This window comes from Oryx dammah, unplaced genomic scaffold (genome assembly GCF_014754425.2).
Source record: "Oryx dammah isolate SB20612 unplaced genomic scaffold, SCBI_Odam_1.1 HiC_scaffold_2, whole genome shotgun sequence".
Taxonomy (NCBI): domain Eukaryota; kingdom Metazoa; phylum Chordata; class Mammalia; order Artiodactyla; family Bovidae; genus Oryx; species Oryx dammah.
Window position 1 is genome coordinate 192,338,006 of NW_024070186.1, and position 138,980 is coordinate 192,476,985.

At 51.7% G+C, this 138,980-nt stretch overlaps 6 protein-coding genes, 1 long non-coding RNA gene and 3 pseudogenes across 8 annotated transcripts; 7 read left to right on the forward strand and 3 right to left on the reverse strand.

Annotated features, from left to right (window-relative positions):
- Positions 1-1,853, forward strand: part of LOC120882771 — a 2,021-nt pseudogene extending 168 nt beyond the window's left edge.
- A 2,811-nt stretch (positions 1,854-4,664) lies between these two features.
- On the forward strand, positions 4,665-8,530 carry LOC120878962 (2-acylglycerol O-acyltransferase 3-like). Its single transcript, XM_040261957.1, has 7 exons — positions 4,665-5,216; positions 5,871-5,978; positions 6,235-6,305; positions 6,573-6,777; positions 7,081-7,255; positions 7,828-8,030; positions 8,120-8,530. Exons 1-7 carry the CDS (start codon positions 4,970-4,972, stop codon positions 8,272-8,274), a joined length of 1,164 nt encoding a protein of 387 aa, XP_040117891.1. The 5' UTR covers positions 4,665-4,969; the 3' UTR covers positions 8,275-8,530.
- A 4,381-nt stretch (positions 8,531-12,911) lies between these two features.
- On the forward strand, positions 12,912-13,636 carry LOC120878971 (annotated as a pseudogene).
- A 15,200-nt stretch (positions 13,637-28,836) lies between these two features.
- LOC120882787 lies at positions 28,837-30,407 on the forward strand (annotated as a pseudogene).
- A 12,485-nt stretch (positions 30,408-42,892) lies between these two features.
- On the forward strand, positions 42,893-49,669 carry NAT16 (N-acetyltransferase 16 (putative)). The gene is given in 10 exon segments (XM_040266703.1): positions 42,893-43,065; positions 46,782-46,867; positions 47,920-48,006; positions 48,096-48,158; positions 48,160-48,254; positions 48,256-48,319; positions 48,949-48,989; positions 48,991-49,198; positions 49,200-49,339; positions 49,341-49,669. Coding segments are annotated over 9 exon segments (915 nt in total). The 5' UTR covers positions 42,893-43,065; positions 46,782-46,789; the 3' UTR covers positions 49,480-49,669.
- Positions 49,670-56,526: 6,857 nt separating this feature from the next.
- Positions 56,527-59,657, forward strand: VGF (VGF nerve growth factor inducible). Its single transcript, XM_040261988.1, has 2 exons — positions 56,527-56,746; positions 57,266-59,657. The coding sequence occupies exon 2, from the start codon at positions 57,286-57,288 to the stop codon at positions 59,137-59,139; it is 1,854 nt and encodes a 617-aa protein (XP_040117922.1). The 5' UTR covers positions 56,527-56,746; positions 57,266-57,285; the 3' UTR covers positions 59,140-59,657.
- An 880-nt stretch (positions 59,658-60,537) lies between these two features.
- Positions 60,538-67,243, reverse strand: AP1S1 (adaptor related protein complex 1 subunit sigma 1). The gene is made up of 5 exons (XM_040262000.1): positions 67,131-67,243; positions 64,907-65,085; positions 63,972-64,080; positions 62,595-62,732; positions 60,538-61,320 (listed from the first exon to the last, which is right to left on the reverse strand). Exons 1-5 carry the CDS (start codon positions 67,131-67,133, stop codon positions 61,273-61,275), a joined length of 477 nt encoding a protein of 158 aa, XP_040117934.1. The 5' UTR covers positions 67,134-67,243; the 3' UTR covers positions 60,538-61,272.
- An 84-nt stretch (positions 67,244-67,327) lies between these two features.
- LOC120879002 lies at positions 67,328-73,827 on the forward strand. 2 transcript variants are annotated; one of them, XR_005724687.1, is made up of 4 exons: positions 69,626-70,044; positions 70,315-72,183; positions 72,540-72,642; positions 73,604-73,827. It is a non-coding gene; the product is annotated as an uncharacterized LOC120879002 (long non-coding RNA). The 2 variants fall into 2 exon arrangements; XR_005724685.1 differs by having other exon boundaries at positions 67,328-72,183.
- A 4,445-nt stretch (positions 73,828-78,272) lies between these two features.
- SERPINE1 (serpin family E member 1) lies at positions 78,273-86,268 on the reverse strand. Its single transcript, XM_040262019.1, has 9 exons — positions 86,131-86,268; positions 85,216-85,487; positions 84,325-84,558; positions 83,603-83,797; positions 82,813-83,011; positions 81,610-81,710; positions 81,398-81,484; positions 80,219-80,302; positions 78,273-79,882 (listed from the first exon to the last, which is right to left on the reverse strand). The coding sequence occupies exons 2-9, from the start codon at positions 85,484-85,486 to the stop codon at positions 79,845-79,847; spliced, it is 1,209 nt and encodes a 402-aa protein (XP_040117953.1). The 5' UTR covers position 85,487; positions 86,131-86,268; the 3' UTR covers positions 78,273-79,844.
- A 25,057-nt stretch (positions 86,269-111,325) lies between these two features.
- Positions 111,326-117,062, reverse strand: TRIM56 (tripartite motif containing 56). The gene is made up of 3 exons (XM_040262031.1): positions 116,901-117,062; positions 115,932-116,044; positions 111,326-115,836 (listed from the first exon to the last, which is right to left on the reverse strand). The coding sequence occupies exon 3, from the start codon at positions 115,833-115,835 to the stop codon at positions 113,571-113,573; it is 2,265 nt and encodes a 754-aa protein (XP_040117965.1). The 5' UTR covers position 115,836; positions 115,932-116,044; positions 116,901-117,062; the 3' UTR covers positions 111,326-113,570.
- Between the last annotated feature and the right edge of the window lie 21,918 nt (positions 117,063-138,980).

Here is a 138,980-nt window from a genome sequence, read left to right on the forward strand (position 1 = left end):
TCTTATGATGAGTCTAGAGATGAGAGGGAGGAGGTGACCCCACCTGACGCCTGCCAGAGTGGACCCCACCCAGTACCCAGCCCAGGGACTGGCCAGGCCCACAGTGGGCATCAGTGGATGGTTTTGGAGTAAGTGTCCTGCATCCTTGCTGGAAGAGGCACTGTAGCACACACTGACAGGGGGACAGGGTAGGGAGTCTGGAAAGGGATGGTTATTTCATGTTTCCTGTGCAAAAGCACAGGTGTGACAGACTAGGGAGCCAAGGAGGGTGCACTGACTGTTTCTGCACTCCCTCTTGTCCACAGGACTATGTTCTTCAAACCACCAGAGTCAGGATTTTATACTGTCCCAGTCCCAGCTGGGCCAGGCTCTGTTCATTCTGGTCGGGGGAGCCCACGAGGCCCTGTATGACATCCCAGGGGAGCACTTCCTCACTCTCCTTACCAAAATCGTAAAAGTTTTGTCCTCCAGGCAGTGAGGCACGGGTGAATGGCTGTCCAGCTGGGACTCCTCTCAATGGTCGAAACCTCACAGTGTGTCTAGGGATCTACACTCCATCCCTACACACCCACCCGCTGGAGGTGACTGTGTTCCCACAGCTTACACGGTCACCACCCCTAGAGGGCGCTCTGGGCAGCCCTTCAGTGTGTGCTCTGTGCTCAGCCCTGAGCCCCTTCCCCAGGCTTCCTCCCACAGAGAGAGAGACAAGATCCCAGTGTGAATCGCTGGACAGTGGGGCTCAGACTCCCTCAGCTCACATTCTTTTATGATACCCTCTCACAGGCAAGAGATTGCATGATCCTTTATGTGTGAAAAAGGATAAACACCCACCTTGCCACCATGCTGTAGTTGAGACTGTATGAGAAAATGTATATAAGAAGTTAGAGTATACATTAATCTTAGAAATGTAAGTCCCTTCTTCTAGATATTTCTTTGGAGCACCATCGTTTGCTTCAGATGGCCTCGGGAAGTGGGAACCTGTGGGGGAGGAACGAGGGGACCCTCCTAGAGCCGCTGATCTGACCAGCCCTCTTCTCTCTTGTCTCCCCACCTTCCCAGCGCCTCCCTGGTGCCCGTGTACTCCTTTGGGGAGAATGACATCTTCAGAGTGAAGGCTTCTGCCCCAGACTCCTGGCAGCATCTCTTCCAGGTCACCATCAAGAAGCTTGTGGACATTTCTCCTTGCATCTCCTGGGGCTGTGGTCTCATCTAAGCCAGGTCCTGGGTCTGGTGCCCTTCGCCAGACCCATCACCACTGTGGGTAAGTGCCCGGCTCGAAGGAAGAAGGCGGCTATCAGCTGTGTGCAGCCAAGGTCCCTCCCCATCCCGGTGCCCCCCTGCCCCTGCAGTGGGCCGCCCCATCCCAGTGCCCCCCTGCCCCTGCAGTGTGCTGCCCCATCCTGGTGCCCCAGTGCCCGCAGCCCACCGAGGAGCAGGTGGACTGCTATCACAGGCTCTACATGAAGGCTCTGGAGCAACTGTTTGAGGAGCACAGGAGAGCTGCGGCCTCCCGGCTTCTACTCGCCTCACCTTCATCTAGCCCTGGCCTCACCCGTCCCCACCTCACAGCTTCCCAGCCCCTGATCCCAGTGCCCGAGCCCCCCACCGACTGCCATGCTACTGTCCAATAAGAGCCAGTTCTCTCACCACTGCTTCGTAGAGTGTCTCTGGGCATGAGCCTGCCCACGTGGGTTCCATCTCCACCTGATCGAGACAGACTTGCTGCCTGAGACTGACGGCAGGGCCCTGAATTCTCCCCCCAGAGACTGAATTCTGCTCTTTCAGCTTCCACCTAATCTCTTCCCTTGGCTGGGTCTTTCTTCCTGTAAATAAAGGCATCTGCTTAGGTAAGAGATATAGGGCATCAGAGTGGTATAGGGGAGGGTAGGTCCATGAAGAACTATTCTCTGAAGTGTGGACAGGATTAGGTGGGTGGAGACAGTAAGGTAGGTGGTGAAATACTGTCAACAAAAGCTGACATGGGTCAAGAGTACCTCTCGGAAGGGAGAGTTGGAATGAGCCTTCATGATAGAAAAGAAACAGTTAAGTACACAGCTTCCTTTTGCCTCTGCTCCCATCCTTCCTGATCCCTTGGGGCTGGGAGATCACGTGATGCAGGGGTTTATTTTACCATATGAAGCCCTACTGCAAGCCCAGCATTAGGTCCACCCAACCTCATTCACTCAGTGAGAAGGGACTCTTGGCAAAACTAACTTATTAGGATCAAAAAATTTAACAGAGTTTGGCAAAAGAAGAACCAGTGAATTTATCACTATTACGTCCGTCACCACCACCATCATCACAGGCATGGCACCAGTGAAATATTGTGAGGGACTTTATGTGATCCAGTGGATGGGAACCGGCCTGCCAGTGCCGGGGACACAGATTGGACCCCTGGTCCGAGAGGATCCTACGGAGCAACTAAGGATGCCAAAGATCAACTAAGCCCAAAGGCCACAAAGACTGAAACTCTGTGGGGACCAGGAGCCGCAACCCTGAGCTTGGAAGCCACGACTACTGAAGCCATGGGCCTAGGGCCTGTATTCTGAAAGTAGAGAAGGCTCCACAATGAGAAGTCCATGCACAGCAAGGCAGAATAGCCCCATTCACTGCAACTAGAGAAAGCCCTTGCACACTAACAAAGACCCAGCACAGCCAATGATAAATACATAATTTGAAATATTTGTAATACTTTTTTAATTTAAATTTTTTCTATGTTATTTTTAGCTGCATTGGTCTTGCTTTTACATGCTGGGCTTTCTCTAGTTGCCCAAAGCCAGGGCTACTCTCTACTGGCAGTGCACGTGCGTCTCGGGCCCTGGCTTCCATGTTGCTAAGAACAGACTCTAGAATGCTCAGGTTTCAGTAGTTGTGGCTCCAGCTAAGAGGTTGTAGCACATAGACTTAGTTGCCTCATGGCATGTGGAATCTTCCGTGACCAGGGATCGAACCCATATCTCCTGCCTTCCCAAGAAGCTTCCTAAGTGCTGGACCACCAGGGAATCCAATTTTCTTTTCATTAAAAAATTATTTTAAAAAGTGATGATCCAGGAATTCCCAGGTGGTACAATGGACGGGACTGTGAGTTCACACTGCCTAGAGCCCTGGTTCAGTCCCTAGTCAGGAAGTAAAATCCCACAAGGCACGGTGGAGCTCAACAACAACAAGAAAGAACACTTTCCTTGACCTGAAAGCTGCTGGTTCACCACCTCTGGTCATTGTTGACCTGGGCCATGGTCATGGTGAGGACCGGCCCCAGTCCACCTGAGGGTGTGCCCAGCCCAGTGGACTCTCTCTTAGAGGGGCTCCCCAGTTCTTGGCATTTCTGAAAAAGCCATGCCCGCAGAGGTCTCTCCACCGGGGCCTAAGCTACTCCTTAGGGATTAAAGCTTCCTGCACATCCTCTATCCCTCAGGGGCAGGCTCCGGGGTTAAACGGGGAGCCCTGCTATTCAGGGTACACACCCACATGGCAAGCCCCACTGGCACAGACCTCTGGCTCAGTGAGCCCAGGGACCAGCTGGAGTCAATGCCCAGATCCCAGATCAGACCGCTGAGCTTGCAGATTTGCAATCAGAAGGGATTTGTCAAGTTGGCGGGGGAGGTGGAGGGGGGCGGTAGTTGGTAGCCGGGCCTAGCCTCTGGGGCAAGGCTGCTGGGGAGGAGCCCCGCCTCCAGGGCCTGGGAATCAGGTGTCCCCTGTGCCCCCAGAGCCTCCCCGGTGCCAGTCTTCTGTTTGGGGGAGAATGAGGCCTTCCACAGTTTCTGAACGCACCGGGGTTCTAGGTGGAAAGACACAGGAAACACTGGGCCGCTGCTGAGAGTGGCTCTACCAATGTTCCAGGCCCCAGGGCCTCCTCCTGCCCTTCCACACCTGAAACCTCTGCCTGCTCTGCTCCCAGGCTCCCCAGCCCACTCCTGGCTCCCACTCCCGGGCTCAAGGCCCCTGCATGGTTGGGAGGTGAAAGTCCCAGGTTGGGGCCTGAATACTTGGTGCCAGCCCCGCCCCCAGCCTGGCATTTGGCCAAACCACCAGCCCCGAACTCTGTCCCACTGGATCCCTTGAGAGGGAAGGGCACTTCAAAGCATCTCAGCGATCACCCCTCTTGATCCTCTTCTGCCCACGGTGGGGGGCCCCATCCCGGTACAACCGTGTGGGCTGTCGGGGCGGAAGGGGTACTTCAGCACATGCGCACGCGCTGCTCTCGGTCTCCGGGCTCAGTTGAGTGGCTCTCACAGCTGTTCCAAGATCAGGTCCTGTGCTACCCGGTCCCCGCCCACGGACACCTCCTCTTCATCTAGTTGGCCTCAGGCCCCTGGAGGAGTGTGGCTGGCGACTGAAATTCAACCTGGGAATAAACTTGTGTGTTGGTGTGTTTCTCCTCAGGGTTGAGATACCGGCTCTAATTAACGCCTCCGAGCGGGCTGCTGCTGCTGCTAAGTCGCTTCAGTCGTGTCCGACTCTGTGTGACCCCACAGACAGTAGCCCACCAGGCTCCCCCGTCCCTGGGATTCTCCAGGCAAGAACACTGGAATGGGTTGCCATTTCCTTCTCCAATGCATGAAAGTGAAGTCGCTCAGTAAGTGTCCGACTCTTCGTGACCCCGTGGACTACAGCCTACCAGGCTCCTCCGTCCATGGGATTTTCCAGGCAAGAGTACTGGAGTGAGTCGCCATTGCCTTCTCCGTCCGAGTGGCCTAGACACTCCCAGACTCACAAACACTTAGGGCATGCTCCTCCAGGAAGAATCAGGGCTGGGACCCAGTGGATGGGCTCTCTGGCTTCTTCTGCAAAAAGAAGCACTCCCGCCCACAATGATTTCTAAGGCACCGAGGGCTGGGCCTCCAGGGCATGCCCCCTAGGCCATCTCCCAGTCGCAAGAAGGGACCAGCCAAGTCCAACCCACTGGAGAAGTTCATAAGTGAGAGCGGACTGGAGACCTCTGGGGCTCTGATGAGAGAGTCTCCCCATGCACACAGCCCCCTGCAACGATCCTGGGAGGCTCCAAGTGCTTGGCCACTCAGACCAGAAAGATTTCTTGCGCTCCAACCAAAGCCTTCATCCCATTTTTCCTGGTTTGGGAGCCCTGCTGGCTGAAGGGGAGCACCTGGGAGTCTCCACCACCCCACCACCCACCCCCAGCATGAAAACCCTAAAGAAACAGTGGTTAGAAGTACTGAGCACCTACCAATATGTGCTCTGTTTCTGCTTCCTGGGTAAGGGGAGCCGGGCAGGGGTCCAACTGGGAAGGTGGGAAAAGGGGAAGGTAGAGGGAGGAAGGCTGGAGCACCCCCTACTGGACCACCAGGGCAAAGGGAGGGACGTGCGGTCTCTCAGTCCTGTCCCACTCTTCCCCACCCCATGGACTGTAGTCTACGAGGCTCCACCGTCCATAGGATTTTCGAGGCAAGAATACTGGAGTGAGCTGCCATTTCCTTCTCCAGGGGATCTTCCCGACTCAAGGATTGAACCTGGGTCTCCTGCATTGCAGACAGATGCTTTACCATCTGAGCCACTAGGGAAGCCCAGGGCAAAGGGATGGTTTAGTCGCTAAGTCATGCCCGACTCTTGCGACCCCATGGACTGGAGCCCGCCAGGCTCCTCTGTCCATGGGATTCTCCAGGCAAGAATACTGGAGTGGATTGCCATTTCCTTCTCCAGGGGATCTTCCCAACCCAGGAATCGAACCCGGGTCTCCTGCATTGCAGGCAGATTCTTTACCAACTGAGCTGCCAGGGAAGCCCAGGGCAAAGGGAGGGACATGTCAAAGTCTAGCAGGGAGACAGGCAACGATCTCACTGGTGAGGGTAGAGGGGAGAAGTCACTGCGATATCACAATCTAAATCATTTTCCTTTCTCATCACCCCCAGGCCTTTTCTTTTCCCTTGTTGGCTTCCTCCTCCTCTTCACCTCGCTATGGTATCTCTCTGTTCTCTACTTGGTATGGTTATTCCTGGACTGGGACACACCCCAGCAAGGTGAGTGCTAAACAAGGGCAGGAGGAGAAGGGGATGACAGAGGACGAGATGGTTGGATGGCATCATGGACTCAATGGACATGAGTTTGAGCAACCTCTGGGAAATAGTGAAGGACGGGGAAGGCTGGCATGCTGCAGTCCATGGGGTCACAGAGAGACACAACTTAGCAGCTAAACAACAAAAACAAGGGCCTGGGTAGAAGGAGGTGATAAATGGTGTCTGTAGTGATTCTTCCTCCCTTATCTCTCTGCCCAAGGTGGAAGGCGTTATCAGTGGTTGAAGAACTGGACTGCTTGGAAACACTTGAGCGATTATTTCCCCATTAAGGTAACAGGTCACCCTCCAAGGGATGCTCCCCTCCTCCCGCTCCCTTACCTCCCACCTCCTCTCTCCTCCCCATGATGGATTCTCACCTCTGGCTGCTTACGTTCAGGTAATGGGGCAGGGGGTGGGATGGTGTTCCAGACTGGACCCTCGTGCCTTTGACCCCATCTTATCCTGAGCTCTCAAGATCTTGGTGGGGAGGGACACCCTTTCAGCTAGGCTCCTGTCTTCTCTGTTTTATTGCCTTCATCCTGCCCCCTGCTGCCACAGCTGGTGAAAACAGCAGAGCTGCCCCCAGACAGGAACTATGTTCTAGGATCCCACCCACATGGGGTCATAAGCGTCGGCACCGTCTGTAACTTTGCCACGGAGGGCACTGGACTCTCGCAGCTGTTCCCAGGGCTTCGGTTCTCATTGGCCGTGTTGCATTGTCTCTTGTACCTGCCAGGCCATCGAGAGTACTTTCTGTCCTGTGGTGAGTTTTAGCTGAGTGACAGAGGGTGACCCCACCCCAATCTGGCCAGAGTGACCCCCAGTCACCACCCACCCCAGGCACTTGGCTTGAATTGGCCTGGTTCACAATGGGAGTCAGCAGGTGGCTTGGCCCCAAGTGTCCTACATCCTTGCTGGAAGGGGCACTGTGGGACATGGGGGCAGGGGTAGGGAATTTGGAGAGAATGGGATGATGTCTAATACTCAGTGTGCTAAAGGGACAGCAGAGGGACTATAGAGCCAATGAGGGGGTACCAACTGTTCCTGAACCTCCTCATGCCCACAGGAGCATGTTCTGTGAACTGTCAGAGCCTGGATTATGTTCTGTCTCAATCACAACTGGGCAGGGCTGTGGTCATCGTGGTTGGAGGGGCCAATGAGGCCTTGTATGCCGTCCCAGGGGAGCACTGCCTCACTCTCCGGAATCGTAAAGGCTTCGTCCGCCTGGCACTGAGGCACGGGTGAGCGGGGGCCCAGCCAGGGCTGCCTTCAATGGTCAGAGCCTCACAGTGTCTGGTCGTCTACCCTCTATCTGTACACTTTGGCTCCCTGGAGGTGGGCTGTGTGTCCCCAGAGCTTCCACCGTGCCCACCTCTAGAGGGCGCTCTAGGCAGACCTTGGGTGTTTGCTCTGTGCCCAGCCCTGGTGCCCATTCCCCAAGCTTCCTCCCACGCAGAGAGAGACAGGATTACAGTGCAAAGCGCTGGACCCTGGGGGGCTTGTATGCCCTCGGCTCACATTCTTTTATGATGCCCTCTCACAGGCAAGACCTTGCACACATCTTACTTGTGAAACAGAGCTAATGCCCGCCTTGCCACCACGTTGTAGTTGAGACTGTGTGAGAAAATATATATGAGAAGGTCCAGGACACATTAGTCTTAAGAAAGAAAATCCCTCCATCCAGTCTTTCTTGTAGAACCATCATTTGCTCCTAATGCCTATGAAAGTGGGAACCTATGGGGGAGGAATTTGGGAGGGCTCCTCGAGCCCCTGACGTGCCCAGCCATTTTCTCTCTTACCCTTCCCTTCCCAGCGCCTCCCTGGTGCCCGTGTACTCCTTTGGGGAGAATGACATCTTCAGAGTTAAGGCTTTTGCCCCAGACTCCTGGCAGCATCTGCTCCAAATCACCATCAAGAAGCTCCTGAGCTGCTCTCCTTGCATCTTCTGGGGCCGTGGTCTCTTCTCAGCCAAGTCCTGGGGCCTGCTGCCCTTGGCCAGACCCATCACCACTGTGGGTGAGCGCCCGTGTCCAGGGGAGAAGGCCTCTATCAGCTGTGTGTGCAGCCGAGGCCCCTCCCCGACCTGTGCCCCCCTGTCCCTGCAGTCGGCCGCCCCATCCCGGTGCCCCAGTGCCCGCAGCCCACTGAGGAGCAGGTGGACCACTATCACACACTGTACCTGAAGGCTCTGGAGCAACTGTTTGAGGAACACAAGGAGAGCTGCGGCCTCCCGGCTTCTACTCGCCTCACCTTCATCTAGCCCTGGCCTCACCCCTCCCCACCTCCCAGCCCGTCCCGCCCCCAGCCCCTGATCCCAGTGCCTGAGAATCCCACCTACTGCCATGCTACTGTGCCAGTAAAAGTAAGCTCTCTCACCTCTGCTTGATAGAATCTCTCTCTTTGAGCAAGTTTGCCCACGTGTGTTCCACCACTACACTAATCAACAGACTTGCCACCTTAGACTGATAGCTGAGCCCTGAATTCCCCCAGATATTAAGTTCTGGTCTATCAGCCTCTGTCTAATCTCTTTCCTTGGTTGGGGACTTTCTCCCTCTGTAAATAAAGGCATCTGCTTAGCTGAGAAACATAGGGCAATCAGAATGGTTTCGGGGAGGGTAGATCCCAACGGGCTAGGCTTTCAAGTGCAGACAGGAGGTATAGGTAAGTGATGACAATAGGGTAGCCTGTGAAATACTGTGAACAAAAGCTGACAGGGGTCAAGAGTACCTTTAGTAGGAAGATTTCGATTGATCTCTTGTGATAGAAAAGAGAGAGTTTCCTATCTGCATCTCTTTCCTATTCCCTGGGGGCTGGGAGAGCATATGAAGCAGGGATTTATTTTACCATATGAAGGCCTACTGCAAGCCCAGCATTAGGTCCATACGAACCTCATTCACTGGGTGAGAAAGGACTCGTCTCAAAATTACCTTATTAAGATCAAAAAAATTTAAAAGAGTTTCGGAAAATAAGAGCCAACTAATTTATCACCATCATGTCCATCACCACCATCATCCTCACAGTCACGGCACCAGTGAAATACCAAGGGTCCCTGAAACATTGGGAGGGACCTTATGTGGTCATAGCATCCTTTGACTTACGTGCCTCCTATTTGCTGACTATCTTTGTGCCTGTATCCATGACTTAAATGAGAAGCACTTTTTGGAAAGTAACTGAGTACAAATTGATTTACTCTCCACCATGCTAGAAATTTTATTCAGTGGAAGAATTTTCCCTTGTCCAAGCGAAAACTCTTAGCAGTCTCATGAATTATCTGGGTCGTTCTCAGGTGACAACTTCTACATTCACTTAACGTTCATGTCTAGAAATGTTCAGGTGGGTTAGCAATCAACACTTGGATCTGTGTCTGAGAGTAGGAATTCCCTGGTAACTCAGGTGCTAAAGGCATCCCTGCTGGCTGAGATGTAAATAATCAACCTGGCATGCTGGAGACCCAGGTTCCATCCCTGGATCAGGAAGATCCTCTGTTGAAGGGCAAAGCAACCCACTCCAGTATTCTTGCCTGGAGAATCCCATGGACAGTGGAACCTGGCTGGTTAGAGTAAAGTCCATGGGATCGCAAATAGTTGGTCACGACTGAGCAACTTTCACTTCTTCAGCTGGTACAGAATCCACTGGCAATGCAGAAGAGTCCAGTTTGATCCCTGGGTTGGGAAGGTCCTGTAGAGAATGGAAAGGCTACCCACTCATGTATTCTGGTCTGGAGAATTCCATGGACACAGGGGCCTGGCAGGCTATAGCCCATGGGGTCCCAAAGAGTCGGACACAACTGAGTGACTTTCACTCACAACAAGGGGGAGCTAGCTGCACCCAGGGAAGGGCAGAGGAGGAAGTGTAGCCACGGCTGAGAGTGGCCCTGCCGCTGTTCCGCGTTCCCTGGATCCTCCTCCTGCCGGTCCTCACGCTTATCCACACCGACGATGAGACCGGCTTCTACCTGCTCTGTCCCCAACTCCACCACAGGCTCAGGCCCCAGCGTGGTCAGGAGGTGAGAGTCCCAGGACGGGACCTGAACACTTGGCTGCCAGACTCGCACCCAGGCTGGACTCTGTCCAAGTGAATCCCTCAGGAAAGAAGGGGACTTAAAGGCATCTCAGCGACCAACCTTCTTGACTGCTCCTCTGCCCACAGTGGCAACCCCGATTAGGTTACAAGGAACCAGGGGGCCCACTCCCTCGCAGATGGAGCCACACATGCAGTTGTTCCAAGAGCTCTGGGCTCGGTACATGTCCCCACCCACAGGCACCTCCTCACTTAGGCAACCACTGGCCCCCTCAGTGACTCTGGGCAAGGCCTGAAATTAAAAGTGGGAAAATACTTGTGCCACTGACGTGTTTGACCTTGGGGATGAGATACCCTCTCCAAGCCACGTCTCCTTGTGGCCTTGACACTCCCAGAGACCCACAAACGGGCAAGGGCGCTTGTACAGGATCTTTGAGATCACACAGTTGAGGCTGGGACCCAGTGGGTGGGCTCTCTGGATTCTTCTGCAACCTCTGCCCCACAAGATTTCGGATGCATCTCGGGGGGGGGGGGACCTCTGTGGCACACTCCCTGCCCTGCCTCCCTGCCCTACCCAGTGGCCAGCCTGGACTGACCCACTGGAGAAGTCCGTGGTCAGTGTATAGGGAGGCCTGAAACGTCTGGGGCTCTGGACCCAAGAGCCTCCACATCCACACAGCCCCTGCAAGAGATCCCCAGAGGCCACAAGGGTTCGGCCACTAGACCAGACAGGCTTCCAGGACTCTTAAAAAAAACAGCATCCTTTTTCTGGAGTCCTAGAGTCCTGCTGGCAGAAGGGGAGCACCAGAGAGTCTCCACCGCCCAGCCACCTTCCCCCACTATGAAAATCCTGCAGAAACAGTGGCTAGAAGAACTGGACATCTACAAATACATGCTCTGTTGACTCTTTCTGGGTGAGGGGAGCAGGCTGTGGGGTCCATGATGAAAGAAGGGAAGGGGGAGTGTGGGGAGAAAAATGCTACAGACTCCCACCCCATACCTGGATGTGAGGGGCAAAGGGAGGAGGGGCCAGAAGTCAGCTGGGAGATGCCCAAGGATCTCATTTGTCAGCATGGAGGGGAGACGTCATCATGGTTTCACAATCTAGGTCATTTTCCTTTCTCATCTTTCCCCAGGCCCTTTCTTTTCCCTTCTTGCCTTCTTCCTCCTCTTCACCTCCATCTGGTTTTCTCTGTTCTCTACATGGTGTGATTCTTTCTGGACCAGGACACAGCTCCCCAAGGTTACTAAACAAGGGCCCCGGTAGTGAGAGGTGATAAATGGTGTCTATAGTAATTCTTCCCCCCTTATCTCTCTGCCCAAGGTGGAAGGCGTTATCAGTGGTTGAAGAACTGGACTGCTTGGAAACACTTGAGCGATTATTTCCCCATTAAGGTAACAGGTCACCCTCCAAGGGATGCTCCCCTCCTCCCTCTCCCTTACCTCCCACCTCCTCTCTCCTCCCCATGATGGATTCTCACCTCTGGCTGCTTACGTTCAGGTAATGGGGCAGGGGGTGGGATGGTGCTCCAGACTGGACCCTTGTGCCTTTGACCCCATCTTAGACCCTAAACTCTCAGGTCTCTTGGTGGGGAGGGACGCCCTTTCAGCTGGGATCCTGCCTTCTCTGCTTTCTTTCCTTCATCCTGCCCCCTGCCGCCACAGCTGGTGGAAACAGCAGAGCTGCCCCCAGACAGGAGCTACATGCCAGTGTCCCACCCACATGGGGTCATGGATGTTGGAAGCTTCTGTAACTCCTGCGCTGAGAACACTGGCTCCTCCCAGCAGCTCCCAGCATCTCGGTTCTCAGGTTCACAGCGAACGGCATGTTCCACTGCCCAGTCTGTGGAGACCACGTTACGTCCTGCAGTGAGACCAGGGCGGAGTGACAGAAGGCAACCCCACCTCAATCCGGAAAGAGTGGTCCCCGCTCACCACCCAGCACAGGCACTTGGCTTGAACATTGACCAGGCTCACCAAGGGGGTCAGGAAGTGGCTTTGGAGCAAGTGTCCTGCATCCTTGCTGGGAGAGGAGCTGTAGGGTACACAGACTGGGGCACAGGGGGAAGGAGTTTGGAAAGAACAGGGTGGTATCTCACCCTTCCTGAGCCAAAGGGAAGCATGAGGTACTAAGGGTACAAGGAGGGGGTACTCACGGTTCCTGCACCCCCTCTTGTCCACAGGACTATGTGCTACAAGCCACAAGAGCCTGGATTTTATTCTGTCGCAGCCCCAGCTGGGCCAGGCTGTGGTCATCCAAGTTGGGGGAGCCCAGAAGGCCCTGTATGCCATCCCAGGGAGCACTACCTCACTCTCTGGAATCGTAAAGGCTTCGTCTGCCTGGCACTGAGCCACAGGTGAGTGGGGGCCCAGCCAGGGACGCCTTCGATGGTCAGAGCCTCACAGTGTGTCTGGGGATCTACACTCTATGCCTACACACCCGCCCCCTGGAGGTGGACGGTGTGTTCCCACAGCTTACACGGTGACCACCTCTAGAGGGCACTCTGGGCAGACCTTGGGTGTTTGCTCTGTGCCCAGCCCTGGTGCCCATTCCCCAGGCTTCCTCCCACGCAGAGACACAGGATCACAGTGCGAATTGCTGGACCCTGGGGTTCAGACTCCCTCAGCTCACATTTTTTATGATACCGTCTCACAGACCATACCTGCATGTTTCTTTACTTGTGAAATAGGGTTAACATCCACCTTGCCACCGAACTCTCAACACATTGTAGTTGAGACTGTATGAGAAAATGTATATAAGAAGTTAGAGTATACATTAATCTTAGAAATGTAAGTCCCTTCTAGATATTTCTTTGGAGCACCATCGTTTGCTTCAGATGGCATCGGGAAGTGGGAACCTGTGGGGGAGGAATTTGGGGACCCTCCTAGAGCCGCTGATCTGACCAGCCCTCTTCTCTCTTGTCTCCCCACCTTCCCAGCGCCTCCCTGGTGCCCATGTACTCCTCTGGGGAGAATGACATCTTCAGAGTGAAGGCTTTTGCCCCAGACTCCTGGCAACATTTGTTCCAAATCACCTTCAAGAAGTTCCTGGGCATTACTCCTTGCATCTCCTTGCGTCTCTTCTCAGCCAAGTCCTGAGGCCTGGTGCCCTTGGCCAGACCCATCACCACTGTGGGTGAGTGTCTGTCTCGAAGAAGGAGTCCAAAACTGTGTGTGCAGCCGAGGCCCCTCCGCAACCTGTGCCCCCCTGTCCCTGCAGTGCGCCGCCCCATCCTGGTGCCCCAGTGCCCGCAGCCCCCCGAGGAGCAGGTGGACTGCTATCACGTGCTCTACATGAAGGCTCTGGAGCAACTATTCGAGGAGCACAGGAGAGCTGTGGCCTCCTGGCTTCTACTCGCCTCACCTTCATCTAGCCCTGGCCTCACCCCTCCCCACCTCCCAGCCCGCCCCGCCCCTGATCCCAGTGCCTGAGCCCCCCACCGACGGCCATGCTACTGTGCCAATACGAGCCAATTCTATCACCACTGCTTGGTAGAGTCAGACGCTGGAAGAGCTCAGGCTCTCCCTCTGGATGTGAGGATCAGTTCAGTTCAGTCACTCAGTCGTGCGCAACTCTTTGCGACCCCGTGAATCGCAGCACGCCAGGCGTCCCTGTCCATCACCAACTCCCGGAGTTCACTCAAACTCATGTCCATCGAGTTGGTGATGCCATCCAACCAGCTCATCCTCTGTTGTCCCCTTCTCCTCCTGCCCGCAGTCCCTCCCAGCATCAGAGTCTTTTCCAATGAGTCAACTCTGCATGAGGTGGCCAAAGTACTGAAGGTTCAGTCTTAGCATCATTCCTTCCACAGAACACCCAGGGCTGATCTCCTTTAGAATGGACTGGTTGGATCTCCTTGCAGTCCTAGGGACTCTCAAGAGTCTTCTCCAACACCACAGTTCAAAAGCATCAATTCTTCGGCACTCAGCTTTCTTCACAGTCCAACTCTCACATCCATACAGACCACAGGAAAAACCATAGCCTTGACTAGACGGACCTTTGCTGGCAAAGGAATGTCTCTGCTTTTCAATATGCTATCTACGTTGGTCATAACTTTCCTTCCAATGAGTTATGGGCTTTTAATTTCATGGCTGCAATCACCATCTGCAGTGATTTTGGAGCCCAAACAAATAAAGTCTGACACTCTATCCACTGTTTCCCCATCTATTTCCCATGAAGTGATGGGACTAGATGCCATGATCTTTGTTTTCTGAATGTTGAGCTTTAAGCCAACATTTTCACTCTCCTCTTTTACTTTCATCATGAGGCTCTTTAGTTCCTCTTCACTTTCTGCCATAAGGGTGGTGTCATCTGCATATCTGAGGTTATTGATATTTCTCCCGGCAATCTTGACTCCAGCTTGTGCTTCTTCCAGCTCAACATTTCTCATGATGTACTCTGCATAGAAGATAAATAAGCAGGGTGACAATATACAGCCTTGACGTACTCCTTTTCCTATTTGGAACCAGTCTGTTGTTCCATGTCCAGTTCTAACTGTTGCTTCCTGACCTGCATATAGGTTTCTCAAGAGGCAGGTCAGGTGGTCTGGTATTCCCATCTCTTTCAGAATTTTCCACAGTTTATTGTGATCCACACAGTCAAAGGCTTTGGCATAGTCAATAAAGCAAAAACTTTATTGGAACTCTCTTGCTTTTTCCATGATCCAGCAGATGTTGGCAATTTGATCTCTGATTCCTCTGCCCTTTCTAAAACCAGCTTGAACATCTGGAACTTCATGGTTCACATATTGCTGAAGCCTGGCTTGGAGAATTTTGAGCATTACTTTACTAGCATGTGAGATGAGTGCAATTGTGCGGTAGTTTGAGCATTCTTTGGCATTGCCTTTCTTTGGGATTGGAATGAAAACTGACCTTTTCCAGTCCTGTGGCCACTGCTGAGTTTTCCAAATTGCTGGCATATTGAGTGCAGTACTTTCACAGGATCATCTTTCAGGATTTGAAAGAGCTCAACTGGAATTCCATCACCTCCACTAGCTTTGTTCATAATGATGCTTCCTAAGGCCCACTTGACTTCACATTCCAGGATGTCTGGCTCTAGGTGAGTGATCACACCATCGTGATTATCTTGGTTGTGAAGATCTTTGTACAGTTCTTCTGTGTATCCTTGCCACCTCTTCTTAATATCTTCTGCTTCTGTTAAGTCCATACCATTTCTGTCCTTTATTGAGCCCATCTTTGCCTGAAATGTTCCCTTATCTCTAATTTTCTTGAAGAGATCTCTAGTCTTTCCCATTCTGTTGTTTTCCTCTATTTCTTTGCACTGATTGCTGAGGAAGGCTTTCTTATCTCATCTTGCTATTCTTTGGAACTCTGCATTCAGATGCTTATATTTTTCCTTTTCTCCTTTGCTTTTCACTTCTCTTCTTTTCACAGCTATTTGTAAGGCCTCCCCAGACAGCCATTTTGCTTTTTTGCATTTCTTTTCCATGAGGATGGTCTTGATCCCTGTCTGCTGTACAATGTCACGAACCTCCGTTCATAGTTCATCAGGCATTCTATCTATCAGATCTAGGCCCTTAAATCTATTTCTCACTTCCACTGTATAATCATAAGGGATTTGATTTAGGTCATACCTGAATGGTCTAGTGGTTTTCCCTACTTTCTTCAATTTAAGTCTGAATTTGGCAATAAGGAGTTCATGATCTGAGCCACAGTCAGCTCCTGGTCTTGTTTTTGCTGGCTGTATAGAGTTTCTCCCATCTTTGGCTGCAAAGAATATAATCAATCTGATTTCGGTGTTGACCATCTGGTGATGTCCATGTGTAGAGTCTTCTCTTGTGTTGTTGGAAGAGGGTGTTTGCTATGACCAGTGTGTTCTCTTGGCAAAACTCTATTAGCCTTTGCCCTGCTTCATTCTGTATGCCAAGGCCAAATTTGCCTGTTACTCCAGGTGTTTCTTGACTTCCTGCTTTTGCATTCCAGTCCACTATAATGAAAAGGACATCTTTTCTGGGTGTTAGTTCTAAAAGGTCTTATAGGTCTTCATAGAACCGTTCAACTTCAGCTTCTTCAGCATTACTGGTTGGGGCATAGACTTGGATTACTGTGATAGTGAATGGTTTGCCTTGGAAATGAACAGAGATCATTCTGTTGTTTTTGAGATTGCATCCAAGTACTGCATTTTGGACTCTTTTGTTGACCATGGTGGCTACTCCATTTCTTCTGAGGGATTCCTGCCCACAGTAGTAGATATAATGGTCATCCGAGTTAAATTCACCCATTCCAGTCCATTTTAGTTCGCTAATTCCTAGAATGTCGACGTTCACTCTTGCCATCTCCTATTTGACCACTTCCAATTTGCCTGGATTCATGGACCTAACATTCCAGGTTCCTATGCAACATTGCTCTTTACAGCATCGGACCTTGCATCTGTCACCAGTCGCATCCACAACTGGGTATTGTTTTTGCTTTGGCTCCATCCCCTCATTCTTTCTGGAGTTATTTCTCCACTGATCTCCAGTAGTATATTGGGCACCTACTGACCTGGGGAGTTCCTCTTTCAGTATCCTATCATCTTGCCTTTTCCTACTGTTCATGGGGTTCTCAAGGCAAGAATACTGAAGTGGTTTGCCATTCCCTTCTCCAGTGGACCACATTCTATCAGACCTCTCCACCATGACCCATGTGTCTTGGGTTGCCCCACGGGCATGGCTTAGTTTCATTGAGTTAGACAACGCTGTGGTCCTAGTGTGATTAGATTGGCTAGTTTTCTGTGATTATGGTTTCAGTGTGTTTGCCCTCTGATGCCCTCTCGCAATACCTACCGTCTTACTTGTGTTTCTTTTACCTTGGGTGTGGGGTATCTCTTCACGGCTGCTCCAGCAAAGCGCAGCCGCTGCTCCTTACCTTGGACAAGGGGTATCTCCTCACCGCTGCCCCTCCTGACCTTGAATGCGGAATAACTTCTCTAGCCCTCCTGCGCCCGCACAGCCACCGCTCCTTGGACGTGGGGTTGCTCCTCCCGGCCACTGTCCCTGCCCTCGGGTGGCAGGTAGCTCCTCTTGGCAGCTGCCCCTGGCCTCGGGCAGCGGGTAGCTCCTGGTCTTGTTTTTGCTGACTGTATAGAGTTTCTCCCATCTTTGGCTGCAAAGAATATAATCAATCTGATTTCGATGTTGACCATCTGGTGATGTCCATGTGTAGAGTCTTCTCTTGTGTTGTTGGAAGAGAGTGTTTGCTATGACCAGTGTGTTCTCTTGGCAAAACTCTATTAGCCTTTGCCCTGCTTCATTCTGTATTCCAAGGCCAAATTTGCCTGTTACTCCAGGTGTTTCTTGACTTCCTGCTTTTGCATTCCGGTCCTCTATAATGAAAAGGACCCCTGCGCTGTCACAGCCTGGCACTCTCGGCCGCTGCCCCAACCTCGGACATGGGGTAGCTCCTCTCGGCCGCCCGCGCTTGTGCACCATGAGGATGTGAGGATAGCCACATGTAATCCCCACAATCCTAGTGGTTTCACACTTGCTGCCTGAAATTGGGAATCAGGACCCTGCATTCTCCTCAAGAGAATTCATTCTGCTGCCTGAGCTTGCCTAAGTCTCTTCTCTTAGCTTGGTCCCCTCTCCCTCTGTAAATAAAGGCATGTGCTAAGCTAAGAGTTGTTGGGCATCCGGATGGAGTCTGAGAGTGGAGTTCCCCAGAGAGGAAAGCTTGCAGAGCTGCCAGGATATAGGTAGGTGGAGACCATAGAGTAGATAGTGAAATACTGTGAATAAATGCTGACAAGCGTCAAGGGTACCTGCTAGCAGGGAGGGTTGGAATGATCCTCAGTGACAGAAATGCCAGAGTTAACTACATACCTTCTTTGGCATCTCCTCCTATCCATATGTGAATTATCAACATTTAAAGTCTTAAAAAATGGAGACTTCCAAAATAAGAGCCAATGACTTGACTACCATCATCATCATCGCCACCATCACCCCAGGCATGGCACTTTGATAGTCAGCTAAAACAGTCTGTGGGACCTATGTGCTTACAGAATTCTTTGATGAGTGTCCAGTCCTATCACCTAACTGGCTTTTGGTCTGCATCCATGACTTAAAAAGAACTTGTTGGAGCGTAACTGAACGCAAGTCTTTGTCTTCCACTGTCTTGGAAAATTTATTCGGTGGAAGAATTTTCTTTTTCACTGGATGAAAATCTTGGCAGTCCTCTGACTTATCTGTTACTTCTCAGGTGAGAAGTTCTACATTCACTTAAGTTTGGTACCTTGAAATGCTTAATCACTGTATCAATCAACCCTTGTGTCCTTATCTGAGGGTAGCAATTTCCCATCTCCAAGCAAGGGGGAGATAGCTGCAAGGAGGGTGCTTGCTGGCCGGAAGAGGCAACTAGGGGAAGAAAGAATAGAAAGGGAAGGAGCAATGTCTTTTTTCTACCTCGTTTACCAGCTTCTGTGACTGGTCCCCTTGGTGTTGGAATATGGGGGAGAGGAAAGACAGTAATGTGTTCTCCAAGCTCCAGATTTTTGAACTCGATTTCTTTTCCTTGTGGGTTATTTCATGGATTATTTAGAGTTGTCTTTTAAGGTCCCTCTGGGAAGCAACAAAGGCTAGAGAGGGTGAGGAAAGAAAGGAACCCTCCTACTCTGTCAGTGGGAATGTAAATTGGTCCAGCCACTATGGAGAACAGCATGGAGGTTCCTTAAAAATCTAAAACTGAGCTATCATATGACCCTGTGATCCCACTCCTGGGCATATATCCAGAGAAAAACACGGTCCTAAAGGATACATGCACCCCCAATATTCATTGCAGCACTGTTTACAACGGTGAACACGGAAGCAACCCAAATGTCTACTGACAGAGGAATCGATAAGGAACACGTGATACGTGTATGTGATGGAATATTACTCAGCCATAACAATTAATGAATTTGGGTCATTTGTAGTGATACGAAGTCACCTAGGGTCTGTCATACAGAGTGAAATAAGTCAGAAAGAGAAAATGAAGATCATGTATTAACGCATATATATGGACTCTAGAAACGAGGTACTGATGGCTCTGTTTGGAGGGCAGGAATAGAGATGAAGATGGAGAAAATGGACTTGGCGACCCAGGGCAGAAGGAGAGGGTTCATAGAGGATGATGCCTTGAGAGGGCACCACTGACATGTACACACTAGCGTGTGTGGAGTAGATAGCTAGTGAGAAGCTGCTTTATATCACAAGGAGCTCGGCTTAGCCCTCTGTAATGACCGAGAGGCGTGCGATAGGGGTGGGGTGGGAAGAAATCTCAAGAGGGAGGGGATATTTGTATACATATAGCTGATTCACCTTGTTGTACACCAGAAACTGGGACTTCCTAGGTGGTACTAGTGGTGAAGAACCAGCTTGGCAATGCAGGAGATATAGGAGATGTGGGTACAATCCCTGGGTTGAAAGATCCCCTGATGGAGGGCATGGCCACACGCTCCAGTGTTCTTGCCTGGATGACTCCATGGACTGAGGAATCTGGTGGGCTATAGTCCCTAGAGTAGCAAAGAGTCAGACACGACTGAAGCGACTTAGCCCACACGCACAGCAGAAACTAACAAGGGACATGGAACAACAGATTGGTTCAAACTTGGAAAAGGAGTTGTCAAGGCTGTATACTGTCACCCCACTTGTTTAACTTACATGCAGAGTACATTATGCAATATTCCAGGCTGGATGAATCACAAGCTGTAATCAAGATTGCTGGGAGAAATATCAACAACCTCACATAGGCAAATGATAGCAAATGACCCTAAAAGCAGAAAATAAAGACAGACTGGTTCCAACTAGGAAAAGGAGTATGTCAAAGCTGTATATTGTCACCCTGCTTATTTACCTTATATGCAGAGTACATCATGAGAAACGCTGGACTGGAAGAAACACAAGCTGGAATCAAGATTGCTGGGAGAAATATCAATAACCTCAGATATGCAGATGACACCACCCGTATGGCAGAAAGTGAAGAGGAACTAAAAAGCCTGTTGATGAAAGTGAAAGAGGAGAGTGGAAAAGTTGGCTTAAAGCTCAACATTCAGAAAATGAAGATCATGGCATCTGGTCCCATCACTTCATGAGAAATAGATGGGGAAACAGTGGAAAGAGTGTCAGACTTTATTTTTGGGGGCTCCAGAATCACTGCAGATGGTGAGTGCAGCCATGAAATTAGAAGACGCTTACTCCTTGGAAGAAAAGTTATGACCAACTTAGATAGCATATTGAAAAGCAGAGACATTCCTCTGCCAACTAAGGTCCGTCTAGTCAAGGTTATTCCTATGGTCATGTATGGATGTGAGAGTTGGACTGTGAAGAAGGCTGAGTGCTGAAGAATTGATGCTTTTGAACTGTGGTGTTGGAGAAGACTCTTGAGAGTCTCTTGGACTGCAAGGAGATCCAACCAGTCCATTCTAAAGGAGATCAGCCCTGGGTGTTCATTGAAAGGATTGATGTTGAAGCTGAAACTCTAATACTTTGACCACCTCATGCGAAGAGTTAACTCATTGGAAAAGACTCTGATGCTGGGAGGGATTGGGGGCAGGAGGAGAAGGGGACGACAGAGGATGAGATGGCTGGATGGCATCACTGACTCAATGGACGTGAGTCTGAGTGAACTCCGGGAGTTGGTGATGGACAGGGAGGCCTGGCGTGCTGCGATTCATGGGGTCACAAAGAGTCAGACATGACTGAGTGACTGAACTGAACTGAAAGAGCCTCTTGATGAAAGTGAAAGAGGTGAGCGAAAAGCTGACTTAAAACTCAACATTCAAAAAACTTAAGATCATGGCATCCAATCCCAGCACTCATGCCAGACAGAAGGGGAAAGAGTGGAAACAGTGACGCTTTATTTTCTTGGGCTCCAAAATCACTGAGGATAGTGAATATAGCTGTGAAATTAAAAGGTGCTGCTGCTCCTTGGAAGGAAAACTTGACAAACCTAGACAGCCTATTAAAAAGCAGAAACATCACATTTGGACAAAGGTGCATATATTCAAAGCTATGTTTTTTTCCAATAGTCATGGATGGATTTGAGAGTTGCACCATAAAGAAGGCTGAGCACTGAAGAATTGATGCTTTCAAACTGTGGTGCTGGAGAAGACTCCTGAGAGTCCTTTGGACTGCATACAGATTAAACTACTCAATCCTAAAGAAACAACCCTGAATATTCATTGAAAGGAATGATGCTAAAGCTGAAACTCCAGTACTTTGGCCACCTGAGGTAAAGAGCTGACTCACTGGAAAACACCCTGATGCTGAGAAAGATTAAAGGCAAAAGGAGAAGGGGACAACAGAGGATGAGATGGTAGGATGGCATCACCGACTCAATGCACATGAATTTGAGCAAACTCGAGGAGATAGTGGAGGACAGGGGAGATTGGAGCCCTGCAGTCCATAGGTCACAAAGAGTCTGACAGCACTTAGTGATCAACAACGCTGCCTCCCTGACAACAACACACTATTGTAAAACAATTATACTTCAATTAAAAGAATAATAAAATTTAAACAAAAAAAGTCACATTCTGGAAATTCCCTGGCAGTCCAGCAGTTAGGACTCCAGATCTCAGTGCCCAGGGTCCAGGTTCAGTCCCTGGTCAGGGAACTAAATATCTACAAGGTGAGGCACCGCCAAACAACAACAAAATAGATGAGTTTCCCTGACCTGGAAACGAGCTGGCTCTGGTCAGTGTTGAGCACACTCATAATCACGGTGAGGACAGGCCCCAGCCCACTTGGAGGGCCTGCTCAGAGCCCAGTGGACTCTCTCTTGGAGGGGCTTTCCAATCTTTAGCCTTTCCCACAAAGCCCTTCCCTCTGGAGGTCTCCCCACAGAGGCCTAAGCTAGGTTTAGGTAACAAACCAAACAGCTTCCTCACCCTTAGACGCTTCACCACATCCCTGATCTCCCCTTTTGTCCTACTTGTGAGAGTCCTGTGTGCCCAAGCAGTAGTTATACTTTCCTTGTGTGCCAGGGTCCAGCCCCGGTGGATCCAGGGTAATTCGAAGGTGGGGACGGAATCGGCATCCTGGAAAAATACATATTTAATTACAGAGATATAGAGAGAGATTAGAAACAGATAGTGTACTAGGAAAATTAGTGGAGAAAGAGGCTGAATAACTGGTTTACATGGAATACCAATCACCACCTACGTAGGCCACAGGCGTCTTTCCATTCTCCCGAAGGAGAGGAGGCACTGAGGCCTCCCCAGTCCGATCTCAGAAGCCCAGGCAGAATCAGCAGGCTTGGGGAGTCCCCACATTTCAGATGGGAATTCAGCCAGGAAAGCGGGGACCAAGAAAGAAACGACACGGGGGAATCAGTCTTTCCAGGAACTGATCCGATTTATTTATTTTGGGGTTTGCTTATATACCTTTTGTTACACATAGGGATGAATACAGAGTCACGCGGGGGTCAGTGGTCCTGACCTTTATCAAAATCAGGTGCTTCACATAAAAAGGTCTTAGGGATTTTACATCATCTTCTGGCCATGAGATCTGCTGACATTTTATGATCCTTTCTGATACCGGTCAGTTAACCAGAAAACTTATTTTTCCAGGGGTGATTCTTTTCTTAAATCAGGCGCCACCCTCCAAATAAAGTTGCATTCCTATAGAGTGAGGGTGTAGTGAGTTACAATCAAGAAAAGGAATTTACTTAACCTAAGGTTTAACGTGATTAATCTTAAAGGTTAATACTTATTTCTCCTATATGCTAGTTATATTCATTATAAGGGCAGGAATATGGAGATTTAGCAGCAAATATTGGCTCAACAAATGTAAACCCTTCACCCATGTTCCGCTTAAGATCTATTTTGTCTTAAGATAGTGATAAAGTTACATTTTTACATAGCATAGTGATTTATAACAAAGTACAGTGATCTATAACAAAAGAGAAAATTCATTAACTCAAAAAATCTAGTATTGCTTACATCAAAAAACTACTATATTTCCTTTTCTATATTCCAAATACATTGATTAATATATTCCCAGGTGCCTAAGGATATGGAGGCCTGGTGGCAATCATTGACTCATCAATGAAAAAAGCCCTATGCTAATACTGCAAACTCTCTGTGCTGTTTATGGTTGAGAGGTTGTCATACAAGCTAGTCTGTCAGCAGAGAGATTTGACCTGAGACACCCTTGTCACACCCAGGGCAGGGAATTAGCAGTAATTATTGGCACAACAAATGAAAAAACCCTTCACCAATATAATTCCTAATCAACCCACTAATACTATACTAATGATCTTCTAACTTCTCAAAAGAGTCTGTATTCAGAAATTTTTAAAACATCCCGTGCCTCTCACAGTTGGGAGGCTGTAAACAATCACATGCGGCTGGACGAACCTGATCAGCAGGCCAGAGACCCTGGACGAACCTGATCAGCAGGCCAGAGACCCTTCAGAGTTCGTAAGTTGAAACACTCTTGTCACACCCAGGAATTTTTATTAACTTGGAGCTGCACGTTTACTCCTTCTCCAAGAAAAACGGTCATGGGGGAGAGCATAAAACAGACTCTGCTTTTGGGGTAGATGCTCGGGAACAGGGGGTTTCCTGAGGCTCGATCAGGCCTTTGGGTATGCCACGCCTCCTTCCTCATGACCTTTGCCGTGGGCGGAGTTCCTCACCCTGGCCCCCCAGCACTTGTGGGGCTCCTGATTGTGATGGTCCATTGTGCTGGTCAGCAGAAGGGGCCGAACCAGGGCAGAACCCAGATCAGGGGTCAGGGCCAGGAGATTAAGCCAAAAGACGGTAATATCAGAGCCACAGTGGTCCCTGCGTGACCCCCTTCTACAGAAGGCCAGCCTCCTCCAATCACCTCCACCGGGGGTCTCCAGGTGTCTGCTCTCCTGCAAAGGATCTTCTCCTTTCTGGGCCTGGGTGAGTCCTTGAAGCCCTGGGAACTCCCGGACTGGCTCTCTGCTTCCTGATGCCAGTTGGGAGGGAGGCAGTCCTGGGATCCCTGGATTGAACAGATTGGGGCTGAATCTATGGAAGAGAGAAGAGGGCAAAAGGGGGATCTGGGACCTAAACTTCTGAAATCAGAGTCCTCCACATCGTGGCCACCTCCAGTCCAGGGGTGCCTGGCTGCCTTGCTCCTTGTACTCCCGAGCCAGGCTTGGATCCTAATGGTCCTCAACCTGGACGGGCTTGATAGAGAGAGAAACATACCTCGGGAGGAGACCATGTCTTTGCCTAGGTCCACACTGGGCCGTCTGGAGACTTTTCCAAGACCACCTCCCCATCTTGGAGAGGCACTCTGGAACTCTGCTGGGTGAGAGCTGAGCTTCAGGGTAGACTCTTGGGACAGTCACCCCCAAAGTCCAAACATGGTACCCCCCACCCCCTGGTGTGGAGGCACCAGAGTTGGGTCCCTCCCACAACTACCTCTTGGTGGAGCTTCCACCCTGTCAGGGTCCAGGTCCTTGGGGTCTTCAGCACCCTCAGCACAGAGACCGGAGGCTTTTCCCACCCCTTGCCTGGCCTCCAGCCCCACCTGCTCCAGCTGCGCCATCGCATCCATCTTCCTCTCTTCCGGGACTACATCCTGCGTGCCGGTGAGCAGGGGAGCCCTGGGTCTCAGGGCCCCCAGACCCTGTGGTCACCTCCTCGCTGCCCTCCTCCCTCTGGGGGCGCCTGGTCCAGCTCCATCTCCCAGTGCCCTCCTCCCTCTTTCTGGAAGACTCAGACGGCAGGTCTTCCTGCCTCCCCAGGTTTGGTGTCGCCTGTAAGGCCCGTGCCTCCTGTCTCCTGTCCAGGCCTGGTGGCCGTCCTAGCCGTGGGTTAGCCGCTAAAGGCCCTGGAGGCACAGCCTGGATCGCTTTGCTTTCGCAGCTGCAATCAGAGGGATTTCTCAAGTCAGCGCGGGAACACGGGGGAGCAGCCTGCCTGAGGCCTCTGGGGCAGCGCTGCGGGGGAGGAGCGCAGAGTTCTGCTGGCAGGCAGGCCCTGCTCTCCCTGGTCTCTCGAGTGCCATCCTCTCTTTGGGGAAGAAGATCTAATTTCAGACCGGCCCGGCGCCTGGGTGAGAAGCGCTGAGGGTCCCTCCACTCTTCCACGTCCCCCGCCCCCGCTCCAACCCCCGGGGCCTCCTCCCGCCCTTCCACAGGCCCATCCGCAGGGTCTTCCCTCCCTGCTCTCATGCCTGCCCGCCGGCTACTCCCAGGCTGAAGGTTCCCAGACTGTTGCCTGACTTCTTGGCTGCCAGCCTCGCCCCCAGTCTGGCCTCTCGAAACTCCACCAGCCCTGAACTCTGTCACAGTTGATCCCGGCGGGAGGGAAGGGGCCCTACAGGAGGCTCTGTGACCACCCTTCATGTCTCCTGTTCCGGACACAGTGGGGGTCCCCGACCCCGGTACAGCGAACTCGAGGCCCAGCGGCGCGCAGGCGCACACGGTCTACATGGAGCCGCTGACTCAGCGGTTGGAAGAGGACAAGGCGCCCTGCGGCATCCCGGCACACAGGCACCGGATGACTGTGCCTGAGACTGAAATTAAAGGCTGGACCATGCTGCATCAGGGTCTCCCCTGATGGCTCAGTTGGTAAAGAAACCACTTGCAGGGCAGACACCCAGATTCGATCCCTGGGTAGCGAAGATCCCCTGGAGAAGGGAATGGCAAGCCCCTCCAGTATTCTTGCCTGGAGCATTCCAAGGACAGAGGAGCCTTGGTGGAAATCAGTAGTCCATGGGTCGCAGAGAGGCAGACACGACTGAGCGACTAACACTTTCATGGTGCATAGGAGATTTTTACAGCAATTAGGATACCCTGTATTTTATGTAATGGTAGATGTATTTGTCAAAACCCACAGAACTGTGGGACACAGTGAGGGAGCCCGAATGGGACCTACAGACTTTAGCTGACAGTCCTGGGTCAAGTGTGTTCCATCAGTTGTAACCAACATCCCTAACAATGCAAGGTGTTCACAACAGGGTAAAACACAGGTGGGGTGTATTCCATATTAGAACGCTATTTTCTGTAGAGTTTTTACATAAATGGAAAAAATGCTTTAAAATATTTTTAAGTAAATTCAGCTTTTAAAAAAAGGTGGGATCACACCTGCGGTGTTTGTGTGTTTGTTTTGGCAGAAGTCCCCATGCCAGGCCTCGCCTCCCAGTGGCCTAGATACTCCAGGAGACCCACAGACAGAGCATGGGCTCACGTTAAGGATCAGCTGTCTACTCCAGATCACACATCTCCACTGGCTCCCAAGGGGTGTGTTCTCTGGCTTCTTCAGATACCTGCCCCCCCGCCCAGATTCCTAAATATTCCTAATGATCCAAGCACTGGACCTGGGTGGCACACCCCGTACACCGCCCAACAGATTGCTCAGTCTGACCCATTCCGACCCAGTCTGACCCACTGGAGAAGGTCAGTGATCACTGTGAGGAGGCTGGAGACATCTGGAGTCCGGATCCCAGGGTCTCCCCATCCACACATTGCTTCCCATCCCAGCAATCCTGCGAAGCCCCAGGAGCTTAGCCACTCACACCAGAAAGCCTTTCTGGGCTCCTACGGAAACCTTCATCCCTGCCCCCCGCCCTGCCCCCCCGAGGACCTGGAGCCCTGCAGCAGAAGGGCAGTGCCTGGGAGTCTCCACCGCCCAGCCATCTTCCCGCAGCATGGAAACAATGGACAAACAGGGCTCGAAGTACTGAGCGCCTACCAAAGCACGCTCTCTTTCCTCTTCATGGGCGAGGGGAGCAGGGCATGCTTCCACTGCGACAGAAGGAAGAGGAAGGGTGGGGGAAGAAAGGTTGGAGGCCCACCTGCGTGGAAGCCCTTGGACAAAGGGAAGGGAGGGGACACAGGGCAGGCTGGGAGATGGGCAAAGATCTCATTGGTGAGCAGGAGGCAAGAAGTCAGTGTGCTTCTGAAAGCTAATTCATTTTTATTCCTCATCTTTCCCCCAGGCCCTTTCTTGTCTCTTCTCGCCTTCTACCTCCTCTTCACCTAGCTTCGTGGTTTCTCTATTCTCCACTTCATAAGGTTTGTTTCTGGACCGGAACATACCCCAGCAAAGTGAGCACTAAACAAGGGCCATGTAGTGAGAGGTGATGAAGGGTGTCTCCAGGAATTCTCCCCCCTTATCTCTGCCCTAGGAGGAAGGTGTTCTCAGTGGATGAGGAACTGGACTGTTTGGAAACACCTGAGGGGTTATTTCCCCACTAAGGTCACAGGCAGTCCGTGAACTGTGAAATTCCAGATGTTCAAGCTGGTTTTAGAAAAGGCAAAGGAACCAGAGATCAAATTGCCAACATCTGCTGGATCATGGAAAAAGCAAGAGAGTTCCAATAAAGTTTTTGCTTTATTGACTATGCCAAAGCCTTTGACTGTGTGGATCACAACAAACTGTGGAAAATTCTGAAAGAGATGGGAATACCAGACCACCTGACCTGCCTCTTGAGAAACCTATATGCAGGTCAGGAAGCAACAGTTAGAACTGGACATGGAACAACAGACTGGTTCCAAATAGGAAAAGGAGTACGTCAAGGCTGTATATTGTCACCCTGCTTATTTACCTTATATGCAGAGTACATCATGAGAAATGCTGGGCTGGAAGAAGCACAAGCTGGAGTCAAGATTGCCGGGAGAAATATCAATAACCTCAGATATGCAGATGACACCACCCTTATGGCAGAAAGTGAAGAGGAACTAAAGAGCCTCATGATGAAAGTAAAAGAGGAGAGTGAAAGTGTTGGCTTAAAGCTCAACATTCAGAAAACAAAGATCATGGAATCTGGTCCCATCACTTCATGGGAAATAGATGGGGAAACAGTGGATAGAGTGTCAGACTTTATTTGTTTGGGCCCCAAAATCACTGCAGATGGTGATTGCAGCCATGAAATTAAAAGACGCTTACTCCTTGGAAGGAAAGTTATCACCAACCCAGATAGGATATTGAAAATCAGAGACATTCCTTTGCCAACGAAGGTCCGTCTAGTCAAGGCTATGGTTTTCCCAGTGGTCATGTATGGATGTGAGAGTTGGACTGTGAAGAAAGCTGAGCTGATTGTGAAGAATTGATGCTTTTGAACTGTGGTGTTGGAGAAGACTCTTGAGAGTCCCTAGGACTGCAAGGAGATCCAACCAGTCCATTCTGAAGGAGATCAGTCCTGGGATTTCTTTGGAAGGAATGATGCTGAAGCTGAACCTCCAGTACTTTGGCCACCTCATGCAAAGAGTTGACTCATTGGAAAAGACCCTGATGCTGGGAGGGATTAGGGACAGGAGGAGAAGGGGACAACAGAGGATGAGATGGCTGGATGGCATCATCAACTCGATGGACGTGAGTTTGAGTGAACTCCAGGAGTTGGTAATGGACAGGGAGGCCTGGCGTGCTGCGATTCACTCTCTGAGGTTCGCAAAGAGTCAGACACGAGTGAGCGACTGAACTGAAGGTCACAGTTCACCCTCCAAGGGATGCTCTCCTCCTCCCTCTCCACTTCCGGCCCTCACCTCCTCACCCCTCCCCATGCTGGAGTGTGAGCCCTGGCTGCCTAAGTTCCCACACTGGGCAGCTTTTGGGATGGTGTTTCAGAGGGGACCCTGGTCCACTTGACCCCATTGTTGTACCTTGAACCCTGAAGTCTGTTAGTGTAGAGGGAACTCTTTACAGCTGGTATCCTGCTTTCTCTACTCCTTTCTTATCATCCTCTCCACCTCCAACAGCTGGGGAAAATCACAGAGTTGGCCCCCAATGGGAACTACTTGCTGGTTCCCCATCTCATGGGACCACCAGCATCAGAACCTTATGTAACTTCTGCACTGAGAGCACAGGATTCTCCCACCACCGGGGCTTCGGCCCTGGTCAGGCACGATGAACGGCATCTTCTACTTTTCTGTCTATCGTGAAGACGTGATGGGCTGTGGTGGGTCTTCAGCTCAGCGGGAAACTGCAAACTAACCCCACGTCCATCAGAGATGCCCCCAACCACCACCTGGAGCAGAAACCGACGGGAACAGTGGCTGGGCTCACAGTGGGCTTTAGAGGATAGTTTTGGAGCAAGTGTCCTGCCTCCTTAAAGGGAGAGGCATAGGGCATGCTGACGGGGCACAGGGGTAAGGAGTTTGGAAAGAAAGAGATGGTTGCCTCAGCCTTCATGTGCCAACAGGTAGTGTGAATGAATAGGGAGCCAAGTAAGGGATTGTAAAATTCTTGCACACCCTCTTTCCTCCAGGGCTATGTTCTGCAAGCCACCAGAGACTGGATTTTATCCTGTCCCAGCCCCAGCTCGGCCAGGCTGTGGTCATCCTGGCTGAGGGAGAAGCCGAGGCCCTGTGTGCCATCCAGGGGAGCACTGCCTCACTCTCTGGAATCGTAAAGACTTCGTCCGCCTGGCACTGAGGCACGGGTGAGCCGGGGCCCAGCCAGGGCTGCCTTCAGTGGTCAGAGCCTCACAGTGTGTCTGGGGATGTGCACGCTATCCCTACACACCTGCCCCCTGGAGGTGGGCTGTGTGTCCCTAGAGCTTCCACCGTGACCACCTACAGAGTGATCCTGGCAGACCTTGGGTGTTTCTCTGTGCCCACCACCAGTGTGCATTCTCGGGGTTCCTCCCACGAAAAGAGAGATAGGGTCACAGTGCTAGTCACAGGACCCTGGGGCTCATGTGCCCTCTGTTGAAATTCTTCCTGACAACCATGCAGGCAAGACCGTCCAAACTCATTTACTTGTGAAATAGTGTTAGTACTCCCCTTGCCACTGTGTTGTAACTGAGACAGTATCAGAAACTATATACAGGAAGGCCCTGCATCAGTCTTCTTGAGAAATGTAATTCCCGACTCCCAGATCTATCTTAGTAGAACTCTCTTTGCCTCAAATGGACTTGGGAAGTGGTAACCAGTGGGGGATAATCTGGGGGTGTTCCTAGGGCCCCTGATGTCCTCTTCTCGCCTCCATCTTCCCAGAGTCACTCTGGTGCCCATGTACTCCTTTGGTTTCCTAAATCCAGATATAGGGCCTAGGATTTACGAGAATGGAGCCTTCACAGTTAAGCCTCCTGCCCCAGACTCCTGGCAGCATCTGTTTCAGACCACCTTCAAGCAGCTCATGTACTTTTCTCCTTGCATCCTCTGGGGCTGCGGTCTCTTCTCAGCCAAGTCCTAGGGCCTGGTGCCCTTGGCCAGACTCATCGCCTCTGTGGGTAAGTGACCAGCTCCAGGGAAGAAGGCCACTATGAGCAATGTGGGCAGCCGAGATTCGTCCCCTGACCTGTGCCCCCCTGTCCCTGCAGTGCACCGCCCCATCCTGGTGCCCCAGTGCCCGCAGCCCCCCGAGGAGCAGGTGGACTGCTATCACGTGCTCTACATGAAGGCTCTGGAGCAACTGTTTGAGGAGCACAGGAGAGCTGCGGCCTCCCGGCTTCTACTTGCCTCACCTTCATCTAGCCCTGGCCTCACTCCTCCCCACCTCACAGCACCCCCAGCCCCTGATCCCAGTGCCCGAGCCCCCCACCGACGGCCATGCTACTGTCCAATAAGAGCCAGTTCTCTCTCCACTGCTTGGTAGAGTCAGATGCCTGCAGAACTCAGGCTCTCCCTCTGCGTGTGAGCATGCCCACACGTAATCCACCTCCATCCTAACGGATACAGTTTCTGCCTTTGACTGAGTATCAGACCCATACGTTGTGCTCCCAGAAACTTAATTCTGCTGCATGAGTTTGCTTAAGTCTCTTCCTTTGGTGGGGTCCCTTCTCCCTCTGTAAATAAAGGCATGTACTTAGCTAAGAGCTGTCAGGGAGGGAAGCTCCCCAGAGGGCTTGCCTTTTAAGAGCAAACAAGGTTAGGTAGGAAGAGTCAATAGGGTAGATGGTGAAATACTATGAACAAAAGCTGATAAAGGTCAGGGGTACCTGACTGTAGGGAGTGTTGGACCGACCCCCCTTGACAGAAAGAGTTAAGTACATAGCTCACTTCTGCATCCCTTCCCATCCTCCATGTTCCCTGGGGGATGGAAGACCAGATGAAGGAGGGATTTATTTTACCAGCATGCAGCCCTACTGCAAGCCTAGCCTTCAGTTCAGTTCAGTTCATACCAGTCACTGTCATCTCCAATACTTTGCGACACCATGAATCACAGCACGCCAGGCCTCCCTGTCCGTCACCAACTCCCAGAGTTCACTCAAACTCACATCCATCGACTCAGTGATGCCATCCAGCCATCTCATCCTCTGTCGTCTCCTTCTCCTGCCCCCAATCCCTCCCAGCATCAGAGTCTTTTCAAATGAGTCAACTGTTCGCATGAGGTGGCCAAAATATTGGAGTTTCAGCTTCAGCATCAGTTCTTCCAATGAACACCCAGGACTGGTCTCCTTTAGAATGGACTGGTTGGATCTCCTTGCAGTCCAAGGGACTCTCAAGAGTCTTCTCCAACACCACAGTTCAAAAGCATCAATTCTTCAGTGCTCAGCTTTCTTCACAGTCCAACTCTCACATCCATACATGCCCACTGGAAAAACCATAGCCTTGGCTAGATGCACCTTTGTTGGCAAAGTGATGTCTCTGCTTTTGAATATGCTATCTAGATTGGTCATAACTTTCCTTCCAAGGAGTAAGCATCTTTTAATTTCATGGCTGCAGTCACCATCTGCAGTGATTTTGGAGCCCCCAAAAATAAAATCTGACATTGTTTCCACTGTTTCCCCATCTGTTTGCCATGAAATGACAGGACCAGATGCCATGATCTTAGTTTTCTGAATGTTGAGCTTTAAGCCAACATTTTCACTCTCCTCTTTCACTTTCATCACGAGACTCTTTAGTTCCTCTTCACTTTCTGCCATAAGGGTGGTGTCATCTGCATATCTGAAGTTATTGATATTTCTCCCGGCAATCTTGACTCCAGCTTGTGCTTCTTCCAGCCCAACATTTCTCATGATGTACTCTGCATAGAAGGTAAATAAGCAGGGTGACAATACACACCCTTGACATACTCCTTTTCCTATTTGGAACCAGTCTGTTGTTCCATGTCCAGTTCTAACTGTTGCTTCCTGACCTGCATATAGGTTTCTCAAGAGGCAGGTCAGGTGGTCTGGTATTCCTATTTCTTTCAGAATTTTCCACAGTTTATTGTGATCCACACAGTCAAAGGTTTTGGCATAGTCAATAAAGCAGAAACTTTATTGGAACTCTCTTGCTTTTTCCATGATCCAGCAGATGTTGGCAATTTGATCTCTGGTTCCTCTGCCTTTTCTAAAACCAGCTTGAACATCTGGAAGTTCACAGTTCGCGTATTGCTGAAGCCTGGCTTGGAGAATTTTGAGCATTACTTTACTAGCGTGTGAGATGAGTGCAATTGTGTGGTAGTTTGAGCATTCTTTGGCATTGCCTTTCTTTGGGATTGGAATGAAAACTGACCTTTTCCAGTCCTGTGGCCACTGCTGAGTTTTCCAAATTTGCTGGCATATTGAGTGCAGTACTTTCACAGGATCATCTTTCAGGATTTGAAAGAGCTCAACTGGAATTCCATCACCTCCACTAGCTTTGTTCATAATGATGCTTCCTAAGGCCCACTTGACTTCACATTCCAGGATGTCTGGCTCTAGGTGAGTGATCACACCATCGTGATTATCTTGGTTGTGAAGATCTTTTTGTACAGTTCTTCTGTGTATTCTTGCCACCTCTTCTTAACATCTTCTGCTTCTGTTAAGTCCATACCATTTCTGTCCTTTATTGAGCCCATCTTTGCATGAAATGTTCCCATGGTATCTCTAATTTTCTTGAAGAGATCTCTAGTCTTTCCCATTCTGTTGTTTTCCTCTATTTCTTTGCATTGATTGCTGAGGAAGGCTTTCTTATCTCATCTTGCTATTCTTTGGAACTCTGCATTCAGATGCTTATATCTTTCCTTTTCTCCTTTGCTTTTCACCTCTCTTCTTTTCACAACTATTTGTAAGGCCTCCCCAGACAGCCATTTTGCTTTTTTGCATTTCTTTTCCATGAGGATGGTCTTGATCCCTGTCTGCTGTACAATGTCACGAACCTCCATTCATAGTTCATCAGGCATTCTATCTATCAGATCTAGGCCCTTAAATCTATTTCTCACTTCCACTGTATAATCATAAGGGATTTGATTTAGGTCATACCTGAATGGTCTAGTGGTTTTCCCTACTTTCTTCAATTTAAGTCTGAATTTGGCAATAAGGAGTTCATGATCTGAGCCACAGTCAGCTCCCGGTATTGTTTTTGCTGGCTGTATAGAGCTTCTCCATCATTGGCTGCAAAGAATATAATCAATCTGATTTCGGTGTTGATCATCTGGTGATGTCCATGTGTAGAGTCTTCTCTTGTGTTGTTGGAAGAGGGTGTTTGCTATGACCAGTGTGTTCTCTTGGCAAAACTCTATTAGCCTTTGCCCTGCTTCATTCTGTATGCCAAGGCCAAATTTGCCTGTTAGTCCAGGTGTTTCTTGACTTCCTACTTTTGCATTCCAGTCCCCTACAATGAAAAGGACATCTTTTCTGGGTGTTAGTTCTAAAAGGTCTTGTAGGTCTTCAAAGAACCGTTCAACTTCAGCTTCTTCAGCATTACTTGGGGCATAGACTTGGATTACTGTGATAGTGAATGGTTTGCCTTGGAAACGAACAGAGATCATTCTGTTGTTTTTGAGATTGCATCCAAGTACTGCATTTTGGACTCTTTTGTTGACCATGATGGCTACTCCATTTCTTCTAAGGTATTCCTGCCCACAGTAGTAGATATAATGGTCATCTGAGTTAAATTCACCCGTTCCAGTCCATTTTAGTTTGCTAATTCCTGGAATGTCGACGTTCACTCTTGCCACCTCCTGTTTGACCACTTCCAATTTGCCTGGATTCATGGACCTAACATTCCAGGTTCCTGTGCAATATTGCTCTTTACAGCATTGGACCTTGCGTCTGTCACCAGTCACATCCACAACTGGGTATTGCTTTTGCTTTGGCTCCATCCCCTCATCCTTTCTGGAGTTATTTCTCCACTGATCTCCAGTAGTATATTGGGCACCTACTGACCTGGGGAGTTCCTCTTTCAGTATCCTATCATCTTGCCTTTTCATACTTTTCATGGGGTTCTCAAGGCAAGAATACTGAAGTGGTTTGCCATTCCCTTCTCCAGTGGACCACATTCTGTCAGACCTCTCCACCATGACCTGTGTGTCTTGGGTGGCCCCACACGGCATGGCTTAGTTTCATTGAGTTAGACAAGGCTGTGGTCCTAGTGTGATTAGATTGGCTAGTTTTCTGTGATTATGGTTTCAGTGTATCTGCCCTCTGATGCCCTCTCGCAACACCTACCATCTTACTTGGGTTTCCCTTACCTTGGACGAGGGGTATCTCCTCACGGCCGCCCCTCCTGACCGTGAACGTGGAGTAGCTCCTCTCAGCCCTCCTGCACCCACGCAGCCACCACTCCTTAGGTCCTTAAGCCTAGCCTTAGGTCCATGTGAAATCATTTGCTCAAATAGAGAGAACTGTTGTGAGGATTAAATTATTAAGATTTAAGGACTTAGTACAGAGGTTGGTTATATGAGCCAATGAATTTACTACAATCATCACTTTTATCATCACAGTCAGGGCATGAAGGAAAGGAGATGGCCAATTGAAACAGTCTGAGCGACCTTACGAGGTCATAGCACCCTTTGACTTGTGTCCATCCTATTTGCTGACTGGCTTTGTCTGGATCCATAACTTAAACGAGAAGAACTTGTTCAAATATAACTGAGTGCAATTCTGTCTTCTGCCATCTCAGAGTTTATTCAGTGGAAGAATTTTTCTTTTGTCGCTAGATAAAAATCTTGGCAGTCCTGTAACTTATCTGGGCCCTTCTCAGGTGATAGATGAGTTCTACATTCACTAATGTTGGTACCTAGAAAAGCTCAGTGGGATTAGCAATAAACACTTTGATCTTAATCAAGGACAGAAATTTCCCGTTTAGAGCGAGGGTGAGTTGGCTACAAGCAGGGGGTGAGAGTGTGTGTGGGGGGCACCTGCTTGGCCAGAAATAGAGGCAGTGGAGGGATGTTGTGCAACCCCCTCGCTAGCCAGTGAAAAGGGAGCCCCCGTGTTCTTGACGGCTCTGTCCTAAGGAAGCAATGTGTTCTCTCGGTCCAGGTCTTTGAAGCTAATTTCTTTTCCTTGTGAGTCTTCTCATGGCTTCTTTGGAGTTTTCCCTTAAGATCCCCTGGGATCTTCCATACCTCAGCACTGGGCCCTGGATTTCTGCCCATGGATTCCATGTAGGTTTCCCTGTATAAACTCCATCACTCTCCCAGGTCAGAGGATGAGGAGAGAGATGGGAGAGAGGGATGAGGGTAGGGGGAAACAGCTCCAGGCTTGGGCATCCTTGGCCTGAATACACTTGGAGGGCATCCACTTGTCCACCCTTCTTTCTTGGATGGGCATATACAGTCAGCCACTCCATTTCTCGCACAAGCACAGCCCCTAAACACTGGGGACATCCTCAGGTCCTTTGAGTCTTGAAGCCTTTCACCACCAACCTGGTTGACTTCCCCTTTGCAGGTAGGGCTCTAAAAGTCCTCCCCAAACCCTTTTCTCTTTCTTCTCCCAACTCTGATCTTATGATGGGGAAGGGGCTCAAGAGTTGCTTTCTCAACCACTGGCTTGGAAAACACTGCATGTGATCTGGTCTGGCCCTTTTTGGAAAGCAGGACCTAATTACTGTATGTTCATGAAGAGCCCAGACTTCAAGATCAGCATTGTATGTTTTCCCCTGGATTCTTATCCTGAGGGGCAAATGGACTCTCTTCAGTGAGAACCAGCTACCAAGAGCTGGGGTGCGAGGATCAGATCTTCCTCCAAGAAGCCCCCTGCCCTTCTTCCCTGTGAGCAGTAGATGCCTTTCTCTGAAGCCGTGGGGTTGTGCCAGGTTGTAGGTGAGTAACGAGACCTTCGTATAGGAGTAGGGGTTGGGGAGGGAGGAGGGGACTTCATCTCCCATTAGTTCTTTGTCTGAAATCCAAGACCAACAAAACTGGAGTTCCGGGGGTAGCGGGGGGGATGGCCCGAGTCTGGAGAGGAGTAGAAAAAGTCAAGGAGTCCAGTGAGAAAGTGAGACAAGCCCCGGAGGCAGAGATGTAATCAAAGGGGAAAAGTGTTCCCAAGACCTGTGATGCCAGTTGAGCAGGTTTCTTAGAAAAGGGGCCAGATTTGATCCCAACGGAGAGACAAGAGTCTGAAGGGGACATGACCCTCCATGGAAAGCATCTGGGTCGGGGAGGGGCCACCACATGAAGCAGAAAAGCACAGGAAGATCAAGATCAGGCTTCTGGGTCTGGAAGGGAGACTTGGCATCCAGAGGTGAGTGGGCCAAAGAGGATGTGTTGTTACTGCTGAGGGTTTTGGGAAGTGAGCTGGGTCGCGAAACTTGGAAACACGACAGGTGTGCCGCTCCCATTAATGTCCCTCCAGGGCCCACTTGAGTCAGGTAAATGCCACTTGCTGATGACTTGTCAGCTTGGCATCCTTCCTGTCCCATGTGACCAGCCACAGGCTGCCTCCCCCACCACCATCCCCCTTCTAAGGGCGCACTTCTCTCCAGGAAGCCATCCAAAACTGGGAGGAAGCCATGGGCCATGCTTCTCACCCATTGCTGAGCCTCCCCAGGCAAGCTCTGCTGCCATGCTCTGACCCCAGCCTCTCTAAGGGTACAGGAAATGTCCCCTCACTCGCTTTTCCCTCCTGTCATCTGGCTTTCTAGCCCTCCCGCAGCAGACATCTGTCTTGGGTGAGACTTGGTCTAAGGAGCTGCAGCCGGGCATGGAGAAGGGTAGAGAGTCCCGGTGGCAGGGCCCTGACACAGCCTCCCGCTGGTCCATGCAGACCACAGACCACATCTGGGCAAGGGGCACAGCCCACTGCACCAAGGTACCAGACAAATCATTTCACATGGCTTTTCTTTTTAGAACACTTTGGGGAGTGATGGATGTGCTCACTGTCTTCTTAAAAAACTATGCATGTTTATTTGTTTATTTGGCTGTGTAGGATCTTAGTTGCAGCATGTCGATTTCAGCAGTTCTGTCGCTCAGGCTCTCCAACTGTGACACGCGAGCTCTGCCAGGCCAGAGCTGCAAGTCTCAGGAGTTGTGTGGGCTTAGCTGCTCTGCAGCATGTGGGCTCTTCCATCCCCATCCAGGGGTCCAACTGTGTCCCCTGTATCGCACAGTGACTTCTTCACCACTAGACCACCAGGAGGGTGCCCAGAATGGCGTTTTGCACATCAGTCCCAGCAGCTGCTGTCACGTGGGTTCCAAACTTGGAACTAAAGCCCCTCAACTCAACTGTCAGCCTGGCTGATGGATTCAGACCCAGGCCCAGGCCCTCACAGGAATCAAGATGAAACAGGACAAGTCTGAGCCCAGGCCTCAGAGGAGGCAGCTTGTTCCTTCTGGTTCCAGCCTCCAGGTCCTGGGTCCTCAAAGAAAGGTGTGCCATGTGGCTGCCCTGGTGCTGTGACACTGATCATTTGGGGGAGCAGAGATAGGACAGCGTTGGATGACATATATTTCCAAGGAGAGGTTTGACAAAGACCCTGGGTTTGTGGACCCAGAGTGGTCCACAGACCATCTCAGCACCGATGGGGAAGCACTAGAGAAAAAGGGCCACTGAGTGGTCAGCACAGAAAGAGCATCCAGCGGTGAGTCCCACAGAGCTGGCACCAGCAACTGACCGTGACCTTGGCCAAGTCACTTAACTTTCCAAGCCTCAGTTTCCCCCTGGTACCGTGGAGCTGCTTACTTCAGAGTTGTGGGATCTTTAAACTTTTTACTGAAATATAACACAGTGAAGTGAAAGTGTTAGTCCCTCAGTCATGTCCAACTCTTTGAGACCCTGTGGACTGTAGCCCGCCAGGCCTCCTCTGTCCATGGAATTCTCCAGGCAAGATACTGGAGTGGATAGCCATTCTCTTCTCCAAAGGATCTTTCCAACTGAGGGATCGAACCTGGGTCTCCTGCATTACATGCAGGGTTGATTTTTTTTTTAACCATCTGATCCATCAGGGAAGCCCCCCACCGGGGAGACCTTGTAAGCCGAGTTACCAGGGCACTAGTTGAGTTTTTCATCAACTGAACTTACACAGGATGGTCCTGGGAAGTGCATGAGAGGCACTCAAGCTTCTAGGACAGCCGCTCTGGCATCTTTGTGTGTGGATTGAGGAGAACTGTCACCCACTGGCTCCCCCGCTACACAACCCTCGGATTTCTCTGCTGAGTGCCTGCCCACTTACCCAGCAGGGAGCCAGGAACAAACATCTGGAAGGCATTTGAGAGAAAGCAGAGACGGGTCAGCACGGGGAAGGGCTTGCCTGGAGCGGAGCCTTTAGAAATGGTAGAGGAGTTGACCCAGGAGGCTGGAGGAGGTTAAGGGAGGTTAGAGAATCTTTACAGCTGTTTGGGAAGCACCAGCCCCAGGTAGAATCTCACTGGGTCAGACTTCAGCCCTGTGCCCGGCGCCATGCCCACTCAACCACTGCGCGTGCAAGCCCCGATGTGGGCTTCTCCCCACTTCTCCTACTGGTCCTTTCACCTGAGCTCTAGCCCTGTGTGTCCTCCCCAACTGCTCATCCCTCTGGCCCCGAAAAGCCAATCTGTGTGTGTGTGTGTGTGTGTGTGTGTGTGCGTGCGTGCATGCGTGTGTTAGTTGCTCAGTCATGTTCAACTCTTTGTGATACCAAGGACTATAGCCTGCCAGGCTCCTCTGTCTGGGGAATTCTCCAGGCAAGAATACCGGAGTGGGTTGCCATTCTCTTCTCCAGGGGATCTTCCTGCATTGCAGGCAGATTCTTTACCATCTGAGCCATCAGAGAAGCCGAAAAAGCCAACCCATCTACAGGCAAAGCCTAGAATCTTTGTATCCAATGAACTCTATATCCTGTACTACCTGCTGCCATCATTCAACATCAGACAACAGACAACATCATTCCCTGGTTTCATGTTGGGGATGCCAGAATCACCTTCACCTCCTTCCTCTCTCCGCACCTTCCAGAACCCCAGTCACACTTCCTGGCCTCCTGGCTTCGTAGCTTCTTCTCTTACTCCAGGCCCCCATCCCTCCCGTGGACTTCCTCTGTGACCACTCTTCGGTGAGCAGAGGACTTGCCTCTCATCTCCCATCTAACTTCTCACGCTGGCAAGATGAGAGATGGCTTTTCTTAAAACACTGCTTTCATCGTGTCACTGTCCCCACTCACTGGTGCTGGCTCCTCACTGTTAGAAGGTATGAACTCCTCAGCACAGCATTTGAGACACTCCACAAACAGAGCCCAGCCCAGACACACAAAAGTACTGTCTGCTTGTGTCTGGGGTTGCATCCACTGAGAGGTGGTCTTTGTGCAAACTAGAAAAGGAATTTTCCTGGGCAATAACAAACATTTGCTGTGTGAGCATTTCTTTGGGGAAATGTACACGCCAGGTGCATGGAGAGAAGATGGATCACTAGACTTCCTAAAGGATCTATTCTCAGAGCCATTAAGGAGCTTCCCTGCACCATTTCTCCTCCCATGTATCTCAGTAATGACTCCCTGAACTCTGTGAGTTCTCCTCCGATCTGGAAGAGCCTAACTTACGAATCTAAGCCTTACTGTTGTTGTACTGTCACAAAGTCATGTCCGCCTCTTTGCAACCCCATGGACGGCAGCATGCCAGTCCATATCCTCCGTGTCCTACATGCAGGATGCCAAGCTCCTCTGTCCTCCACTGTCTCCCAGAGTTTACTCAAATTCATGTCCATTGAGCCTGTGATGCTATCTAAACATCTATCTCATCCTCTGCCGCCCCCTTCTCCTTTTGCCTTCGGTCTCTCCCAGCATCAGTGTCTTTTCCATTGAGTTGGCTCTTTGCATCAGGTGGTCAAAGTATTGGAGCTTCAGCTTCAGCAGCATTCCTTTCAGTGACTATTCAGGGTTGATTTCCTTTAGGATTGACTGGTTTGATCCCCTTGCCTTGGAAGCACAGCCTCTTGGCAGGACGGCTTCCTTCCCTGACATTCTTCATGTAGCCACCAGAGGGCAACCTCTACTCAAAAGGCAAATCTGTCACTTACTGCTTAAAGCCGTTGGCTGACTGGCCAGACCCAGTCTACAGGATGGGTGCAACCCAGCATTGCTTGTTCTTGCAAAGCAGGCTGTTTCTCAGCTCTGGGCTTAGCTCAGGTTTCCCTTCCCGCAGGAGGGACCCTGCCCTTCTTTGTTATCTGGCGAGGAATTTTTGAATTTCAGTTTGGGTCTCACTTCCAGGACATATTTTACCTGCCAACCTGCCAAGCTGGTCCAGGACACCTTCCCCTCTGCATCCACGCTGCACTTCCTGAAGATCTAGCACTGTCTTCTATGTTGCTTTAAAATATCAATTTATCAAAAGAGCTGGATAGCTTCAGCGTTAAGAAGAACAATAACTGCACTGGATTGCATCATATTACTTTGTGTTTTAGTCACTAAGTCGTGTCTGACTCTGCAACCCCATGGACTGTAGCCCACCAGGTTCGTCTGTCCTTGGGATTTTCCAGGCAAGAATACTGGAGTGGATTTGTCATTTCCTACTCCAGGGGATCTTCCCGAGCCAGGGATCAAACCCATATCTCCTGCATGGACAGGTGGATTCTTTACCATTAAGCCACCTGGGAAGCCCTAATCATTACATTAAGCTTGTTTAAAATCCATGAGTTCATAATGGTCCTGAAAGTTAATAATTGATCACCATTGAAGGCTGCTGGGGAACTATCACATTATTTTAAAAGTTAACAAATAAAGGGGGAAATTCAAGCATTTATCCGATCTTTCCATCACAAACTATCTCTGAGAGTAATCATAGTAAAAGAGAACAAGTTTCCTTTTATAGGCATATTCCAGTTCGGGGGTAAAAAAAAAAAAGAAGAAGAAAAAAAGAAAGAACATCACTATTTTGCAGCCCCTAACAACTGGTTGGATTTAAATCTTGAGCATTCATATCTGAGAAAATTCCAATAATGCAACCATATTTGAGCCTTTTATAGAAGAATGCCAGAGAAGGCAATGGCACCCCACTCCAGTACTCTTGCCTGGAAAATCCCATGGATGGAGGAGTCTGGTAGGCTGCAGTCCATGGGGTCGCTAAGAGTTGGACACAACTGAGCGACTTCCCTTTCACTTTTCACTTTCACGCATTGGAGAAGGAAATGGCAACCCACTCCAGTGTTCTTGCCTGAAGAATCCCAGGGACAGGGGGAGCCTGGTGGGCTGCCGTCTACTTAGCAGCAGCATAGAAGAATGCAGCACCGCCTATAGATTGGACTGGAGAGAACTGGATCGTTGGGAAACTTTCCATTTAGATTGGTTGAGAGAACTGGAGGTGGGTGAAAGTTGGACCAATCCAAGCATTTCTGATCACAGAAGGGAGGCTTCGGGAGAAAGGGGAGGCATGAGAGTGGCCTCTCCATTCGGCCACTGGTGACTTTTTCCTCCATCTTTTAGCTTTTTGAGGTCCTTTCTCATGAGTGAACATATTCCACCATAACCGCAGCTTTATGACATGCATAGTGTGTTAGCAGTTTCAAAAATCAGAAATGGGGGAGACTTACCTATTGGCTTGCTTGGCTTTGAACTGAAGAGATGACTCTGATCCCTTTAACTTTTGGGGTGGCTTTGCTTGCGGGAGTCCGGGAACTCCTTCAAATCCTCCATCTTGTCACACTAGCTCAGCCAATGGGATCCGATTACCAGGTTGCAGAGCAAACACCTTGGAAAGCATAAAACTAGAAAGAGGTAGGTGAGAGGTCAGCTTTGGTGGGAAGAGGGAGCATGGGAGCTGGGCAGGAGGTGGGAGGAGGGACGAGGGAGGGTGTCTCAGCCTCAGCAGCACTTTGCGGGTTTTAAGGGACATTCACATCCATCACTTTCCTGGCTCCTTGCGGGTGCAACTGCAGGTGTGTTACCTCGCTTCATGGGGGTGGGGAGCTCCCACCAGGAGTTAAGAGTCTGGGCCACTAGCTTGTTAGAGTCAGAGGCGGCCCTGCAGTCCCTCCAGTTCCGATTGGCTCGCTGGGCCCTTCCTTCCACCCACCGGGGTCAGCGCAGGAGCCCGGCCGTGTGCACAGAGGTCTGTGTTCGTGTACTCGGATGCCCACAGGTGGCGCTGGAAGTCTACAGGTGTACGAGCCCGTGCACTCGTGCTGCCCATAGGGGGCCTTGCAGCCTGACGGCGGGTGAGATGCCCGCGGCTGAGCTGAGCTGGGCGAGGCTGCTCGGCGACCCCGGGGCGCGGGGGTCATCTGGCCCAGAGCAGGCCTCGCTCTGCTTTCAGTGTCCCGCTTCTGCCTCTTGGGGTCTCCTCCCTTCCCAACCGTCTTGGGTTTCCCGTTTCGCCTATCAGTTTCTCCGACCCGGGCAGGGTGTTCGGCTCCGTGTCCCCTTTCCAGCTGCTCTTACTAATCTGGCGGCCAGAGATCGGAGAGCCTGGCTGATTTTGCTGGGGGCCCTGGAGAAGAGGAACTTGAGCGGCGGGGCGAACTCCCGGGACCGAACTTAAAGATGCTGCGGGCACGATGCGATAACTCTGTCACTCCACTCCACCAAAACTCAAGACACCTCCCCACCCTCAGTCCCGCTCCCCACCGGGGACAAGGGGAGGGGGCCTCATCTGCAACGCTAGAGGCCACCCAGCTGCGCCCACCTCACCGCCCAGGGCAGCTCCGCTTTCCCCCGCGCCCCGCCACCCCATCTCCTGCCCCCGGCCAGCCCCCGGCCGCAGCACAGTCCGCTCCAGATCCGCGCCGGGTTTCCTTCGCATCGCTGGGGTCTCCGCCCCTCCGAGCGCAGCCGCCGGGGCCGAGCCGGAGCGTAGCGGCGGGTGCCACTCGCACCGCTGGAATCCCGAAGCGCTGGGAACCCGAGCCCGCGAGCCGGTCTGAGCGGCGGTGCTGACCCCGCCTTCTATCAGAACTCCGAGTCGGGACCGGACGGCGCGGCCGGATCCCCGCGCCTCATCGAAATTTGACCCTCGGAGCTCCGAGGTGACCCCTCTCTGCGCGGCCGGCCTCGATCGGCTTCTCAGCATCCCGGCCCTGGCCCTAGCTCGGTAGAGGTAGGGGGATACAGCGGGGCCGGGGGGCGGGAGGCTGGGGTGCTCCTCCCCCGCGAGATGGGGACAGCGGAAGGCCACGCCCCCCAGGAGAAGCAGGCCGCCGCGCCCCCTACTGCCCAACCCCTGCCAGTCCCGGGGATGATAGTAACTTGAGACCCGACTTTGTTCAGATGTTCCGAGGCGCCTTCCCTCCTTCACCCCATCATCATTTGGCTACTACCGTTCCCCAGAGTCTGGCAGTGTCCGGGGGCACCCTTGCCAAGCAGACAGCTTCCTTTGGGATCTCCCTGCCTCCTGCTTCCCCAACAGACCGGGACGACCCTCCAGTACAGCACCCGTTCTCCTTGATTCTGGCCCTCTGGGGCCCGGGCACCCCCGCTTCCCAGCTCCACGGTCTTCCTCATCCCCTCCCTCTGCCCCCACTTCACCTTGTCACCTCTTACTTGACCCCTTTCCCCACCACACACCCGCTGGGAGAAGGGGGTGTGTCAATCTGCTTTCTATTTCTGGTCTCCTTGGGGAGGGGGTGCAAGCTAGGAAGGTGGTTTTTTTTTTTTTTTTTTTTGGCGTCTACTGGGCTCTGAATCACCAGGTGTCATGTCTGTGACTCATTATCCGTGCCCCCCAGATCCTCTCTTGATGGCCTTTGTCTCCTTTCTGGCTCAATTCTGATCCTTGTCTCTCTCTTCTTTGGGCGCTTCGTGTAGCCGCCGTCTCTTTGTCCCTGCCTTTCCTCTCTTCGTTTGTCTTCCAGCTCAGAGAAGCTGCGACCTCAGCGGCATTAATATTTCAGGTGTGTGGGGTGAGGGCGGAGGGGAGAGGGGGTTGGGCTCCCGGCATGCCCAGGGATGACTACAGTTATCCTCTCACCAGAGTGGACCATTCATATCTATGAGACTGAGAGAATGGATACAAGGATGATAAGGAAAATGCTGTCCCCTTTCCTGGAACCTGGCCCGGGGGGTGGTGGTGGTGCTTGGACTACATCTCCCATAGTGCCCTGAGGCACAGGGCTGCCTCCGCCTCTGCCTCCACACCTAATGGACGTTATAATTCAAGGAGCCAGGTTGGAGGGTGGGAATGGATCAGAGTGTGTAACAAGGGTTGTGGGAGCCAGCTGGTTGTTTTGGCTTGGCCTGGAATCCCTAACCTACTTTGATCTCAGCACCCACCTCCCCCAAGGCGCACGGACCTTGAGCCCTTTCCATCTCCTGCAAAGAGAATAGGAGTAGAGAGTGCTGGGGAAGAAAAGATACAGGGTGAGTTGGCAAGCTCCTTCTTCTTCCCTGGGGCCCTGGGAATCCCCTCCCCTTACACATGTCCATATCTGAGATGTAGACACACTCTTTGGAAATAGTCTCCCCATCTTGAAAGAGGGGGAAACCAACATCTAGTTGCATGTGCGGCAGTCTTCAGGTTGCTCACATTCTGCCCGCTTTGGGCAGCAGTGGAGAATTGTTGGAGTTATCACTGAACTGCCAGCTTGTATCTTCCAGGGATTCAGGAACTGCTGGTGAGGTTGTCTGGAAATCCAAATGGGAGCCTCAAGCTAACCTACTTATCTCTGGGACCCGTCATTCCCAGAGCCTGGCGTGAGGAGTCTGATTGAGCTCATTTTTGGCATAGAAAATGACAGTGGAGAGATGGCAGTGAGGGTTCCTCTCGCAAGCTCATCTCTCGTTCTGAGTCAGCTTAGCCCTTAGCACTTGGAACCTTTGACTCCTGCCAAGGACCCAGTCATTCCTATCCTTGCTCTTCAGGCTGGGGTCAGAGATCTCCCTACTGGCCTCAGAGCCAGGAAAATGGAACTTTTTGCCTGGCTTTGCCCAAGCTGAGTCACCTTAGGCAAGATCTTAACCATCTTGGGCCTCGATTGATTTTATCTCCATGAAAGGATGGAGCCAGATGGTCCCTGATGGCCCTAAGATCCTAAGATCCTCTGAGCCTGTGCTTCCCCTCCCGCTCTTATGATACTGGCCTGAGCTATCTGACCACACCCTAGCTTACATGGCAGAGCCTTGAGCATCAACATTAGACTGAAAGAAAAAAAAAAAAAAGGAGATGGAGCCCTTGTTTGAAACTTGCTGTTATAGGAAGCACATTGTGTTTACATAAGCCATGTTTGCGATATGGAAACTAAACTGAAAATGAAAGTCACTCAATCATGTCCACCTCTTTGTGACCCCATGGACTATGCAGTCCAGGGAATTCTCCAGGCCAGAATACCTGGAGTGGGTAGCCGCAGGGGACCTTCCCAACCCAAGGATCCAAGGATCGAACCCAGGTCTCCTGAATTGCAGGCGGATTCTTTACCAGCTGAGCCACCAGGAAATCATCCTTAAGCCACCCCTTGCTGCCCTTGCTGGTCCCATCTCCCAAACCCATGTCATGTTCTATAAGGCTGAGGCAGCCCTGTGCCCCAGGGCACTATGGGAGATGTAGTTCAAGCACCCCCTGGGCCAGGTTCCAGGAAAGGGGGCAGCATTTTCCTTATCATCCTTGTATTCATTCTCTCAATCTCAAATTAATATCGCCCCCCACAAAGTAGCTGGCATGTGTGTCCCCTGGGATGTTGGTTACTGAGGCTTATGTAGGTTACACGAGGGAACAATTCTACCTGGCTGAAAGAGAGAGGAGGGGATGTGATTGGCTTATTTTGTTGGTCTGGAGAAGAGAGGTCTAGCAATGAGGAGTCATCTGGCCTTGGGCAGGGAGCTTTCTCTTTGGCCCTGCCTGTGAGCAGCAAGGGGAAAGAAGAACTGGATGCCAAAGGCATAGCAGATACACAAGGTACTGACCCAAAAAGGAGACTTAGAGGAATGGGGAGCGCAGAGGCAGCCTGAGTGGGACATGAAGCAAGGACCACAGGAAGAAATTTCCAAAAAAGAAGAGAGAGAGAGAAGGGAAGGGACTGCATCTCTAGAGGTGAAGTCAGTGGGTAGAGGGCTTAGGTAATCTTGGCGGATATTTGTTTGCTGAAGCTCCAGCAGAGCTCTTTTCAAAATAATCACCTAGCCCTGGAATGGAGCCAAGTCTCCCTCTGGAAAAGGAGGGAACAGCCTCGAAGAGGAAGGAAAGGGCGGTTTGGATTACCCTGAGAGGAACGGCTTGACATTTTCTAATAGAACTGTCCATCTATCCACGCCTTGGTTTATGTTTGAATGTGTGGGAGGGCACTGGGGCAGCGATATGGAGAGATCTGATGTCTACACCCCCACTCTTTGCTCTGGAATGAGCAGTAGTGGGAGTCAGGGCAGTTGAACCCTCTCCTTCCCCTCTTTCTGCCAGCTGGGAAAGTGGGCTCTGGGAGGAGCCCTGGAGGGAGTGGAGGTGATGGGAATTTCTTCACCTGTCGTTCTGCAGAGAGGCGGTGTGGCCCTTGAAGGGGGGTGAGGTCCCTCTATTATCCCCCCAGGGGCCTTCTGTTCTTAATCTCAGTTCTGGGGGTGACCAGGCTGATCAGGGATGAAGGAATTCAAGGGGTCCTGTGTGTGTGAAGAGCATCCCAGAGGGTGGAACAACGCAAGATTGGGAGCTCTAGGAGCTGGTGGTGGGAGGGGAGCTGCCGGCCCTCTATTCCCAGGGTCTGTGAGAAGAGAAGGGGTGTTTAAGTAGGAAGGGCTTGTGTGGATCGCATGGAGGGGGCCTGCTGTGGAAACGGCGGCGGGTGGGGGGGAGGCCTCTGACCCCCGCACTGGGTTCTCTCTTTTCTGCAGGATCATGCATGACGCTGGGAGCCAGCAGTGATGGAGCCACCTCAGAGGTTTCCAAGCCCGAAAAAGACATGGAGCCAGATGCAGAGGTATGCTCAGAGATCCCAGGAGGCCAGGGCCGAGTCCAACCCCAGATCAGGGCTTGAGGCTGAGTTCAAGCTCCCAGGCTAGGGACTGAGTCAGGACCTGAGGCCAAGGCCAAGTCCCTGGGTCCAAGCCCAGTTCTGGATCGGGGAATGAGGCCGAGGCTGGCCCTTTGGACTTCATGAGGAATTTCGCTCACTCGTGTCTGACTCTTTGTGACCCTGTGGACTGTAGCCTACCAGGCTTCTACATCCATGGGATTCTCCAGGCAAGAATACTGGAGTGGGTTATCATTTCCTTCTCCAGGGGATCTTCCCGACCCAGGGATCGAACCCGTGTCTCCTGCATTGGAGGCAGATGCTTTAACCTCTGAACCACCATGGAGTGGCCACAGAAAGGGAATTTGAAGAGGTGTTGGCCATCTCGGGTGTCTGTATGTGTTGGGGGCGGGGTGGGGGGCATCGACGGTGATCTTGACTACCTTCCCAGCTGCTTCCACAGCTGGCTCTAGGAGGAACCGGTGAGAGCCGAGGGTTCGAGAGGCAGGTGAAAAGGGATTTGGGTGCATGGGTCTTGGGAGAGGACGAATGGAGCCTCTCCTCGGCCCTGGACCGGTTGCTGAGGAAACAGAATCGGCTTTTGGAACCAAAGAGTAGGGCGTGTGAATCCAGGGGCCTGGTCAGTGACGGTGGGTGGGGGGGTGTGTAGAGCTTGGAATGGCGGAAGAACCCAAGAGAAGGATGACAGCTTCAGTATTTTAGGATTCTTTTGAGGAGTTTCTGGGGGTAAGAACACAGAAAAGGGGGAGCAGTCAAGAAGGAGGAGTCTGGGGATGGAAGCAGCTAGAATGGGGTCCGGACCCCTGAGTAGACTGAACTCTCCCATCAAGAGAGCCTGAATACAAGGCTGGCTCAGAGACGGGCTGGGGGCGGGGCTAAGAGGCAGCGGGGCGTGGCAAGCGCCGGGGTGGAGCCAATGAGAGGGGGCGTGGCGAATGGGCAGGGGTCTGGAGCATCTCAAGCAGTGGAAGAGACGCCCGGGAATGATCTTTCTGCAGGCTCTCGAATCCGAGACCCGGGTGCTGAGGAGAGCTCCTTGGGCAGGTCATGGGTCTGGCCTGGCGCCCCCGGGGAATGACGACGGAGTGCTCAGCTTGTGAGAAGAGGCGAGTCCTTTGAACGGAGAGCCCCGTCGGAGAGCAACCCCCCCTACACACAATAGCCTCGGTCGCAGATCGAGAGGGAGTCGGTACACGGGATCGACGCCGGGGAGACGGCGCTGGCGGAGGGACTGCGTAGTGGCGTCCCCGGAGCGCGGCAAGAGGGTGGCCCGGCTGCTAGAGCACTTCTGTTCGCAGCTGGTAAGAGACAGCACCCGGGGGATCAAAGTGGCACGATGATCAGCTGGGGCCCCAGGAGCTGAAGAAATTCCGCCTAATCACCAAGCAGAACAAAGGAGCTTGGAGGGCCGGGCCTCTCCTCAAGGGGCCTCCGGGCTTTGTCCCCTCTCCTGCAGTCAGTCACCGCCTTTCTTTCGCGGCCCGCTCTACCCAGTGGAGGCGCCTATGAGCCCTGCTCTGGGAATCTCAGTCCTTACCCAGGCCTTGTTGCCTAGGGAAAATCAAACAACTTCCGCTTCCAATCTTTAAACCCTTGATCCTTACCCTGGGAGGCTGGAGCCCAGGCGTCCAGGCTTCATGACCCTGCCTCCCCTACATGGGTCCCGCCTCGGTCTAGGGACCGAAGCATCCTAATCTGAGCCTTTGTCCTTTACCTCCGCCTCCCCCATCCTACCGCAATCAGGGGCCTCCTGCGATCAGCTTCCCCTGGTTCCACTGTTGAAGCCCACATCCCCAGTTCCCCCACTACTCCACACCGATCCCCGCTCTCCTCGGGGAGCCAGGTATTCGGAGGCCTTGCCCCTGGTTCCTCCATGCTCTCACATACCTTACCCCACCCAGCCTCCCACCGTCGGCCCTCCCCCGGGACCCAGATGGGAGCCCATGGGTGTGACTGTGGAAGTGAAGATGCCAAGAGGCGCCAGGCTCTCAGCTCTCCCGCCGCCCAGAGCCGTGCTCGCTCGGCAGGGCATCCTTTTGGTCCAATTCAACTCGTAGGCGCTGCTAAGCCTCCGGCGTCTTCTCGCAGCTGCCCGGGGAGGCCGTTTGGAAGGCTGGCGGCGACCTGGCACGCCCCCCTCCTGCTGTCGCCCTCCTTGCAGCGCGACAGGAGAAACCATCCCAGGAGTGGCCGCCCTAGTGGCCGAGTGAGAGTAACCTGCGCCTCCTAGCGGCCAAAGGCCTGAAGTGGCGCGTGGACAGCCGCGCGCACCCGCGCGGTGCTCACGCTGTGCACGCGCCCTTTCCGCATCCCGCACCGCGGCGACAGCACGTGGCGCTACCTCCGCATCGACGCCTTCAGCAGCGACGGTGCGCAAAGGCAGAGCCAGCTTCTGTAGCATCTGCAGCTCCAGAGCCCATTTCAGCCTCAACATCGTGTGCCAACTCTTCCCGGAGCCGCAGTTGTGGTCACAGGTGGCTGACTTCCATCAGGCTGGCTGGGGGCTCGCGCTGGTCAAGGGTTATACTGAACCGTACTTGCTGGAAGCCGACAACTAAGGCCTCTTCAGTCGAGTTGGAGAGGAGAGAAGATGCATTTTAGACTCACCTCCTTCCGCGGATCCCCGCCCCCGCCCAAGCCCTGCCCCTACTGTTTTCAAGTTCCGCCCTGCTCTTGGTCCTCAATCTGTTGTTCAGTCGCTCAGTCGTGTCCGACTCTTGGCGACCCCATGGGCTGCAGCTTGCCAGGCTTCCCTGTCCATCACCATCTCCCCAGGCTTGCTCATATTCATGTCCAGTGAGTCGGTTTTGCCATCCAACCATCACGACCTCTGTCGTCCCCTTCTCCTCCTACCTTCAATCTTCCCAGAGTCAGGGTCTTTTCCAGTGAGTCGGCCCTGTGCATCAGGTGGCCAAAGTATTGGAGCTTCAGCTTCAGCATCAGTCCTTCCAATGAACATTCAAGATTAATTTCCTTTAGCATTGACTGGTTGGATCTCCTTGCAGTCCAAGGGACTCTCAGGAGTCTTCTCCGACACCACAGTTCGAAAGCATCAATTCTTCCTCGCTCTGACGCCTACACTTACCCGCGGTCTGTTCCTCCCTTCCCTTTTCCCCTTACCTCTCTGCCATCTGGACTCTAGCGCCCCCAAATGCAGTTGCCCACACCTTGATCTGAACCGCCGAGTTTGGGGGAGTCACTTACTGTTACTGTCCACCCATCCTCTTTCCCGGCCAAAGAATGAGTTCCTTCACAACTTCAGAGCCTTTCCCAGTCGGTGCCCCGGCCTAGGAATGTACTTTGCCCTTTCCGGCTTATCCCTTCTGCCCCCTCTTGGAGGGAAGCTGGCAGAAGTGCGCGCAACGCCCAGCGCCCAGCCGACAGCTCAACGGCCCAATTCATACTATTTTTCTTCCTCCCCATTTTTCTCAGGCCCTCAGAGCTTGCCTCGCGCTCCTCCCTCGCCCAGTCTTAGCCTCCTGTGCCTGGACCTCTCTTAGATCTCCATTTCTCATTTACCTGCACCTCCCCCCACCCCACGCACCCCCACCCCCGCCATTCCCGTTCCCCATGAACCCTTCCTCACCCTCTGTGTGTAATATGGAGAAAGACTCTGTAAAGTAAATACATTTATAATGCTCCACCTCCATCTGGCCCCTGCTTATGCTCTGGCAATGCACCTTTTTGAGGCCACCTCCCCTGACTGGGGTTTCCCCCAGCTTTGCAGGATTTTGCTGGCTCCCTTCCCTATGCCACCAACTGGGAGCCTGAAACAGGCCTGTGAATCAGAGAGTTCCGGGTGGGGAGTCTGGTATAGCGGAGGGCAGGTCCCAGAGCCTGGTGCGAGGCTATCTCGTCTTTCTAGCGGGGCTGCCTTCTAGCACAATGGAACCCCTACCTCCAGATATTTCTGGACACCCCTCCCATCCTCTTTATGCTTTCTGTGGACTTTGACAGTCTTCTATTTAAATGCAAGTAGTAACAGCTGCATTTGCACAGCGCTGTCTCCTACACGGGATCCTGACGTCTCCCGCAGAGGGAGGACACGGAGGCTCCGAAAGACCCGAGTGACTTCCAAGTGGCTCACAATAGCTGGGAGCCTGGCAAGGACTAGAAACCAGGTGTCCCCAGACCAGAGCACAGGTCAGAACCTCACTGTAGCTGGAGCTTCCTGTTGGACAATGGACAGTCATTGTCCAAAGGGAGTCATTGAAAGCCGGCACGGCGGGGTGGGGGTGGTGGGGTGGTGGAATCAAAGACGTGGACAGAGGAGGGCGACAGGGGGTGCACCGGGGTGGACCAAGGGGACAGCCTCTGTTCCCCCACTTTCCCCCGTTCCGGCTGTGCTGCCCTGACTTGTTTGGTGGCTTCCTGTGCCTGGTCGAGCTGCCGAGCCTCCCTGCCACTTCAACCATGGCTGTGTTGCAATAAAACGGGCCCCTTAGCCCACCTTCTGTGTCTGTTTCACTTCTTGTCAGTGAGGAGGGCTGAGATGCATTGTCCTCCCCCACTTCCCCAGCAGCCTGTATTAGAGAGGATCTCTAAGCCCTGTGGCAACCGGGCTAATGACTTCCTGGAGGGGAGCTGGGGAGGGCTGCTGGCCGTGGCGCGCCCCCACCCCCACCCCAGCCAAGCGGCAGAGAGAAGTGATTGCTCAGAACAGAAGCGGGCAGCGGCGCGGCGCCTGGACCGGCCGCGGGCCTTGCTTTCCCCTGGGCCGGGGGCGAGTGTGTGTGTGTTGGCCGGCGTGGCGGGGAGGGGTGGCCCACTGCTGTTTCAAATTCTTGCTCTTCTCGCAAGTTCCCCGTGGCATCCGGAACCAGCCGGCCTCATCCCCACGACTCAGGGGTCTAACACCCAGCTGTCGGCTCTCTCGTGGCCGGTGCGCTCCTCTTCTCCCGGTTCCTGGGTGGGCACCGCACCGGAGGGGCAAGAGGTGGAGGGAGCCTGGGCGCCGCCCCGCGGGAGCCGAGCTCCGGGGCGGCGGGGACTGCGATCCCGAAAAGTACCACGCGGGGGCGCCAGGACCTGCGCGGACGCGGGCGAGGCAGCGCAAGGTGGTTTCCGTCCGTGTGAGTGTGTCCATGGGCGTCTTTGTGTGTCTGTGTTTCTGTACATGTGTGTACGAGTCAGGGGGTGTCTGGGTGGGATGTATTCGGGGCTACATGCCTGGCATACCCCAGAACCAGGCACTTCAAGTGGCTTCTTGATAAGGAGGATTCTTGATAGGTTACCATGTATGTGTGCATGGGGAGGTGAGGGACTCTGTATTGTTGCGTGTGCAAGGCATAGCCTGAGTCTTGGGTTTTTGAAGTTATATCCCTTTAGGGCTTTTACCTCCTCCCATCATCCCGTGTAAAAGAAATCGAGGGCTCTCAACCTGAACCTCCATTCCACTGTCTTGGTTACATCTTCACCATGTGTCTGGGTGACTCTGCTAGACTAGGTGTGACATTGTGTTTGTGTAAGAGGGTGTGTCTCAGGATATCAGTGTAACTGTGAATGATAGTGGTGTGTGTGGCAAGTGGATGTTGGAGAATCTGGCTCAGGATTATGGAAATGCACAGTCTCCTTTCTCTTGTTAGTTTGTGGACACCATCTTCATGGTGTGATGGGGTGTGTGTGTGTGTGTGTCTTCCTTTCTCAGTCTTTCCAGTAGCTGTCTCTCTTTGTGTCTCTCCTCATCTCTGTCTCTTTTCCTCTCTCTCTTTTCCTGTCTTGGTGACTCATCTCTGCGGCTTTGCCCTCCTCCGTCTTGCTGGGTCTCCCCTCCCCCACCCAGGAGAGGGTGGGGGTATGAGGTAATAGGACCCTGGGATTAAAAATCAGGGTGAGGACCCCCTTCCTATTATTCATCCTTCCCAGATCCACCAGTAGCCCCTAGCCCTCTTTCAGTCCCCTTCCCAGGACTCCAAACCCTCCTGAACTGTGGTGAGCAGGGGATAGGCAATGATGCATTCTAATGGGGTCATTTCCAGGGGGTTCTTAAGCACCTTCTTTCAATTCAAAGTGAAGACCCCAGCCTCCCTCATAAAGTGCCCCTCCCTGCCAGTCCCCCCCCCTCCATCGCTGACGCATTAAAGGCTGCAGAGGTGAGTCACCGGTTGGGGGGAAGGGAAGAAGAGAGGGGAGTGAGCTGCAAGGTGGGGAGGGGGACCCAACCCCCTACCCTCTTCTTTCCCAAACCTTCTCAGGGAAAAGACCCAGTGCTCTGTCCCTCTTCCTTGGTTTTCCAAACCTTCAGCTTGGATCTCTACTTGGTTGGACCCCATCTTCTCTTAGCACCCTCCTGGAGAGTATGAGAGATTCAGAAACAAAGACACAGAGATGGATTTGTACAAGTATCTCAGAGCAAACAGGCATCTCCTCCTACTCCCCGTCTCAGCTTTGCCTTTTCCAGCTCTGTCTCATTGCTCCTTCTTTCCTGCCATCTCCCTCCTCTCTCCAATTCCAGGAACCTGTCCCTAGTCCAGCTCTATTCCAGAAGCCCCTAGAGACAGTAGGATGTGAAAGGCACAGCACATCTTTGAGAGGTGGGGTGTGTGTGAATGAACTGACCCCAGGCAGGGAACTGGGATGGAGAGAGGCACAATCAGACCCGGAGATTCAGAGCCCATGCAGACGTATTCTAGATGGTGGAATCACCAACACTGCTGTCTTGCCTTCTACCTCACTGTCCCCTCCCCCATGCCATAATGGCTGAGACTCTTGGGATGTCGGTTTCTGAGAAGCTCCCCTGGACTTCTGGGCTGAGTGGAGGAAGAAAGGGTTGGAGAAGAATGAAGGAAGGAGGGAACACGCTAAAAAAGGGGGGGGAAAGCTTGAACTTGGGGGCTGCAGAAGAGCGGCCAAGACACTGAGACTTTCCTGCACAGAAATTTAGAGATGAAGGTAAATGTGGGGGAGGGGTGGGAAAGATCAAAGGCATGTAGAAGTCACATAACAACATATATCAATAAGCACGGAAGGATCCAGAGAAATGCACAAAGACACAGGGGTACACACACATTGTTGACGCACCAAGCCAGATGATGCTTTTCAGACACCAGCAGATGACCAGAGTGGATGCACTCAGACTCCCAACCACACAGGTATACAGGCACTCAGAGGAATCAGGACCCACAAACACTAATAGTTACACACAGACACCTGGAAACAGGCAAAAACACAGCCCCACAGGTTGAAAGAGAAAATTTACGTATTTAAATTGGAACGCTCCCATGCCTATCCATTCTCTATCTGATTAAATACATAATTGGCCTCCCCATTCCCTTTCTTTCCACCCGTTTCATTAATCTCTATACACACAAACACAATGCGCACATATGTAGGTGCACATACACAAGCCCGCGGGAACACAGTTTCTCTAGATGCCTGTCTCCTTCATCTCATACTTGGTCTCTTAGCCCCATCAGCCTCTCGCTCTGTCCCCCTTGCCTCCCTCCCTCTTTCCTTCTCTCTTGGATGGCTTCCCCTCCCCCCACCAGATGTCTGAGCCATCTCTCTCTGATTCATCCTCCTCAGGAAGGTAACGTGACCCCCCCCCCCTCCCCATTCCACTGCTCTCAGTAACCAGGCAGGGAGGATAAAGGGGAGGTGGGATGAAGAGGAAGAGGAATGAGAGGAACCCATAGGGGTAGGGGGAGGCCTAGATAGTTTGGGGGGAGGGGGATGAAGCCCAGTCTCAGGTCTGCTGCCCCCTTCTCTCCCTCCTTTCTTTGGCATCTTCACAGTCACCTTGGTTCTCCTTTTTTTTTTTTCTTTAGCCTGATCCTTCTACCTGTTCCAGATGCCTGCCTCCCTGCCTCCCTCTCCTGCCCCCATCTCTTCTCTTTCCTCTGTCTCTACTCCTCCCCACCTTTTCCCCGCAGAGCTGATGGGCTTTCTTCTGGGAAAGGGGAGCCAGTGATGGACCCGAGAAGCCACTGCTGGCTATAGAGGGAAAGCACGTGAGTGTGTGTGTGTGTGTGTGTGTGTGCGCGTGTGTGTGCGAGAGAGAGAGAGAGAGAGAGAGAGAGAGAGAGAGAGAGAGAGAGAGAGAGGAAAGGATGAGGGTCAATACTAGGAAGATGAGGAAGGGGGTGAGGACTGGCTCTGAAAGAGCCTCTGAGCTCCTGGCAGGCAGCCCCAATCCTGGTTTCCAAAGTCTTAGGGCGAGGGTGCCCTGTATGTGCCCACGGGCAGCCCTGTGTCCGCAGTTCTTGTGTGTCTGGCATGTGTCATTCCACTCCCCGCTCTCCCTGCCCACACCCCCGCACAGCTCTCTGCCTGCACCGCAGCCCCCCTCCAGCTCCCCTCCCTCCCCTTCATTCCTGCAGTGGCTGCTCCCCTCGCCTCCCTCCCCTCTCCCTGCCCCCTCCTCATTTCCGTCCCCCCCGCCCCCGCCCTGCACCCCCGCCTATGGCTGGTCTCCCTTCACTGGACCCGGCTCACTGATGGATTCTCTTTGCGCAATCTGTGCGTCATCGCCCCCCCCCGCCCCCCCCCCGGAACCTCTAACTATCCAAGCCCCCAACCCCAACCCCTCTGACAGGAGATTCGGACGAGGGGTCTGGGGGCAGAGAGGGGTGATCTCTGACGTTGCTTTTGAACCCACCCTCCACCCCCAACCCGCATCGCGTTCAAATCTTCCCTTTAAGCAACGAAGAGAGATTGAACTGAGTCACCCCCGCAACCTGCACAACCCCCTCCCCACCAGGTCTGCTCTCGTCCTCCAAACGTCCTTTGGGGGGTAGCAGCGGGAGGGGAAGAAGCAGGAAGGTGGTGAGGAGAGGTGGTCTGAAAAAGGGCACAGCGGGGGCACCAACGTACGCTACAGAGTCAACTGGACAGAAAGACAGACACACCTTTTTCTCCAGACACGCACCGACCACGGACAGACACGACACAGACGCACACATATCCTCAATCTTTCCCCTGTCTCTTCCAACTCGGATCCTTTCCATCCAGATCACTCAAACCGCAAGATCCACCCATGTGCCCCAGCCCAGGGCACGCACCCCGCACCGCAGATCCGCGGACAGCGCCCGCAGGCGCGCAGAACCATCCCTCCTCTCTCAGGTTCACGCCGTCCTTGGGCGTGTTTCCTGTGGACCCTGCAGTCAGGAGACGGGGAGTCTGGCTCCCTCCTCAGTTTTGGAGTCTTATCTTCTCCCTTCCCAGTATGGATCTCCTACTGGGGCCCAGTCAGACGCTGGGAGCGCCCCCACCCTATTCCACTCGCCGGGTTCCCGCCGGGGCAGGTCGCTCTGTGACCCACCCTCCCGCCTCGCAGCGGCTCCGCATTCACCCTTCCGTTCATTCACCATTCATTCATTCATCCTTTTCTCCTCGTCCCTCCTTCATTCATTCATAGCCCCCTACCCCGCCCGCCTCAGCATTTCATTCATTCATTCCTTCATTCATTCATTTCCCCTGTGCTAGGCTAGCGCACGCCCCTCCAGTCGAGGCCCGCAGCACGCAGGCGCGGGCCGGGAGAGGCACATATCATCCAATCGTTGGGCGTCCTCCCGCCTCTAGGCGCCCGCCCGCTTCCCCATGAATGAACATTGACGTCAATGGGGCGGGGCGATTCCCACGTGACCTCGCGCGCTCCTCTTTATAAGGCGGTGGCGGCGCGGGCGCTGTCCAGCGTGCTGAAGCCTGAGCGAGCGAGTCTCCCGGAGCCGCGCGGACCCAGCTGAGCCCAGCGCACTGGACGCCAGACCTCGACCATCTCTCGTATCCTAGCCACCGCTCGGAGCCGAGGCGGACTCATCCCGATCTTCCCCTGTCCCCACCCCGCCCCGACCCTCTTCTCCACCTCCCGCGTCGTGGCACCAGCTGGTAAATACTCTGCTGTCCGTCCCTCAAACCCTCGGCAGTCGTGGGCGTGAAGGGAGGGTTCTCTCTCCCCACAGATGGGAGTGTTGAAAACACAGCGGGGAGCCCCTGGGAAGGGTCCCTGTAAATGGGGGAGTCGCCGCTTTTCTCTTGCTGCTGAAGTCGCCCACGCACCATCCGGGGAGTCCTGCGGGGAGGGAGCAGATTTTTTTCCCCCTGCATCCTTGCTGCTTAGTATGTGGGCGCTGGCAGTGAGATGGCTCAGGGAAGGGGGCGAGGAGGCACTGGGGGAGCAAGGGTTGCAGACGTTTCCCCATTTACACGATTCCAGAGATCGGCACAACATCGTCCTCCTTTGCTCCTAAACGTCCCTTTTCTGGGTAAGGTTAGGGAGACAAGGGAAGCCCCGGATTTCCTGATTAAATATGGGGGAAGGGGATATAAATTCAGAGAGAGGAAAAATTCTTACAGAAACCCTCTCTTTCTTTGGTCCCTTCTATTTTTTTTTTTTTCCCCCCACAGTCTCCGGCAGTCCTTAGGTCATGAAATCGCTCAGGTTGCCGGCTACTGTCCTCTTCTGCCTGCTCCTACTGATCAAGGGGTTGGGAGCAGCGCCCCCCGGGCACCCTGAGGCTCAGCCACCTCCTCCCAGCTCTGAGCATAAACAGCCGGTAGCTGGGGACGCAGTGCTCGGGCCGAAGGATGTTAGCGCCCCAGAGGTCCGAGCCGCTCGAAATTCAGAGCCGCTGGAGGAGGGAGAGCTTTTCCAGGGCGTGGATCCCCGGGCGCTGGCCGCGGTGCTGCTGCAAGCACTCGACCGCCCGGCCTCGCCCCCGGCGCCCGGCGGCTCCCAGCAGCGGCCAGAGGAAGAAACAGCAGAATCTCTGCTGACCGAGACCGTGCGCAGCCAGACCCATAGTCTCCCAGCGCCAGAGACCCAGGCGCCCGCGGCCCCTCCGCGCCCTCAGACTCAGGAGAATGGTGCCGAGGCGGCCGATCCCTCGGAGGAGCTCGAGGCGCTAGCTTCCCTGCTTCAGGAGCTGAGAGATTTCAGTCCGAGCAGCGCCAAACGCCAGCAAGAGACGGCAGCAGCAGAGACGGAAACCCGCACGCACACGCTGACCCGAGTCAACCTGGAGAGCCCCGGGCCGGAGCGCGTGTGGCGCGCTTCCTGGGGAGAGTTCCAGGCGCGCGTCCCGGAGCGCGCGCCCCTGCCGCCCCCTGCTCCCCCGCAATTCCAGGCGCGTGTGCCAGAGAGCGGACCCCTTCCCGAAGCCCACCAGTTCGGGGAAGGAGGGTCCTCCCCCAAAACACACCTAGGTGAGGCATTGGCACCCTTGTCCAAGGCGTACCAAGGCCTGGCCGCTCCCTTTCCCAAGGCGCGCCGGCCGGAGACCTCCCTCCTGGGCGGCACTGAGGCGGGGGAGCGCCTTCTACAGCAAGGGCTGGCGCAGGTAGAAGCCGGGCGGCGGCAGGCAGAGGCCACCCGGCAGGCGGCGGCGCAGGAAGAGCGGCTGGCCGACCTCGCCTCTGACCTGCTGCTCCAGTATTTGCTGCAGGGCGGGGCTCGGCAGCGCGGCCTGGGGGGTCGGGGGCTGCAAGAGGAGGAGGGGGGCGGGCGAGAGACAGCGAGGCAGCAAGAGGAGGCGGAGCAGGAGAGACGCGGCGGGGAGGAGAGGGTGGGGGAGGAGGATGAGGAGGCGGCGGAGGCGGAGGCGGAGGCGGAGGAGGCGGAGAGGGCGCGACAGAACGCGCTCCTGTTCGCCGAGGAGGAGGACGGCGAAGCCGGAGCCGAAGACAAGCGCTCCCAGGAGGAGACGCCCGGCCATCGACGAAAGGAGGCCGAGGGGGCAGAGGAGGGCGGGGCGGAGGACGAGGACGACGACGAAGAGATGGACCCGCAGACGATCGATAGCCTCATTGAGCTGTCCACCAAACTCCACCTGCCCGCGGACGATGTGGTCAGCATCATCGAGGAGGTGGAAGAGAAGCGGAAGCGGAAGAAGAACGCCCCTCCCGAGCCTGTGCCGCCCCCCCGGGCCGCTCCGGCCCCTACTCACGCCCGCTCCCCGCAGCCCCCGCCCCCCGCCCCCGCCCGAGAAGAGCTGCCCGACTGGAACGAGGTGCTTCCGCCGTGGGATCGGGAGGAGGACGAGGTGTTTTCCCCGGGGCCCTACCACCCTTTCCCCAACTACATCCGGCCGCGGACGCTGCAGCCGCCAGCCGCCTCGCGCCGCCGCCACTACCACCACGCCCTGTCGCTTTCGCGCCACTATCCCGACCGGGAGGCCCAGGCGCGGCGTGCGCAGGAGGAGGCGGAGGCCGAGGAGCGCCGGCTGCAGGAGCAGGAGGAGCTGGAGAATTACATCGAGCACGTGCTGCTCCGGCGCCCGTGACGCGCCCCGGCCCCGGCCCCGCCCCCGCGCACCCGCCTCCGTGTCGCTCCTTTACCCCTCGGTGTTTGCATGCGCCCGGCCCCGCCCTCGGCCGCCACTCAGCCCCACCCCTGCTCCCCCTCCGCCCGCGGGCCGCCCCGCCCCCGCGCTGCGCCCAGACCAGTCAAGACTTCTTCGCTGGTGGGAAGCCCGAAATCCTCAAACTCGGGGGGATCTCGGGGCCAGCACAGGCGGGTGGGTAGTTTGTGCGAGTTCCCTGCCCCCCACCCCCCCGACTCCTCATGCGGGACCCAGTCCCCACCTAGTCCCTCTCTCGGGATGTCCCGATCTGAAACCGGAAAAAGCATTTCCAGTTAACTGTGTGAAATGTCTTGTCTCCCGCCCTTTGGGCCTCCCAAGAGCCACTCTGCCCTCTCTGGATCGCTGTGAATTTACCCCTTCTTTCCCTACTCTGTTGTAAATACCCCTCACGGAGGAAATAGTTTTGCTAAGAAATAAAAGTGACTATTTTATTAGGACTTTGTTCTCGGTTATTCACCCGTCCCCTTGGGCCTATGTGGTCCTTCCCAAGGGGCGGTGAGGGAAGCGCCAGCCACCTCCTGCTCAAAAGCGAGGGTTGAGTGATAGAACCTCTTTCAACCGAATTTGAGGGGCGGCGGTAGAATGGGTTCACATCCTTTAGAAAGCAATAAGTTCCACTATCAGCTTGGCCATTAGTCACAAGACCCCACGTCCTGCGCAGAGAGATGCAGAGTGAATAAGGAGCTGCAGCTCTGGGCCACCTAGTTGAGATCTTTGAACCATCTCAGGGCCACCTAGGCAGTATGGGTGGCTCCCCACCGCCCCTGCTCCACCTTACCCACCCACCTTCCTCAATGGCTCCCTAAATTCCCTGGTCCTACCTACTTCACATGACCTCCTATGGGGAGGTGTTGGCAGCTAAAAAAACATCCTGGTTTTAGCCGCTTGTCAAACCTTTTCTAAGCATATACATGCATGCTCAGTCGTGTCCGATTCTTTGGCAAACCTGTGGACTGTAGCCCGCCAGGATCCTCTGTCCATGGTATTTCCCAGGCAAGAATACTGGAGTGGGTAGCCATTCCCTTCTCCAGGGCATCTTCCTGACTCAGGGACTGAACCTGAGTCTCTTGCATTGGCAGGTGGATTCTTCACCACTGAGCCAGCAGGGAAGCCCTGCACAGGACACACTTATCCTAAAAAGTCATTCTTCATTATTATAAGAAACTGAACTGGGTGTCCTCTTTTTTTTTTTTTTTTGCCCTAAATCTGGCAATTCTAGTTCCAGGGAAGAGTGGAATGGAATGGGTAGGGTTCTGTTTTTGTCCTCACTGATTTCAGCAGCCCTGCCTTCCTTCACAGAGCCTAAGCAAGCCAAAGTCCAGAAATGCTTTTCCTTTTATTTCAGAGAGAAGGAAAAAGAATCAGACACTTTCCCCACCCCAACCCCTTAGCTCCTGCCTCACCCAGGATTTAAGAAGAGTGAAGGAGGGACAGGGCCCACTCTCCTGTAAAGCCTGCCCTCTCTCCAGCTCTCCCTTCCCTCAAAGTAGCAAGGTTAGAAAAAAATTAACTATGGTGCTCCTCCCCGGGCACTGGACAGAGGCCCCACTGCAGCCAAGAAGGAAGGGGAGGGGCAGGTGAGGGAAAAGGACTTCCCTCTGGAGACACAGAAGTCCCCCTCCCAGGCAGAGAGGCCGCCCCCGGCTGGCTGCGGGGAGGGCTGGAGGTAGGTTATGGGGCAGGGAGAAGAGAAGAGCCCTGAAAACCTTTTCCCTTTAACCTGACATATTTATATATTTACAGTTATAAGGGTGGGGGGAAGTTTGGGGTGACACTGGTTCTTCAAAGGCAGGGAATGAAAGCCAAATAGCACCCCCGACTTGGTCACATTTTCCTGCCTCCTAGCTCCTTAAAACCTTCAGTGAAAAAAGGGGAAACAGGACGTAGGGGGTAGAAGGAGGGAATGCTTGAGGGTCCTGAGCCCACAGCTCACTGCAGAAAAAGGTGAGGCAGCAGAGCAGGCGCAGCTGGGTCCCACCAAGAGGAAAAGGGCCACCAATGCCCCACCTCTTCACCAGATCCCCACATCTCCACTCGGCCCCAGGGCGAGGGCTATGCCAGACCCATCTCCTCCAGCACACTGCGTGGCGACTCATCCTCCTAAGGCAGAGACAGACAGAGGGTGGTGGGGAGACACCAGGAGAGACGGGGTGAGGGTGAGGGGGGTGGGTGGGCAGCAATCATGAGGGCAGACCGGGGCAGGGGGGCAGACACAGAGACACGGGGGAGAGGGGAGAGAGAAGCCCAAGTAAGCCCAAGGCTGGAATGGCTGGGGACCCTTCAGGGGAGCTGCCCAGCCTCCTGAGGCCACCCTGTAGAGCCAACTGAGGCAACCAGATGGAGTCCACCACCACCCAGAGAACCCAAAGCGGGAGCTCGGTGAGCAGGGGGCTCGACCTTATTAGCTGAAGGGAAGGGAGTAAAATGGGGCCTTGGGAGCTGGGAAACCTGCTTTCCCAGGGCTGGAGGTGGCAGATGGTTAGGTGGGACCTTTTTGTTTTTTTCCTCCAGAGTCGGGGGAGGCAGTAAGAAGTTGGCATCAGGTCCCCGAGGCAAGTGGACCAGACTGCAGAGAGATGAGTCATAAGGGTCTGAGCAGAGCACTAGTAACAGGGTGGGTGTGCGAGTGCCAGGGCACGTGTGTGTGTGTGTGTGTGTGTGTGTATGTGATGGGGGACTAGACCAGTGAGGTGGCAAGTCGGATTTTACCCTTTCTCCTGCTGCACGGATGAGCCCCCCACCGCCTCTCCCCCTCCTCAGAGCCAGCTCAGGCCGGCTTGCTCATCACTGCAGGTTCCGGTGACTCATCTCCTTGCACCAAGGCTCAGCAGTGGCACAGCAGAGAGGGGGCAGGCAGCAATGGGGTGAGGGCGGGGGTGTCGGATAGAAGAGAGAACCAACAACCAGGTGCCCTCCACCCAAACCCTGAAATCCCCAGGGCAAAATTCTGCTTCTCAGCAGCAGAGGCTTTGAGTATGTGTGTGTGTTTTAAAAAAAGGGAAGACACCAGGGAAGAAAAAGAATGACCTATTGTGTGCCCCTTCTCCAATTCTCCGGGCAACCCTAAACACCAAGAGAAGCGTGGGACAAAAGCGATCTGGCTGGGATGAGACACTCTGGGTCTCGGGAGAAGGAGGGGGAGGACTTGGTCCAGGCAGGCTGTCTGCCCCACCACTACCTCCTACCCTGAGCAGTCAGGGCTTGAGGGCCAGCTGGCCAACCTGGCAGCGTGGGGGCCAGACGCCACAGGGAGGGGGGCCGTGTCGGTAGCGGCGGGAAGGGGGCAGCTGGGGTCCACAGGTGAAGGGTCCAGGGTAGGGAGGGTGCCCTCGGCCACGGTCCTCTTCCTCCTCCTCACTGTCCCGGACCCGTACCTCCTGCAGGAGGTCCGCCTGCTCGATGGCCTTCAGCACACTCTTCTTGGAGGTGTCTTGGACGTCTCCCCCCATCAGAAACTCATCCAAGATAAAGTAGGCCTTCTCAAAGTTGAAGATGATGTCCAGCTCGCAAACCTGGGGGGCGGGGGAGGAGGCAGAGGTGAGGGTCAAGGTGCGTTCTCCCCCCTCGCCTGCGCCCCAGCCTCCCCAGCTCTTTCCCCACCTTGGCTCCGCGGCCTTCATGACCACTCTCCACCTTGGGTTCTTGCCCCAGGTCTATGTCCTCCCGAAACCCTAGGCTTTCATCCTGGGTTCAGCTTTTCCTTCTCCTTTTCTCTTCCTCTGTGATCCTGAGATATTAGTTGCTCGAGTCTACCCTTGACCCTGACTCCTGTTGCCTTCTCCCCTAAATCTATGACACAAATCCTACCAGAGGTTGGGTCGGCCTCCCCACCCATCCCCACCCCACTCCCTGCACCCCCAGGCGCTGTGACAGGGCAGGGAAGGAGACTCTGGATCACAGAGTAAACGGCTTCAATTCTAGGCCACACTCTGACACTAAGCAGCTAACTCTTGTTTTAGTCGCTAAGTCGTGTCCGACTCTTTTGTGACCCCATATACTGTAGCCTGCCAGGCTCCTCTGTCCATGCAACTTCCCAGCCAAGAATACTGGAGTGGGTTGCCATTTCTTTCTCCAGGGGATCTTTCCAACCCAGAGATCGAACCCACGTCTATTGCACTGGCAGGCGGATTCTTTATCACCAAGCCAGGAAAGCCTGGAAGGAAACCAGCTAACTCTACATGCCATTTAACTTCTCTTGAGTCCGTTTTCTCTTCCAAAAATGGAGACACCAACACCTACTCATGGAATGAGGAGCAAACAGGAGAACCTGAAAGCTCTTTGTAAACTGTTAAGTGAAACACAAATTATGGAGTTATTACTATTCCCCATCTAAGACATGAGCTCACTGCCAATGCCCAGGCTGTAGCCCAGATCAGTTGATTCAGAATCTCTGGGGGTGATTCCCAGGCATCGCTATTGTTTAAAAAAAACTCTCCAGAAGTCTCCAAAGCAAAGTAAAGGTCAGGAACCACTGATACTATCTGAACATGACCTCTGTCCTCGTGTGGGAAGTTTGAGCTAAGCTCTAGATGGATTGATTAAGTGGCAGATTCTGGTTCCCACCCTTCTCCCACGGGGGCCTGATTAAGACGCATGGCTAATAGGCTTAAGGCTTAAAGAGGGAGATTAATTACTGTTCTCACTGTTCCAACTTTCCCTTTGCTGAGTCAGGACAGAGACTGGAAGGGTCCGAGTCTGGTAGAAAAAGGGGATTGCCGAGTGCGGGAACTGGGGTGGGTGGAGAGACTTACGCTGCCAAAGTATTTGTCCAGGAGCTCCACGTATCGGTGGATCAGCTCCAGCGTGATGAGCTCATTGTCTTGGCCCTCGATGGCACAGCAGAAGTAGAGGCTGGCGTATCTGAGGACGGGGACACCGGAGGGATGGATGGCTGGGAGTACTGCCGGGGCTGCTTCGGGACCCAGGCATTCTGTGCCCGAACCTCCCATTTCCCCCATTCCTGATCTGTGTCCTTACTGGACACAGGCAGGATGGCTCCAGGGTAAGAAAACGTAACTCACTGTGTCTCTTAGTGCCTCTCATAAACACAGGCAAAGAAACAAGCTCTTTCCCTCTGACCCATTCAGTTTGACTCAGCAAAAACCTGAGCCAACAAATTCACCTGCTCAGAGGAGGAACCACAAAGGGTTTGTGTGTCTGTGGTGTGTGTATTGGGAAAGTGGCCCAGGGTCTACGACTGTTCAGTGAGGCTGCAATGGATGTGTGCAATCAATATGATCGGGCCTTTGGGACAGAGGTAGGTGCGTGAAGTAGGCACCAGGCTTGAGCAAAACCAAGAGGGAACAAGACTCTCTTCAAGGTGAATTTGGAAAGTAAAGGCTGGCTGGAGTTCATCACTGCCTTCCAGATGTCCTTAGCTCTCAGCTCTCCCAGACCTAGTTAGTTAGTGTTAGCCACTCTTTGGACTGTAGCTTGCCAGGCTCCTCTTTCCATGGGATTCTCCAGGAAAGAATACTGGAGTGGATAAGTATTCCCTTCTCCCGGGGATCTTCCCAACCTAGGGATAGAATCCAGGTCTCCTGCATTGCAGGCAGATTCTTTACCGTCTGAGCCTCCAGGGCACCTCTGCCAGACTAAGGGACTGTCTATTTCCCAGCCAGGTGAACCCATTCCAGACCCCAATCAGGCAGGATCCAGGCAGGTCTGAAAGTAGGTGAGGAGTCACCTCTTGTAGACAACTTTGAGGTCCCTCCACTCCAGGAAGCTGCACATCTTGGGCTTGCGAGCCAGAACCACCTGCATAAGCTCCCGAACCATCTTCTTGCGCTCCTTGTCTGAGGTGGCCAGGTACCATTTTTGCAGCCGCAGCTTCCCCTGCCGGCTGAACAGCAGCATGAATCGCATCTGGGGGTGGGGGGTAGGGAGAGGAAGGAGGAGTCAGAGCCGAGGTTTAGAGCTTGGATTCTCTGAGCTTGTTTCCTCCAAAACCACACAGTCCCAAACTCCTCCCATTCAACTCTTTTCTCCTCACAGACCCTACTTTCTTCAAAACATCAGCCCTTCTGGCAACTGGGTATCCCCATTAGCAAGCGCCTTTCTTGGGGGGGGGCGTCAGCGCGTCTGAGTCTGTCGTGTGGGTTCAAATCCTGGCTCTACTAGTTGAGAAAGTTGCCCTGGGCATTACTTCATTTCTCTGGGCTTCAGTTCCCCCATGTGTCAGATGGAAATAATAAAAGTACCTACCTTACAGAGTTGTTAGGTGGAACTGACATAGGAAATAGCGCCTGGCACGAAGTAAGCACTATAACACCTTGGATGTCATTATTATTATTTCCTAACTTACTGTTTCCTAAACCTGGTTTCCAAAGGTGGGTAAAATGCTAGCACAGTAACGAGCAGCCCCTTAGTTGATGGCAAAGAGATGTTTGCTTTCTTTCCTGCTCTTTCTATCCACCACTATCCTAAAATCAGGTATTTTCTTTCCAAGAAGCTACTTCAGCCCTCTGCCCCATCCTAGCCATACACTCTAGCCAATGTTCCCAACACACTGCCCTCCATTCCTATGCCCAGTGGTATCCTTTATGTTAGCACATGATACCAAGTGAAGTCGCTCAGTCGTGTCTGACTCTGCGACCCTATGGACACCAGGCTCCTCCGTCCATAGGATTTTCTAGGCAAGAGTACTGGAGTGGGTTGCTTCCTGACCCAGGGATCGAACCCAGGTTTCCCGCATTGTAGACAGACACTTTACCGTCTGAGCTACCAGGGAAGTCCATAACATGATACCAGGACCCCCTAGATTCCACCACCCTCCACTCAACTCAGCCATCCAGGCATATAGCCAGAGATATTCCTTTTTTTCTTCCTTTTAGGGTGCCTCCCTAACATGCCCACACCTCCCCAGATATCAGGTGATCAATTTCCCTTTCAGTTCTTCAGTTTGGACCCAGCCATTCTGGGCGGCTCGCCTAGGGAATGTTCTTGGAACAAGCACAAGGAGGTGGAGCGGGGAGACGTGCAGAGCTCTCACTACCCCGTGCACCCCCCGTTTCCCATTTCCAGGGGGTAGGGGCTCCAGGCCACATCTGGAGTGATCTGCCTCCCCCTGTAGCTCTTCTCTCCGTGTATGCCACCAGGGCTGGAGTCCTGGGTGTGTGGAACACTACTAGCCTAGACGGCTACAGATCAGAATTCATGAGAACTGTATTTTCTGCCAGCGGGGAAAGGGAAGCGCTGCTAGCGTGGCCGGAGGGCAAAAGAGTGGTGCAAGGGAGGCTAGGATGGGAGGGTGGGCCAGGGAGCAGGAAGACGGAAGGCCTGCGTTCCGGAAAGAGGAGAGGGTAGGGGGGCGGAGAGCCAAGAGCACCGGAGCCGAGAAGCCAAAGCCTGGGTCCCAGAGAGCAAAACTCGAGCCCACCTGGCTTCCCCTACCTCATCCCCGCCTCCAGGTGGGCAGGACGACAAACCGAAGCAGGACGTCCACTCCTCGCACCCTGAACGATCCCCTGCCACACACCGCCCTCCCCGCCGGCCGCCGCTCCACTCTGGGCTGCACGTGGACGGAGGGTCTCGGAGACAGGCGACCCCCGCCGCCTCCGTCCGCCAGCAGGCCCCAGACCCCCGTTCCTCGCTCGAGTTCCCTGCGGCAGTGATTCGGACCCCTGAGATCGCGACCCGTGCGCTCCCCCTGGCTCTGGACGGTCCCGCCGCCCCCTAGTCACCTCCCTCTGGCGCTACAAATGCGCCCACTCCCCGCCGCTTGTTCCGAAAGCCATTTCCAGCTGCTCTTCCTTCCGAGGCCGGCTCGCCCACCCGCCCAGGTAAGTGAGGGCATCTGAGAATTGGAGGAAGGAAAAGAGCGGCTCACACAGAGGGCAGCCCCCAAGGACCCCTGCAGGTGCAGCCCACGCCCCTCGGTCCCCCCTCCCCTCCGTCTTCGCACTGCCTACCATCCTGCAGCCTCCGGCCCTGCGCGTCCCTCTTCGGCCACCGTAGGCGCCAGCTCCACTCCCTTTCTTACCCTTTCGCCTCCTTCCCTCCCTCTCGCTTGAAGCCCCGCCCCGTCCGCCGGGGCGCCGGGAACCAATGCGCTGAGTACTGCGCAGGCGCTGACGCTGCGAGGAGCGCGGGCGGGGCCGGAGGCGGAGAAGCGGTGGCCATGGCAACCAGGTCTTTAACTTCAGCTTTGAGTAGCCCTGTCGTCATGGTAACAAGGCTGTCTTGTGGGCTGGTTGGAAGATGGGGGAGGAAGACAATGAGGTCCTCGCGCTTTGGAACCTAGGGGGAAAAAAGGCGGGAAAAGGGGTGAGAGGTGGATAAGATGACCCCTGGAGTTTGTGAGGAAGTAGGGTTATTTAATGGAAGGGGTGTGGGTGATTGAGAGGGAGCAGGGTGGAAACTGTCTTTAGAGAAGGAGGAATGACGAGGAAGGCAAAGACAAAGGGTGGTGGTGGGGCAGGTATGAGAAAAGTATGGAGCTCAAAACAGATATCTACTGAGAACCTGCTGGATGCAACGACACTCAAAGTAAGAGAAGGGTGTGGGTAATGAGGCAGACAAGACATAAGAGAAGAGGAGAAGCTGATAGAAAAGTGAGGTAAGGAAGAGGAGGAGAAACATGATTAAGAGGAAAGAAAGAGGAAGAAATAAAGAAAATCTTGAAAAGTTAGCATGGGTCGAAGCTAAAAAGGGACGGTGTGACCCAGACACGAATGTAAAGATGAGACGGAGGTAAATTGCAATACATGTTTTTTGAGAGGATTTGCAAGTGTGAATGTGTGTGTCCACATGCTAAAGGACTTTGCATATAAATGGGTAAGAGGAAATCTTAAATTTTGTCATGCCAAAAGCTTAATGGTATATTTCTAGACAATTGTTGGTAACTAATGATGCTGTTATTTTTGAGTGGCACTTGAAGCAATTGTTGGTAAGGCCCTACCTGTCTCTGCTTTGTGTTCTTTTCTTCTTACTCTTTTATGGAGGTCATATTCTTTAATTGCAAGAGGGTGGGCTTAATTCACCTGCGATGCAATCTGGTCTCTGACCCTTACCTGATGTACAGTCTCGGGTGGGTCATTTAAACATCCATTTCCTCATTTAAAAAATGAAGATAGTAATACCAACCTTGCAGTTCTGATTTGAGGCTGGATAGAAAGTATCTGAAACATTGTCAACAGTTGATATTGCAATATCAGTAGTAATTACTGATAACCGTAGTAATCACTACTATTTGCTTTTCCCAACTTCTTTCTTCTAGTACTTTTTCTTCATCCTTTCTTTTTCATGTCCTTTTCTCCTCTGCCTGTGTCATAGGCTTGCCGATGGCATAGATGTTGGCTGAACTATCTTGATGTTATTTTTTTAGGTCAGAAATAATACCAGTAAGGTAAGTTGTTAGAGTTAGAAAGGGTACTTTGTTACAGAGTGAAAAGAAGGAATGAAAGTGTGTAAGAAGGACAGAAGGCAAAATAATAAAATGTGCTCATGGGGGAGAGGAGAAGGTTGTTTATAAAGAAGTAATGAGCAGTGAGGCAAAGAAGAGATCTAGGCAACAGCCCGAAGAAGTGCGGAAGATCCAGAGATGTAAGCTCCTACACTCCTTGAAAAGATGGCATTTTCTAGAATTCCTTATCTCAACATGCTGTGCCTAGCTGCAGAGAAGATAAGATTCATGAGAGAATTGTTAGAAATATGGGTTTTGCTCATGTAGAGTCACAGACCTAAGTGGTTTAAACTAACTAGAAGATGGTGGACTACGTTTCTTCCTTGTTAGTGAATGATATACATAGATAATCTATGAGTAAGTGGCTCCAATAAACTTGTATCTGCAGGTAAGTTTGGATTTAATGCAGTGGGAAGTTGGGAGTCATTATGATTGTCCAAGCTGGTGAATAACTTGGTGGAAAACATTTTCAGAAGGTTAATCTTATAGTAATATGGGAACGATTTGAAAGAACAAATGGAAGGCTGCAAAATCATCTGGGACAGGGGTGCCCAACCTCCAGGATCTAATGCCTGATAACTTAAGGTGAAGCTGATGTAATAATAATTGAAATAAAGTGCACAGTAATTATAATGTGCATGAATCATCCCGAAACCACCTCTAGCCATCCATAGAAAAATTATCTTCCATGAAACCGGCCCCTGGTGCCCAAAAGGTTGGGGACCACCAGTCTAGGAGACAGTTTTGGGAATCTAGACACAAAGATGGAATGAAAAGTGAAAGTGAAAGTCACTGAGTCACGTCTGACTCTTTGGGACCCCATGGTCTATACAGTCCATGGAATTCTCCAGGCCAGAATACTTTCCCTTCTCCAGGGGATCTTCCCATCCCAGGGTTTGAGCCCAGGTCTCCCGCATTGCAGGTGGATTCTTTACCAGCTAAGCCACAAGAGAAGCCCAAGAATACTGGAGTGGGTAGCCTATCCCTTCTCCAGTGGATCTTCCCAACCCAGGAGTTGAGAACCGGGGTCTCCTTTACCAACTGAGCTCTGAGGGAAGCCCATGGAGCTGGACAAATTTGAGAGATACCTGTAATGCGCCAATCAGCTGAAGTTGCGAACTCATCTAAGTAGAAGAGGAAGAAGAATCAAAGATGAGTCTGAAGGATTAGTGGTGCCTTTTGTATAAATGGAAAAATAGAAGAGGTGAGATTCTCCTTCATAGGTACAATTGGTGTTTGTATTGTTATCTGGCAAAGCCCATGCTGTCACCTCCCTGAGCCTTCCCTCCTCTGGTTGTAGAAGTAGTTCCTGCAGTGGGTGGAAGGGGGGTCCAGATGGCCCCTGAAGCCTTTCATTTCTGAGTCTGTGATCTGTCTCTCTCTTATGATGAAGCTCCCTGCAACCATTTTTGGCTCATTCTGTAAGTAGTCATTGTTCTCTGATGATGTCATTTGGAGTCATCTCTGGGTTTTTTTTTAACTTCGTCTTTTTTTAACTAAGCAATTGGGACCTTATTGTATGCTGTTCCTAAGAGTCCTGAATACTTTGTGTGGTAGATGTTTGCCGTTCTTTTTCACTTCCCTGGCTCTAAACCCCCTTCCTAGGGTTTGGGAATCCTCACATTATGATACCAGAGGGAAATAGCACAACCTCGAAGTGTAGCGTTTGAATTTGCTTTTTGTGCCCACAGCATGAGCCTGTCTGCTGGACTCGGCCAGTCCATCCACCAACCTGGACGTTGATCCAGGAGGGAATGAGGTGGGGATGGGGTAATGAGGACAGGTAAGGGTCCTGAATACTTTGAATTTGAATTCTGACGGGTCCTGAATACCTCTGAATTCTGGCAGAGGGTCAGAGGACAAAACCTAGGGCGCAGGTGGAGAGACACCAATGGCAGCGTCCTGTGCACCAATGGCACCAAGGGGTACCATGTTGGCATCCCATGATTTGTGATTTGGGCCACTGTCTCTAGCATGAGACCTTCTGCTGGTTCTCTGGCCCTCCTGACAATTCCTGGAGCTCCCCAGTTTCCTTTCGTGTTTCATTTAGCCAGAGTTGGTTTCAATCCCCAGTAACTCAGGACTCTTGATTGGTAAACTTGGTAATCAGGTTTTACCGTCCGTTGACCTCGCATGTGAGTTGGCCCCACCTGTTCAGCTGGTTTGGAAGCGCCTTGTGGGATGGTGTCTTACTCATCTTTTATTTCTTTACAGCACCTCTCACAGTGCTTGTTGATTGACTTCGGTTATGATTGGTGTGCATGGTTTCCTCATCTAGATTTTTTTTTAATTTTAATTTGTTCATTTATTTTTGTCTATGCTGGAGCTTTCTCTGGTTGTGGTGCGCATTGCAGTGGCCTCTCGTTGTGGCCCTCAGGCTTCCATAGCTGTGGCTCAGAGACTCTAGAGCTCCTGCTCAATAATTCTGGTGCACAGGCTGTTGTCTCAAAGCACATGGGATCTTCCCAGATCAGGGATCTAACCTGAGTCCCCTCCATTGGCAGCTGGTGGACTCAACTACAGGACCACTAGGGAAGTCCTAGATATTTACATCTTACTTCTCACCCCAAATATGCTAAATTCTAATTTCTGAATAGTAGTACCTATCTAATATCTATTATCTATTATTCCTGCTGGAGGACAAGCTGTCTTCATTTTGTTTTTCTTGTAAAAATAGTTTATTTGACCGCACCAGGTCTTTGTTATGGCAAGGCAGTATTTTTAGTTGCGGCAGGTGAGATCTAGTTCTTAACCTGAGGCGGAACCTCGGTTCCATTCCATGCATTAGGAGTATGGAGTCTTAGCCACTGGACCACCAGGCTTCACTGCCTGTTTCTCCTGTGCTGAGCACAGGGCCTGGCACACAGCAGGTGCCACCATTGGTTGAATAAACGTACTGGATTCCCCCACTGGAAAGTCCCATTGTCATCTCAAGAATGAGTACCTTCCTTCTCCCTTCCCCTGAAACCATCCCATCTCTTGGTTTCCCAGCTACCTTTTTCTCAGTTTGCAGACTCTAAGCCTTGGACATGAAGGGTAACAAAAAGCATGGCTGTTCAAGGGACAAAGATCAGACTGCTTGGTTAGACTAAGAGAATGTGTACAGAAAAAGGGGAATCTACTGGCTAGGTTATCAGAGGAGGGAGTCTGAAAACCACCCTGGTGACTTGAGACTTGAGACTTCATTCTCAGGTGACTTGAACCTGCCTTGCTATTTATTTTTCTTTGTGATTTTCGTTCACATTGTTTTCTGGAATGCCCTGCCATTCCCTCCCAACAGACCCAAATCCCTCTTATTCATCCTATAAGTCTGAACCCAGCAGCCAGTCCTGATGACCCTTGGTGCTCTGGTCTAGACCCCAGTGACTATTTCTGCAATGTTCCTTTCAACCATTTTTGCAGTGACTTCCCACGTGGCACAGTTGAAAGAAGCTGCCTGCCAATGCAGGAGATACAAGAGGCTCAGCTTCCATCCTTGGATTGGGAAGATCCCCTGGAGTAGAAAATGGCAATTTGCTCCAGTATTCTTGCCTGAAAAATTCCACGGACAGAGGAGCCTGGTGGGTTACAGTCCGTGGGGTTGCTAAGAATCAGACACGACTGAGTAACTGAGCGTACAGTACACCCACAACATTTCAGCCTTTTGGTGTCTATTCTCTGTAGAAGCAGGCAGACCTTATTTTATTATGCTTCACAGATACTGAGTTTTTTTTTTTTTTTTTAACGAGTTGAAGGTTTATAGCAACCCCACATTGAACAAGCCTATTAACACTATTTTTCCAGCAATATTTGCTCACTTTGCATCTCTGTGTCACATTTTCGTAATTCTTGCAATATTTTAAACTTCTCAATTGCTATGATCTTTGTTATCGTGACCTGTGATCGGTGACCTTTGATATTACTGTTGTAACTATAGATGCAGTGGAAAAAGCAAGAGAGCTGGAAGTGGAGCCTGAAGATCTGACTGAATTGCTATAATCTCGAGATAAAACTAATGCATGAAGAGTCTTTTATTCCAGGTGAGCAAAGAAAATAGTTTCTTGAGATAGAATTTACTCTTGGTGCTGTTTCTGTGAAGAAGGCTGAAGTGACGAGAAAGTAGTGAGAGTATTACATAAACTTGGTTGATAAAGCTATGGCAAGGTTAGAGGGCATTGCGTCTCATTTTGAAAGAAGTTCTGGTATAAGTAAAGTGCTATCAATCGGCATTGCAGGCTACGGAGAAATTGTGAAGGGAAGAGTCAATCAATGCAGTTGATCGTTGTTGTCCTATTTTAAGAAATTCTCACAGCCATCACAGCCTTTAGCAACCACCACCCTGACTAGTTAGCAGCCATCCACATCAAGGCAAGACCTTCCACCAGCAAGGAGATTAAAATTATGATGGTTAGTATTTCTTAGCAATAAAGTGTTTATAAAGTCCATACATGTTTCTTGGAGAAGACAATGGCACCCCACTCCAGTACTCTTGCCTGGAAAATCCCATGGACGGAGGAGCCTGGTAGCCTGCAGTCCATGGGGTTGCTAGGAGTCGGACACGACTGAGCGACTTCCCTTTCACTTTTCACTTTCATGCATTGGAGAAGGAAATGGCAACCCATTCCAGTGTTCTTGCCTGGAGAATCCCAGGGACGGGGAAGCCTGGTGGGCTGCTGTCTATGGGGTCGCACAGAGTCGAACATGACTGAAGTGACTTAGCAGTAGCAGCATACATGTTTCTTATTATTTATTTTGAGGTGGAATTGGTATGCAACATTATATTAGTTTCAAATGTACGATATAATAATTTGATATTGGCACACACTACAAAGGACCCCCACAATAAATCTAGGTACTGCCCTGTCACCATCAAACTGACCCTCTTAAATCTTTTTCCCCTCCAAATCCCTTCCCCTCTCATAAACAGATAATCTATTCTGTGTATCTGTGAGTGTTGTTTTGTTTTCTTTCCTTTCATTTATTCTTGGTTTTGTTTTTTAGATTCCACAAACAAGGAAACAAAGACTAACAGTGTTAGTCTTTCTCTGACTTACTTTACTTAGCAGAATACCCTCAACTTCCTGCCATCCGTGTTGTCACAGACAGCAAGGTGTCCTTTATTATGTTAAGTCCATACATTTTTTTAGACATAATGTTATTGCACACCTAATAGGCTTCAGCACAGTATAAATATAACTTTTACATGCACTGGGAAATCAGAAAAATCTGTGTGACTCACTTTATTTCGAGATTCTGGAACCAAAGGTGTGTCTCTCCAAGGTATGCCTGTACTTGATAATAAGAAACATCACTTTATGCTCATTTTAAAAGTGCTTTGCACACAAAAAAAGTGCTTCATAGCCCCCAGTATACAGACACGTTTAAAGAGAAACATGTTAAATTTATTGGAGTTCAAACGGCAAGATGATGGTGGAAGCCACAGTTGCTCTGCTTCAGAAACTTTCCACTGGAGTCAAAGCGACCTCTGGTGGCCAGGGGACAAAAGGCTGCGTTCGGGACACTAGTGTTCAAGCTGGAAAGGCACAGGTGTGCAGGTGGGATGCCCTAGTGACGACACACGAGGGCAGCACCCTTGACCCTGGCTGCGCTTGAGCCCTCCTGTGTGTTCAGGGTGACCTGGGCTCACCGACGTCACAGAGAGGGCAGTACAGTGTAATGCCTGGGGCGAGTGATTCCACTTCTGTGTCTCTGCAGAAGTGCCTGCTACAGTTAGCACAAGGAAACTCACTTGAGGAACTGCCTTTGGAAAATGATTTGGAAAACAGATGGTGTCTCCTTGATGAGTTTCCCTCTGATAGAGTCATTTTACTATTGAGGGATTTATAGAATCTATAGCCATTGCCTATATGAGGGCAGACAAAATTTCTACTGGGTGAGATGAACAGGAAATCGGCAGTTTTACGAAGGAGGCAGGGCAGGTCTTGTGGGTTTTTCATCCCTAGAAATAGAGAAAGGGTGGGTTGGAAGAGCCACGGAAGGGGGCCCAGGTGAAGCCAAGGAGGGCTGGCTTTGCACTCTGAAGCTGCATCCCCGTCTTTGTCCTCAAAATATCCAAGAAGAGCAAAAGGGGCTGTTAACTGGGGCACTTCCTGGAGCGAACTCCCTCGGTGGTGAAGAGGTCCTTTCTGAAGGACTCTTTTCTTCTGAGCCTTCTCAGCGTGTACGGACAGTGTTTGAACTACATCCGGCAGAATTAAGGCTACAATGTGTCCTGCTTTTGGAAGCAGCATCTTGTGCAGAAAAAGGAGGCTCTTGTGGTTTCTAAGCAGATCTGTTTCAGATGGGTAACTCCTCAACAACTAGCCCAGCGCCTGATATCGGTCATCTTTTCAGGGTATAAAGAGGACAAAAGATAAATCTGGATCCTGGTGCCCTGAATTCTTGGATTTTTGCCTTCATGAGCGCAGCTACCCGCTGTGAGCCCAAAGCGGGATCTGTCTAGGAGGCAGGAAGTAGGAGGGATGCCTTGGCACCAGCTGAAGTTTGGGGCACAGGTCTCATTATAGAAGTATCTTGTTAACTAAATGACGCCACGTCTAGGCTTTGTGTCTGTGGTCTAAGCCAGCTCGGAAGAGGCCAAGTGACCTCTATGGCCTTTTCTCCCCACTAGGCCTGCAGTCATATCTTGGCCCTGCCAGGCTTGTCAGTTGCACAGTGAGAATAGGAAAGGAAAGATGGAGAAGCCACTGAGGTTAAAAGAGAGCATCTCTCATCCAAAACTGAGCGTAGGGCTTCCCTGGCGGTCCAACAGGTTAAGAATCTGCCTTTCAATGCAGGGGGTGCGTGTTCGATCCTTGGTCAGGGAACTAAGATCCTATATATCGTGGGGTTCCTGAGCCAGACCACTCTAGGGCCCATGTGCCACAACTAAAGAGAAGCCTGCACGCCACAGGGAAAGATCCCGTGTGCCACAACTAAGACTGGTGCGTACGTGCTAAGTTGCTTCAGTCCTGTCCCACTCTTTGCGACCCCGTGGACTATAACCCCGCCAGGCTCCTCTGTCCGTGGGGTTCTCCAGGCAAGAATACTGGAGTGGGTTGTCATGCCCTCCTCCAGGGGAGTCTTCCTGACCCAGGGGTCAAAACCACATCTCTTATGTCTCCCTCATTGGCAGATGGTTTCTTTTACCACTAGCGCCACCTGGGAAGTCCCAACTAAAACCCCATGGAGCCAAATAAATGACAAAATAAATTTTAAGGGCTTCCCTGGTGGCCCAGTGGTTAAGAATCTGCTTTGCAGTACAGGGGACGCCGGTTCAATCCCTGGTCCGGGAAGATCCCACATGCCTTGGGGCAACTAAGCCCACGTGCTGCAACTACTAAATGAGTGCCTAGAGCCTGTGTTATGCAAGGAGAGAGTAGCCCCCACTCGCCACTAGAGAAGGCCCAAGCACAGCAATGGGGACCCAGCAGAGCCAGAAATAATACATTTATTAATAACATAAATTTTAATAAAAAATAGAATTAGAGCTGAGAGTAGGTTTGGGGAGCTGCTCACCCTTGGCCTCTTTCTTCTGGGTCTTGCCCTGAGTCCCACTGGCTTTTTAAGGGGAAAAGAAGACTTCCCCTCCAGGCTTGATTGCACTATGGGGCCCCTGTTCCTGCAACAGCCTCATGGGATGCAAGCCTGAAATGTAAAGAGAGGAATCCACAAGGAGATGTGACAACCACATCTCCTTGGAACATCCTGGTACATCGTGTTGGAGGCACCCAAGGATGCCCCTGGACTGACCCTTGGGAGGGAAACAGGAATGAGAAGGGTAGCGAGAAAGCCTCAGTACAGACTGAATGATTGAGGAGGGAGGCGATGAATGAAGACCCTTTCTGGATTTACTCTCCAAAACATTACAATCAAAGTTTGCTCCAAGGCAGGCTAACATAATTTTAGGGAAAATTATAATGTGAAGCTTCTTTTAGTTCAAGATCTGAAGTCTTATCTTTTTTTTTATTCTTTTTAACTTGGCTGTGCTGGGTCTTGGTTGTGGCATGCAGGATTTTTTTAGTTTCAGCAGGCAAATTTAGCTGTGGCACGTGAGATCTAGTTCCCCAACCAGGGATTGAACCCAGGCCCCTCGCATTGGGAGCTCAGAGTCTTAGCCACTGGACCACCAGGGAAGTCCTAAAGTCTGTCTTTATTAATGGCGGTGCGCTTATTTAGGAAAGTTGTGAAGGCTTTTTTAAGCTTCAGAAAAGGTAAGATTTGTACCAGGCAAAATGGTCACTTTAAATTGTTTTGTATACCATTTGAAGATGTTTGTGTGACCAGAATCACATACTTGTGGGATTGGGAGGTTCTTAAAAGACACTTAATCCCATTGCTAGGAAGTTATCTTATGGATATGGGAGCACACGTGCACAGGGTTGAAGGTACAAGGATGGCCATCTCTGCATTCTCGGTAACAACAATGGCATATTTTTTAAGCCAGGAAACAAAATGTCAATCAACAATCCACTTCTACCCTTTCAAAGGGTTCAAATGTCTTAGTATGAGAAGGAATTCCTTATCATTAAAAAAAAAAATTCACCTCCTCTACCCTGACTGCTGAATGATGCCCACCAGCAGATCATCTTGGCTGCCCTTGAACACTTCCAGTGATGGAAAGCTCACTACTGCTTAACTATCAGACAGTGTTTTGACCAACAGCCCCTGGACAAGAATGGGTTCCTATTAAGACATGATCCAAGTTTCCAGGGGGGCTGGGTCTATCAGTCCCATCTTTAGGGCTCTGGAGCTGGACAGCACAATATTTTGACAGCTAGTTCTTGGTATTTTTTCCATTTAAAAATTCCTGTGGAATATATAAATGGAAAATAATTGGGGGAAGAAGGTCCCCTGGCAAGAGGCTTCAAGATATTGGAAGAAGACAATAAAGGACTGTTCAGGATAACATTTTAAGGAGGATATTAACAACCTATGTAACAAAAGAGCCTTCTTTCAAAGAACCTGATATGCCGATGGGGGTGGGGAGGATAACATACATACCCCAAATTAAAGAGCGTACATGCATGCAAGCACTGTTACACACCAGGAAAAAGGAAGGTGAGTACTTGCCAAGTAGAGAGCGACGATGTTGACTGGATCCACTGGGAATCCAGGGTGGAGGGAATGGATTTGGTTTGTGTTTTGGGAAATGGGGAGTGGGGTAGGTACGGGGAGGATGGGAACATTTGGTGGGGAAAGAAATGAACAGAATGGGAAGTGACAGGGACAGTGAAAAGAGGTGTCTGGGTGGGTGGCAGGTGTCTGAGGAACCCTCTTTCCTTTTTTTTTTGGCCATGCCAGGCAGCATGTGGGATCTTCCCCAACCAGAGATGGAACCCACGCCCCCTGCAGTGGAAGCACAGAGTCTTAACCACTGGACCACTAAGGAAGTCCCTCTTTTCTTTTCGAGGATGAGGCCCAAAGGGAAAAGCACATCCTCCACAGTGTGTCCCCCCCGGGGGTCTTCTTGCAGGCTCCGGTGGCCAGCCCTGCAGATTCACCCAGGACAGGTCGGTGTGCCTTGCCCCTTGCGGGTGTGTGTTTCATAAAGGCCCCAGTTCATCAGGTCTGTAAACTGATAGGGTCTGGATTTTGTGCTGTGTGAAACAAGGAAAGTCACAGCCAAGGACTATTTTGGAATATTATTTTTATTAATTTATTATTTAAAAAAAAACCATTTTTTTTTACTTGCTTCTATATCAAAAGTGAAAAAGCAATTTCAAGAGCCATGGACCCCACAAGTGGGGGTACTGAGTGTGGCCGTCCCTGTCCAGTGCATCAAGAAAAAAAGATAAACAGAACAAAACACACACAAAGAAGGAAGGTTTTTCACTGAAGGGCACAGCGGGGTGATTGGGTTCTGTTAGGTTACATTCATTCGACATCTATGTGCAATTCTTCAATAAATCGGTCCTCTCTCTGTACCCCCTCAGCTAGCTGGCTTTCAGAAAGATTATCTGCCGGAGGTAATTGAGCCCGAGCTCGCTGTCTCTCTCATTCTCTCTCTCTCTCTCACGCGTCCACTGCTCACACACAGCAGCCGGAAATGACACACTGAAGTGAGTCACCAGTGCGGCTGTGAGTCACCCTGTAATTGGGGAAAGTTCTGTCCTGCTAGGTCGTGGAGCCCCTTGCACTCCTGCTCCTAAATATACTGGAAAATTTTGAAACCACTCCGTCTCTCTTCACCCACATCCTTCGGTCCCTAAAAGTGAGCCGAAGTTGGATGGTCCTGCCAGGGATGCGGCTCCATCGGGTGGAAAATCGGGGAGAGGAGAGGAGCGGGGGCGCTGGGCCTCCACCAGGTGGCAGTGTGGGCCCCGGGAGGCTTGCCACCTGGTGGAAGGGAGGGACAGTCAAGAGGCCTCTCCCGAGATGCAGCGACACAGAGCCCCCCAAGGGAACATGGTGAACAAGGTTAAATAATATGTTTTCTCGGTAGACCTTTATCTCTCCCAAGCGCACAAGGACAAGGATGTGATAAATATTCAGGCACACCCCTGGCATCTCACCCTCCCTACCAGGAGATGAGAGCCAAGAACCAGGCACACACCTTGTCTCTCCTTCCGTTTCTGCAACATAAAGTTTGTGGGAAGCAGAAACCGGCTTCTCTGAGTAAACAAGTCCCCTACACTCTAAAATAATATATACACACTGTTTCCTGGGGAGGGAGCAGCCAGGCCTGGGTGGGTCTCGAACCTCAGAGCTGGGGAAGGATGGACCTTGGCATGAAAGGGTGTTTCTCGCCTTGGCCTTATTGGGCCTGCTGCCAGCCTTCTCAGCAGTGGCAGACAGTGCAAGAGTGACGGCAGCGTGACCGCAACACGCGTTTCTAGCGAGCACACAAAAGCTCCTTTATGTAAGCCTTGTGGTGCCATCCTACCAGGGCCTTGGTGGGACGGGACCCAAGACCTGACCAGGCAGAGCGATGGGCAGAAGCAGCTGGGCCAGCGGTCCTGGGAGTCCTGCAGTCCAGTTGGGAGGCCGACTGGGTGTGATGCCTACCAGTCTCTCCCAGGGTCTCCATCGGAGGGTTTAACTCAAAGGTCCTCTTTGCCCCTCCTGAGAGAGCCCAAAGTTAGGTCTAAGAGGCAAATTTGAAAGAATTTACCATGGGAAAAAAATAAATAAATATCTTCTCTTTTTCCAGAAAAATGAATTAATAAAAATTCTTTGCTCCGGACTTTCTTCCTCTTGGACATCTCTAGTCTGTCCCAGATGAGGGCTGCCTTCCCCATGGTCAGGGTTCCATCACTTGGCCCATGAACAGGACAGTTCCTGAGGACGGAAGCATCACAGGAGATGAGAAGTGGGGGGAGGCGGGGGACAGCTCACCCAGCTTGTTGTTTATGGATGAACTGAGATAATGAGGACATGAGTGAGTGTTCAGAGACACAGCTGCTATAGTGACTAAGCTGGGCAGAGGGACAGACAAGCACCCTGTCTGGAGAGAGAGCACTCCCCTCCAAGTGGAAGGGGAGCACAGCCATGATTCATTGCCTGGAGTCTTCTTGAGGGAAGTGGGGGCGTCTACACCTGCCTGGATGGTACCCGAGTCCAGGAGAATGGGGAGGGGGGCCGAGAGTGGCGGGGCCTCTCAGGTCCCCGGCTCACCTGTGGGGTTGTGCCGCACCACGAAGAGGAAGGGTCTGTCCATGATGACCTCCTCGGGGGCCATTCGGGCTGAGACTATAACAGCTGGAAGAGACAGGACAGAATCTTAGAACAGAGGGACGTGGGCGCTGGCGCCTGGATGGGTCACAAGTGATCCAGTGACACCAGCGCTGGGGCTGGGGGGGTGGATTGGGAGGCTTCGTTGTTTCCTGGTGCGTGTGTGCTCAGGCATATCTGACTCTGTGACCCCATGGGCTGTAGCCCACCAGGCTTCTGTTTCCATGGGATTTTCCAGGCAAGAATACTGGAGTGGATTGCCATTTTCTACTCCAAGGGATCTTCCCAATCCAGGGATCGAACTTGCGTCTCCTGAATTGGCAGGCAGATTCTTTACCACAGTGCCACCTGGGAAGCTAAATAATCATAGCAGGGACTTCCCTGGTGGCATAGTGCATCAGAATCTGCCTGCCAGTGCAGGGGACACGGGTTTGCTCCCTAGTCCAGGAGCATTCCACAAGCCGCAGAGCAACTGAGCTCATGTGCCATGACTACTGAGCCCATAATGTGAACCCAGAAGTGTCAGGATGTCCTCTAAGACAGTTGGGTAGAGCTCTAGCAGCTAGTTGCTTGAGTAGTGAAAGTGAAAGTTGCTCAGTCGTGTGCAACTCTTTGTGACCCCATGGACTATGCAGTCCGTGGAATCCTCCAGGCCAGAATACTGGAGTGGGTGGGTAGCCTTTCCCTTCTCCAGGGGATCTTCCCAACCCAGGGATTGAACCCAGGCCTCCTGCATTGCAGGCGGATTCTTTACCAGCTGAACCACAAGGGAAGCCCACTCACTCGAAGGCAGGTTTATCTAAACTCTTTCAAGGCATGTTGGAGGCAAGCGCCTTTAAGTCGACTGGCCATTCTGAGAGCAAGCCAGGACCTCCCATTCAGGGGGACTTCAGAGCCAATGGGGAGGGAACGGGGTCCCGGGGAAAGCAGGCCCATTTTCTAGTGGGATAAGGTAACGGTAATGCTCTCTGCACAGGAAGCCCTGTTCTACCAGGAGAGGCCTGGTAGATAGACCAGGACAGTGGGGTCTTCCCAGTGCACCCTGGGTGTGGGTACCATATCACGGCCCCTCGTGGAAGCCTGGGGCTGAGACTCTCCAGGCCTCACCTGAGCCTGACGTACCTGTGGAGGAGGACGCCAGCGTACCGCTCTCATTCACCTCGATCTTCACTTTCTGCAGCGCCTGCGACACGTGCAGAAACTCTTGATCTGAAATGGAGGCGGACCCCAGAGCGCATTAGCCTTGGTCCTCGGGGTTTGGCGGGGGAAGCTCCTCTGTCCTTGGGAGACCCCACTGTCTACCAGGGGAAGAAAGGGTAAGGGAAACCTCTTACCTGAAAGACTGGAGAAGTCCGCCTGGCTCTGCCTAAACATGTCGGTCATTCCCAAGCTCTCCAGCGGCCTCCTGAGGTCGATTTCGGTCTCCAGGGAAAACCTACACACAGCAGCAGGACAGGGCTCCAGCTCGGGCCACCCCCAGCCTTAGCAGGTGTCCCTGCCCCCTACACACACAGAGACCAGCAGGAGGGGGACTGATGCGAACGCAGAAGTGGGAGGCTTGTTTTTCTTTCAAGTCTGTTGGCAAAGTCTCTCTCCTCGCTGGGAAGATTCTGATACTAATGAACATTTCTTCTTCAAGTTCCCCACCCCCTCGAACCTCTGACTACTTTCCTCAAATGAGGCAATGGTTGCAGCACAATTGTGTTCAGTCTGACCGGGGTGGGAGTGGGGAAGGGCAAATTCCCCTGCAAAGGCCAGCTGAAAAGAAATCTGGTCTGTAGCTTGTGTTTCTGAGAGTTGAGCCCAAAGAGGACTCCAGCAGCGAGGCTTTGGGGAGCTTGCTCTGCCTCCCACCAGGGCACGACTAATTACCTCTGTTCTTTGAGAGAGTGAGGGCGTGCTAACCAACTAAATCATCCTCTTTCCCTAAGCCTGGCATTATGGCATCTGGAAGTGTGGGGTCAGCATAGTGGGAGGCTTCCCCACGATTCTGGAGTGGACCCAGCCTCAGCCTCCAGCACCCTCTTCACTTCTGCAGAAGAATTTTTAAAATCTGCTTTGTGGCAAGCCAGCTAGAAGCCAGAGTTCAGGCTTGCTTCATCTGCACAAGTGATTCCTTTTGTCTCCATTATGTGGATGTTGACTTGAAGAGATGGAGGTGGGAATGAGGGGTGTTCATAAAAGGGTGAGGACCAATGCATTCCCCAGCCCCACACCTCCCATCATCTCTCTGGCTCTTCCTCTGGCTAACTTTTGCTGGGTATTCAGGGGCTGGTGGGTATGGCGTGGTCTCGAAAAGCTCCCCCTCTGCCCCCACCCCTGCTGCCCTCCACCGCAACAGGGAAGATGAGCGGAATCTTAATCAAACCCAGGCCAGAGTGTGTCCCATCTGCACCCACGCAGCAGCTCGCTGCCCTGCAAACGTCAGGTTTGGGAAACTCCACTTGTGGGTGGGGGGGGTGAGTGTGTGGCAACAGCAGGGAGCCAGAGGAGGCGGGAGGGGGAGGCAGAGGGGACTAGAGCAAGGGGTGGCTTACTTGGGCAGAACCAGGAGGCGGGTCAGTCTGGTCATATTCCCTTTCCACTGGCTGATGAGCTCAGCATCCAGAATGCTGGTGAGGGCAGAGAGCGGCACCTCTTTCTCATAGGGGGCAGCAATGAGCATGCTGAGAGTGTTCCCGTGGTAGGGCAGTTCCAGGATGTCGTAGTAATGGCCGTCGGGGGTGGTAAACTCAGCTGGGAAAGACACCAAGATGGAGCATTGGCAATAGCTCCAGCTCCTGTTGATGCTAACCCGGCGTTGGCTTTCCCACCAGTCCTCCCGGCCCCTCCCTCCTCTCTGGAAGCCAGCTCTCCATCCTGGCTTTTGAGGCTCCCCACTGCCCCCCCCGCCACCACCACCCCTCTCCTGTTCAGGGTTTCTATTTCCATTTGCCTTCTCTTCTGCCAGTTCACAGTGTCTTCTTCTGTCTCAGGTTGGCCTTCTTTACCTTCACACCCTTCTCCCCAGTCTCCAGCTATTAACTTCATTCCGATCCCCACCTCCTGAATCTCAGCCTTCACATAGCTTTTCCCCAGGAGGAAGCCCAGGTTATCACACCAGAACCACATGAAGATGAGAGATGGTATCAAGTGGTCAAGTGGGATCCTAAGGTAATTTCTGGATTTCAGCTTCATCTTGCACAAGATAATCCCCATGTCTCCTACTTGGGAAGTCTTTGTTGCAGCTAGGGTGTGTTCTAGGGTTTCTCCTCCCTTGGAGTGGACCACCCCAGGGATGAGGTTCAGTCACTGTGGGACCTGGGGAAGGGAGAGTCCTGCACTTACTGTAGTTGAACTTGTTGGTCTGAGCCATCATGGGCACAGAGACGGTGCTGCCATCAGACTTGTGGAAGAGGCGGTGGTGGGTGCTCGACTCCAGGAAGGGCATCTTCCACTGGCCGTTGAAATAGAGGGCATTTACCAGGACCAGGCGCGTCAGCCGGTCCACAGCCCCTTCACCAAGTAAGTCGCTGATCATGCCTAGGGGAATTTCAGGTGATCAGGAGGCTGGATATTGTTTTAATCCTTTTAAATGGTTCCCTTGAGCTCCCAGTCCTCAAGTGGACGTGTGTCAGAAGGGATCCCATCAGAAGATGGGCTGGGTAAGGTTTCGTGAACCAGTCTAGCTGCTTTCAACCCGTTCCATCTTCCTAAGTGTCTCAGAAAGCCTTCTGGCTCACCACACTGCCTTGTTCCTGGGATCCTGTCTAGGATCAGACCTGGAAATATAAGTCTCCCCTTACTTTGTTCCCTAAGCGATAATCATGAAGGACTGTGTTTGCTCCCTGCCATGGGTTATTACTGTTCTTATAACATCTCACAGTACTTTTTAGGTGGTTCAGAGGGCAAGTCTAATTATGGAAAAAACAAGATGCTTTGATTCTTAAAGCACCTGACCTTCTGTCTATGGAGCAGAAGGTGCTGGAAGGGAGGGGTCAGGATGCTTGAGACGTGAATGCCAATCTCTGTAGGCTCTTGGGACTGGCCTCCTTTCTCTGCCTGCTCACCTTTTGTGTGTCTTTTCACCCAGTCGTTGACAATGAACCTGGCTCTCTCCACTTCAGAGAAGTCAACCTGCTTGACCGTGGTGCGGAACAGCCTGAAGAAGTTGGGCATGAAACCGTGGACCAGCTCTAGGTCCCGCTGCACGAAGATGGCATCAGCTGTGCTGATCTCATCCTTGTTCCACGGCCCCATGAGCTCCTTGTACAGTTGGTGGAGGGCAGGGGCCATGCCCTTCTCTGGGCCAAAAGAGGGAGGGAAAGACACATTAAGCTCCTCTTGAACCCAGGGCTCCCAGCAGGGCCAACTTCCCCCAAACCTGCCTACATGGATGGGACTCTTCTGCTCCCCCAAGGGTCTCTGAAGGGAGATTTTATTCCAAATCTTAATCTCTCCTGCACCTCCCTCTTTTCCTCAGAATTCAGGGGTCCTAACCCTTGCTTTGGCTTGGAATATTTTTATCTGTTTTTAAGTTATAAACCCAAACCTTCTTCTTTTAATAATAGTTATGCTAGGTAGGCCTTTCACATGCATCATTTTGGAGTTAATCCTTACAACAGCCCCAGGTGGTAGATCCCCATTTTGCAGATGAGAAAACTGAGGTTCAGAGGGGTTAAGATCACAAAGTGCAGGAGTAGTGAGGCAGGGCCATTTTACACCAGAGCCACTGGCTCACACACCTTGTGACTGGCCAAGAGCCAAGCGACACAGGATCGTGGTGGGAAGGAGGTGCAGCGGTCCATCGCTGCATCAGGCAGGACGGGAGCTGGCTCACTAGGACGGGAGCTGGCTCACTGAGCCGGGGTCAGCCCTCCCTCTGCTTCTGGTTAGCTACAGCCCTGTCCTGGGAAGACTCCCTGAGTGCCTGCCTCCCTCTCTGCCTGCCGCCTTCTCACCTTCAATCTTGAATTGCATTGCCTCTTGGATCTGCTGTCGGGTTTCTCCTCCTGTGGTCAGCTGCAGCATGGCCAGGACTGAGGCCACCCCATAGGGTGAGAAAACCACGTTGCGGTCCTTGGAGGCCTGCACCACCTGCTGAAACACCTTCACGCCAAAGTCTGTGGCCAGACTGGCCGCCGGAGACTGGCGCTGGTAGGAGGCAGACCCTTCACCAAAGATGAGGGCCAGGCCCAGGGCGAGGCAGGCAGAGACTGGAGACATCCGCATCCTGGAATCAGGGGGAAAAGGCTGGATGAAGTGGATAGCTCTGAAAGGACAGAGAGTAGGGGTGGTGGCAGCCCAGCCTCGGCCAGGCTCCCATGTTTGCCGCTGGCGTGTGATACGTGAACAAGCGGGCAAGATAGAAACCGCGGTGGGTTTAGATCCTGAGCCTTTTCCCCTCTGTCCCAGCCCTGGGGAATCTTGAGTGCGTTTTCACCTGCGGGAATCTGGAGCCTGGTGGCATCTCCCTTCCCTTCCAGGAGGCTGAAAGGCTAAATTATAATAGCATCTGTGATTTACACGATGCTTCCTAATTCTTTTATAATGCTTTCACAGTCGTTGTTTTATTCAAGTTAGCAGGCGTGGAAAACCCCTTTCTTGAGCTGGGAAGGGGGGAATGTCTTCCATGGAGAGGGTCCTAGAGAGGCGAGGCCCTTGCTTCTGGGTGGTGGGATTGTTGGGGCATCCTGACCATCTTTCCCCCTCCCCTGTGATCACCGCTGTAACGGGGGTCAACTCAGGGCTGCAGATCTCCGGGCCGAGGGAGGAAAGAGGAACACTGCGGACCATGGACAGAAGGGACTCTGCAGATGGGAGCTCTCTGCCTTAGCCGGAGGTACGGAGATGGAGAGGGTTCGCTTTGCTCTTACCTGAATTTCTTAAAGTGCCTTGGGATGGGCGGTTTGTTCCTGCTGCCGCTGCGGGTGTTGACGGTGGTAGCTCTTCCTCCACTGGAGAGGGGGTGTGGCTCTCTCTGGACGGTGCTCTTGGCCTTTCAACCAGAAACAGCTCTGTTCCCCTGCAGGCTGCTGCCTCCCTTTATAGCAGATGTGAGCCGGAAGTCGATTAACTCATGGTTAGGCCCCGCCCACTTTTTGGCCCTCTCAGGGCCTCCCTCTGTGGGACTTGCAGAGGCGTCCGTGTGTGTACGTGAGAGAGAGAGAGAGGGCTCTGGAACAATTGAGCCAACCCTGGTTGCCTGGGTCCCAGGGCCACCCTTGATCTTGCTGCCCTCGGTCTCAGGACGTTAAGCCAGTTTGACCCCTGGCACCCAGTGTTTACGTTCCCCAGAGCTCAGCGTGGGGAGAGTTTACATTTCCTCTTTGTCCTTGGGAGAATCGGATCAGTACATAGTTATCAAAGCTCAAGATTCTGCAACTTCCTTGTCCATCAGCCCGGTGCGCTGGTTAAACTGGGAAGAACACTCCACCCTCCTTTTGGCCGCATCCCAGAAGCCAGAGGGCAAACAGTGTGCCTTGTTGATTGTCTGGGTTTTGACTGTCTAGGACATGAGGGTTCCCTCCCGTCTTTCTCTCTTCTCTGCCAAGTGCCCGCCTGCCCGCCGTCGGGTGAGGTACGGCTGACTCCCCCACGTGTCCAGACTCTCCCGGTGCCCCTGGGGCTCTCTTTGTGTCAACAGCTCTGTCTGGCTGGGTTTTGAGGTGTGCTGGGTGGGGTGGAGGCTTACCAGGGCAGAAGGGTAAAGCCTTGGCGGGGGATCAGGAGCTCAGTGTGTAGGTGTCATTTCTCTGAACTGCCCGCTGCGGCTGTGGAGGAACACTCCTTAACCTTTTCCTCCAGATGCAGAGGTTGGGAGGGCTGGAGTGGCAAGAGTAGGGATGAGACTAAGAGCGTTAATTCCTGGCAGGGTGTGTGGAGTGTGCTGCTAAGGCACTGGAGTTTGGGGTGGAAAAGTGACCCAAGATTTCTACAGATGATGGGTATTGGCTGGAGGCTGGTGAGTAGCACCGGGCTGCTGCGTTTAGGGCTCTGGTGGGGTCAGGCACCCTTGGCTGTTAGCTGGATGTCATGGACAGGGTGGGGCTGAAAGGGTCCTGGGGGCCTGGGTGCCCTTGACTTGAGGGTCCACACACTGTCATGCTTTGTGTGGGTGGTGGGATTCAACTGGCGGTATCCATGGAGACAGCCGGCAGCAGCATCGCAGGAAGCTGAAGTGGGTGGATGTGTCGGGATGTTTGTTTTGGGTTTTTTCAGTAAACAGATACCAAGGGCAACCACAGCTGGAGGGCTTTCCCGTTTTCACTGTGCCTCCGCCTTTGTTTTCTCCGTTGCTCCTGGGATCCAGGTGGGGGTGCGGGTAACAGGGAGAGAAGGGGAAACCTCAGCTGGAAAGTTAGGGTCACCGACCCGTTCCCAGGGCCAGACTGTTCATCTGTCACTGCTTCTTGTTTATGTCTTTCTTCGTCTGGTCCAGAGTCCCTGAGAAAGTGGTTAGCCGCGAGGAGGAAGAGCAGTTACGCCTGCCGTCCCTCGGATGGAGAAAGCAGAAGTCCAGTCCCCAAGCCATTTCCGACTCCCAGAAAGGCCCCAGTGACTTGCCCTCCACCCTTGGGGGCCACAGGGGAACAGGGAGCTGGGAGTCTGGGTTGGGAGTGCCACGCTCCAAGTTGGAAGAGCAGCGGGTCCAGAGTCATGGGACCTGCCCTCCAGGTGCCCCGCTGCCTGGCCTCTCCAGTCGTTCAGCTGAGTCTCATCCCTCCCTCCGTGGGCTACTGCGGCCTCGGCCACAAAGGCCCTGCTGTTTTCTGGGATCACCTGGGCCCTGCCAAGGACGTGACCACTCCTGTCCCCATCCCTGGACCTGAATGATTCTGAGGTCATTCTAGAAAAGCCATTCTGTTCCTGGGCAGCGCCTGGGAGCAGCTCTGTGTCCTGCTGGGGAGAGAAGGCGGACATTTTTACTTTGGAAACAGAAAGGGCTGACTTACTAAGGGGTTATTTCCCAAACCAGGGAACCCATCTAAGTGTTTGGGTGTGGATTAGAAGCAGAGGCAAAGTCTAGTGGAACTGGGTCCCATGCTGGGTTTTCCGATGGTGTCCTTTTGTCTTTCTGAGCAGCCGGGGCCACCATATGATCTGAACTCAGACTGGGCTGTGGTCCCTGCCGCTCCTCTCTGTGAAATGGCCTTGTCTCTCCCGCCCGCCCCCCGCCCCCCGCCCCCGACCCCGGTCTGCCCTGAGGAGACCTTCCCCGCCGCAGTGGCAGCCTGATGGCCCACTGTCCCAAAGCAGTACGTGCATGAGCGCTCCGTCGTGTCTGACTCTGTGCGACCCCATGGACTGCAGCCCGCCAGGCTCCTCTGTCCATGGGATTCTCCAGGCAAGAGTACTGGAGGGGGTTGCCATGCCCTCCTCCAGGGGGATCTTCCTGACCCAGGGATCAAACCTGCATCCCCTGACACTCTTGTATTGCAGGCGAATTCTTTACCACTGAGCCACCGGGGAAGCAGGCCCTAAAGTAGACCTCCCGGCAATATCCTCCTCAGAACCTCGCCTGACTCAAGGGGATGTCACTTTCTATCCTTTCCCTGATCCCCCCAAACCAACAGCTGTGACCCCATCACTTCTTTTAAGCCTGGGCTCTTTTGTAAGAGGTCAAATTCCCTGCTGTTGAAATAACTGATCTCTGATTCCCGGAGAATCAGAGATAAGAGGATGAGTTACACGGCTATGGATTGCTCAGGGAAGTTCCAGCTGTAGCTAACTAGGAAAGCTGTTTCCAACGGCGCTTCGGCACGTGGTTCGTGACAAGGCCAGACTCATCGCTTTCCGTGACTGTCCCCAAGCCTGCCCCCGCCCCCCCCACCCCTGCAGCCCTGGTTCCATTGTTGCCTTGGGTCTCCACTCCAGCTCATCTCCTGCCCTCTGGCTGCCCTCTTGGCTCTCTGCTCTTCCTCTTTCCCCATTTGCTCTGAGTCCCAGCCACCCGCCTCTTTTTCACTTTCCCTTTCTCTGCCTCCGAGACTCCCCTGCTCTTATCTCTTCTGCTCACTCCTGCATCCACTGGGGACCCTCATCACTCACCCACCCCCACCCCGCGGTGGTCTCCTCTAGTCTCAGCCCCACGAGATCTCTCCCCATTCTCCCACTCTGCTCTCCGTGACTCACTCCCTCTCTCTCTCGCCCTTGTCCTCGTGTGCAGAATCCCTTTTACAGTCAAAGGCTCTCTCTGCTCCAGGCCGTCCTGTGGGGAGAGGAGGGGCCTCCTGTCAGTTACACAGGCTCCCTGGAATGTTGGAGTCGGCCTCCCAATTCTTGGTGATTTCACTGGGAGAGCCGGGGGTGGCAGGAGGCTGGGGTCCTGCTAATTCACAGCGCTATTTCTGGCCTGGTTGCTCTCCAAACATCACAAGGCCCAAAATAGCCTATGTTTGGGCTGGGCTCTCGCCAGCCCTCCTCTCCCCACTTCATAAGAGTGAGCAGAGGCCAGGGCTCTGTGTCAGCCTCTTCTTGTTGAAGATCACGGCCCTGGGACAGCCTCGGCCCGTCTAGGGTCCCCCCTCACAGTGGCGCCAAGCCTGACTCGCCCCCCCAGTCTGATTCCATGGAGCCCCTCTCCTTTCTGCCTTCTCCAGCTCCCACTTCTCGGCATCTATCTTACATTCCCGAAACAGGAAAATCGGCATACCTCCGCCATGGGAAGCTTTTCTTTTCCACTTATGTCACAGAGTCTCAGAGAACTAAGAACTCAGGGCTAAGAACTAAGTCTCAGGGCTCTAAGAACCATCTGGTCCAGTCCTTTGAATCTGCAGGGTGATATGTGTGAGGCCACACAGCGACCTCCCATAAATGAGAGAGCCGTAGTGCCAATTGACCTGGCCTGGCCAGGGCTCTGACACTTAGCTACTTATGCGTCTTTGGGCAGAACTGAACTTTGCGGGCCTTGGGGTTTTTATGTGCAGGTAGGTAGGTAGACAGAAGTTTTTCATTAGACAGACACTGATTCCCACCCTTCAGGGTTGTTGTGAAGATGAAATGAAATATTGTGTCTGGCATGTTCCAGTCTCTCACTAAGTGGCAGCTGCTCCCAGTTGGGGCAGAAGCACGACAGAAATCCAGACAACTTGAGCTGTTAATTCTTGCCTTAGGCAACCGCCTGGGTTACATAGTTTGACTTCTCCCAGTGATAAGCAGAGTGGATGGAAGGCTCTTAGGAAGTGGACTGGCTGGTTACCCAAGAGAAAGGCTGCCAGCCCCTCTGTCCATTTCAGGCCAGATCCCCGATTTCACTTGCCTCCTGACATGCTCGCCACTGGCCGATTTTGCAAGCTTTATTATTTTTTAAAAGTGCTTATTTATTTTTGGCTGTGCTGGGTCTTCGCTGCTGTGTGGGCTTCTTTTGCTCTACTTGTGACAAAGTGGGGGCTACTCTCTGGTTGGGCTGCGTGGCCTTCTCGTTGTGGCGGCTTCTCTTGCTGTGGACCATGGCCTCTAGGACACATGCGCTCAGTAATTGTGGCTCACGGGCTCTAGAGCGCAGGCTTCAGTAGCTGTGGTGCGTGGGCTTAGCTGCTCTGTAACATCTGAGATCTTAGTTCTAGGACCAGGGATCGAACCTGTGTCCCTTGCATTGGCAGGCAGATTCTAAACCACTAGGCTGTCAGGGAAGGCCCCCTTTCTGAGGCTTTAGATCCTGGGAAGATTTTCCTCTCTGGGCTGCAGGGTCACATGTGGACCCCACGGATACGTGACCCAAGTCTTGAACCCTCAAGCATACCAGGAAGGAGGGGGCTTGCTTTATCAGCTGGTAAAACCTAGGCTGAGTTTGACCTGTTCTTCTAGTCTTGGTTCTTTGGCCCCTTCTCTGCCCCCTACATCCCCTGTGTCTTGTTGATTCCTCTCTGACACTCCATGACAACTGAACCGCTTTTACAGGAATTCCCTCGCCTTCAGTCGTTTTCTGTGCTTGCCCTTCACTTTGCTGTGGCCATCGCCATATCTCATTTATCCTCGTTTGTCTGGGGGAAGGTCACTGAGGGGCAGTAGACTCTTGGAAGGGCCTCTTATAATGTGTTCAATAAGCCCCAGAGACCCTCTCTGGCCCCCAGAGAGAGGCAAGAAAGTGCCTGTTCTCTTGGGAGAAAGAAGCAGAGAGAGTAAATGGGACCCAGTGTAGTCACAGGAGGAAGTCTGGGGCAGATGGTGTGAGCGATTTCTGGGGTAGGTGTCCCGGCAGAGCTCACCAGTGGCAGTCAGAATGAGGTAGCTCAGGCCTGGGAGCCCCCCACCCCCACCAGGGGCCATGCTAGCCTGATCCCAACCTCCCATTTCTCTCTCCACGTATGCTGAGGTCTAATTCTGACCCACTTCTTTCCTCTTTACCAGAACTCGTTCCTCATTCCCTGCATTCCTGAGCCTCCCCTTAGCACTTTTTCTGGACACATCCTGTTTCAATTTACCCTGCCTGCTATGTAAGTCTTCCCCAAAATGCCCAGTTATTGACAATCAACACTCCATGATTTGATTCAGAAAAACACAGGATTCTTCCTCCCCCAAAGGCACAGACCCATGTCCTGGGACAGATTAACATATATGCAATGATTAAATTGGAACCATCTGTCAAACCATCTGTATACAAAGCGGTAAGACTCGGGCTATCAGGGTAGCTCTGAATGTGGAGGGAGGGCTTCCTGGAGGAGGAGGGACTGATGCTGGGTTGTGAGGGAGAAGCAGAGGGCAGCATGGCTGGGGTGGGTCAGAGGGGGACAGGCCACAGAGCCCAGGACGGGAAGGGGTGACAATGTTCCCATCCCCTCTCCACCCGTCTTCCTCTCTGGGCAGCAACCCTTTCTGCTGGGGCATCCTGTCTCCATCATGCCCTCTTCATGGGCTTTCATGTTCTTCTAAGTCTGCTCTTTCTGTGGCCTCCCCTCAAAGGTTCTTTTTTTTTTTTTTTTTTTTCCAAAGGTTCTTGAAGTAGATGCTCCTGCTGGAATCTGCATCCTAGCTCTGGACACAACCAGTTTACTGAGCCGGGCAGATGCCCAGAGAGACAGTGACTCTGGGTCAGTGGGGAAACTGTGGGTGGCGGAGGTCCCAGGAATGAAGCAGCCCAGTGATGCAACACAGATGGAATTTGCTATTGGGGAGCCAGGGACGTCCCAAGTTGCTGACCATTCTTACTTCCTCACCATATGAAAGCAGGCCTTCTCTACGTGCCTCTTTATCTGAGTCACCCGGGGCGGCCTCAGCTGGCTTGGTGAGCAGGAAGGCAGTGGGGCTGTTGGCTTGCTTGGATCAGTTAGAGCCCAGAACCCTTTCCATGCCCTTCTGGGTCGTTTGGCGACTGAAAGGGCTGGCAGGGAGTGATGCAGAGTGTGAAGGAAGGGGAACAGAAGGACCTTAGCGTGGTTGGCGGGGGCGGGGGTCAGGGGACAACTGCCAGCTTCTCTGGATCTCTTCTGGGACGTGTTTGATGGGACATTCAGAGGTGCCTTCAAAGAGCTTGCAAGGTAGTCACAGTCCTAAGCAACACTTTCTACCCCCTTGCAGGCTGGAGGCCACCTAGAAACGCTTCCCGCCTCTGCCCACCCCCCACTTTGTGAGCCCCTGTTTCCTGAACCCACTCCCCTCTCCAGAGCACCCAGCTCCTCGTAGTCACTGCTCCTGTCCTTCACATCTCTCTCAGGAGTCCTGCTTTTTCTCTCCCGGCCCTTGGTTGCTGCCTCCTCTTGACTTCAGAGAGCCTGTCCTGATTGGGAAAGGAGTCCCCAGGAGATCCGTCACTGGAAGATTCCCCTTCCCCTCCTGCTGAGCACAATCAGGGCTCCGTTTCTGTAGGTTCTGCATCTCCGGTTGCAACCAACCAATCACATCACAGCTGACTGAATCCCCGGATGCAAGATTCGCAGATACGTTACCCGCGCGTACAAAGGGCAGAGCGGGAGGTTGCTGTTGTCGTTCAGTCACCCACTCGCGTCCTACTCTTTATGACCCCGTGGACCGCGGCATGCCAGGCCTTCCTGTCCCTTTCATCTCCCGGAATCTGACCGAGTTCATATTCATTGTATCAGTGTTGCCATCCAGCCATCTCATCCTCTGATGCCCTCTTCTCCTTCTGCCCTCCATCTTTCCCAGCATCAAGGACTTTTCCAGTGAGTTGTCTGTTCACATCAGATGACCACAATGCCGGAGCTTCAGCTTCAGCATCAGTCCTTCCAGCAAATATTCAGGATTGGTTTCCTTAAGATTGGTTTGATATCCTTGCTATCCCAGGGACTTTCAGGAGTCTTCTCCAGTTTGAAGGCATCAACTCTTTGGCGTTCTGCCTTCTCTACGGCCCAGCTCTCACAACCATACGTGACCACCAGGAAGACCACAGCCTTGACTATACGGACCTTTGTCAGCAGAGTAATGTCTCTGTTTTTCAACACATTGTCTATGTTTGCCATTGCTTTCCTGCCAAGAAGCAATTGTCTTCTGATTTCATGGCTGCAGTCACCACCTGCAATGATTTTGGAGCCTAAGAAGAGGAAATCTTCCATCTTTTCCCCTTCTATTTGCCACGCAGTACTGGGGCCAGATACCATGATCTTAGTTTTTTTTTTTTTTTTTAATATTTAGTCTTAAGCTGGCTCTTTCACTCTCCTCCTTCACCCTCATCAACAGGCTACACCATTTTATATAAGGGTCTAGCAAGACTGAGGGCTTCCCGGGTGGCTCAGCTGGTAAAAGATTCCGCCTACAATGCAGAAGGCCTGGATTTGGTTCCTGGGTCAGGAAGATCCCCTGGAGAAGGGATAGGCTACCTTCTCCAATGTTCTTGGGCTTCCTTGGTGGCTCAGATGGTAAAGAATCTGCCCGAAATTAGGGAGACCTGGATTCGATCCCTGGGTGGGGGGCTACAGTCCATAGGGTCACAAAGAGTCGGACATGACTGAAGTGACTTAGCAGCAGTGTAACTGCGGATTTGGGTATCCACAGGGCCCTTGGGCTTCCCTGGTAGCTCAGTGGGTAAAGAACCTCCCTGCAGTGCAGGAGACCTGGGCTCAATCCCTGAGACTGGAGGATCTCCTGGAGAAGGAAATGACTACCCACTCCAGTGTTCTTGCCTGGAAAATCCCGTAAATAGAGGAGCCTGGTGGGCTGCAGTCCATGGGGTTGCAAAGAGCCGGGCACGACTGAACAGCTAACACAGGGCCCTTGAAACCCATGCCTGCGGAGACCACTATATTCAGGCAGACTCTTGTGAGCCCCAAGTGTTTGCTCTCAGGATTCTCCCGTGGTCATCACTGTGACCAGACAGTCAGGCTCTAACTGTCTGTGTGGTCATAAGCAAATCATTTTCCCTCCAGAGTGCCTCGGTCTCCCTAGACAGACACCGTGGGTCTGAACAAGATGCTTTCTATAGAAAGAGGCAGATGTGGCCTGAGGAAAGCAGGAGACTCCAGGCAACTTCTTTTTTGTGTGTGTGTGTCTTTTAAATTTTTTATTTTGTATTGGAGTGTGCTTGCTAAGTCGCTTCAGTTGTGTCTGACTGTTTGTGACCCTATGGACTGTAGCTATTCAGGCTCCTCTGTCCAAGGGATTCTCCAGGCAAGAATACTGGAGTGGGTTGCCACACCCTCCTCCAGGGGGATCTTCGTGATGCAGGGATCAACCCCACATCTCTTATATCTCCTGCATTGGCAGGCAAGTTCTTTACCACTTTTGTCACCTGGGAAGCCCCTGTATTGGGTCTATAGCCGATTAACAATGTTGAGATAGTTCCAAGTGGACAGCAGAGGGACTCAGCCATACACACACATGTATCTGTTCTCCCCTTCAAACTCCCTTCCCATCTAGGCTGGCTGGGCAACTTCTTTTACTCTCCAGAATCTTATTTTCTCTTCTGCAAAAATGGGGAAATGATCCACTTTCATAACTATCTTATTAGAGTTTCAAAAGATGGTGTGAATGAAAAGGCCAACTGTATCTATCCTTAGGAAGAAAGCAATCAGTAGGCTTCAGCTAACTTTAAAAAATGTGTGTGTGTCTTTTCTTGAGCCCCTTGATTTCCTGGGGGTAGAGATCAGGACCCCTGTGATAGAAGAGATTAGCTAATCAGGTCTTCAGGGAAGAAGCCCTGAAACTCAGCAGGTGGGACTGGGGCTCTGGGACAAGGAAGGCCCATGTCTGGCGCTGGCAGGGTAGGACCAGGCTTCCCACAGATGCTCCAAAAAGGGATCTTTACTGAGTTAAGAAATTCGATCTAAAGCAGACGCTCAGAGCTGGCAATCCTTGCTGTCTCTCCTATTACCAGGACCCAGAATTATAACACGGCTTCCTCCTGAGTCCCTTGCAGTGGGGGGTTGTGTGGGGGGTGGGGAGGTATGCTTGCTATGCCCCCAACTCCCATCTGTGTCAGGAACTAACAGGGCCCTGTGAGTAAAGGCTGATGCAGGCTAACGAGTAACTGTTATTCACATCGCAGCTCTGCCTGGAGGGAGGAGCTGGGCTGCTGGAGTGAGGGGAGCTGAGGTGGCAGATATGAGGTGGCCCAGATCTGACAAAGGCTCTGGGGCCCCTTCTGCTTCGTGGCTGGAAGGCCAGGTTGGCCTGGGCTGCATTTAACATTCAGGAATCAGACCTGGACTCTTTCCTGGAACTGGCCTGTGGGCTAGGGCCTAGGTCAGGAGAGGGGAGGTGTGAGGCATCCCCCTTACACACACCTTCCCCACCTCCCCACATTGCACAACCCCACAGGAAGTGCCATGGGCAGAGGAGTTGGCACAAGTTGGGCAACTGCCTACCCCCCATCCCCCGCACCCTCACCCCTTATGCCGTATCCTGAGACCACCATGGAGATTAGCCTCAGCTTGGCCTGACTGTCTGGGCTCCCTGCCTTTCTTGGAGCCAGGGGAGTCTTGTACTCAATCCAGGGAGGAACTAAATTGGGAGTGAGAAGTCCAAGGTTGTAGAGTCTGTCCCCATCTGTGTGGACACTCCAGGCTTGCTTCTTGGGCTTCACTGCCCACTATAGTGGGGATGGCTTGTCCTCTCATGGACTGGCCACCCACCATAAACACACCACCCATGGGGGAGACGCCACCCACAGTGGACGCACCACCCATGGGATACACACCGCAGGCCCCACAGAAGAGGCCTGAGGCTCTGACCAAAGAGCTTCCCACTTCCTGCCTCCACCCTTAGCATCCTCGGCTGCTGTCCTCTCCATGAATGGCCAAGGTCCTGGCCGGTAGCCAGAGCTGTCTGGACAGGAGGAAACCGGGATGTGAGGAATGGCGGCGGCAGGAGGGACGCAAACACTGAGTCCTCAAGAGCAGAAATTCCACCGGAAAGAAAACAATGCACAGGGGACGGAGTCACCTTCCAGGGGCAAGGGGGCAAGGAAAGGGCCTGGGCTTTCCTGCCCCAATCAGGCAAACAACTCTGGGGAAAACCCGGTGAATTGTCTTCCAGGTGTGGGCACTGGAGTAGAAGGCCAGAGGTCTGGGTCCTGCTTTGGAGCAACTGGGAGAAATGGCCCCTTTTTCTGGCTTTAGGCAGATGAGCTCCCGGGGTGGGGATACAGGGTCTCCTGCCCGGGTCAGGAGGATCCCAGGAGAACCAAAGGAGCGTCTGGTATAGAAGCCCAGCTATACAGGGACAGCCACAGCCCCTGAATGGCCAGGTGGCTGCTGGAAATCAAGTAAGACAATTCTAGATTCTAAGGCAGGATTTGCAGAAGCTGGAACCTGCAGGAGCTTCACTGGGGATGGACGAGGTCATAGCCAGGTCAGGGTGGAAGCCAGCCCTGAGTCCCCCACTGTTAGGGAAAGTATGCTGATTGAAACCACCCACCCTGGCCAGACACCATAGTAACCATCTGTGTGAGTGATTTTACGACAGGAGGTCCTGGTGAGGAACATGGAATTAACCAGCCACTACCAACCGGAAGAGATCAGGAAAGGTCAAAAGGAGATGCCATGTGTCCTTCACCTCCCAGAATCCTCTTCAGTAGAATCCATCTTGGTTGAGTGATACATGCACCACCAGGAAGAGCCCTAAGTCAGAATGGTTGGCCAGAGACAGCCTGGAAACTCATCCTACCATAAAACCCGAGACTGAGCCACATGGCAGACCAGTTTTCCTGGGTTCCCTGACCATGCTGCTCTCCACGTGGGTGCCCCTTCCCAGTGAAGTTTCTTGCTTTGCCGACACATGTGTCTCCTTGGACAATTCATTTCCGAGTGTTAGACAAGAGCCCCACCTTGGGCCCTGGAAGGGGGTCCCCCTTCCTGAAACCTCAACTGTATGTGATACCAGAGGGGCAAGTTCCTTCCTATTTCAGGACCTGGACCTGACTGGTATTTAGAAAGAGCAAGAATGTGGCAAATCCCAGAGCTAGAGAAGAAGCCTACATCTGGAAAAGACAGAAAGGAGCAACCCAACAGGACTGCAAGGCCCCTAGCATCCCAGAGTCCCATGTGGGCAAGCCTGGATGAAGGATGGATACTGAGCCTTTGAAGACTCATGCCCAGCAGCCTGGGTTTGTGATTGCCTTGTTAGTGTGTTGAGGCAGCTTCTGATCTGCAAATTAATTCCTTTCTAAAGCATTGGGGTCTGTGTGACTTTTTGTTAGGATTTTAGGAGATGCTCTCTTTCCCAAACTACAGGCTAAGGTATGCTGAGTGGTTGCTGTCTGCCAGGCTCTGGTTTTTGTTTTGGTCATACCATGCAGCATGTGGGTTCTTAGTTCCCTCACCAGGGATCAAGCCCATGCCTTCTGCATTGGAAGCTCACAGTCTTAACCCCTGGACCACCAGGGAAGTCCCATACCAGGCTCTGTCTGACTCTCATCACCTTAGTTCATTCTCCTACAGCTCAGAGTCGGGGATGACGCTGTCTGCACCCTATAGGTGAAGAAACTGACACAAAGATGAGTTGAATTTCTTGCTTGAGGTCATTCAGCTAAAGAGAGGAGATGGCTCCAGAGCCCTCAACTCTTAACTAGCCTCCATCCTATTTTTCAGTGCCTCACATGTCCCCCTAGCTGTCCCCCTGCACGCCTGTCCCCCAAACCTCCCAACCCAAAATGGGACCAGGCCCTTCCCTCACTGCACTTCACACAGCCAGCTTCCCATTGCCCTTAACTCTTTTTTTTGGGAGGGGGTTATTTACATTCAAAATTTTATTGGAGTCCAGTTGCTTTAGAGTTATGTTAGTTTCTGCTGTAGAGCAAAGAGAATCAGTCATACATATACATATATCCCTTCTTTTTTTGGATTTCCTTCCCATTTAGGTCAAGCACTGAGTAAAATTCCCTGTGCTATACAGTAGGGTCTCATTATCTCTTTTATACACAGTGTATCTCTTTTATACACAGTATCAACAGTGTATATTTGTCAATCCCAAGTCATCACCCTTGACTCTTTCCTTTAGAACTCTTCCGATCCTGGTCTCATCCCCTCTTTTCCCTCAGATCTGCTACCAAGCAAGGAACTGATTCCCATTCAGGTCTTAAGGATTCACCATTTTAAACCCTTCTGAGTCACACTTACTTTGGAATTATGACTTTCTGTGCCTTGATCCAGCGGTTCTCACTCCCTACTTCACCTTAGGCCCAGCCAGGAGCTTCTGAAAAGTCCTGAGATCCAGACTCAACCCTGACTATTGGAGTCTTGGACTGGAATCCTGGAATAATGGACTTTGTTTTGTTTTTCCAGCTCTTTGGACGCTTCCGAAATTGAGACTGTGACCTTTAAACCCGATGAGCCAGTGACCTGAAATGTTAGGCCCCTGATGTCCTGGGTTGACTTTTGGAGTCAGAGACTCCTTTTAACGCACTGGATTGAGTCTACCTGACAGCCGGTCAGTGTTCCCCAAGGCCTGGAGGCTGGGTCACCTGGTGACAGGGAGCTGCAGCCTCTGGCGGTGGGCTGGGGAGGAGGCCAGGTGTGCTGAACTTTGACCCAGTTGCTCCATGAGCAGTTTGAGCTGGTTTTCTGCTACCTTGAACTTCCAGTTCGACTCTGATCTGGGTGGAGAAGTGAGAGAGGAGATGAGAAGCTAGTTCAGGGCTAGAGGAGCCAGAAGGTGCTTAGAATGTAAAGAATGAAGGCCACTATCATAATTGTCCTCTGCTGGCATTCTTGGAGAGATACTTTCGTCATGTTTTCTGCTCGCGGGGAGAATATAAAAGTGCTGGAGTTGGAGACATGGCTTAGCCCTGGAAGGACTCAGGGCCCTGTTCTAGAGACAGATGCGCATTTCTAAAGATAAGGGGCTCCAAAGAGGGTTGGGCCAAATGCCTCCTGAGTGACACATGAAACCAGGCAGGCAGCCAAGGCCTGGGGCAGGTGAGGAGAAGACAAGCCAAGGGGTGTAGGGGAGTGTGACAGCCTAGAGAAGCAGAGAGTCATTTGGGCAGAAGGACCCCAAACAGAAGGCCAGGAGATTTGCTCTAGCACACACGCACGTGTGTATGTGTGTGTGTGTGTGTGTGTGTGTGTGTAGCCCGACAGCCTCACCGATTGATCCCTGCCCACCTGCCCAGACCTGCTCTCTTAGTCAGTCCCTATGCTGGAAGCTTCTACCCCTAGGCTCTGGGGCGCTGATGAGGCCTCTGTTATTCACAGCCCAGACTGACAGCCGGCTCCCTGGGGCCCATGCCCTCTTTCCCAGGATGCAGCCCGGCCTGCCAGCTCACCACTCTGCAAGGCTGGCCCCAGACCCAGCAACCTCTGGCATGCCAGGTTTGGCAGGAGCCTTGGGGGCCCTGCAGGCAGAGACCTCGCCCTCCTCCTGAGTCCTCGGCTCCACATGGGCCAGCTCTGTCTAAGGACCAGGCAGTCTAGGGAAGCAGAGGAGCCGTTGTCTTGTTTCAGGGTCTAGCTCTTTCAGAGGGGACACCAGGAAATTAGGCGGCATCCCTTCTCATCCTGAGCTCCCATTTAAAAAAAATTTTTTTTTCTGACTTCTCTGTGGCACACTGGCTTCTCTTCTGGAGCATGAGCTTAGTTGCCCCCGAGGCATGTGGGATCTTAGTTCCTCAACCAGGGATCAAACCTGCATTTCCTGCATTGGAAGGGGGATTCTTAACCACTGGACCACTAGGGAAGTTTCTCTGAGTTCCTGCTTTAGAAACCGTTCTGTTCTGGGTGTGTCAATGTCTGGATATAAAGCTGAACCAACAGAGTGGGGCTCCGAGGGGTTTTCTCCTCCAGTCTTCCCTCTTTCCAGAAATGGCAAGCTAGATTCCATCTTCCCTGTGCTAGTAGCTTACTCAGGGAAATGGGGGTGGAGGTGGGAGCTAGATGGAAAGCCCCTGACTCGGGAACTCCCTGTTACCACTTCTGAGAATCCCAAGGCGCTGGTAGGTGAGGCGAAGAGGTCGTGTTGTGTCTAGCACCCGGGGGGTGAGGGAGGGGGTGGGGGCTGGTTTCCGGGCTGAATCAGGTAGTGAGCTGTGCAGCAGGTGGACGGCCCAGGGCTGTCCCTCGGGCCCTGGGGTGGAGGTTCCCTGACCTCTGACAGGGCTTTCCTGTCCGGTAGACCGTTAGTTCTGCTGTGTCTGGACTCGTATGTGTTTGTGTATATTGGGGGGGATGGAGGAGATAGGCCTCAGCCAGGGCCCTCCCCCACCCTCAGCCTCCCTGACACTCTCAGCAAGCCCAGCTCAAGGACGGGGAAGAGGACCCAGAGCGGTGGGAGTGAGAGAGGGGCCGGGATCTGAACCAGCCATATCTGTCCCCTTTCCATCTAGACCAAAGATTTCCATTTTTCCCACCCATTTCTTGCCTCTGGAATGTTCCACCTCCCCTGCTTTTCTTACGAAAGCCAGCTATCCACAGAGACTCCCAAGATGCTTCACCTGCTGCTTCTTCCCCAAAGCCTTCCCACCCTCCTCCAGGCCACCCTGGGCTATCTCTCCTTTGAACTGGCTCCCTCGTAGGACCCACACAACCACACACTCAGCACTGGATTATTCACAGTTTGCTTTGTTTTCCCTACCGGCTTGTACATCGTTTAGAGGTAGGGACTGGGTGTAAACTTTCCGCCTGTGTCCTGTGATACTGCCACACGTGGGCGGGACTTGGGCCGGACAGCCAAGTACCTTAAAGTTAACATCGCCTTCTGAGAATTCAATTAGGAAGAAACTCAGTTTAGGAGAGGATATTAGCCCTCTGTAGAAATTACCTATGAGACTGTCTGTCTGTGAATATCCCAAATCCAATTAAGGAGACCTGGGTGAAACCTCAGAGGAGCAGATAAGGTTGTGATTGCATTTAAACGAGGTAACTGCATTGTCTTCTGCCCAAAGGAAGATGCCAAGACGAGGGGAAAGTTCCTTCTCATCATAAAGGCAGATCCAAGGAGACCCAGGTTGGTGCCAGGTCTCCAGGCCTTGCAGGAGAATTGGTGTTGCATCCCACAGACTGCTTCCCTGGTGGCTCAGACAGTAAAGAATCTGCACACAGCACAGGAGACCTGGGTTTGATCCCTGGGTCAGGAAGATCCCCTGGAGAAGGGAATGGCAACCCACGCCAGTGTTGCTGCCTGGAGAACCCCACTTTCACTTTTCACTTTCCCACAACTGCAGTGGCCAGGACCCAGGACGGGTGTGTCCAGAGGTTGGGAGGATGCCCCAGACTGTCAGCTAGCCATTAAGATCATCCGGCACCCCGGCTTTCTTCTGCTTCCACGCTAAAGCCACATTCTGAGGCTCCTGGGAGAGATGAGTCCAAGTGCCTGGGGATGTCCAAGCCAGCATTTGGGGTCTGTAAGCTATTCTTTGTGTGTCCACTTTATGTTGAAAGTGGAAGTGTTAGTTCCTCAGTCACGTCCGACTGCGATCCCGTGGACTGTAGCCTGTACAGTCCATGGGACTCTCCAGTTTTGAATACTGGGGTGGCTTGCCATTTCCTTCTCCAGGGGATCTTCCTGACCCAGGGATTGAACCCAGGTCTCCTGCATTGCAGGCACCTGAGATTGGCTGGTCCAGGATGCACACGTGTAGCCAAGAAGCAGGTGCTGGGCTGTGATGAAGCACCGTGTTAGAGCCACTGTGTCTGGGTGACAGGTCAGCTTTCCCCCCGGTCATGTCTTCCCTGGACATTTTTTTTTTTTTTGAACTAATTTATTTGGCTGCACCAGGTCTTAGCTGTGGCATGTGGAATCTCTAGTTTCGGCATGTGGGGTCTAGTTCCCCAATCAGGGATCAAACCCTGGGCCCCCTGCACTGGAAATGTAGAGCCTTAGCCACTGGGCCTCGAGGGAAATCCCATTCCCAGACATTTTTGCACTTGCTGTTTGCACTGGTTACTTAAGAGGCAGAGCCCAATAAATACCCGCTGCATAATGGCCTGAGAGATAGGTGCAAGGGGTGTTTTTTTTCTCTCAAAGGATTGAGAGAAGACCCGTGGTCCCAAGGGGTGGGTGACAGAAGGAGGGAATGGGTGGCCTTGGATCAAACATCTCTACGTGCCAGGCACTATCTGAGTGCATTTACATCCTTCATCTTTTTTATTTTTAAAAATTGTTTATTAATATATTATATTGGAGCATAGCTGTTTAACAATGTTGTGGCAGTCTCAAGTGTACAGCAAAGTGATTCAGTTATACATGTATCTCTTCTTTTTCAAATTCTTTTCCCATTTAGGTTATTACAGACTATTCAGCAGCATTCCCTGTGCTATACAGTAGGTCCTTGTTGGTCATCTATTTTATTTATTTATTTTTATACGTTCTTCGTCTTGCCTATTCATCCGAGAGCCTTCGTGCTGTTGTGCCACACTCATTTTACAGATGAGGGACGGCGGTTCAGAGGGGTGAAGGAGCCTCTGCAGAGGTCACCTGCTTAGCCAGCAGTGGAGCTGGGGTTAAATGGGGATCTCCTTGCCTTGACTCCCATTCTTTTTGGAGAGGAAGAAGCCGGGGGGAAGGCACACGTGACTGTGTGTTAGGAGAGGGGCCTCGGTGGGGAGAGGCGGACGGGAGGTCGGGGCACTCCTGGAGGGCTCTGCTGCTTGCCCACACCCAGCATCTGCCCTCGGGGCGGGGGACAGACTTGGCCACTGTGATCCGTGCTAAGGATTAAGTGGTAGGAAATGAGCTTCAGGGAAATTCCAGGCTTGATTCTCTAATGAGGCAAAAGTTGGCATGATGCCCTTCCTAGGAACACCCTGACAGCAAGTCCCCCACACCCGTGGGCTTTGCTAGAGAGCAGGCATACACCTCACCTAAACACACAGGCACAGATGCCCGGCCCGCCGGGCCACAGGCACAAACCCACACGCAGGGCGTGGCACTCACTGCTTCTCAACATCTGGGCACAGATTCTCCCTGACAAACCCCAATCCAGCTTCCGTCTCCCCCGATGGACCACTTCCAGCTGATGCTCACACATCCCAGTCTCCTTCCCTTCCTCTCCCGCTGCCTCCCCCAGGCCTTGGATGGAGGAGACCAATGGCACAGGGTCTCCGTGAGCGTGGACATGCGTGTTCTCAAGTCTCTGCAGCCTTGCCCCTGCTGCCTGGTGTTCTCCGGTCTCTATTCTCTTCTCCTGGGATCACACAGGAGCCAGCGGCTGGCCTGGGGCCAGCTCCCAGCACTTTCCCCGGGGGCGATGACTCTCACAATGCCTTCCCGGGAACCACCCCCAGTCCACCTCTCCCGGGAGATGTTTTACTTTCTGTCTCCCTTTCCACTAACTTCCCACATGACACCATCGCACCCCTCCAAGAGATACCTTTGTCCCAGAGTACAGCGTCTTCTCAGCTGTAAAAGGCTTTTTCTGGAAGAGAACCACGGAGACACAGGAGCTGAGAAGGAAACTGGGGAGCATGGTTCCCCCTGCCTGAGCCCTGCAGGGCCAGCCTGGAAAGGAGACAGTGCCTGGAGCCCTCATGCCTAGGCTGCATAGGCCCTTCCCTAGATTCTAGCTCAGCTCCCACAGATAAGTGACCTGGGGAGTTCCAGCTGCCCTGGGCTTGGGCCTAGGAGCCTCCCACGTGGTCTGTGGGGTGTCGGTGGTGGGGGCCAGCTGCAGGAACAGTACAGCCCTGGGCCAGGTCTGCAGGTCCCAGGCAGGGAGAGCCAGAGCCAGTCTCTCCCATGGCCCGCCCTCTGCTTCTGTGTCTCCATGGCTCTTCTGCCAGGAAAAGTCTATCTGCTGACAAGAAACTGTACTTTGGGTGGGAATGGAGTCGTGCAGGAAGTTGGTGGAAACGGAGAGAAAGAAAAAAACCTCACCCAGGAAAGATGGACTGGGATGTTTTGCAGTTACAGGAAAAAAGAGAAATGAGTTGTTTTTTTCTTTCCCTTTCCTGAGAACAAAGACGATAAAGAGAACAATGAGCAGGCCTGAATGCTCCTAGTTAGTTGTTTTTTTTTTTTTTTTAACTTTGGACTTCCCTAGTGGCTCAGATGGTAAGAATCAGGTTCAATTCCTGAGTCAGGAAGAGCCCCTGGAGAAGGAAATGGCAACCCACTCCAGTATTCTTGCTGGGAGAATCCCATGAACAGAGCAACCTGGCAGTCCATACTTCAGCTGCTCCTAACTCAGCATGTTTATAACTAAGCTTGCTTTTCTTCCCCCTAACTCTGCAGGAGCTACACTTTGCACCTGTTTTCCTTTGATTCGATGCCTAATACATCCTGTATCTGCTGTTTACCCTTACAACACCCTTCCCCTTGTAGTTACATATCAGAAAGAAGGCCACAGAGCCATGGAACTGCCAGCCTCAATTACTGGGTTACTGACATCGGCTTGTGACTGTTTTTCGACAAGATCCAAACACCTTTGGTCCTCTTCACTGACCCCCAACTGCGAGCCCTCATCTTATATAAGCCCCTAGACTCCTCCCCTAAAGGACTTCCCTGTAGCTCAAATGTGTAAAGAATCTGCCTGCAATGCAGGAGACCAGGGTTCGATCGCTGGGTCGGGAAGATCCCCTGGAGAAGGGAATGACTAGCCACTCCAGTGTTCTTGCCTGGAGAATCCCATGGAAGGAGGAGCCTGGCTGGCCACAGTCTGTGGAGCTGCAAAGAGTCGGGCATGACTGAGCGACTCACACACACACACAGACTCCTCATGGAACGTGGGCACAGTTCTTGAGGCACATGAGCCTTCTGGGTTCCCCTCTCTGCCGGCTGAGAGTTAAAACCACCTTTCTATTTCCTCCAAAGCCTGTCTCCATATTTTTCATTTGTCTTTGGTGGGCAGAGAAAGCCAAGATTTTGGCCAGCAATAGATGTGGCTCCCAGGAAGGCGTCGTGTGCCTCACCTTGCCAGGGAGTGGTAACGAGTTGGCCCCAAGCCAGCTGTGGCTGGCATTGACCTGTGCCCAGCTCCTCACCCAGCTCCTGGTGACCCCGTTTACATAATGTAACCTCACCATCCCCATCTTTAAATCAAGGGTGATAATAAAATGTACCTGCTGGACTTTATTAATACAGATAAATGCAGAGTGGATGGAGAGAGAACTGCCTCTCAGAGTAAATGTCCACACATAACTTTCATTCATTTGTGTATTCATTCATTCAGAGTCTACTGCACCTCACACACTATTCTACAGGCATGGGATGTGTTAGTGCACAAAACAGGCAAAATGCCCCATCCTGGGGCTTTCATTGTACCTGGGGTAGAAACTGGGGAAGGAGACAAAACGATCGACCATATGCAGGATAAATAATCCTATGAAACAGTGTGTTGGGAGGTCAAAGTGCTATGAAACAAAGAAAGAGTACAGAGGAGTGAGACTACCATCTTTTTTTTTCCAGAATTTGGATCATTTCACTGTTACTCATGCTTCCTCCTAAGGAAAAGGGATAAATTCTTTTTGCCTCCAGGCCTGCCCCAGCAACGTTTCCAGCTCCTGCCCTTGTTCAATCCAACCATGTGAGTGATAGGGATGAGGTTTTAGCACAAACTCACTCATTTGCTCTTTTCACTCACCGGTATTTACAGAACACCTGATTATGGAATGTTCGGTGTGAATCAGAAGTTCTTGACCTGAAGGGTTTTGCAGGTGAGAACGCGGGTGAATAATCGAGGTGAGAAAGTGGTCAGGGCGGCCAGAGATGGGGGGGGAAAGCGGGTGCTGGAGGGGAGAAGCGAGCGGTCTGAATGCAGCCACCCTGCGCATGGACCTCCAGCCTCCACGCCGGGTTTTGGGGCCTGTTCGCTGGCTCCTTGCTTTGGCTCTTTTCTTCCAATTAGCCTGTCCCTAACGTAGGCTTCAAGGCAGAGAAAATAGATGGTGCTCTTTCTGAAGGGGAAGAGACATTTTCTGAGTTGACCCGGAAGCAAAAGCAAGACCCCGGAGCCCTGCTCCAGCGACCTCAGTGATGAAGAGACCATCTGTCCAGCTGTGTGCCTGGCCTGTGACACGGCCCCACTTCCCCACCCCGCAGTCTGTGGCCTGGCCACTCGCAGAAGGGCCCATGGCCATGAGCAGAGGCCACGGGCCTGCCGCCTCCAGGGCGGTGACTTCTCCAGTGCAGAGGAGAGACCCAGGTTTGAGGGAGGAGGCTCGGCCGCATGGCTGGGGACCGAGGCCGCGTGTTTCTGACCACAGGCACAGACGCTCCGCCTTGGGGCTTTGGAGCTAGAACAAGTCGTTCTCGCAACACTCAGCGCTCACATGGACCTGCAGGCTCTCCCGCGCCAGGCCCCCTCAGCTGCTGAGTCACCCTCCCCAGGGTTCACAGAGGCGCCGGTCCAGAGCCAGGCTGAGTCATTAGATGATGAATTGCAGAATTCTTATTCAGGCTGTCACCGCAGCAGTGGTGGGCCCTCATCCCCACCTCCTGCTTCCCCACCGGGCCACTTAGAGCATTCTCTTATCACTTGTCATAAGAGACAAGTGGGGGAGGGGGTGCCCTGGCAACGAGCACAAGGCGGTCTTGGGGTGCACGGGGCATTGCCAAGCTTCCCTTTCTGTGTCTAGATTCTGGACCTGTTTGGGATGGGTCCTGGCCTGTTAGCTCAGGGAAGAACCTGGGATCTCGTTTCATTCAGCTCTCTCATCGATGAACGAGGAAACAGACATGGGCTTAGGATTCAGAGCTGCTCGAAAGGGCAGCTTTGGGATCAGAAACAAAATCTGCTTCTAATGAGCAAACCTCCCAGGTCTAGGGTTCCGCGTCTCTAACACAGTGTTGGTGGTGGCCACTTCCATTTTGACGGTCGATGGATGTGAAGCACAGGGATGGAACATTCGGTAACTGCTGTGTGACCCCTGCATTTGATGGGGGAGGACAGAGGTTGAGTGAATTAGAAGGAAGGGCCGGAGATCTTCCTTCTTCCTGCTCAGGACTGAGAGAGAAGGGTCAGGGACTCCTGGAGGGACTTTGGAGAGCAGGTGAGAGGGGGTAGGTTTGGCCAGTAGGTGGATACCTCCCAGCCCGGCAGGGGCCACCGTGGTATCACAGACAGAGCAGGTCAGGTGGAGCCCGCAAACCAGAAAACAAGCAGAGACCAGTGATGGGCACAGCCACCCCGACCTGCGCCCTCACTCACCTCCTTTACACACAACGTCGGGGGTCCTGCTGGGCCAGATCGCCTGCTGGCTCCCTCCCACAAAATGTGAGCCTGGAAGATGCAGACCTCTGCCCAGAGGGCCCCTCTGTCCCACAGAGGCAGGAGTGGCCTGGGACAAGGATGGGGGAACCACAGACAATGACAGGGCCGATCACCCTGCGGCTGAAGTGTCTCCAAGGACTCCGGGTAGCATCTTCGCAGTTACAGCACGAAGGGCCATACTATCTGATTCCCTTCCCTACCTGGGTGTTGATCGTTCCCCATACACATGAACAATCTGAGAAAAGGTTCACATTTTTCAAAGGAATTTATTAAGAAACAGGGTTGGGGGGGATATAAAGTACACAATCAAAGGAATGAAAGAGTTTACAACATAGCTTCTTCAGGCCAGTGGCAACTAAGAAATATTTGCTGGGCCGACACCAAGGGTACGGAGGCCCCAATTCCATTTTCCATCCCATTTCTCTTGGCTGCTAACCCAACCAGCTCGAAACTTCCTCCGAAGAGAAGTCAGATTGCCTTCCAAAACCTCCCCAAAGTACTTCCCAATTGCCTTTACGGGCCTTCTCTGCCTGGTCCCAGATTCCTCACCTAGGCTTTGGGTGAGGTCAGCCAGACCCTGCTGAGCCTTCTCCACTCTAATCTATTTCTGTTCCCATCTGGATTCATTTAGTTGAACTACATTCATGAACCAGTTGGGCTGGCTTGATCTGCTGCCTTTGGTCAAGTCACCTATTTTTCTAAGCCTACAATCTGAACTTGACCTTTCTCTTGATGGGAGCAACTTCTTGAGCAGTGTCTCTCACAGCTCCCTGCCCCGGTTAGTCCAAGGCTACTCTCTAACCCAGAGAGAACTCTGCCCCTCCGTCCAACCTCCCACTTAACTTCCAGGTGGCTCTAGTTCTCAGCTAACCCGCCTGGGTGGTGGTTTAGTTGCTAAGGTGTGTTTTGACTCTTGAGGCCTCACGGACTGTAGCCCACCAGGCTCCTCTGTCCATGGGATTCCCTGGGCAAGAATACTGGAGTAGGTTGCCGTTGCCTTCTCCAGGGGAATCTTCCTGACCCAGGAAGTGAACTCTTCACCGCTGAGCCACCAGGGAAGCTCGGGAGAGATGATCAAAATACCTTGATATTGGCACGCACTTAGCACATCCTGCCCAGCTAGGTCACCAACCTCATCAACTTCCTTGGAAGATTTCTGACTTCTCTCTTGGACATCGGTCCCACTGGAATATTATCTCTGTAGATTATTCTATGAATGGCTTTATAGATACAGTAATAATAAGACTAAGGCAATAGGAGAGTGACTCCCTCCCAAATTGTTATCTTCTCTTACCAAAAACAAAAAACAAAAAACTGGGCTACTCTTGCCATTTCTTCTACATGTTAGTATACAAATTAGTATAGCCTGATTCTCAGCTGGCTTTTAGGAGCAGAACTGAGCCTTAGCAAGATGGCCATCGGTCCCTCCTGCACCTACGGTCACTGTTGAGTCTTAGCAAATGGCTTCTTCAAATAAACGCTGGAAAGCAGAACTGAAGAGTCTCCTCCAACAAAGAAACAGGTAACAGCTCTTCCCAGATATTCTCGAGTCTCTCCCTCACAATACATGCATACCACATCCCCTTTCAGGCTTACCCTGACAATAAAGCATTAACTCAGTACTATGAATACAAGTTGGTTAAAATTTTTCCTAACCAAGACCTCCAGTTTGAGCTTTAGGGTGTACAGAATTCTTCTCCACGCCTCTCAGCCAGTCCTCACGATAACCTTCTCAGGTTGGCACAGTGGGTATGATGATGGGTATTTTACTGATGCAGAAACAGGTCCACAGAGGTTAGGGAGCTCGACCAATATCACACAGCTGTTTAGTTGGAAGAAGGTGAAAGTGAAAGTCACTCAGTCATGTACGACTCTCTGCGACTCCATAGACTATACAGGCCATGGAATTCTCCAGGCCAGAATCCTGGAGTGGGTAGCCTTTCCTTTCTCCAGGGGAATCTTCCCAACCCCAGGGATTGAACCCAGGTCTCCCACATTGCAGGCGAGTTCTTCACCAGCTGAATCACCAGGGAAGCCAGCACTCAACCCAGATCTCCGCTGCCTCACTCATTTCGAGGCACAAAAATACGAACGAGGTTCTCTCCTCTTTTCTCTACCTAAATGGCATCCTCCTTTTGTACACAATCTGGGAAGTCCCAAACAGGAAAAGGAGTGACGGACCATGTTAACTGTCCACTGCGGGGGTGTGATGGGCGGATGTCATCTCTTTCATGATGTTCCTGATTTCTTAACATCTGTAGTTGAAGCAAGAACTCTTTGTCCCGGTGCTGGGTGGTGCTTTCGGCACCAGGATGTGTTAGGATTCCCAGGTCACAGTTGGGAGGCTGGGGATTTTCCTTTCAAAATGATGCTCAGTGCTATACTTCCCATCCACTTCCCATTTCCCCAGTGCTGTGTGCCTTGCCACCTCGACCAAGCCCTTCACCTGTCAATCACCCCAAGCCTGACTTCCCAGGTGTCCTCTGCAACTGCCTCCTCTTTAGAATATCTGTGGGAGTCTCTTCCTGTATCCAGGTGCTATTTCCCCTCTGAAGTTCTCTATTCCCACCTCCTGGCTGGAGCCATTCCACCAGCCTGGCTCTCTGCACACAGTTCCCATGCAGCTCTGCAAAACTGTTGTTCTAACCTGAAGGTATTTATCCCTTAGAGGCCAGAACGCCCCAGGACACATAAGCAGGACACCCCGATTTCATCTCTTTTGTGACTCAGAGCTGAGTCACGCTCCTGGAGGCTTAAGATAGGCTGAGTCCACAGTGCCCCCTACTGGAGATTTCCCACAAGCCAAGGTTTTGGACACCTTGGTGGGTCCCATTGTTTGCTGCTGCTGCTGCTAAGTCGCTTCAGTCGTGTCCAACTCTGTGCGACCCCATAGACGGCAGCCCACCAGGCTTCCCCGTCCCTGGGATTCTCCAGGCAAGAACACTGGAGTGGGTTGCCATTTCCTTCTCCAATGCATGAAAGTAAAAAGTGAAAGTGAAGTCGCTCAGTCGTGTCTGACTCTTAGCGACCCCACGGACTGCAGCCTACCAGACTCCTCCATCCATGGCTTTTTCAGGCAGAGTACTGGAGTGGGGTGCCATTTACTAGACACCAATTCACTCCACAGATGTTACTGAGCACCTACTAGGAGCCGTCACTGTGCTGACGCTGTAGAGAGGGCTGCAAAGAAGACAGACGCAGTCTCCCCACTCGTGCAACTTGTCCTATACCACCTGGTTCCATAGGACCACAACTCGGTTTCCAGTTGGTCTGACTGAATGAGCTGGTGAACTCAGTAAGACCATCTCTTGCCTCTGGACACTCCACAATGACAGATCCTCCGTGGGGACTGCCTGACCACTGCAAACCTTCCCAGGGCACATTCCATGGCCAGCCACCAAACAGGCCCCTGATCTGCTGGCCTTTCCTCCCTGCTGGGTCCAGACCCACTGGGATTCTCCCCCTCGCTCCTGCTCTACCCCTACCCCCACCAGAACAGTCTCATTTATTCTGACATTCATTTGCAAATCCAGGAGTTATTCTTGAATATCATTTATAGAGGTGTATTTTTCTGCAGTAAACAGGTAAGCATATGTGTTATTTAATGGACAATAGTAACTAAAGTAGAAATGTGCATATATGAACAACAGCATGAAACAACTCAAAAAGAACCCAACCTCCCCTGTCCCTATTTACACATTTTGAACCTGTTTACACTCAGTAAACTATTCAGACATGCTTTTACCTTGTTGCTATAATGTGATCAGAAATCCAAAAGCTTTTTTTTTTCTTATGATTGCATCACAGAACATCACACTCGTCTAAATAGTTCTCATAGTTGTCATACATGAAGGCAGTAACTCACTGTCCTGCTAGACCACAATCAACTTGGCTATTCCTTCCAGAGCTGAGCTGTTTCCTGTCAATGACTATAATACAGCGTGGTCACAAATACCTCTCTGCAAATCCTTTTTCTTTTTCAGTTCTTTCCCCAGAATGTATTCCCCAATGGGAAGTAACTTCATCTTACAATCATTTCTTTGACTCCTGTCAAGTCCTGCCAAACCGATCTCCAGGAAGCAGCATGTATCATGCCAGGAGCCTATTTCCCCACCATATAGCTTCAAAAATATTTTTCTCATGAATGCAAATGATTGATTTTCTTTTTCATTTTATGTGTCCTGGACTGTGTGGATTCCCTTCCGGGGACCCAACTTATTTGGTCCTTTGAACCAAGTAGATCTCTTTAAGTCACTGTACACCCTGGAGACTCAGCTCTCAGATCAACACTCTGCAATTTCCTCCCCTCATCGATTTTTCCTTTAATCTTCATTATGATTTGCTGTGCACACATCTCAAATTTTTATATAATTGAATCCATCCACTCGACTTTGATTATTTCCCCCTTCACTTCATGAAACAAATCAATGACCTCCCTGGAAAAAGATTTTCTTTTCCCTCCACCTAACGTCCTGTACTTTCCATCTGGACTTGTCCAAAATCTCTCTGGTTCCCATGACCACTCACAGCCCGTGATCCTTACATTAAGATTCCCTCTGGTCATCTCTCAACAGCCCTTGGCTAACCACGGCCACCTCAGTTCCACCACTGCCACAGCCCGTGCAAAGGGCCTGTGATTACGGTTCACTTCTGACACGACCCCTCCATGCAATGTCCACTCCTCCGCCCATGTCAGCCCCACTACTGACTTCTCAGGTCTTCCGACTGGTTTGGCCCCTGAGTTCCACACCTGGCCTCTAGGATTAGGTGTGTTCCCCACCCATAATAGCAATACAGACAAATGCCTTTAACACCTTAGTTCAGCCAGAATTTCTCAAAAGGAATTGTGCTGGGAAACTAAGAAGGGGCTAAAAATAAACTCCAGTAAATATTAAGACATCAAAACAGAAGAGACTTTATCTTCTACAGAGGTCTGACCTCAGGCTGGCTTGGAGGTGAGAGGTGAGGGAAGCTGGGAGGGTTAGCCCCAGGTAAGCCCTGTGTTTTAGACTCCAGCCCTACCAGGCTCCGTTTTCTAACAGCACATTCTCTTCAGGGCTTTAAGGTAAACATGCATTGCCCTGGGGTAGTGTCTGTACTCGGTCCCCCACAAAGCCCACCCCGTTCTTCACTGGGGGATGCCACTATCGGAGGAGGAGCCTCAATTTCCCAGCTGTGGCTGAAGGCAATGAATGACCTCAGCCCTTCCATCTCTGCGGTGAAAGGTGCCATTGACTGCCGGGTTCAAAATCTCAGGCCCCTGCTAACCTGCCTGTCCCTTTCCAGCTGGAGAATAGTGGGTTCTCAGCTCTCTTCCGCAAAGTGCATAATCGACATACCCTGAACCCTTCTTGGCTCCAAGGACCATCTCTACCCGCCTCCTCAAGCCCCTCCCGGGCCACCCCATCAGGAATGGTTTTGAAGAATGCAAATCACAACTAGTTTACATATCTTGGAAACCTAGACTCTATAGTAGCGGCAGTGGCAGTCATCACCCACCCCACCCCCTACCCCCAATTCAAAAGCAAGAGGCGTTAATGCCCAGCACCTCTCCAACCCCTCCTCCTCTGCTTCTGAGGATTATGGTCATGCCAACCCTGCTTGGTCCCTATCCCTGCACCTGATGAGGGGTTTGGCACCTCACATTGTGAAAAGCTGTCAACCCCTGCTCTCTGAGAAAATGCCCTTGGCCGCCACATCTCCTGGGCGGCCCTGCCTGCCTTTTCCCCACCCGTTTGCGGCCCCCCCCCCCCCCCCCCGTCCCTCCCCAGTCCCAGCCCTTTAACTGTCAAGAGGGCGAACCCGAAAGACATGGATGGTCCCGTTACTGAGGGACACGACCAGGTACCTGCCGTCCACCATGGTGGTCACCCGGGGCTTTTCCAGGCCGTGATAGGCCGTCAGAAAGTCGCCAAGCAGCGAGCCCTTCGGATCAAGGATCACCACCTTGTTGACCTCACGAAGGGTCAGAAAGATGTAGCCTTTCTTATCCACGGACACGGAGCCCGGCTGGCAGCCATGCAGACCGGGTCCCCGGTATTCCCCAACCACCTGACCCAGCCCATCACAGACCACCAAGCTATTCTGCTGCCAATCGGACCCTACAAAATGGCCCTGGGGGCTGGTGGTCAGGAACACCAGCGCCCGCAGGCCCCGGTTGGCCTTGCCCCCAGGGATGAACCGCGTGGCCAAGCTGCCTTCCATGTTGTACACCTCCACGTGTCCGGACACGCTGACCGCCACCCGGTCCCCGCTCGGCATGGCGGCCACAGCGTGGCTGGCCTGGCAGAGGCTCAGCGCCCGGCGCCACTGCACCTCGCCGTTGTGGTTGATGAGATAGAGCCGCGCGGCCGCTGAGAATGCCACGGCGTCCTGCAGGGCGGCCACACTGCATGGGGAGCAGCCCTCAGGCACAGGCACCGCGCCCCTGTAGTCGCCATTGAGAGAGAAGCGCTTTAGGGCCCTGTTCTGCTCATCCGCCACCAGGATCTCCCGGGAGCCAAAGGGACAGAGCCCAGTGATCCGAGGGGCGCGCTTGTCCCCAGGCATCCGGGTGGGGAAGGTGCAGAAAAAGATGGGCCTGGGGAGGAGGCCGGAGCCCTCCAGGTTTGGCCCGGGGGCAGGGCTGGGCTCCCGGGAGATGGACTTAAGCCTGCCTTTGAACTTCCTCTTCTTGTTGGACCTGCCGCCCCCCCGGGCCTGGGTTCCTCCATCTTCCTGGGGTGTCTGGGCTCTGCCCTCTTTCGGGGTCTTGGCTCCATCTTCCTCGGGAGTCTCGGCTCTCTCTGCCTTGAGGGGCTGGGCTTCGTCCTCTTGGGGTGTCTGCGCTCTGTCCTGATTTGGGGTCTGAACTCCATCCCTGCTCTGGGGCTGGGTTGCATCACCTCCCTGGCTTTGGGCTCCATCCTTCTCGCTGTCCTGTGGCTGCTGCTCCTCAAAGGAGAGCCTCAGCAGGTGGCAGTTCTTGTCCAGGAGCCCGGGATGCAGTTCCAGCTGGGGCAGCTGGCAGGGAGCGGGCCCAGGCACCCAGGGACAGCCCTGCAGCTGCCGGAGCCGCTGGGCGATCGCCCCCTCCAGCGAGAGGATCTCAGCCTCGCGCCCCAGGCTAAGCACCCGACGGGCAAAGGCGGCCGCCTCCCTGGCCACTTGCTCCCGGCCCTCCAGCTCCCCCAGGCGCTCCCGAGCAGCCTCCTCGGCAGCCTCCACGTGGGCCCGCAGTTGCCCGAGCACCTCCTGCTTCTGGGCCAGGAGGGCCCTGAGGACTCGCTCGGCCGCCTCCTCCACCTGCGTGACCACCTTGGACGCCTGCTCCCGCAGCCGGGCCAAGGCTTCCTTTTCGGCCAGCCGGGTGGCCTCCAGCTCGGCCAGGTTGTTGTCCACGCCGGCCAGCAGCTCCTCGAGGCCGGGCCTCCGGGCACGCACAGCCTCAGCCAGGGGCAGGCAGGGGTGGTCCAGGTGGGGGTCCAGGCGACACTCTCGGCACAGCAGCTGGGAGCATGGCTGGCACAGGAAGCGCAGGGCCTCCCCCGGGTGCTGGGGACACTGGGCCGCCTGGCGCTCCCGGGCCTCCTCATCGTACCACCCGGCCCTATAGCCCACCAGGTCCACCACCCGATGGCTGTGGGTCTGTCGGGTGCACCGGTGTCCGTCGGCACAGGCCTGGCACAGGTCATCGGCACAGTCTAGGCAGCGGGCGGTGGCTGGCCCCCCGGCACTGGCGCCCCCCATCAGGGGGCACAGGGCACAGGCCGGCTTCCCTGCTCGCAGGTCGCCACCAGCCCGGGCCTTCACCAAATCCAGGAGTCCGTTGACAAAGAAGTTGGTCTTGAAGGCGGCCACGCCCGCGGGCGGCAGGGGCACAGACTCGCGGCACTCCGGGCATCGGAGGCGGCCACCCTCGGCCAGCTGTGCCAGGCAGTCCTGGCAGTAGGTGTGCAGGCAGGGCAGCGTTTTGGGCACCTGCAGCTGCTCCAGGCAGATTTTACAGGCCAGGAAGTCACTGCTCAGGGCCTCCAGGAGGGATGGTGAGGAGCCCTGGGAAACCATCCTGCAAGCAAGAGGTCGAGGGCACTCCTGAAGTGGCCGTCCTCTGCCCTCCCACCTCTGCCCCATACTCAAGCCCCACCAGGTCTGGGGTCTCACCTGAATGGCCGGGAATTTTCTTGCCGTCTCTGGAGCTAAAGAACCACCTCCCTCCTCCGTACACACGTTCAGAAATGTGAAAAAGTAAAGGCTGCCTTCGCGGGTGTCAGGCCCTGCGAGATCGGAACAGACCAAGGGGCCGGGCCTTAGAGAGCCCATGGGGTAATGATGGGTGCCCCTGCCGCCCGCCCTGCCGCTGACAGGCCTTGTGGCACATGGGGTGAGAGTCTGGTGTGAACAGACCCTGCGGACTCTGCTGTGTGTGAGCTGCCGGGGCGGGGGTGGGGCAGGGAGGACACAGCAGAGGGTCTCCGGGGGACAGAGTCCCCTTGACTCCTGGCAGGTGGGGCGGAACAACGGGCTTCAATTGCCGGGGCCCCAAGTCCCAGGGCCGGGTACACCTGCCTCCCGGACTGCCCCCCTCCCCCTCCGCAGCAGCATCACAGGAACTGGGGGCCCCCCAACTTCCTGCCCCGACGGCCCCGCAATGGGCTCTGGAGAAGTCAGAGGGGCGGCTGAGGGGAAGGGGCTGCCCGGCTCTTTCCTTCCAGCTTCTCAGACTCCGGGTCCGAGCCCCGGCTCCCCCAGCCCCTTTCTTTCCACCCGTCTTGCGGCTGGAGGCCTCCTCCTTTCCGAGGAGCCTCTGGAGGGTCGGAGTCACGTGAGGCTCCGTCTGCGAATGCCCCCAGCATCCGGCACAGTGGCCAGTGAAATACTTGATAAAGAAATTTGGGGCGTTTCCCCCAAACTTCCAGAAAGTAGGCGCTGGGTCGAGGGTCGGGGCGGGCAGCGCCGAGAGAGTGGGAAGGGGGTCTTCCCAGGGAGAACTCAGCTCTCTGGCCCCGGAGAGAGGAGCCTCCCGTCTGCTCCCGCCCTCTGGGTCTCTGTCCCCCTCCCCTCCCCTCCTCTTCCTCCGGCCGTCTCCCTTCCTCCATCCCCCTCCAGCCGGCCTCCAAGCCCCCTCCTTACCTAGCTTGGGCTCCAGGACCCAGAGTTGGGGGACTCCCCGCCCCAGCCCTCGGAGGCCCTGATGCGGCTGTTGCCGGGCTCCCGAAAGAGAAACAAAACTGAAACTAACTGTACTTCTGCAACTTCCGTCCCAGGCCCGGGACACGGACTAGAACCGCCTCAGGCCCCGCCCTCCTCCCTCCCCAGCCTGGACCTCTTCCTCGGGAGGGGGCGGGGGGCCTTCCCCCATCGGCCGGGCACAGTCCCCGCCCGCAGGCTCCCGGGCTTCGTGCGGGCTGGGTCAGCTATCGCGGCTGGACTCGCCGAGGTCGGCCTGTCCGTTTGAGCCTGGGGATTTGCTCAGCCTGCTAAGTGTGTCTGTCGCAAGGGCAGGGCAGCTGCCTGAGGATGTATCCTCTGAGGGAAGAAATGAGAGATCTTAGGTGATTCTCCGAGACGCAGGGTAACCAGAGCCCCGGCCTCGGGCCAGGCTTCCAGGGCTGCGGCATCCAGCCCTAGGTGAGGCCCTTCTACCACAGTTCTCTGCTGAGATTCGGGAGGGGATCCTGGAGGAGGTGTCCCTTGAGATGAGTCAGAAGAGTGCAAAGGGGTGGGGATCGCCAGAGAAGAACGCAGGGGAGGGCATTCCAGGAATTGGGAACAGCGAGGTGGGCCCAGAGGAATGAGATACCTCATACTCAGCTGGGGCTCCCAAGTAATTCAGGATGGTTTGTGGGAGAAATTACGGTTGCCGGGGGAAGGATGGGGGAAGAGATAGGGAGATTGGGCGCGGGCATGTACACACTGCCATGTTTAAAATGGACAACCCACGAGGTCCTACTGTATAGCATAGGGAACTCAGTGTTATGTGGCAGCCTGGATTGGAGGGAAGTTTAGGAGAGATTAGATACATGTACATGGGCTTCCCAGGTGGAGCAGCGGTAAGGAATCCACCTGCCAATGCTGGAGAGGCAGGTTCTATCTTCCAGGGGAAGACCCCCTGGAGGAGGAAATGGCAACCCACTCCAGTACTCTTGCTTGGAGAATTCCACGGACAGAGGAGCCTGGCGGGCCACAGTCCGTGGGGTCACAAAGAATTGGACATGACTGAGCACGCACGCACGGATATGTGTATATTTATGGCTGAGGCCCTTTGCAGTCCACCTGAAGTTATCACAACATTGCTAGTCGGCTGTACCCCAGTGCAAAATGAAAAAGGAACGATGTGTGGGAAAGGGACGGGTCAGTAGTAGCAGATGATGTCACCGAGGAAGCAGCGGCTGGATCACAGAGAGTCTTATGGTCTACATGACAGAGTCTGAGATAAGACCCAGTCTTCCCCAAAGCCAAAAGAAGCCATCGAAGGATATTTCCCCCAACACCTTCTGGAAATTATGAAGCACAAAGGAGTCGAAAGAATTGCAACAAACACCCCCATGTCTATCCCCTAGTTTCTGCAGTTAACACCTTGCCATAGTTGATTCATCACACAGCTACCCAGGTAGGCATCCGTTTATTCACAGGGACAGGATTTCAGGAAGAAACACAACCGGTGAGAACTCACTCTGGCATCAGCCAAGAGAACAGAGGGGAGCTTGTTTTCCAGGTGGAAAGCGGAGGGGTCTGAGCTGACACAGTGCCACTAGGGGCAGGGTGGGGGGTGGAAGAGGGGAGCCTCAGGTGTGAGCAAGCTGGTACAGGTGACAGTAGCTGAGGTCTTGTAATTGGCCCTGTGAGGGAGATGACAGAAGGAGAGTAGGAAGTCCTTCAGGTTTTGCAGACCTGGAGGTCAGCACAGAGGGCTCAGCAGGTGATAACCTGGGCTTGTGACTTTTCTGGACTTTTCCAATGAATCTGTGGTTTTGATGAAGTTTGCCCAGTAGAGTCCAAAGTGAGAAGAGCAGCGCTGAGATGGCACTAAGAAAACACGTTCAAGGGCAAGTGGGGGAAGGGCCTGGGGCGAGAAGAGGCTGAGGGGTACTTCCAGAGACGTAGGCGGAAATCCAAGAGACAGAAGGTCCCACAAGCCTGGGCTGGAGGATGCTGCACCTCCAGAAGGGGGAGGCGGTCATCGCGGCCAAATGCTGCAGACTGGACGGTCAGCCATGATAAGCACAGAAAAACATACTGACCCAAGTGTGTGTACACACCTGCACATGCGTACAGACCCCATGTGTGCTTGTCCTTGCACAGTCAAGGAAGACTTTCTGGATGGCTACCTAGTGGCTCAGTGGTAAAGAATCCACCTGCCAATGTAGGAGACGTGGTGGGTTTGATCCCTGGGTCTGGAAGATCCCCTGGAGGAGAGCATGGCAACCCACTCCAGTATTTTTGCCTGGGAAATCCCATGGACAGAGGAACCTGGTGGGCTACAGTCCATGGGGTTGCAGAGAGTCAGACATGACTGAGCCCATGGGCAGTTTGTAATCCCTGGTGGTCCAGTGCTTAGGACTCTGTGCTTCCACTGCAGGGGGCATGGGTCCCATTTTTGGTTGAGGAACTAAGATACTCCTGGAGTGGGTTGCCATTTCCTTCTTGCCCCCATTTTACAGATGAGGAAACTGAGTAATAGAATAAGTCACCCAAGGTCACACAAAATGCTGTGGCTACACAGAAGGAAAGTTTGATTTCTCCTGGAATGGCGGAGGTGGTGGTGGTGGTTGTGTGGGAATCAGGAAGGCTTCATGAAAGAAGCAGCACTGTAATGATTGCCCTTCCCTCACCCCAAACATTGAACAGTTGTTTAAAGTGCCTACCGTGTGAAGCAGACCCCAGGAAATTGGTTTCTTCTGCTTGAAATCAGGCATCCAAATCAAGGGATAACTCAGCTTACAACCGAGTAGTTAAGTGTTACCATGGAGACCTGGGGAGAAGGGGGAGTTCCTGCCAGATGCTGGGGGTTCCTCAAGAAGCCTCTGCTGCTGGGTGTTCCAATAAGATGGGAGTGCGGGTGGGTGGAGGGATGTGGCAGGAGATGGGAGCATGCAGGCAGAACAAACTTCACAATTTCTTGTTGAGAATCCTGAAAGACCTTAAGGTAACGGGGAGCCATTATAGAATTTTTATTAGGCAAGTTTGGACTCTTTCTGCAGGCACTTGAGGGTGAGATTAAAAGCAATGGTTTTTGATCTTAATTTATACAAATATGCATAATTTAAAATAAAATTTAAAAGACTCATATCATCATTATAACAAAATAACTCTTTTTTCGCTATGTGTATTTCCTTTGGCCTCTGTCCATGTGAGTATATTTCACACAGCTGTGTATATATATTTATACATATTTGACATAGTTGTATTTATAGTGTACATGTACTTTTTGTTTACTCATCAATCTCAACACACATGCGTCTCAGGGTTGGGAAATTCTCCTCAAGTGTTTCGTTGCTTCTTTCCCCTTTGCTTTCTCCGTTTTCCCATCTGGAACTTCCATCATTCGGTTTTTGCATCTCCCAGATGGTCTTCTAATTTTATATATAATCTTCTTTTTTTCTTTCTTTCTTTTTTTTTTTTTGTACTACTTTCTGGGAGGTTTCCTCTAACTTAAACTTTCAGTCCTTGTGCTTTTCTTCAAATCTGCTGCCACGATGCTAATTCACGAGTTCCTTTTATCGTTTACTTCTCTGAGGATGTAAATGACTGTATTGTTATTGTCATTGCTGTGGTTGGTGGTGGTGGTGGTGTGTGTGACGTGTGTGTGAGAGTTTTCTTCGTCTTGCACAGTATCTGTTACTTCCAAGCTGATTTCCTTCCCTTCTCTTTCCCTTCCTTCCTCCTTCTTTAGGTGACTGTAGTATTTATGGTTTTATAGTTTCTTTTGTTTATTTTTTAAATTAGCTTTCTGAGGTATAATTTATGTACAATGAAAATCATCAATTTAAATGTAGAGCTCAATGAGTCTTGCCAACGTATACAGTTAAATAATTACCAACACAATTACACTATACAATAGTCCAATATAAAAATAAGGAAATTGACCTTGGCACGATGCTGTGAACTTGACTGAGACCGTATGCAGATTTCACCAGTTTCCACGTGTACTCAAGTGTGCGTGCATAGTTGTACGTGTGTGTGCTCAGTTGCTCAGTCGTGTCTGACTCTTTATGACTTCAAGGACTGTAGCCTGCCAGGCTCCTCTGTCCATGGAATTTTCCAGGCAAGAATACTGGATTGGGTTGCCATTTCTTATTCCAGGGGATCTTCCCAACCCAGAGATAGAGCCCCCATCTCTTGCATCTCCTGCATTAGCAAGCGAATTCTTTACCACTGCACCACCTGGGTAGCCCCCTGTTACTGAGTATTAGTTCTTTGCAATTTTATCACAAGTAAACCACCATTTTATCACATGCAACCACCACAATAATCAAGACACAGAACTGTTGCAGTAACACAAAAAAACTGTTCTTTCTGTACTGCCTTCTCTTGTGTTAAAAATATTTTTATTGGGACTTTCCTGATGGTCCAGTGGTTAAGAATCCACCTTCCAATGCAGAGGGCACAAGTTCTATCCTTGGTCAGGGAACTAAGAGCCCACATTTAGCGGGGTAGCTAAGCCCAGGGGCTACAACTAGAGAATCCAATTAGGGAAGCCCCTGCATGCTGCAACAGAAACCCAGATCATCATCATATATATATATATGGTGTAACTGAGAAATTCTTTAAAACATTTCTACTGCATTATTTTAATTCCACTGTTTCTATGTTTCTAAGCTCATTTCTTAGTGATTGCTCTAGGAACTACAATATGTTTCTTTAACTTATGAGAAACTATTTCAGATTTATAATGACAAATCCAATAAATATATAGCAATGTAGTTCTATTTCTTTCCCTTCTTTATTTTATTTTTGTCAAATCTCCTACATCTACGTGTGTTAAAAACCCAACAATACAGCCCTATAATAATTATTTAAACTACTTCATTTTTAAAAGACAGTAAAGGAAGGAAAGATATAGATCAGTGTTTTGATTTACCCATGAGTTTAGCATTTCCTGTATTCTTCTTTCCTGCAACTTAAACCTACCATCCAGGGTCCTTCCTTATCAATTTGAAGGACTTCCTTCTGTAAAACAGTGTGGCTAGCAACGACTTCTGTTTGTATTTATCTGAGAATGTCTTTATTTTTTAATTAAATTTAATTTTTTTGTTTTTTCTTTTTTAATTTTCTTTTTTCTTTTGTTTATTTTTTATTTTATTATTTTTTATTAAATTTTAAATGAGAAATTTATTTAAACAGCATGTTTAACTCAAAGAGAAAACCTTTCCTTAAAAGGAGTTTATCACTAAAGACACATTACCATACATGTAACAACTACATACTTGTAAAAGTTACAAAAAACGACCCTTGATTTTTATAATGACAAATGAAAAACATTGAAATTCTCCAAACAAGTTATGAGGGTTTTATTATTATTATTTTTTGTTGAATAGCAAAAGCTAATAACCTTTTGAAATATGAAGGTATTTCCCCTGGTTTTTGCTTTCTGCCAGCTCCCCTCAGTTTTGCAGAGGGAACGGACGTGCAGGTTTCACAAGACATTGTTGTTCAGTCGCCAAGTCGGGTCCAACTCTTTGTGACCCCAAGCTCTTCCCTCCTTCACAATCTCCCCAGGTTTCCTCAGATTCATGATTCATTGAGTCAGTGATGCTATCTAACCATCTCATCTCACGGAATACTTAGCAATATTACATCCCAGACAAGTATCATTAAAAAGAACCATTACATTCTGGAAGTAGTTATGCTTCCAAAATAGTTTCAAATTAAATTATTGGATAATAGTTGGGCTGGCTGTCTGCTTTAGGTTTGCCTGTATCCTGAACCCATCAGGCTGGAGGTGTCCACTTTCTCTGAGAAGCATGACTGATGCTTATCTCTTGCTCCAAAGGAATCCAACCTCCCACTGTCCAAGCAAGTCAGGTTGCAGTCTTCAAATGCCTGCTCACCTTCTTTATGTCAAGCTGCCAAAGCAGTCCCAATTTTCTTGATGATGTGAGTCTTATAGCAACCAAAGTTGCTCTGAGTCATTCAAACTCCATCTAATCTCTGATCAGCCAGCCGTCATAGCCCAGCACCAAAGACCCTGGGATCAGATGCCCAGTGACAGCAAAACCTGCCTGGCTACCCAGGTTGATAGTCGGTTCCTTTTACCTTTCACACTCCTCGACTTCAGTAATACTTTTTAAAATCTATTTTTTAAAAAATGTCCCAGCCTCACAGTGGTAAAGAAGACTGCTCCTTGACAGAACCTCGTAAAATGTCGGCAGCATCTCTGAGATAGAACTTCCCTTCCACGCATAGGCGCTGCAGGTGACATGTGTGAAGGGACTTTCTTGACCTTGATCCTAGACTTAGGAGAAAAGGGCAAATAATCAAGACTTTTAAAGTTCCACGGCAAGATTCCTTTAGAATATTTGCACATAAAAGGTAAAGCTTTTCATCTTAGTTTGTGCAATACCGCATACCTGAAGAGGATGACTGGCTTAAATGTTCACCTCTTGCTGCACCTATGCAAACAGGCCAAAATTCGAGGAGGCACCTAAGACTATTCTGACTGTTCAAACTGTTGATCCCTCCTTTCTCAAAATTTGCTCTGCTCTCGACTGCTCCACCCCCTCCCTCTGGGGCCACGCCCCTTCTCGGGGAGGAAGCCGGTTGGTTCATTCTTGTCTCTGCGAGCCAGGGCGAGCCTTAGGCTCCCCGCCCCATCCATTCTGAGCTGTCGTTCCCACCTAGGCCCACCAGGGGGAGCTCTATCCCTGCTGAAGCTGCATTCTGGAGCACGGTCCACCGCCTTGCGGAGGGTACAAACCACCTCTCCTTGTTTCTTTCTGGGCTTTGCTAGTGCCTGTCAACCTGTGGGCTGCCCTTGCCAATCATCAGAGGCCCTTGCCCCCTTATTCTTATACACCCCTTTCCTGCATACTCCCTCTTATACCAGAATGTCTCTCTCAAAGATTCCTTTCTCAGGTGCAAAATCTAAAAGAACCCCCAAATGTCATTAATCAACATATATGATATTTTAATAATTACTATGAATGCAAAAATATATCATGAACAAATTATCAAAAATTTAAGTCAAGACGGAATCAGTATTACTGATTTTTTTCCTTTGGTCTCAGGCTTCAATCTGGCTCAGCCAGGCACGGCTGGGTTTCACCCCCCACCACTTAGTCAAGGACGTGGCTTCTGTTTTTGCCTCTCCCCTGCAGAATCACCTTTCTTCTCGCCCCTGGATGCTTCTTTAGCATATTTCCTGTCTTAAAACAAAAGAAAACCAGTCCCCCGCCTGACCTCGCCTGCCCTACCACTCTCTGTCTTGTTTTCCTTTTCCTCTGGAACTGACTACAATTGGGCTTTTGTTCTCAACGCTCCCTGGGAAGCGGCTCTGATCAAGGTCACCAACGACCTTCACCTCGTCTGTGCTCCTCTTATTCTGCGTCTGGCAGAGGAGATCCACGCTCCTTGAAACTCTTTCCTCTTGGCGTGTCGGCCTCCTGGATCCCTAGCTGTCTTCCTACTCCCTTCCCCACGTCTTCTCTGGATTATCCTATCTTCCTGACCCTAAACATCAGAGGCACTTGCAACCATTCCCTCACACTGCCCAGGACAAAGGGAGAAGAGTCATAAATCTCAGCATTCAAAGCCTTTTAATGGTTAGCTCGATCATTCAAGAGATTCAGACAAATAGCTGTCACTCACCATTCCAAGTGTGAGAAGGTGGTAAGATCCAGGAAAAGTACCTAGTGGAAAACAACTGAGGACTGCCCGCCCAGTGTTGCCATCAATGAGATCTGTGTGACCTCTTGCAATGTGATTTAGACCGAGAAATATATATTGGATCTTTGTCCACAGTTCCGGGGACAGAGCTCCTAAAATCTTTGAAATTTCCTGTGATTAGAGCCTTGCAAGTGTCTTTTGTTAGGTTCCAGAGGTGACTTTTGGACCCCATGTAAGGTTGGGGGCTGGTTGCCTGAAGCACCAACCAGGTGGTTAAAGGGTTGAAACTTTCAGTCCCACCTCCTTGACCTCCAGGGAGGGGAAAGGGGCTGGAGGTTGAATCAACTGTCAATGGCAGTGATTCAATCAACGATGCCTACGTAATGGAACTTCCATAAAAACCCCAAAGGACATGGTTTGGAGAGCTTCCAAGTTGGTGAACCAGAACTCTTCCACATGCTGCTGTGCCAGCCCCAAACTTCAAGGGGACAGAAGCTCCTTTATTCAGGAACTTGTCCTGCGTATCTCTTCATTTGGCTATTGATCCATATCTTTTATTGTCCTTTGTAATAAACTGGTAATCTGCTGAATAAATGTTTCCTGAGTTCCTTGAGCTACTCTAGCAAGTTAATTGAACCTAAGGAGGAAAAGGCAATGGCACCCCACTCCAGTACTCTTGCCTGGCCAATCCCATGGATGGAGAAGCCTGGTAGGCTGCAGTCCATGGGGTCGTTAAGAGTTGGACAAGACTGAGCGACTTCACTTTCACTTTTCACTTTCATGCATTGGAGAAGGAAATGGCAACCCACTCCAGTGTTCTTGCCTGGAGAATCCCAGGGATGGAAGAGCCTGGTGGGCTGCCGTCTATGGGGTCGCACGGAGTTGGACACAACTGAAGCGACTTAGCAGCAGCAGCAGCAAGGAGGAAGTCATGGGAACCTCTGATTTATACCTAGTTGATGAGAAGTATAGATGACAACCTGGATTTGGGATTAGCATCCGAAGTGGAGGGCAGCCTTGTGAGAGTGAACATTTTACCTGGAGAATCAGATGCTGTCTCCAGGTAGACAGTGTCAAGAATTGAATTGAATAGTAAGACACACCCAGTTGGTGTCAAATAATTGCTTGTTGATATGGGGAAAACTCAACACACACACAGGAGGTTGATGAACAAAACCTTTACTCCTTAGAGAAAAGGCTTAAATTCCCTTGAGGGACTTTAAAGAAGATTTGAATAAAAGGCAAAATATACTATCCTCATGGATATGATGACTTAGCACTGCATAGATTACAATTCTCCCCCAAGTTAATCTATTAAACGTAATCAAATTTATATGGCAGAATAAAGTCCATATACAGTTAAGAAAATGTTGAAAAGGAGGACTCACGCTACTAGTTAAAAAAAAAAAATTTGTAAAACCGAAGCTGAAAAAAACCCCAACAAAACAGCAACCAACACCACACTGATACTTGTGCTGGCAATGGAACAGGGGTGAGAGGTCAGAATTAGATTTGTGTGGATGCAGCTACTTGGCATATGGAAGATACGACACCACAGATCGATAGGGGTGTTGGCTGTTGGCAGACGCCACTGGGAACACTGTTTCACCAAATGGAGCAAAAAAATAAAGCTGGATCCCGTGCTCACTGAATAATGGTCTCCCAAAAATGTCCATGGGCTTCCCTGCTGGCTCAGATGGTAAAGAATCTGCCTGCAATGCAGGAGACCTGGGTTTGATCCCTGGGTCAGGAAGATCCCCTGGAGAAGGGAATGGCAACCCACTCCAGTATTCTTGCCTGGAGAATCCCATGGACAGAGGAGCCTGGTGGCCTACAGTCCACGGGGTTGTGAAGAGTCGGACACAACTGAGCAACTAACACCTTCACTTTCACGTCAGAGATGTCCACATCCTAATTCCCAGAACCTGTGGCAATGTTACTTTCCATGGCAGATGGGATTTTGTAGAAGTGATTAAGTTGTAAAAGGGGGAGATTTGTCTTGGAGAAGGGAAAGGCTGCCCTCTCCAGTATTCTGACCTGGAGAATTCCGTGGACTGGATAGTCCATGGGGTCGCAAAGAGTCAGACATGACTGAGCAACTTTCACTTCACTTCTTATCTTGGGTCCAGTCTAATCACATGATTCCTTCAAAGTGGAAAACCTTACCTGTGGTCAGAGGGAGAGAAGCATAGCATCAGTTTTTCTTTTTTTTGCGAGGGGGGGATTCGAGGAAAGAGCCACAGGCCAAGGAATGCAGTTGGTCTCTAGAAACTGGAAAATGCAAGAAAATAAATTCTCCTTAGAATCTTTAGAAGAGAACAGCCCTGCTAATACCTAGGTTATAGCCCCCAAAAAACTCATTTTGGACTTTTGACCACCAGAACTATAAAATAATAAATGTGCACGGTTTTTAAGTCACTAAATTTATGGTAATTTGTTACAACAGCAATGGGAAGCTAATGCAGACCTCTGACTTACCATATACAGAAGTGAACTCCCAATAGGTCCAAATCTAAATGTGAAAAATAAAATTACAAAACTAACAGAAGATTGTGCAGGAAAGTATCTCTGAGATTTTTGTTTAGGAGAAGACTTTTTGAACTGGAGCTTCAAAACACAAACCACGTATAGGAAAAAAATTTTTTTTTTCTGTTCAACAAAGGGCACTGTAGCTGAAAAAAGACACCTGCAATATCTCAAATTGATGGAGGATTCATAATCAATAAACTCCTGCAAATCAATTTTAAAATGACAAGCAACCTGAAGAAAAATAGGCAAAGATTGTGAGAGTGGGAGGCTGCCGATGGTGATTCCGATCCTCACCCAAGTGTGAGAACAGTTGCAAGAGAAGAGCTGTGCTGTGGATTGAATCGTGCCCCCCACCCCATTCCTATTTGGACTCCAACCTAAGTTCCACTACCCAAGCATGTGACCTCATTTGGAAATAGGGTCTTGCAGATATAGTTAGTTAAACTGAGATGAAGTGGAATCTACTGGGCCCTCATCCAAGAGGACCGGTGCCCTTATACAAAGGGGAAATTTGGATGCATACAAGGAGAATGCTATCTGAAGACGAAAGCAGAGGGGCGATGCTTCTACAGCCTAGAAATGCCAAGATTGCCAGCCAACCATCAGAAACCAGGAGAGAGGCAGGGAACAGAGTCTTCCCCAAGGCCTGCAGAAGAAACCAGCTCTGCCAACACCTCGATCTGACACTGCTTCTGAACTCCAGAATTGCTACAGAATGTGTTTCTCTGGTTAGCTGCTCACTTTGTGGTGCTTTGCTATGGCAGCCCCGGGAAACAAATACAGGGGAGTTAGCCTCTCCTTGGAGTGTGTGTGTGGGGGGGGGGCATCTTGATCTGGTGCCTGGTGATGAGTCTGCGGGGGATTAACCAGGCTGAGGGAGGGGCTGTTCTCAAGAAGAGCATCAGGCTTCCTGGGCTCAGCCTGCTCTCCAAGTTTAAGAGGGGACGAAGGCACAGGAAATGCTTGGTTGCTCTAGCATCAAATCAGGCGTCCCTGACTTATTGGACCAAATCCCAGACCTGGATCTTCTCAGCATCGGTCTCTGCAGTGCAGATAGCCCCATTCCAGTAAGGGAAGATGATGAGGAGAAAACAGCTGAGTATCTAACCTTCTTCCCCCTCCTCCCCACCTCGGAAGCTCAGCCTTGGGCATGAGAGAGCCAGCAGCTGAAGAAGACTCTTGAGAGTTCCTTGGACAGCAAGGAGATCAAACCAGAATTCCATCCTAAAGGAAATCAACCCTGAATGTACATTGGAAGGACTGGTGCTGAAGCTGACGCTCCAATACTTTGGCCACCTGATGTGAAAAGCCAACTAACTCATTGGAAAAGACCCTGATGCTGGGAAAGATTGAAGGCAGGAGGAGAAGGGGACAACAGAGGATGAGATGGTTGGATGGCATTACCGACTCAATGGACATGAGTTTGAGCAAACTCCAGGAGATGGTGAAGGACAGGGAAGCCTGCGTGCTGCAGTCTGTGGGATTTCAGAGTCAGACACGACTGAGGGACTGAACCACAACAGCAAGAAGCAGGGTGGGAGGGAGAGGGCAGTCAGCCGCTGCCGCTTTATCTTGCAAACCAGAGCTGCTGGGGTTCCTGCAGCCACAGCACAAGAACCTCATGACCGCCCCGAGATCAGTGCTGGTGATCTCTGCTCTGAACACACACCGGGGTCTCCGAGGAGGGTCTGAGGCTGGGGGGTTGCTGATGGTGGGTTGTCAGCCTTTAACTTGGCCAGGAGCGACCCCTTGACCAGGGCCCAGTGAGAGGGTGCTATGGGCACCCCGGCTCTGCCCACTGTCCTCCTCCTCCATCCTGTCCCCCCCACACCATGCCCACACATCCCCACTCCTTGCCTTCAGCCTGATCGCTGCTCTTGAGTCACCCTCACTGGGCATGGGGCTTGTTTTTTCTGAATTTCCCGCTCCACACTCTTCTCTGGGCCCCCGATGCTCCTGACCTTAGCAAACCCCAGCCTTTGGGTCTCCACCTCGGTGCTGGCTGACCTGTCCTCCCTACCCCCACCCTGCACTGCCTTCCTGCCCTTGGCTCTCTCCAGGAGGCTCTGAGCTAATCAGGCTGATTATCGCCCAGGTCCAATTTCACTTTTCTTGGCTACCACGCGCAGTAAATTTCCTCAGCCGCCAGGCTCCCCTGCGAGCCCTGCCTCTTGTCAGGCAGCCCAACTTAGGAAGCCGCCAGCTCCCTGCCTGCCGCCTGCCGTATCATCACAGATGAATCAGGCTTGCCCAACCTGGGGGTGTAATCTAAACGCCATTGACAGTCACATCACCCTCAGCAGCAAAACACAATTGTCACGTCTTCCCGGGTCTAGTAAAATCTCTGGGGTTCTAAATGCCCAGACCCTTGCTATTAGTCTAAAGATTATACTGTAATCTTTTACAGCTGCATTTTAGAGGATGCTTTGGAAAATCTCCCTCGTCTCTACGCATTTTGAGAGTGGGCTAGTGGCATTAGTCTTAGTTTATCATCAGGAGATAGTCCTTGAACTTCCAGCTTTATTTTATACTTGACCCACTCCCAGGGTCGCTGAGTATCTGAAAGTCATCTGAAAAGATCCAGAGAAGGAGAGGGAAGAAGATGAGGATGTTTACTAATCTCGTCGAAACCCCGGCCCCCGCTGTGATTAAAGAAGCAGCTCTTCTGATGGTTCCTTCTTTCCCAGTGAGGGCAAGTCTTGGCTGTGAGAGGGAAGGAAGTACAAGTGCCCCGTACTTGCATGGCCTGAATTGGTTCTAGGGCTTCAAACACGGTGCTTTCTGAAGGATGGGAGATACCCATGTATGACGCGATTAGAGAACAAATAAGAATTCTGGTTCATCACGTTGAGACAAGCCCAGAAGGAGGCTGAGGAAGGATGGATGAAGGCCGCAGGGAATGCTTTTAAAGACTTTGTGGAGATGAGTCTTGATTCGATTAAATGTAACAAGCATCAGTAGCATCCTCTGTGCACATGGCCCTGCGTCAGGCATTGCGGGAGCAGAGAGGGGAACAAAGAAACGACCTCACCCTGAGGGGACAGACATAACGGAAAATCATGAAGGTGATGAAAGAGTGTATACAGCTCTGTTAGGGAGTGCTGTGGGTTGAAAACTTGTGCTCCCTGCCCCAGCCCCCAGTGTGATGGTTTTTGGAGATGGGGCCTTTGGGAGGTGGAGTGAGATGAGGTCATGAGGGCAGGGCCTTGGCCCAGTGGGATTAGAGCTCTTAGAAGAGACACCAGACAGCTTGCTTTTTCGCCCCCTCCCCCACCTCTGGTGTGGGCATGCACAGAAAAAGCGGTCATGTGAGCATATGGCGAGCAAGGGGCCTTCTGCAAGCCAGGAAGAGAGGCTTCACCAGAAAGAGATCTTGTTATCCCCCTGGTCTTGGACTTCCAGCCTCCAGAATTGTGAGAGAATCAAAATTTGTTGTTTAAGCCACCCAGGGTATGGTATTTTGTTGTAGCAGCCAGAGCTAAGACAGAAAGACATAGGTGAGAGCTATTAATTGTGAAGAGTTGTATCAAAGAAGACTTCCTGGAGGAAGTGGAACTGGAGTTTCAGGATGAATCAGGTCCTAGAGAGGAAGATATGGGAAGGTTTGCAAAAAGACAGCTGTCTTTGAACCAAGAAGTGGGCCCTCACAAGACACAGAATCTGTCAGCTCCTTGATCTTGGATTCCCCAGCCTTCAAAATGGTGAAAAATAAATATCTGTTGTTTTTAAGTCACCTAGTTCCACGGCATTCTGTTATAGAAGTCAGAATGGACAAAGATAGCCCGGTTTTAGGATCTGGGTAATCTGATGGCAAATAGGAGAAAGAAGCAAGTGAAGGCTAAAGATTTCTCACGGGGGAGAAGCTGAAGGATGCCTGCAGATGCTCCAAATGTCCATGAGGGGGCACCAGAGCTTAGCCTCTTTCTTAGGTTAAGGTCTAACTGGTACGGCCTGTGGGAGGCACCTTCCAGAACAAAATGAATCTTGAGCTGCGTGGCAAGAACAGTAATAAAACATCCTAAAAATGTTAAAAATGACATCCATAAAGGATGCTTTATAAAAACCTAGTTTTTATACAACAGAACGCAAAATTGTGACCAAATGGTCCAATATAATTTTTCCCAAATGTTACTCAGGAAGTTGATCAGAAAGCTGGAAAGAGAACCCAGGACTCTATCTTTTCAGATCTATGTAAAGACACATGAGCCCATTTCCAGAAAGAGAACTTAGCTTCCTTGCACGAGAAAGTGCGTATCTGTATCATGTGAACATGTGTGGTCCTGCCTCACTCGTGGCATCCTTGGGGCTCAGCAAATGATGAAGGGGGAGGTCAGGGACTGGCAGGCTTCCTGACTTCATACTTCCCTCTTGTCATCTGGAGGCCAAACTTATCAGAATCTATACCCCAGAGGAGATGAGGAGAGAGACTGTGGGTGAGAAACAGAAGCTTGCATAGGGCGCTGACTGGACAAAGGCCTGGGAACCATGAAAAATTTAATGAAGCTGTTTTTCTTGTTTGTATTTATTAGATAGAGATGATGATCGGTTAAGTTCAGTTCAGTTCAGTTGCTCAGTCGTGTCCGACTCTGCGACCCCATGAATCGCAGCGCGCCAGGCCTCCCTGTCCATCACCGACTCCCAGAGTTCACTTAAACTCACATCCATCGGGTCGGTGATGCCATCCAACCATCTCATCCTCTGTCATCCCCTTCTCCTCCTGCCCTCAATCCCTCTGAGCATCAGGGTCTTTTCCAGTGAGTCAGCTCTTCACATGAGGTGGCCAAAGTATTGGAGTTTCAGCTTCAGCATCAGTCCTTCCAATGAACACCCAGGGCTGATCTCCTTTAGGATGGACTGGTTGGATCTCCTTGCAGTCCAAGGGACTCTCAAGAGTCTTCTCCAACACCACAGTTCAAAAGCATCAATTCTTTGGCGCTCTGCCTTCTTCACAATCCAACTCTCACATCCATACATGACCACAGGAAAAACCATAGCCTTGACTAGATGGACCTTTGTTGGCAAAGTAATGTCTCTGCTCTTGAATATGCTGTCTAGGTTGATCATAACTTTCCTTCCAAAGAGTAAGCGTCTTTTAATTTCATAGCTGCAATCCTCAAAATAAAGTCTGACACTCTTTCCATTGTTTCCCCTTCTATTTCCCATGAAGTGACAGGACCAGATGCCATGATCTTCGTTTTCTGAATGTTGAGCTTTAAGCCAACTTTTTCACTCTCTTCTTTCACTTTCATCAAGAGGCTTTTTAGTTCCTCTTCACTTTCTGCTATAAGAGTGGTATCATCTGCATATCTGAGGTTATTGATATTTCTCCTGGCAATCTTGATTCCAGCTTGTGCTTCTTCCAGCCCAGCATTTCTCATGATGTACTCTGCTGCTGCTGCTGCTGCTAAGTCGCTTCAGTCGTGTCCAACTCTGTGCAACCCCATAGATGGCAGCCTACCAGGCTCCCCCATCCCTGGGATTCTCCAGGCAAGACATGATGTACTCTGCATATAAGTTAAATAAGCAGGGTGACAATATACAGCCTTGACATACTCCTTTTCCTATTTGGAACCAGTCTGTTGTTCCATGTCCAGCTCTAACTGTTGCTTCCTGACCTGCATATGGGTTTCTCAAGAGGCAGGTCAGGTGGTCTGGTATTCCCATCTCTTGATATGGACTAACAAAAAAATCAGAACCTGCAAATAAAAATAACTTAAAAATACGCATAATACTATATATTCCACCTCATGAGAAGAGTTGACTCATTGGAAAAGACTCTGATGCTGGGAGGGATTGGGGGCAGGAGGAGAATGGGACGACCGAGGATGAGATGGCTGGATGGCATCACGGACTCGATGGATGTGAGTCTGAGTGAACTCCAGGAGATGGTGATGGACAGGGAGGCCTGGCGTGCTGCGATTCATGGGGTCGCAAAGAGTCGGACACGACTGAGTGACTGAACTGAACTGATATATTAAAAGAAAATTATCTGTGCTTAAAAACATAGGTTTTTCATAACAATGGAATGCAGTGAATCTTACACGAGCATTTTGTTTAATGGCAAGTTCAGGCCAGTATTTTAAGGGATCTGGGCTCTAAGCGAAAGTGATTGGGGTGCTGTCCTTGGTTCTGAATCTGAGCTGGCAGGTGGCACAAGCTTCCTGGAATGAGTGTGAGGGCTGCACCTATCGGAGCTTCCATGGTGTTTCTGTTTGAGAGTTTCCCAGTACTGTGGTCTATCTCCTCTTCCCCATTGGTAAGTACAAGTGGAGAACAGAAAGACAGGTCGGACCATCACCTTCAGAGAGATGACCAACACCAGTTGTGGCCTTTGCCGTGAGAGTAATTGTTCCAGGCATATTTGGGTCTCTCTTGCCTTTTCTTCTAATCTGTTCTGAATTGAGATGAGCCTGAAACCCCTTCCACAGACCCAGGTTGCGTTCCTTCTACCCTTGAGGAATCTTTGTAAGGCCCCAGAAGACAAGTAGTTCTGGACTATAAAGTCTGGTTCCTTTGCTAGCTTACTGGGGACTGTTCCAATCCCTTTGCATGAATGTGCCCCCTTCTCAGTACCTCCAGAGCCTCAGTACCTCACTTTATAGCTCTTCTATAGCTGCTGGCACTGGGGGTCCTTTTGGGATACACACCTTCCTCCATCCCAGACACCCTGTCTTCCCTGAGATCTGAAGGAGAGAAAGGGAAGTTAGTGTCTGGAAACTATAATTCTCCTTCCCATTCTAGGGGGTCCTTCATTCTCTCACAACTTCCATGAGTTCACCCACTTTTCTCTGGAAGGGCCTTGGTACCACATTGCTTGTCTCACAGCCTAGAAATTTGGCATCAGGACTTAATACACATAGAAGCGAAGCAAGAAGCTAGGGGTAGCGGATGAGGTCTTATAAGTGTTCAGGGAGCTGGGGATAATGTCTAATTGTGCAGCTATGAGAAAGGGAGCTCACACCCAATTCAGGAGCTGGATTTCAGGGAAGTTAGTAAATACACATGACTAAGTTCCTTCCATTGGAATGTGAGCAAAATGATGGATGCCACTTCCAGACCTGATCCATACAACCTCCCTGGTGGTACTGATTGCCCTTCCAGGTAGAGACACACGGTGAGGAGACCCAAGGGACTAGCAAAGCTTTGAAGAAGGAACCTAGATCCCTGAATCACCACATGGAAGAAAGCTACCTGCCAATCAGGAGCACAGTTATATAAGCAAGAAAATAAAATATTCTATTGTGGTTGAGCCATTATACATTTGGGGCATATTTGTTACAGCAGATTTTAAAATATCCTAACTGCTACAGGGAAGGGTATTGTTTAATCCAAGGAACAGATATTTAATAGAATTACTCTTGTCTTGTCCTCAGTCATGTCCAACTCTTTGGGACCCTTTGGACTGTAGCTTGTCAGGCACCTCTGTCCATGGGATTTTTCAAGCAAGAATACTGAAGTGGGTTGCCATTTCCTCCTCCAGGAGATCTTCCTGACCCAGGGATTGAACTTGTGTCTTCTGTGTCCCTGCATTGTAGGTATATTCTTTACCTGCTGAACTATCAGTCATCCTAAAGAAGTTCAGATCTTTAGTATTAATATTTTTGGATCAAATAATCTCCTTACATTTGGGATTTAATATGTTTGTAACACTCAAGAGAATTTGGCCTGTTGGAATGTCCACCTTGATTTAGTTTAAAGTATAGAACTGAGTGATTGATTTAGACTTGTGATTTTATATTAAATCTTGCTGAAGTTGTAAACAGGATTAGAACACTTAAGAGAACTTGAGGTTTATCCTGCTGTTCTGTGCTGTGTAGGCGCTCTGTCGTGTCTGACTCTTGGCGACCCCATGGACTGTAGCCTGCCAGCCTCCTCTGTCCATGAGGTTTTCCAGGCAAGGATATGGGAGTGGTTGCCATTTCCTTTTCCAGGGGTCTTCATATAGGTGCATTTAATTTATTGGGTTTGTAAAATTAAGTGTGGAGAAAGCTTTAAAAAAACATTTAATTGTATTAGATTTACGGAGCTTCTTGGGTAGTTGGAAAGCTTTTGTTTATTCATCAAAAAAGATGGAAATCTTTAAATAGGAAATGTAATGTATTAATTTTATAAATGCAACTGAAAACATTTCATGGAATTTGACTAGCCAGGAATGTGCTCAGTTGCATCAGTCTTTTCAGTCGTGCCCAACTCTTTGCAACCCTATGGACTCCAGCCCACGAGTCTCCTCTGTACACAGGATTCTCCAGGCCAGAATACTGGAGTGGGTTGCCATGCCCTCCTCCAGGGGATCTTCCTGACCCAGGGGATCACACCTGTGTCTCTTTTGTCTCCTGCATTGCAGGCAGGTTCTTTACCCACTAGCCACTTGGGAAGCCCAAGAATGTAAAATAAACACTAACCAAAGGCTTTCAACAAAGTGATTGTCCTTCTGCTTCTGGCCAAAATAGAGTAACAGGGTTCCTGTTACTAGTCAGCTGGCTAGTCAGTTAAAATAGGGAGATTATCCTGGATTAGCAGGGCAAGCTCAGTATTATCACATGAGTCCTTAAAAGCAGAGGAAACAGCAGAAAGGAAATCAGAGAAATCTGAAACATAAGGGCACGCCGATGGTGGCTCTTCAGGTGGAGGGGACCTCCTGGTAAACTCGCTTCTGCCTATAACCTGAATCAGTTTGGAGGTGGATTCCTCCACGGAGCCCCCAGCAATGAACACGGCCTGGCTAACTCCCTAATTTCAGCCTGATGAGTGTCTAGGCTGAAAACTCAGCAGAACAACCCCTGTGCCCAGACTTCTGATCCACAAAACTATTGGATAATCAAAGGGTGTTGTTTGAACTAAACGTGTGGTACTTTGTCAGGATAGCGATAGAAAACCAATAGAGTCGGGTCTTGTCCTTTGTTGAAGGGCACCTGAATTTCCTCGTACAAGCGACCTTGGATGGGTTTTTGAATGTACCTGTGGGGTAAATTCCTAAACATCAGAATTGCCCTGTGAAAGCGCATGAGTAATGTTGTGTTACTTCTTTCTGTAGAACGGTACCAGTCGCACTCCCACTATCCCTCTGTGGCTGTGCCTGTTTCCCACACCCAATGCACTAGCTAGCTTTTTGATTGTTGGCAACCGTTATATATTGAGATGTCCCTTCACGCCTCAAAAAAGGATGCATTGAAATTCTAGCCCTCAGTACCTCAGAATGTGACCTTCTTTGGAGACAGGTATTACAGAAGTAATGATGTTAAAATGAGGTCCTGAGGATAAACCCCATCGACGTAAAAAAGATATTCACAACCTAAAAATTGAGAGTTATGTTTTATTCAGTGGGAATTTTTAGGACTTCAAGTCTGGGAGGCAGCATCTCCAGTAACCTTGAGAGAACTGCTCTGAGGAGACGAGAGGAGGAGCCAGGTTGTACAGAAGTTTTGCGACAAAGGGCAGCTAGTCTGAACATCAAAAGATTATTGATAATTAAAGAAAACCAGATATCCCAAGTTAAGGAATTTAGCACTTTTCTAGTATGGGAATGGCTTCCCTGATAGCTCAGTTGGTAAAGAATCCGCCTGCAATGCAGGAGATTCAGGTCCAATTCCTGGATTGGGAAGATCCCCTGGAGAAGGGAAAGGCTACCCACTCCAGTATTCTGGCCTGGAGAAATCCATGGACTATACAGTCCATGGGGTCGCAAAGAGTCGGACACAACTGAGCGAATTTCACTATGTATGGGAAGGGCTTTTCAGGTAGTTCAGTGGTAAAGAATCCACCTGTCAATGCTGAAGACACAGGAGACATGGGTTGGATCCCTCGGTCAGGAAGCTCCCCTGGAGAAGAAAACAGCAACCCACTCCAGTATTCTCACCTGGAAAATCCCATGCAGAGAGAGGTCTGGTGGGCTACAGTCCATGGGATCACAAAGAGTCACAGAGCATGTACAGGAATATGCAAGAGTCTAGGCTCACTAAAATCATTCCTTTTATATGCATCTCAGCTGTTGGGACTGGTATCCTGTGTTTTTCACATCCTATGCTTCCTTTCTCAGGGTTTACTGTAGGGGTGGGGAGGGCTGCAGTCTGATGGCTGCTGGATAGCAGGTATTCCTCTCTTTCCTGAGGACTTAGGAGCTCACAACTGAGAGCTGCTATCTCTGATGACTGTGACATCCTTGTGTACTGATACGGCAGGAAATACTCCATTTCTCAGTTCAGTTTTTCCAACCCCATGGACTGTAGCACACACCAGGCTTCCCTGCCCATCACCAACTCCTGGAGCATGCTCAAACTCATGTCCATCGAGTTGGTGATGCCATCCAACCATCTTATCCTCTGTGTCACCCTTCTCCTCCTGCCTCCAATCTTTCCCAGCATCAGGGTCTTTTCTAATAAGTCGACTCTTGGTATCAGGTGGCCAAAGTATTGGAGCTTCAGCTTCAGTATCAGTCCTTCCAATGAATATTCAGAACTGATTTCCTTTAGGATTGACAAATGATCTCCTCGCAGTCCAAGGGACTCTCAAGAGTCTTCTCCAACACCACAGTTCAAAAGCATCAGTTCTTCAGTGCTCAGCTTTCTTTATGGTCCACTTCTCACTTCCATACATGGCTATTGGAAAAACCATAGCTTTGACTAGAGGAACATTTGTCAGCAAAGTAATGTCTTTGCTTTTTAATATGCTGTCTAGGCTGGTCATAACTTTTCTTCCAAGGAGCAAACATTTTTTAATTTTGTGGCTGCAGTCACCATCTGCAGTGATTTTGGAGCCCAAGAAAATAAAGTCTGTCACTGTTTCCATTGTTTCTCCATCTATTTGCCATGAAGTGATGGGACTGGATGCCGAGATCTTCATTTTTTGAATGTCGAGTTTTAAGCCAGCTTTTTCAGTCTCCTCTTTCACTTTCATCAAGAAGTCCTTTAGTTCCTCTTCGATTTCTGCCATAAGCGTGGTGTCATCTGTATATCTGAGGTTATTAATATTTCTCTCAGCGATCTTGATTCCAGCTTGGGCTTCATCCATTTCTCACCATAACCCAAAACGATTGGTGTCCTTCTCAAAGGGGAAAATCTGGACACGCACATCCACATGGAGAAGGACAAGAAGATGGAGACAGAGGTCAAAGTGACGTGGCTGCAAGCCAAGGAACACCAGAAGCGAAAGTGTCAGTTGCTCAGTTGTGCCTCACTCTTTGCAGCCCCAGGACTGCAGCCCGCCAGGCTCAGGATTCTCTGTCCATGGGCTTCTCCAGGCAAGAACACTGGAGTGGGTTGCCATTTCTTCCTCCAGGATATCTTCCAGATCCAAGCATTGCATGCAGATTTTTTTTTTTTTTTTTGCATGCAGATTCTTTACTGTCTGAGCCACAAGGGAAGCCCTATGATCGCTGGTAAATCACCAAAAGCCGGGGGAGAGGCCTGGAACAGAGCCTTCTCTGCTGCCTCTGGAGGGAGCACAGCCCTGCTGACACCTTAGCTTTGGACTTCTGGCCTCTGTAACTGTGAGCCAATAAATTTCTGTTGTTTTAAGTCATCTGTTTGTGATACTTTGTTGCTGCAGCCCTAGGAAACTGGTAGAGCCAGGAAATGGATTAAAGAGAGGACTGCTGTGTAGTTTGATTTTTTTTTTTTTTTTTTTGCCTCTTCGATCCCTGGTAGGGGAGCTAAGATCCCACATGCTGGAAGGGTGGTGGGTGGGCAACTAAGCCAGCTTGCCACAACTACTGAAACCGCACACCTCAATTAGAGAGCCCACAAACCACAATGTAGATTCCCAGTGATGAAACTAAGAACCGATGCAGTCAATAAATAAATAAAGACCAATTAAAGGAGTGCAGGCCTTCACACACCCTAAACCTTATCAGCAACCCCA

Bases quoted from the DNA above. Each gene is read 5' to 3' on its own strand.
- LOC120878962 (XM_040261957.1), top strand. From the start codon at position 4,970: ATGCACACAGCCCCCTGCAACGATCCTGGGAGGCTCCAAGTGCTTGGC. The intron at 5,217-5,870 runs GTAAGGGGAGCC...CATCACCCCCAG, and splicing joins GCTCTGTTTCTGCTTCCTGG to GCCTTTTCTTTTCCCTTGTT. The intron at 7,256-7,827 runs GTGAGCGGGGGC...TTCCCTTCCCAG, and splicing joins CGCCTGGCACTGAGGCACGG to CGCCTCCCTGGTGCCCGTGT.
- AP1S1 (XM_040262000.1), bottom strand. The intron at 64,081-64,906 runs GTGACTCCTCAC...CCCCGTCCTCAG, and splicing joins CTCAAAGTTGTCTACAAGAG to ATACGCCAGCCTCTACTTCT. The intron at 62,733-63,971 runs GTAAGTCTCTCC...CCCGCCCCCCAG, and splicing joins TGGACAAATACTTTGGCAGC to GTTTGCGAGCTGGACATCAT.
- VGF (XM_040261988.1), top strand. From the start codon at position 57,286: ATGAAATCGCTCAGGTTGCCGGCTACTGTCCTCTTCTGCCTGCTCCTA.
- TRIM56 (XM_040262031.1), bottom strand. From the start codon at position 115,835: ATGGTTTCCCAGGGCTCCTCACCATCCCTCCTGGAGGCCCTGAGCAGT.
- SERPINE1 (XM_040262019.1), bottom strand. From the start codon at position 85,486: ATGCGGATGTCTCCAGTCTCTGCCTGCCTCGCCCTGGGCCTGGCCCTC. The intron at 83,012-83,602 runs GTAAGTGCAGGA...TGTCTTTCCCAG, and splicing joins GACCAACAAGTTCAACTACA to CTGAGTTTACCACCCCCGAC. The intron at 79,883-80,218 runs GTGAGCCGGGGA...TTCCGTCCTCAG, and splicing joins GGTGCGGCACAACCCCACAG to GAACTGTCCTGTTCATGGGC.